Below are 144,179 nucleotides of genomic sequence, written 5' to 3' on the forward strand. Positions count from 1 at the left end.
GTTAAATCACTTCTTATCAATATCAATAAAAAGGACTGTACATATATTTTTTTGGAGTTACTTTTTAGCAACTGGAGTCCTCCAGTATCCAAAATGCTTCACGAACTCTGTTTGTAAACTGTGTAAAGCAGGAATTTCTATGCTTTAAACAAGGTAACAAACATTGTTGGCTCATTTTACACGCTCTCATAAATTGACTTGTCTGCATGACAGCGTCTTGTACTGTACTGCTCAAATGACATCACAAAAGCAACAAACAGTCTTACTTCCCTTATCGTTGTTTTTGTTGTAATTTTTTTTTTTTGGGGGGGGGGGAGGGACAGGTCTTTGTCATAGGGATACATACTTATTTCCTATCTACATTTTGTTACCAGTCTAAAAAAGATAAGTATTTTGCATAGTATGTATAATTCACTTTTGTATCAGAAGGTAGGTGATAACAAATACAAAGGTATCAATAGTCTGGACCATGAGGGCTACGCCACAGGTGCTCCAAATTTGGCTACTACAACCAAATTGTACTGAGTAAGTATATCAAACCAAAATGCATGGTTCATGTCTAACCTCATCTTTGATAGTTTTCAATAGAACTTAATCAACAAAAGATGAGCCATACCTTCTTAACATCTTTCAAAGTTGGAAAGACTTTACAAAAAACACGAAAATTTGTCTCTTGGTAGCTTCATTTCATTCTCAATAAAAAATGCAAAAGTGAGACATAACAGGCCAGAATAAAATAACAGAAACAAACATTTGATAAAAGTATGTACATGGCTGTCTCTTTTAAATTTATGATGCACTCATTATCACTTGAGCTGAATGCATTTATTGAAAAGTAGATAGCAAGGCATTTGAACAAATTGTAAAATACCAATGTCTATTACTATTATGGATACATCAAAAATACATTTACAAAAACATAAATGTTCAATAAATATTGTTTGTACAAATTGAGAACTCAGGTAAAGTGTTCAGGCCTTTCTTACACAAATGCCTCAGCAGTTGACTGATCGACTATAAACACTCGGTTTCGATTTGAGCTTGGCATTCAAGTACAAATACGTTAACATATTGATGATTTTATCACAATCTCTGTTTAGTCTTTGGTGTGCAGTCTTAACCCAAGAAGCTGTCTCAGATCAGATAACCAATGGCTGAAGGCCTTATTTTGCTTTGAAGTGGGGCACAGGTGATAGATGCAAGTGAAAAATTACGACTGGTCAAAGATCATGTACATGTGACTGTCAGATGATCATCATGTGACTGTCATACTTCTTGTTCTTGAGGTTCCTCCGAGTTGGCTTCAGCAACTAATACTTCCCTGTTTTCATACGTCCAGAAGCCATTCAAGTCTATCAGAATGCTGGTCACCGTTTCTCCTTGACCACTGTTAGAGGCAAAATATTATACAATGGTGTAACTGTGAGTAACATGACTTATAGCAATTCATAAAATAATGCTTACAGTCAACTGAACGTAATTTGTTTCACAATCTTAGCTTTTCATATTCCACCGTATTTATTGATTTACTCATGGAGAAAAATGCTGTAGTTTTTCAAACACAGGTTACAATTAATAAGCCTGGGCAGACATTGGTAGCAATGAGGATGTTATGACCAATCAAGTTTCTATGAGATGAACCAACATCCAAACCATGCCCTGGTATACCTCAAAGCCAGAACAAAAACTGAAATAGATTGTTGCTTTACTAAAACTTTCAAACTTATTCACGACGACTCAATCACATTTTTAAATCCAAAGGATGTGCACGTGGTGAACATTGCTTGAATAAGTCAAACCTGGAATTCAAGTAGACCATGGTACAAATAAGACCACAAGCACAAACATGCACAGAAATATGTGTATTTGTACACATGGATTGTTTGTACCGATGTCACGTGATCTCTTGAACATACAGAGTCTGTAGAAAACATTGCGTCATTCTGGAGTTAGACCATTGGGTGCAGTGATGGTGTAGTGATATTAGATGGTTCAATTCTACCTATACCTACCTGTTTATCAAATCTTGAAGTGTAATTTTCAGCGGATCCATTGGCTTGACCATGTCAAATATTTCATCTTTGACGTCAGCAAATGACACTGGCTCCTGACCATGCACTTTCATCTGTTCTTGAATTGCCTGTAAGTATCACGTTTCATTAACAAACATCTTCCTGTCAATGTTAAAGTCACTGCACTACACTATTTGAAAACCATCCACTTGTTTCTATTTAATTTGTGAATTGAAAAGTGTAGGGAACATATGTTCGGTAGAAAATGTATATTAATAGAAAAACTATCAATAAATTGCATATCTTGTCCCTATATTGCATGTTTGCTAATTGCTGCATCAAACATTATTTCCCTGTAAACATTTGTTCCTACACTAAGAGTTTACAGCTAAGGAAAACCCAGTAAGCCATAATTAAAGTCTTTCCAATGTGATTATGGACTTGGGAGTTGACAATTAATAACCGCTATCTGATGAAATATAACGTCTCAGCAACATGTACACCATAGTACGAATGTGAACCGTAGAGTACTAGGGAGAATTATTGTGCCTAAAAGGAAAGAAAACTGCAAATCTAACGCTGGTGGCGCCAATCAGTTCTCATACACTTTCCTCACAAACACACTGCTACCACTCGGTACTTCGGTAAATTGGCTCTTGTGAGTAAAATAAACATGCAATCAAAGAGAAAGAGACAATGTCATACAGCAAAACTGACTGCTGACAGTCAGACTTGAGCAGTAAAAAGTACTGAGTGATAATTAGGTACAATTATTGAACATTTTTACGGTAATGTGGGCAGAAATTTAAATCAGGAATAAGGAATACTGCTGATGTTACACAAATGCAAAGGCTAAAACTCACCCTGAAGAAAAAATTTAGCGCAAACACATTCAGGTATCCCCTGCTCTGCACATCCAACAACTTGAAGACATACTGCAGAGCCTGTGGTTCCTTACGATTCTCAAGAGCCAGCACAAAATCTAAATATGTCTTGTAATCCTGTGTTGTAAAGCATTGTTAATTAGAGTAAGTAATGGAATGAATACACGTATCATTGTACAAAGTTATCCATTGTATGAAAGGGAACTGGGAGATGCCAATGAAGAAATGAGAACCAGTGAAATAAAAGGTATGTTGACAATGTTATATATTATAGCCCAAACATGGGACTATATGCCTGAGGGTAGGTGACCATTTGCCCGACGTAAGGAGGCCAAACAGTCTCCTGCCCCGAGGGTACATGGCCCCTTTTTGGGCTATGTTTTATTACATGCCTCTCTTACAGTTTTCATGCAAAATATTTAGGTTAATTGGCAAATGATAATCAAATGTTTTATTTCTATCTCAAACGAAAATCTGTTAAAAATGGAACGATTTTTCTCATCAAATGGCACATTGATATATTTTAACTAATGTTATGCAGTTAATCAATGTTTTTATGCAAAACTTTCCTAAATTTGGATTTCCTATGCAAAACATGAAATTTCAACATTTTTACAACCAAAAGTTGTCCAGTTGAAAATAGTTCCAGTTCGCTTTCAGTCAAGTGATGACTATGAGGCCAGTGACGTCATTGACTAGTTACGATTGAATCCTATGGAGAACGCAACTTTTGATATACGAGGCATGTAATGAGTAAAAGCATAACATTGAGGCATCTTTATTCCAATTCTCACTTATTGACTCACACACATAACAAGTTGACAGGTTACACAAAAACATTTAGATTTTGCATTATATCTTTGTATTTTCAGAAGTTGCAATTTAATTGTACAATGGTGATTGACAAGAATGTACATTGAGACCTTTGCCCTATTCATAGGAATTTCTGAGCACCTACCATTTCACCATCGTAAGTCAGACATTCTTGAAAGACTCTTTCAAGGAAGACATCTGTAAGAGTACCAGTGCCATATCGGGATAATTCCTCCTTGCTTAGCATACCATTGTGATCTTTGTCAAGGTTTAAGTACTGGCCTGATGGTTAAGATAAAATAACAAGAGCTTTCAAAATGCTATGTATAGACATATTCATCCCAAACTGCCAATAACGTAACTGACACAGTATGGGGGAAGCAGATCGAAAACAGCATCAAAATATGTTTGAGTTTGTCTTGCTACAAATATTAAATACACAAAAAACAAAACAACATGTGTAACAACATGAAGGCCACCAGTAAACATCATACTAGCCTTCAGTCAGTTGATGAAAGTAATTTTTCCATAGTTGGAGACAAAAGCAAAGCAACGAAACACAATTCAGAATTAGTGGTTGCAGAGGTTGCTTACCATACACCCTGAGAGCTGATGGAGCAGAAAACCAATTGGAATCCTGTGCATCTTTTGGTAAATCTTCATCTCGCAGTTCAAGCAAATCATCAAGGAAACTACATGCCAGGATGTCTTGGATTTTGATTTTACCTAGGGAGAACCAGCGTTGAGGAAAATGTATTTTTCAATGAGTCCCACGCCACATAAACATTAGCTTTCACAAAGAAAATGGACAACTAATCACAGATGTTGTACTGAGGGTTTGCAAACATTGATAAAAGGTGTTGGGAATAAATTTTACATGTAACACAATTTCAGGTCCAACAGTACGACTGGATATGCATACTGAATGGATACCTATCCGAGTGGCTGGAAACCCTAATAAAATTTACTTGCTTACCATTACCATCCCTTACCAAAAATATCTCACTAGGTATAATCACATATCTTTTGCTGTAGCTTTGCAAAAAATATGATTTAAGGTGACATTGCTAATAACACAGTGTGTTTTGTTCAAAATCATTTTTTTTTAAAAGATTCATAAAATTTTCTTTTAATCTGTTAACCAAAGATCTAAATATTGGTAGGGTTCACCTTTTAGCATGACAAGCAAGCGTAGATAGGGTGAGAAAGAAATTTAATTTTATGCAAATGTATGCAAATCACTCGATTTCTTGGCTTCTTTTTTCTCCCGAGTTGAACATTTCAAAAAAATTTAATTCCACTCTGGTGGGGACAAATTTGGTGAAATTTTCACATTATGTTCTACATACTACATAACAAAACCAACATTTTGTTTGGCAATAAAGATTTTACATTTTGATAAAGAGTATATCAATTTTGCTTATCACGATTTTAATCACTTTAAATCAGCACCTGCCATTTAAAAGTGACAATAGATAATGCAGAACAAAATTGTTGTTTTTTCTATATGCTTTAGTTTCAAATGAGATATTAAATTTCATAAACCAGTATCAAGTTTTTGACAATGATTTTTTCTACCTGGAATATGAGTAATCTATTGCTACCAAACTAAACTTTAGACTCTATGGACTTAGAAAGTATAAGGAGATTTTCATGCCATCTTTGACGAGAAATATTGCTTTGAAACAGTGTGTGTTGGTTATGTGCAACATTGCCTTCAGTGCTGTTTATGGAGTATTTTTGTTGATATCATTTTTTTTTGTACAGACAAGATCAAGCAATGCTGATAGCAACCATCAGAGTCAGTTTTTCACCTGATTTCAATTAAGTCACAACTACCAAAGTCCAAGCATTCAGATGACCTCAAGGGCAATTCTCAAGTTGTAAGTCAAAGTCAAAAACGAAAATCTACATAATAATCTTACCAGTGCGCATGGGATCAAGGAAAAAGAAAAATTTTCGAACAGCCGTACAGACATAAAATGAATAAAATGATTTCTCCAGTCCATCTAACTGTGGAAGTGTTGGAATCAGCTCAAGAATGTAGTTCTCTAAATCCTGAAAAATATGCCAAAAGAGACTGTGAAAGCTGGTGGCAACCAACATTGCGGTCTTTGAACACAGTCAAAAGTCATTTAACAAACAATGAAGAGTGATTTTTTTAATTAAATAAGGGAGAAGACACCACAGAATCAGAGAGCATCATTACTGTCTGATAGCCTGCTTCCAATTTCTTTCTTCTCTTGGGTACATCAATGCTACATTATAATTATATTGTACCATTTCAATATGATTATATGGCTTGTTAATTGTGATTCAATATAATTTCACTGTGATGTCTATGCCTTATGTTAACATTTGAAGGTGACTACGTATGAAAGTATTTATTTAAATCCACTTTTGAGCTACAAGTAAACACATGAATTATTTCAGCATTGTCAAAATATCAACACTGGTCTGAAAATCTTGTAAACATATTAACTTACAGATTCTTTGAGATAGCCTTGACCTGCTACATCATACAGACTAAGCCCTATTCTTGTCTGATGAAGCCACACTTTTCTCATAACATAGTTGAAGAACTGCATGATGGATATCCTACCATAGGGATCGATTTGCAGCAGTTTACTGAACACTGTGGCTGTGAAGAAAGGTCTGCAAATGTACAGAAATATCACCACCAGCATTAGAGTTTGAACTGACAGAAAAGAGAAAGTCTCTACAGCATTTACAATTATACAAGTGATCTGTACAAAAATGACCATATACTTACTTGCATTTGGGTCCAGCCTCTTCAGCAACTTTAAGGAAATCTTCATAGTTTATCATTTGATCTTCACCTACTAATGGCGGAGTGTGGTGCTTGTCCAGAAGGAACCACAAATTCTAAGAAATCAAACAACAACCACACTTGCACAGTTAAGTTGAGCTTACTAATACACTATCTCTCGGCAGAAACACAAATTCATGAATAATAGGATCATATACTTCAGGGTAATAGCACAATAGACAAAATCTAGTTGTCAGTATATGACAACCTGTGGCATCGTCACATTTTACCCATGTCACACAAAATAATCAAACTCTTGGCATCAAATATTTAGAGCTCTTACAGATGCAATACTTACAAGAGAAAACACTGAGCCCTGGAAATTAAACATCATTAGTCTTTCCTTTTGAAGAGTTGAACAACTTGACCACACACTAATATTTTTTTACATAAATGACACTTAATTTTCAATTTATTTCCACAAAATGAGATAGTACAATTTATGGGTAAACACAAGAATACAAATGGACATGGGAATACACATATTTCTTAGTTCATTTACACAAATGGCTTTGATTGTACAGCGACATGTATATATTTAAATCCCATATGATCACATTATTTGAAATTGGAATGAGCATGAGGAAACTTCTGCATGAATTTTTAACCAGCTGCTAGATATTACTGAACACTTACTTGTAACTCATCATTATCAAGTAATTCTCTGCTTCTTCTCTGAAGAAACACAGCTCTGAAATCAAATCACACAGGCCATTTTACATAACATTTTCAAAATGTTCATTCTAGTTGTCATAGTTTGTACTGACTTTAGACAAGGGCAAAATAAACTTTAAAACTTTTGGTGTTGTTCAAACTTTTACCTAGTGATTAATAAATCAAATACAGAATATACGATACTGTTGACTTTCAAAGTTTGCCTTAAAGGTATACAGACACCTGTAATCTAAATATGCCACTGTATGTTCGAAGGGGCGTTCCTTGGTATTCAAAATGCCCATGTGAGGGTGCTGTTTTTAAAAAGCGGCCACTCGCTTAAAATCTGTGATTGGTTAGATTTGGAACAGGTGACAGCTTACCTTTAAAGAACCATTAAAAGAAAGATTTTGTCACACACTAAATTTGATAAAGACATGTCACTGCAAGGATTGAGCATGGATTTCTGATTGAAAGTTTCTGACAAAAAAAAAAAAGAACGCAGAAGATTCCGACAGCCATCTTGGGAACTATTTCTTTCCCCTCCTTTGTAGTGTTAAGTTAATCCTGAAGTTAGTTTCACAAGTTTTAGAGACCTGTTTGCTTCTTATAAAAAGTGGAAATTACAAATAAACTTTATATCTTTTTAATGTAGGAGTCAAAAAGTGCAATAGAAGACTGGAGAACTACTAAAAATCTTTCAGTCTTGGTACATATAAATTTTAAACAAAAGCTTGCAGTCTGTGATAATCAGCTTAAACTTACCTGGATTCCTCTCTCAGCTTCTGTAACAGTACTTCATCTTCAGCTGGTAGCTACAAATAAACAGCAATAAATTATATTCACAAAGAATGCTTTCCTTTCATTAAAATCCTCAATTTGAAAACTACACATTATCAATGCTAACAAATCTACGCTGTTAAACAAATGCTCGGAGTTGGTTTCAAAATGTCGCCACCAAACCAAATATTCCATGTATCTATCAAATTTTAACACCAACTACAAATAGAATGGTACGTCTCGATCATACATGTATAAGAGTGTCGAGGTAGGATTACTTTCACTTCATCTGTCTGATGATTGCAGGATGCATGAAACTTAAGGAACAGATACCATTACTTTGTACTTGAAGTAATTTTGTGTTTATATATTTGTGATATTCCTGACTGACCTTATAATAGAACCTTGGAATTGAATTGTAACTTTGGTGAGTAGTCTTGACGGGTCCTTTACATTCGTTGTAAATTTTGCTGAATTGTTCAGTTTCTTCGGTTCTGATCTCACTTTCACTGAGCCTTCCTGCGAAGAGTGACAGGTACATGTAGAATGTAGGAGAAGCAAAACACTAATGACAAACATGACGTTATTTTCAAGTATGGACATGCTCGACTCATGTTTTAAATCTAAAAATCTCTAAATTCAGCCTAACATAACGGTCGAAGATTGTTTATCGAAACAGACACATACACACATACGAGCTTCTATGATAGAGCACGGCGAAAAGGTCACGAATAAGAGAAAATTACTCTCGTAATTTTCGACAGGCGTTTCTCAGCTGGTAGTACTATGTAAACATTTTGTTTTGTGGCACAGTCGACTCAGAACAGGAAAAGAATTTGCTAGGTTTCATACCTCTACCTTCTTCTTTCTTTTCGTTGTATTTCTTCAGTTTTTGAATCCAATCCATGATCACTGTGGTTTAAATGTGCATGACCGAGAACTGTGTTTTACACTATAGTAACCGGTTCTGTTTCAAGCGTACAATTTACATTTCCACCGGCAGCGCAAAGTTTCTGTAGAGTTTGAAATGCTTACTTCCGGAAAACTACTCTATGGAACTATGGGAGTAGAATGCCTTTGGTATCTATTCTGTGATTGGTCAAGTCTTGTTTATCTTTTCTTGATAACCAATCAACTCATATGTAACAAGAAGTATACGGAAAGCAAAAGGTCAAGGGTCAAAGGGTTTCGATCTGCGTGCTGCATTCCCTACACGTGATGAGAAACAAATAGTAAATATCCCACTAGATCTGTGCCGATTTTATTTAACCTGATAGCACCACCCTTTGAAGCATCTTAGATTTCATGAAGTCTACCGGTAAGAAAAACATTCGCCTTGTTAAGTTACAAGTAAACCGAAATCTGGAAATTCAAAACTGCATAAACCGTGGTGTCGTCAATGTCCAGCTCAATGTTTTGCCCCAGATAGGGGCCGTCAACTTACGGCCTGTGTGTGTGAGGGGGGGGGGGGGTGTTCCAAAAATTGGAAAATTCAATAGGGTTGCTCAAAATGTGGAGAGGAAGAAGGGGGTTACTCAATTTTTTGTGTGAAATGAAACACATGTCACTAGTGTCAGATTGCACCATTGCACACATCAATTGCTCAAAATTTTCGATGTGAGAGGGGGACACCCCCTCTCGTGCTCTCCCCCTTGGGATGCTCTAACAGTTTTACCAGTTAAAGACAAATTGAAAACACCTCTCAGATTGCACCAGACTGCACCATTGCACACATCAGTTTCTCAGATTTTTCACAGGCAGGACAAAAACTGAACTGTTGTGAATTCATCCTTTATTATCACAGACATAACATATTTCAATTGACTTCAGTTCAATAATCACATAAACTATTAAATCTGAGACAATACAACTTAATTGATGAAAAAAGAACTTTTTCAATCATTTAATACTATATTTAAGACCCTTTATTACATAGTGGAATTAACTGACAACTTGAACCATAACAACTGTCAGTATTACAGCAAATACACGCATGTATAGAAACACTGTGGGAGTCTGCGCATCTGATCGCTCGGTCATTTTACCTGGGTTCCCATCGGTATATCAATGCAATCAGATTTAGGGACAGCAGAAATGTTACCGGGGTTCCAAAATCATTTACCAAGATTCCAGAACCTTTGCTAATAGCAATAACAGTAACACTGCACTCAAATACAAATCCACTCATCTCCATTTATCACAACAATAAAATATTCAGTTATGTACCAAAGTTAGATGTTTCTCCATCAGAATGTGTGATTCTGCAGTTTGGCAAAATTCTGTTGCATCTCATTTAAAAAAAATAATCACAAAAGAGGTGTGTTTTTTTTCTGTTTGTAACCATTTACTAGCATTCTTGTTGTTGACATCTCTTACAGGATGACATGATGTCATTGTCAGCCTATCGTTTTGTGCATCAATGGCATCCATTGACATACAGCATATTGCATAGGATACAACAATTTAGGACATCCAAGTTTTCACCTATTCAGTATGCTTTACACCAAAAAAGAACATTTCAGTCTTCGTGTCATCAGGTACAAAAAAGAGATGAGGACATTAAACAAAAAAATTATAAACAGAATGACCAGCGGCGACTCAGTTGGAAAACTAAGAAATTGCAATCTGGTGGACATCGTCAAAAGCTGACTTTCATTCCAAAGGAGATCATTAACATGTCTAAAGCCAATGATGTCAATACCAAAGTACAAGATGGGTCAACCAATGTGAAATTTGGAGATGAGCCAGACAGGTACCTATCTGTTGATGAGTGGCAAGAGAGATGGACAGGAAATCCAAGGTTTTGTGTCGGAGTCATGGGAAAGTTTGCTGGATTAGGGCACATACAGAAAGCGAAGTCTCTGATGGATTTCATGAATGCAAAGAATATGCGTGTGGATGAGGCTGTCCTGCATAACTTCCTTTCTCTGTGTGTTTCACACAATCATTTTGATGAGATGTTTAGAACATACAAAGTACTGAAGGAGATTCACCAGAAATTGCCTGGACCCACACTAGGGGTTCTCATCGATGGATTTTGTAAAACCAGTTCCTGGAGGCAAAGTATTGAATTCCTTGAACAGTTGAAGCTCCAAAATGCAACAACTAGTAGAAGTTACTGTAAACTCTTGGTAGCTGCCCTCAAGCAGGGAGAACTTGAACTTGGAGAGAAACTGTTCACAGAAATGGTCAGAGAAAATATGGTAATGGATGAAGCCTCAATGACAGCAATAATTAGGACTTTCAGCTGTTACACTGATGATAAAAGTGTAGCTCAGAGAAATGAAAGCATTGTTCACAAACTCATTCAACATTGGAGGCAAGAACAGATTTATCCACCGAAAGAAGTTGGATATGAGTTGATAGCATGGTTTAAAAGGTAGCAACTACATGTAAATATTATCTCAATTCAAGCACATAAGAGATCCCATCTTTTACGATTTTCTGTATTCACCAATCACTCTAAAATCTTTTCTGCATTTCATGAGCAATTTACATCAGCACATATCGCTTTATGGATTGATACTTATGTAGTAGGATTATGAAAATGTTGATATTTTTTTATTTCATTATTATAGTCTTTCCAAAGTAACTTTGATTTTTTTTTTACTTTCCTGACAGTAAACGTAATGAAAAGTGGAGGGCAGGTTACTCTGATATAGATGATAGTGGTGTATGCAATACCTGTGGCACAAAATTAGAAAAGTTAATGCTGACCACAAGAGAGTTCCAAATAGTGCATGATGAAGTCATGGAAAAGGTAAAAAGTGGACATCATATAAATCATAATATTTACACTAATTGTGACATGGAATCTAGTTTTGTTAATGATTCACCTATCTTTTGTTTTACGAAATAGTTTAGAATATAAGGTTGAGATAATCACTACATAAAGCAGAACTACTGTTAAACAGCATCTACATACCACACATGTCATTAGTAATAGTTCTACACGTTTCTGTTGCATATTTTTGTGGACAGTTTGCCCTGATATGATTAGCATGAGATTGTGATTGTTTTTGTCCATTTTCCATGCCAACAAGAAGAAAATATTGATACGGTGTGACAAAGTTCTAATACATGTACTAGTGTTTTTTCTTAGGTTTTGTAAATGTATACATCACTGCCAAGCTGCATACAGCTTGGTAACAAATGTACTAATGTCTTGCAGTACTATTACACATGTACAATTATGAAAAATTCTTGAGGAAAAATTTTGGTCCCATGTATTCAATAGAAAACTAAATGCTTTTTCAAATATTTGAAACTATTTGAAATTTGAGACAATTTTATCACAATATCAAGCTTTATAAAGTAAGGGTGATGGTTTGTTTAGTTATATCAAGTATACACCTAATAGTCTGTTTTTAAGATCTGTCATGTAGAAACTTTTCAGCTGCTCACTAAGAAAGTTTTGTGATTAACTTACAGGTGATAAAATCCAAAGATGTCTTTCTTAAGACTTCACCTGAAGAGCTGGAGTCATTTATAGAGTTTGTTAATGAAAGTGAAGCTTATGATGTTGTCATCGATGGTCTGAATGTCGCTCACCTTGATCCTTTTGTCAACAACTCTGAACAGGTATTTACGTGAGATTGAAATGTTTTGGAGTGAAATAGTTGGTATGGGTGTAGACATTTCATTTAGCCGTAAAAAAACTCCAAAAATGATCAGAAGTTTGACTTTTAATCAGTTGTCATTCCACAATTATTTAGTTTATGTCAGAGAGCTGTAATCTTGATAACTGTTCAACAAAGTAGAGTTTGGCTTTACCTTTCACTGCTGTCAGTCACCAACTGTGCAAACTAATGATTAGTAAACTTTCACTGATTGTCCGTGGGAGTGATTTACTTCACAGCAAGTCCACAATTGCCAGTATAGAATCAACTCCCATGGTGCAAAATGTCATGTCAATGACTCACAAGAGGCATGTCAAAGTGTGTCAGTATGCCAAACCCTGATACAGGCTGCGATGACATCCATTAAATTCAGTGTCAAGGTACCACTTTGACAATCCCAAAAGGTTTACTTTATATCCACACTTGATGTGTTTGATGTAGTTTATGAAGAAAATCTGCATCAACTTCATCTGTAGTATTTTCCTGTATGTTTTCAGTTTCACATTGTAAATTGAGTTTTGACAGTGTGCAAAGGTAGGATGGATCCATTTGACATTAATGTGTGAGAAAAAGATTTGTGTACCGGTAAGGGCATTGATGGGTGATGAATTTGTGATATTAGCCTTAGATCACACCTAGTGAGCTGATCAGTTAAGACTGCAATTTCTCTTCTTCATAAATCTTTACTCTTTGTTGAAATGAAGCCCAACTTTTTCATGGGTCCTTGAATTTTACCCAACTCTACATTGCAAAAGAATTCACCCCTAACAGATGCTGTGCAGCCCCTGTCACAAACCTTTTGAATTCAGCAAAGATGGTTATTATATACTGTACAGAGCCGTTACAGTGCTGCAACACAGATCTGTTCACAGTGTCTTAAAACGTATCGATGTCTGTGAACACGTGTGTGACAAGGACACAATTTTCTTCAATTCTCGTTCTGTGTTTTACACGACTGTGTACAGTTCTGTGCAGAAAGACATTACAGCCTATACAGCGTCTGAAATATTTTTCTATCTTTCATATGTCCGTTGTTAGTGGATAGATCATCAGATATTTCTTGATGTCTGTAACTCAGTCTTGAACTGACAGATCTGATACAGGCTAGTGAATATAACCCTGAAATTATAAATTTTGGCAACCAGCACTGACTTGAATAAAATAGATGATATCTTATTTTATCACATATATTTTAATGTGCAAAAAGTAAGTAAAAATTCCCCAACACAACTACCACCTGTAGCAAGATGATTATTAGAATCACTCATAAGGCTGCAATAGTAGGATTAAATCACCATAGGGCACAGTGATTATTAGTATCTAGGGATAGAAGCAAATAAAGCCAGACCTTTGAAAGTTTAACAAGGTTATTTGCTGTTCGATAGAGGAAAAAATTCACCACATCATTCGTAATACAGAATGGTTATCAAAACTTGGCTCAGTAGAGCAGAAAACTGTATCATAAAGCTTAGCATTGTATGTTATGATACAATTATTATTGGAAAGTGTATTCCTATAGCAGTAAGCTGACAAGTCTTCAAAACCAAACTGACGGAAATTAGACAATGATGGACATCTGTTCTTTTCGCGTTCTGCAATGGTTTTGTTTTTGAACTTGAAGAACAGAAAGAAAGCTAATGTCAGGTAAGATATGTACATTTTTTGTGTCGTAGAAGTGATTTTTATATGCTAGCATCAACAAAGAAAGGGCTCTGTAAATTCATTTTTCCAATAAAACTGTCTTTGCAAAAACTTAGAAGGAAAAATTCACTGTTGAGTTCAAAGAGTAAATCTAACATCTTTTTCACCAGTTCTGCATTTGAAAAACCAAATTTGCTGTGATGTCATCATTATTCACATAACTGTACACAGATACTTTTCAGACCATACAAGCACTGTGAAAACTGTACCTTTCATCGGTGATAGAACTCTTGGGCGGACTTAAAATGACTGCTGTAGTCTTTTTCACAAACATACACATAGGTTACTCAAAAGAAGTTAAATTCATTGGCTGAAAAAATATTTCTCATCGTTGAATGTGATCTAATATGCCAATTAATCTCCGAACTCACACCATTTCTATGTTGAATTACCGGAACTACTTTGTAAATTATCCTAATCTATCAGTAGATCAAAAGTTGACAATTTATCAATAGTCAAAAGTTAATGAGTCACCACAGGTTTATTCAGAGAAATATTTCCTCATTGTACAAAATGTACTGACAAAACATTTAATGACTCTTATTGAAGCCTTGTCTTTTATTCTTCCTCTTTCATTTTCATCTATATAAGAAGAATGATTTTATGTGTGATTTTCAGAAACATTTAGTCATTTTCTGCATTCTTTTTCTCAAAGTGAAGCAATCAGAGAATTGTTAGTGAAAATGAACAAAGTTATTCCATGCCAAAGTGCCTTGCTTTAAAATAAAAGTGAAACTAAAGCTTGTACAATACCTTCGTCACAGCTGTGTTTTGATAAATTTGAGGTCAAGGGTCATCTCAGAACGTGTGTCATTTGAACCATGGAAACATGCTTTGAGTTGCATCAGACTTTATTAACTGGTTTCTATTTGCATATCAACAAGGATATATAAACTGGTGTCACCAGACGTGCCACAAATTGTTGCTATCCTGTCAAGACACCTTGATCTTTTAATATGGCTAGTGACTCCAATCCAGGTAAAATGCCAGATTTCTTTGTTTTTTTAATTGATAACCCAATGCTGTCAGTGTTCATTGACTTTGAAGGGACAATATGACCACTATATTGGAAGTCCTTGACAGCACTAGTATTCTAAATCTTTATTGTATGTGCAGTTTTTTTTTTAGTATTAGCTGTAAATTGAAGTGAAAATTACTTTGTTAGATATATCTATTGAGTTTTAGTTTCAGTAGACCACCTTAAATTTAGAGCTTAAAAAATGGAAGGCAAATTTTAAGGTTTTTTGGACCCTTGTTATTTTTTGATAAAAATGTCTGTTGTACATGAATCCTGCAAGTGTACAGTGGTAATTATTTGCTGGTTAGTTCTGGAAAGTAAAGTATATCTCACTTTTCATTTTCAATATAACGTTCCTCTGTATCAACTTTTATGAAGAATCGAAAGTGTGAAAATGATGCTACAATTCTTTCAACTGCTATCACATTTTCTGTCATATAACTTTATCATTCTCCAAATTTACTTAGTTTCTTCCTCATAGGCTTGTTTTAGATTTATCAGGTTAATGTGTCAAAGTCATAATTTATTGAATTTCTAGTTCAATAAAGTCAATAGTGACTGCAAGTTATTCTGTTTTTCTCTCACTGTATTTGATATCTTGTTTTTTTGAAATTTCAGCTCATTCAGATGAAAATTCTATTTGTGCATATGACATCACATCGCATATCCACTGCATTCCATTCATTGTGTGGTGGTTTCACTTTTGATTTAAGTTCATAAAAATAGATGTATTATATTGAATACAGCATAGATTTGTCACTGCTCAGATATCCAAACTGATAGAATTATAAACATAAAGATTTGTTGGATCATTTTTCTACTGTAGTGGACTCTTTTTGTATACAATGTTCTGTGTTTTTCTCAAATAATTGAGTATTTCATGGCGACGCAATATTACTGTTAGCTGTGTACACTACTCGAATGACCGTTAAGCAATTTTCTCTTTATTTCAAGATGGTACATTCTGATACCCATAATATCTCACAGTGAATTGTAAGGAAACTTATACATTCTAATCTTGTTTCCAAGGATTTTCGTGCACCAAGTTGACTTAAATGATGCAACATTCAGTAAAGCATAGAAACATTGCTTAACCATAGAGAGTTATGAAGGAGTGCCATAACGGATGACTTGCCACTGCAAACATGCATGTTTCTCATTAGATTATGTCGTAATTTTAAGGTTGATCAAACTTTTGATGCTTACATCTGTTTCCAAAACAGATTCTGTGTTCATTTTTCAAGGAAACCTAGTTTTGCTATGAATAGGAAACACATTGGTCGACTGTGTTTTCAGTGTTTTTTGTATTTTGCATGTGAATTTTATATGCATACAGTTTAAATTTTGGCTGCAAAATGAATGAAAATTTTTGTCCACAGTTTGTCCAGTTGATATTATACATTTGATTCTGAGGTCATTCAAAAAGGTCAAATGTTTCTTTCAGGAGTCAAAAAGAGAACCCAGCCGCCATGGCAACCACCAGATGGAACACAGCAACCCAGGTTACAAGTTTACAACAGTTTGACCCGACGTAAAGAGCCATTCATACCACAGGATGGCAAAAAAGTTTTGTGGTACAGCTGTGGCCCAACAGTTTATGATGCATCACATATGGGTCATGCAAGGTAAGGGATGAAAAGTTAGCCCCGTAGGCATAATCAGAAAATTAGCATTGAAAATCCTCTGCTTTTTGAGAGGTTGTGCAGTATATCAGTATATAGTATAAAAACATGTCAGATAAAAGCCTTCTGTTCTGCAAGTAGTATAAGTAATCATAAATTCCTGTGTCACTAAGGCCACTAAGGACATTACCCTATACCATTCATACTAAGGTCTACTTGTTTACAATACAATTCAATACGGGCATCATTCACAGACAGGTCTTTGGTACACCCATTTCTTTTTTCATGTGCCTTATATTGACTTCAGTTCAGTTACTGTCACTGGCCAATTTCCAATTATAAGCAGGGACTATAGTAATCACCAATGACTTTTTTTTAATTAACCTCTTTTTATAAGTATTGTGTAACTGTACACTAATGTTCATATGCCAACCTCTGTGCAGAACTGCAGTATCTGCTTAAAACAATCAATACCTTTGTATGCAGTGACCAGTGCGCCCTCTAACAACCAACAATATTTCTGAACTTTTTGAGCCAATTTATGAATTTCTGGAATTTCTTTACATCAGCTTTAATTATACCAACCACTTCACAGAATACATGTATGCATATTTTTCTTGGCTAAAAGAATTTCTTTGAGTAAGTGGCGTGCCAATTTAGCTACTGAAAGTTGTTGTATTTGTGGAGTGAAAGAATGAAAAGTGACCTGGACTAGTAGTAAATATTTTGGGCAGAAAATCATTAACCCGATAACCACATTCAGCAAACAAATACCATAGACCCTAAAAAAATTTACCACACAAAGTATACCTTTCCTGATTTCAGGGCCTACATATCTCTTGACATCCTCCGTCGAGTGATGAAAGATTACTTCAACTATGATGTTCTGTACGTAATGAACATCACTGACATTGATGACAAGATCATCAAACGAGCTCGTCAAAACTATTTGATGGAGCAGTACATTGCCAGAAACAAGAAAGCAGATATATTGCTTTCAGATGTCAGACAGGCTGTCAAGGTAAGAATTAGACATGTCATGTTGATTCAAACTTCATTTCAGTTTTGACACAAAAGAACATGTAGATTGAGACATAACATGATTTTAAAAAGTTTATTTATGCCAGTAGATGTATTATATTTCTGGCAGTCATGTTGTGTTGCTATCAGTTCATGTGACTTGTCATCAGTGTCACTGTAAACTGGTTTCTTTTTAACCCTTTGAGTGCTGGAATTTTTCCCACCAAAATTTTAGTGCAACATTTTACCAATTTGTATGAATCTATCTGCAATGTTTTGATAATTTTGGACCAAGTAGACATCACATTTCAATGCGTACAGTTTTTCATCAAAATTTTGGCAAAAATCTGGAAAAATTTGACTAGGTTATATTTTGTAAAGGCAACAAAAATTGACTTTGGTGCTCAAAGGGTTAATTGTCTCAGCATTAAGTCATTTCAAATAAAGATTTTCATTGCTCTGACGTTTTCCCTTTCTCTAAAGGCAACTAAAATCAAAATGGACGGAGAGACTGATCCAGACAAGAAAAAAATGTTGTCCAACAGTGTGAAGAAAGTAAACAATGCATCTGACGAGTTGGAGAAAAGTTTAGCTAGCCCTCAGGACAAAGACAATGAAGATGTCACCAATGAAAAGATAAAGGTATGTAGCATGTTGAACTGTGTCATGATCAAGATTGAAAAAACTTTTTCACGACAAAGACTTTGACTCAAGCTAGTATACTTCCATTTTAATAAATTTCAAGCTTACTTTAACTGACGTCTGAAATAAGAACTTTCAAATCCAATTTAAATAGGTTAAAAATCTGTCAAATCTTTATTGTCAACGGCATTGTATTTTAGTTACTTTTTTATCGAAGTACGGTAGATACGAAAATTACGTAGAAAAGTGGAGACCTTACTCTTTTCATCTTCCTCACTTGTATGTCTCTGTCAGGTCAAGTAGGTTAAAACCAATGAAGCATAATAATTTAATATATCCAATATATATATTGCATTTGAAAAAAAAGTCAATATTTGAAGTGTCTGAAAACACAGATAATGTAAATATGATTTATTTATTGACCTTAACTTGTTGTATGTAACATACCATGTCAAGTTAGTGAAAATACTTATAGGTTTTGCCTAAATACTGCTCTTACTGACTTGCTAGATGGAGAAATGGCAGGTCGGTCCTCCAGAATAAGGGTCACAAAACAATATCAGGAGAATCACATAAATTGTGTACATGTGATGGTATTCCAATACATATTTCATAATTGCTACACAGGTGTTGTTACAAGATGCCAGGGACTCCCTTGCAGACTGGTTGGATTCACATCATGGCCATGAAATCACTGATAACTCCATTTTCTCATCTCTTCCTAAATACTGGGAAACTGATTACCATGGTGATATGGCCTCCCTCAATGTAAGTGTCAATTCTTTTCCATAGACCAGGTTGCAAGTAGTAGTTGAGTGTTTTCAAATAAAGCTCTAGTTGTGAGTCAACTAGTAATGTGGCAGAGGAGATTGGAAAAAGTTACAGAGAAGATAGAAGTTTCCAAATCCCCATAAATTAATTGGCTTTTCTCTGATAAAACTACGGTGGTATTTGTATGACACAGATGACATTAAAGTATAATTCACTTCTAGGTTTTACCAGCTGATGTCTTGACAAGAGTCAGTGAATATATTCCTGAAGTCATTGCATTTGTACAGAAGATTTTAGATAATGGATTTGGGTGAGTCTTCAAGATTACATACATCCTTGAACTCATTTGAAACATGGAGCAAAACATCGGAGGATTCAAAAGATTTCGCACATTATTTTTAGCCATTTGTCCTTCACTTTCTCATAGGCATTATAGGCATTTGTGAGCAAGTTTAAAAAAAGCATTCTGTTAAATGTCTGACATATTGAAAATTATTGATACATTTTAAAATTAATCTCATTTTATTGTTATTCATTCTGTAGTTATGAATCCAATGGTTCAGTATATTTCTCAGTGTCGGCATTCGACAGCAACCCAAACCACAGCTATGCCAAGCTAGTACCGGAAGCCGTCGGAGATTACAAGGCATTGCATGAAGGTGAGGGAGACCTCAGCATTTCACAGGACAGACTTGATGAAAAGAAATCCCAGGTGGATTTTGCACTGTGGAAAGCATCAAAACCTGGAGAGCCTGCATGGGATTCACCATGGGGAAAGGTGGGTCAATGTTTTCTCTATATGCTGTAGTCACAAGAAAAATGTCGTTCTACGGAAATTTATTTACTGTGACATATTTGCCACCTTCCTTTAGCAATTTCTTTTTCCACTGTGTCATTGGATCCAAATGCTAAAAAGGCAGAAACCAGTATTTAAAAGCTAAATTTGAACGCTAGTATCTGTTTTTCAATTTGCACGACAGGTTCTTACTTTCACAGTATAGGATTGGAAGATTCAGGAGAGACACTTTACTCATAAGTGTATCGAGTGATTCAGAGCCTCATGAAAAAAGCAGAAGTTTTGACAGTGCAGTTGTAATCAAAGCAAGAAATGTAATCGGAGGAAGAATTTTTTTTTTTCTGGAAAACTATACTTGCAAGTGTTTTCTAGATGACAGAGCTTTGTCAATCTGTAGCTTACCGTATTATTTTATTGCTTTTGATAAATGCAACATATTCTGAGGTTACTATTTCCTCTGTAACAGATTGTAAACCTTTGAAGTTTGAAAAGAGACAGTCATGGTTTAATACTTCAGAATGTCTGTTTTAACCTTTTCCATTGTTTTGCCAATCTTTTATCAGGGTCGTCCAGGTTGGCACATTGAATGTTCAGTCATGGCTAGTTCCATCCTAGGTGAGTCTCTGGATATACATACTGGTGGCGTTGACCTGAAATTCCCTCACCATGACAACGAACTTGCTCAGGGAGAGGTAAGCTGACAACATACACATTAAATTAAATTCTTTTAATAAGTTGATCAAATTCTTTCCATATTTAGAATACTAGTATATATGTAACCCACAATGCCTTGCAAGCAGTATTTGACATGACCTTAATAACTGATACTGGTCAGAAGAATCACATAAATAACTACTCAAATGAAATAGCATCTCTGGCACTTTACAAAATAGCAAGCATTGTCACAGCATTGGCCATTACATGACAAACCTGAACTCTATTCATCCTGAATTTTCCCTCTGATTTTCTTTCCTTCTCTCCCACAAATCAAGGCTCACTTCGGTAATGACCACTGGGTGAGGTACTTCCTCCACTCTGGACATCTGACCATACAAGGATGCAAGATGTCCAAATCGTTGAAGAACTTTGTCACCATCAAAGAAGCCCTGAGAAAGAACACTGCAAGACAGCTAAGATTTGCCTTCCTGCTTCATTCATGGAAAGACACCCTGGACTACTCGGATAACACCATGGAGGCAGCAGTACATGTGGAAAAAACACTAAATGTAAGTACCCATAATTGTGAAATCCACTGGTTAGGTGAAAACCATTTGCCATGGTAAATTGGTTACTTCTTTCATATTAAATATATTGTATCTTTTCTAGCTACCCTCTGAGTCACAAAAATATTTAATCACAAAGTGGAAATTCAAGTTGCAAAAGCTGTCCTTTGTAAAAACTTGTAAATAAAACTTCTGTTTGTACATGCCTGCTGTTCAAAATTATATTCATACATTATGTTATTATACCTTCCAAAAACACATAAAATTTTAATTTTGTGATTATGAATATTTATGTTTTTCAATGAACAGGAATTTTTTCTATCAGTGAAGGATATCTTAAGAAACACACCATCAGGGTCCGGTCAGTTCGTCAAGTGGAAGGAAGCAGAACTTAATCTTTCTCAACAGTAGGTGTTATAAGTGAAATATACCTGTAACCCACCCACCCCTAATTTTCAGTAAATTCTTTAATATCAATCACGTGGTCTACACTTGTGACCCATGACATTGTCGTTACCAAGCGATGGGCAAAGTAACATCGCCATCTGCACAAAGTAGTGCATGCGGTACGAGCCCGTTGCCCGTCAGCTGTAAATTTGAATGCGCACGTGACCGGATATGATATCATTTGATAGAAAGGAATGGGTATGCCGGCCCCATTGAAAATGATGAGGGATGTACCATGGTCTAATTTCAATATAGCATACAACATAGGGTAGTGCCACCGTTAGTTGACCATAGCATACAACTACAGCATCAAAATGTAGGGGCATACCATATTTAAAATAGTCTTGACTGGTTTACCAAGAGTCTCCAAATGACTGTACAGTTAATCTCATGTTATTTTATGTTGATCCCATCTGATAAAGGTTTCAAGCAAAGAAAGCTGACATTCACAGGGCTCTATGTGACTCCGTTGACACCAAGGTAGCAATGGATCATATCAGAGAGATGGTTTCACAAAGTAATGTGTACATCCAAGATAGAAAGTCAGTTGGTGAAACTCCCAACAATGGACTCCTACAGAACATTGCGGTGTACATCACAAAGATATTAAAGGTAAGCCAGATTGTAACACCAAGGTGTAGATAAGAGCCTGTAGCTTGCAAGAAAAATTTGGCTTCTTTAATTTTTCTACATTTGTGAAAAAGAAGCATTTCTTCCCACCTCTTCCTTCTCTCCCACTCCAACCTCCACTCCCTTGTTGATGTAAACTGCCAACTTTTGGATTGTGCCATCTAGTTTTGAGCTTACCTTCTGTCTGGCACACATGTACCATCATGTCAATATTGATGAAAGAAAAAATGATATAACTATGCATTAAGAGAGTAATATGGGCGCTGCAATGATATCAACACAGAATGAAATATATGTCCGATGATATCAACATATGTTTAAGTTATGTGAAGTTTTGATCAGTTGATTTCTTGATTGTGGTGTTTGCATCGTTGTTGTCTGCGAATCATTACAAACACTCAAAAAGAAAGGAAGTGTGAAAATGTACAAGTATCCTGGATGAAAAAGTTCCCATTCTTAAATTGATGTTACAACCTAAGTGTGTAATAATGTTGATTTATTATGATTTTGTTTCCAGCCTTTAAACTCAAAGTGATTGCCATATTTACATCCATGTGAGATCATGAAAGTGTAATAACATTTCACATAGCAGTAGGCAAAGGGATTAGAGAAGGATCATTTTATAAACACCAGGAAATTATTTTGAAATTGTCCAGTTTGTTTTGTCTGCAACAATCAAAACAGTGTCTACCGTTACATAATTACATTGTTACATAATTTTCCCATCTGTAAGCAATTTTCTGATTTGTTCACATTCCAGATTTTTGGAGCCATTGAAGGAGAAGAGCCAATTGGCTTTCCTGTATCTTCTGCAGCACAAAGTGTCAATGTAAGTCAGATGGTGTAATTTTATACATTGCACTCTCACTGAAGAGAGCAAATGCAAAGTTCTCAATCCATATGTACATATTCTCACTTTGTTCCATGATGAGGCAAACTGAAAGGAAATCAAAATTAGGGAAAATAGGTAAAAAAACATATTTTTTTGGTATTGGCTGCTTCTTATGCTTCTTCAGTAACACATGAAAGTTCAGATGTTTATTCACACATGATGCAGTGACTCTGAAATAAGTACAGTTCATGCCACAAACTTTTTTCTCACTTTTTTCTAATTGTCATTTTGGATATGTTTATTTCCATGGCAAAAACAATTGTCATGAAAACAAAGGTGTCAAAAATGATCCAACTCTGAACCAAAGTTGTTAAATTCCGACATTTGTTTATCGTTCTAGGTTGAGAAGACTGTGATGCCATACATCAAGGCTTTTGCAGATTTCAGAGACAAAGTCAGACAGCAAGCAAAAGTGGAACAAAGTATGGATACTTTTGTTGGTTTTTGTCATGAAAGACGTGATCCACTTTTCTTAATATGCTGTTAAAACATTCAATGTTTGAAAGATTATTACAGTGAATTATGTAGCAAAGTACCCAACTCAACTTAACTTTCTAGTTGCATGACTACAAGTGAATAACTGATTTTCAAATGTTGCATTGAAACGTTAAACTTTTGGAATTTTTTTGCAGCATGTAACTTTTTTCACCGACAAGATGCAGTATCAGATTTTTTGCTTTGGAGTGTGACACTGTGGACCTTACATGACAGCAAGATTCTTGCAAAAATGCTTGTGTTTTTATGTAAATAAATATAAAGTGTACATGTAAGGGTTTCCAAAATGAAGCCATTTTTCTCATGTCATAGATAAAGAACTGTTGGACTTGTGTGACTCTGTGAGAGATGAGACCCTGCCTGCTCTAGGTGTCAGACTGGAAGATTTTGAAGGACAACCTACCATTGTGAAACTTGTGGATAAAGACCAGTTGCTCAGAGAAAGGGAGCTTGCAAAACAGGTATGACTGGACATTAGATGAAAAACATCTCTCTGATGGTAGGAATTTTGAAAAGGTAAACTCTGGCTAACTTTAACTTTTGACAGTTTCAATATTTCTATGTTTTAACTACAGTTTCACATGCCATTTGCATGCCATGTGTTTTTCTGAATATCAAAAGTGTCAAAAAAATGAAATCATGTTGATACAAGATCTTTATATTTGCATTGCCATTCCAGCAAACTGATGAAAAACAGAAGAAAAAAGAAGAAGCCAGGAAGAGAGAGGAAGAGCGGTTGATTTCCAAAGTAGCTCAGCAAAGCATTCCGCCAAATGATCTATTCAGAAAAGAGATTGACAAATATTCACAGTTTGATGACCGAGTGAGTGTCATATTTTGTTTTCAAAGTCAGCAGATGGTTGTCTATGAAAGATGTCCATTCTGAAATATAATTTAAATAAAATGAATTGTACTCAGTTCTATATGAGTGTATTCCTCATGGAATGTCAGGTAGAATAAGAAACACTTGGACTTTGCAATATGCTGCTGCACCCCTCTCGCAAACTATTTGATGATTAGAAAGTTTGCAACAATCTAGTTGTATTGGTATCAGAAAAATAAATATATGTTCTTTTAAGACTTATGATTAGTTCAATGCTCATTACAAGTTTACCATGACTGTCAACACACTCAAATTTCAGTTGGACTCATGTGAGTCGCTGATTCTGTATCTAACTTTAAAACTCATATTTCTTATTTGATCAGGGTATTCCTACCCATGATGCATCTGGGCAACAGCTGAGCAATAACCAGATCAAGAAACTTACCAAGAAATATGAGCAACAAGAGAAGATTTACAATGAATTCCTTGAGAATCAAAAGAAGGAGCAGAAATAAGTGGTCAAAAAGGTCACTGGTGCCAGACAATTTATTGGTGTGCAAACCGACATTCTGTATACCCTTTGTCACCTTTAGAAATTTTACAATAGAACATTCCTGTAGTTGTCTATTGGGAAATGTAGCCCATATCTTGAAAAGTGTAGTAGTGCTCGGGTCTACTACTTGCCAATAATGTAACACACGATTTTCAAAATGTGCTGGTGTCATGTGTATAACTTCAAAGACCGCCTCACCTCACTTTTATAATTGCACTTAGTACTTCCTGAATGTTTCTACATCTCATTTACAACCAATGATTAAGTGTTTGATCCTTGCCGTACACAACCACTCAGAAAATTATTTTTTCACCACACTTTATAATAGACACATGTAACCTCACCAGTAGTAACAATGGTTTAAGTTTATTCCAAAAGTGATTTGATGTTGAAAATTTTGTTTTGGAAATCATAACAATGACTTTTATCAATGAAAGATGAAGTAACTCCATGCCTTGTGTTGTTGCAAAATTGATGTATAAATCTATGTTAATTTATTTTGGTTGGTTGTAATATTATCAAATGAATTTGCAATAATAGGACAAAATTGTGGCAACGTTGTTGTTTTGGTGATAACATGATATGTTTTTATCCTATTATCTGCCATATGAAATGTGATTTGATAAGAGATTATTTGTCAAGGTCAGGAATTCTTTTGATGTCAACTCATGCTTTGTCCATAGGTATGATATGTGAATGCTTCAATAAGACACTGTTAGTGATATATGAATGTTTTAAACTTGGCACAAAGACAACACACTATGACTTACTTGTGCACGTCAAATTTCTTCTCAATACTATCCAAAATGGCCACCAGGCAGCCATTTTGTTCTGATTTTTGATGTGGTTCACTCTGATTACATGACGTATAAACTGATGTAGCATTTTTCATCATGACAGCACCCAGTTGCTGTTAATTATATGTTTATAGTATACACTCGTAGTTTAGTGAAATGCATGTTTGTACCATTACACGATCTTCATTACTGCAGTGGGTACTTTTTATCTTTATTTCTATCCCAGAAGTATTTTTCTGCAATTTCATTGTCCTCTTCAAAACCTATGAACCTTTTAAAAGTATTCACTTTTAAACATTGTACAGGCACATTCAAGTGAACCGCATCCAGTTCATTTGGAACACAACGCCTGGTACTCTGGCTCACTGAACATAATCAAGTTGCCATATAAGATTGTATGTGATAGCGCCCTCTACAGCCATTTTTGTATTTTCCAAGTTCTGATTAAAATGAACACAACGCACTTTCAGCATATGTTACCACTTCTTTGTAAAGAGAAAAAGGAAATATTCTTTTGACTATTTGGCACTTGTGGACTTGGAAACTGCATTTACAATCACATTTGTACACCTTTACTGTTGCACATGGACAAATTTATATTTTTAGGGGACTATGTCATCAACAATTACTTGTTGAGGAAAAGTTTGAATGATTCAATTTTATGTTTTATGTTATTTCACCTTACTTTTGATTTTCTAATAAGAAATTCAGGAAATTTCAACTTACATGGCAGACATTCTGCACAGTGTACACGTTATGTATTTCACTTTTTCGGGTGTATGTAAGTTAACTCTCATATGCAAAGGACTGTTTTGACAATAAATCATCAAAACAAGGATATTTTTGAAAATAAAATATCAAAACTAAGTTGTAAGCTATGTATATTCTGTTTTAGCCAACCTTTTTAATGCATTCATTATTTCTGTCTGCCTATAAAAACAGCAAAACTGCTTTGCCAGCTGTGTAGTTAAAGCACAGATAGCAGAGCAGAAGTCTGCCACTCCACTGTCTGTGGTTTTAGATGTAAATAATGCAACCTGTTCATAAGTGGTACAAGAATTCACTGCTGTCAAAAATATCTAAGCGCTTTTAGCTATTGTAGACTATACTATAGTCTATATGTTAGAAGCTCTTGGGATGGATATTTGTCTGGCGTCAGTCTGTATGTATGTATGTATTCAAATTGTTGAATATATGCAAATTAGCTCAAAAAAGCCATTTTTGGTCAAATCTTCATAACAGCTGGTCAGACAGCTTTGAAATTTGTTGTACAGGTCCAAGGGGTTGGCCTAGCTCAGATTTGCTCAAACTGTGGTGAAATATGCTTGTTTGTATTTTTTAGAGCAATGTTTGTCATTTTGGGTTGAAAAATCTTCAAAAATCCTCTTCCTCTAACTGCTCATCACAAAGCTTTGATTTGATCTTTGTGTTTTTCACTGATTTCCAACATTTGAAAGTTAGTGGAGCTGTAGTTGGTTTCATTATCATCAGTTTATTTGGTGTGAATATTGCACGTTTTATGCCTGGTTTGTCTGTGTATTACTCAACTTTAATTAAATTACCCAAGAAATTTCAAGTTTGGACCACCAAAATGCTACCCTTGATCACCAAAATTGAAAACTGGTGGTCAAAATGGACATGAGATTAAAGAATAAATTGGGAAAGGTAGTTTTGAAGGAGAATGAGATATGATGAAACTGTTTAGTTGTCTAGAGATCCACATTTGAATTTCTTCTATATATATTTTATGTATTCAAATATGTTATACACTTTTCTGTTTGAACAGCTGAGACAGGTGGTGGTGTACTTTGCAGAGCAGTTGGAAAAACGAGTCTTGTTAATAGGGAGGCAGCACATGCTACAACACCACAAAAAATGGCACAAATACAATATGGATTGGATTCGGGACATTGCTGATTGCTTCTTTGCAGATAATGTGTAAGTGTGCATTTTTGGACTCTGAAATGATGCTGTTTGTATGGTTCAAATGGCTTTATCTGTAGCTTGTAATGAGGTCAAGTTGGACTACCGGTATGTTATTTACTGGAGAGGGGGACAAACCGAAGGACCAAAAGTTGCAGTTGTACTTTCAATCACATGATCGTAACCTCCCTTTTCTATACAAAATGGCTATCACTCATATAACCAACCAAATTCTTTCTGATCCCATTCATTTTGACCTTCTATAAATTGTCTTTCAAATGAAACTTTGTCTCAGCAGAACTCTTCCCCTTTCTAGTGTGTTTGCTCCTGCCCCTAATATCAGGACTATTGATAAATGTTCAGAGAATAAATAACTTTCTTCAAGATTTTCTCTGTTCCAGGTCCCAGGATGATCCTTTCTTGCTGTATGCCACACTACACAGTGGTGAGGATGCTGTCTATGTCAGTCGGGACATGATGAGAGACCATAGGGCTTTGCTGTCACCGCAGACCCTTAAGTATTTCCTCAAGTGGCAGCGAAGCCATCAGTATGTACCAGTCAAAATCAATAAGTATCATCCTCCACGGTTCCAGGTAAGAGAAAAATGGCAATTTTTGTTTATATTGATGTTTGATATAACCATAGATATTTTTGGTAGGCATAATGAGATAATTGCAGGTAGGCTCACTGAAGCTAGGAATCTCATAAAACACAGAAAATAGGTATTGCCTAAAATAGGGCGGAGCCGTGAAAACAAATTAACAAGATAAAATTTGAACTATCTATTGTTGAAGTGTTCCAAACAGTAATTTTCTATCTTCAAGAAGTCACCTTTTAAATGGATTGATCTCAAGACTAGCAGTAGTAGGCTGTCTTTTGTCTAGTCCTTGTTGTTGAACTTGACTTCTGCAAGCCATTTTAATGACAGGGGATCACTGAATTATCTGAGAGGCACTCACCAAAACCATAGTGTCAATGATTAAGACTTCATCAAAATGTAAATTTACAAGGTAAACCCTCTTGTCTGAGCCCATGTATGGAGAGGTATGTTACCAGATAGTCAGCAATAAAATGTTTACATTGTGTCTCGTGACAAAAAGTGACCTGTCTGAAATTAATTTGCTTGACGTGGTGTATTTTAACCCTTTTCCTGCCAGACAGTATCACTTCCCCATCAGCCAAGTCAGTAAAAAGCAGTATTGAGCCAAAACATGACGTATTTTCACCCACTTGGTTTGGTCTGTTATAGTATCTTTATTCAAAAAAAAAATCAAATTTACAGTATTAATGTTTTCAAAAGCTTTCAAATGTATAGTATTATGTTAAAATACACCATATGGAACATGTTGTGTTTCATCAATTTTAAGCATCTTGACCTATCGGTGAAATATGGACTTGGCAGGAAAAGGGTTAAAGAAAATATAAATATTGAGCAATGTGTGTACATATTTCTTTACAGCAACCATGTGTCCATGAGACCATTGCTCAGACTGATGGGTTCAGTTGGCATATTCCCGTCCATGATGGTGCCGTTGATGAACAGTGGAAGCTGCCTCACCAATGGATCTGTGCCACGTTGATGGAGTGACTTAAAAGCTGCAATAATTCTTGAGATTCAAAATTGCATTGCGGATGTCAGTTGTACCTTTGTTAATGCTGCTGAAGTAGAGGAACCAACCTTCAAAGTGTGTAAAGGAATATGACGGTCATATGCTGGCCAGCCTAGTGGTATCAATAAATAAATGAAAGTGTCTTTCTTTGTATTGGCTAATTCTTTCACGAATGAGACGAACAGGTTGGACATTGCCTCTGTGTTGGAGGATCTTCAGAGCTGCTGGGATGATTGAAATGAAGAGATTGTATTTCATGGACATGCTCAATACTGACAATTTGTACAATGTGAACTTGACCTGTTGCCTCAGCTAAATGTTGCATGAGAGCGTTTGTATAATAATTTAAGGATGTGACAGTGGAGACCTTGCAGCTGTGGCACAGTGTATTGAACTAGGCTAATCATGGCACAGTGTAGCGTGTAACTAACCAGTGTAGTTGAGATCAAGGACAGTGTGAATTACCATAATTTAAGTTGCACTCTGTAATTATTTATGATGTCCAAGCACTCTGCATCTCCCTTTTAACAACTATTACCACACCTCTAATAGTTTCGGCTGGACATAGTGACAGTGACATGTATAGTGACATGTTCAGACGCTGCAAGTAAGACTCCTCAAAATAGGAGCAGAGAATGATCTCACTTTGTGGAGAGGGCACAGTAACACACAGGTGGCATCCATTTACCCATTGGTTGCATGGCCATGCTTGCTTGAAGAAAAAAACTGAAATAACAGAACAAAAGATACTCAACCAAAATGCCCTCCATCATGTGATAGAAAAATAAGACACAGAAAAAGGCATTATTGAGACTTTAACAGTGGGTCTGTCCATAGACCCTAGTTTTCTTTAAGGTCTATGACCAACTCAATGTAAACATTCATATGCATCTAATTCGGCTACTAATGAAAGAAAATACTTTAAAACCATTTTTCAGGATTTTTAAAAATATATTGGCAAGTTATTCTTCCTTAATCTGATCGCAAGTTATCTGAACTGAATTGTAATTCAACAAACATTATTATCCAACGCCCGCATGCAGTGACTTGTCGAGAGACAAACCGGATGTTGTGCAGGATGTTGTGCAGGTCTAGCTTCATTGACTCCCCAAGCCAGGAACACATTTGATTATTCCAACCAAGTCAGTTTTTCACCTTCTAAAATTGTCTTTGTATTTTTGCCACAGTTTCCTGTCCTATTTTCTCCAGGGTCAATGGTCTATCATTGTGAAACAATGGAGCAAAAAGTCATACTGAGTTTCTCTTTTTAGGGTCTATGGTGTATTACATCACTCATTTTGACATTTATCTAAAAGCATAATTATTTTCAAGAGAGAGTGTTCAGCATCATGAAATCTGTATGTCATCATGTTTATCACAGATGGTATAGACTGAAAAATTGAGCGCCTTACAATGCTCACTGACATGAATGGTAATGAAATCCCTCACAGGAATAAATGTTCCTCCTTGACACTTTATAGTGAAGGGATGGAGGATGCTAGCTTTGATAGTACAGCATGACTTAGCTTGATTTAGTTTTGCCATCAAACTCACACTTGTTTGAATCTATTGAAGAATTTCTGAAAACTTCTTTGCATTGGCCCTACACCGGTAGAGGCAAGATGTAAAATTCTTGCACAAGGGAGAGCTTCCATGGTTTGCATGTCAACTTAGCTTTAAGGGCACTGCCAGGGATGGAGTTTGATGTTCAGATTGTGATAACAAGCTATATGTGGTATGGTAACTGCATGTACATTTCTATGCAACATGTATGGAAACACACACACACACACACACACACAAATCAGTTGGGCAGAGTTGTTTGTGAATGAGATAGTTGCCTATTAAGGACACCGTTAGGAACAGAAAAAGCGTCCTTAACAGAGAGGTGTCCTTAATAGACAGGGAAAATTCTAGTCAGAGTGTAACTTTTGGTTTGATAAATCTGTCCTTAATTAAGGGGTCTGAATTGATGCAATCATTACCTATGCTGTGAGTGGATGAGAATCTACAACACTGCAGTTAATCTTTGAACAGTGAATGATATATCCATCAACATTTTGAATATGTATGATGCTTAGATGCAGGCAAAGGATGAACAGTTCAAATCAAAGCTTTGGCAGCTGATGGCAGCATTCCTTAAGCCTTTCACCCCCAGTTCCCTGTATACAGGTCCAACTTAACCATAGAAAACAATGGAATTGGGACAAACCATGGTGGTGAAAGGGTTAAAGCAAAGTGTAATGTTTGTAAAACATGCTACCACAGACTGGCACTTCAAAGCCAAGTCAGTACCATTCTGTAGACAAGAGAGATGCTCTGATACATTAAAAACGACTCCGTAATCCAAATATTTTAGTTTCCTTCAATATATTATTTTCACTACCACAATTACTCTCCAATGTTGTTGACTCATTCACAAAGTAATTACAATCATGCAGATCGTAGTGAAATAAAATGTTCAATACATCCCAAAAAAGGCACTTGATTTGAAATAAAAACACAAAGTATAAGCTACAAACATGTTGAAGTGAAATCAAAATAACAATCGTAAATAAAAGTAAAATAGTTCATGGAAGATAATAAAGTGGACTACACATTTCATAAAATTAAGTTACATAACTGTTCCAGGTGACATGAACATTGTGATACTACACACTGACTCTTTTTTAAAGTCATTTTGCCCTTAGTTTCCCCAAACTTTTGAAAAAATACAGTGTAACATGCCAGATAGATTGCACTGAGCTAGTCATAAATGTGTGAGCACCATAAAATCTAAACTGATAACTGATTTTCAGAAATCAGATGCCAATCCGTTTAAGTATTTTTAGAATTTTTTGATATGATCGCAGAAATAAATCATCTAGGCTTGTTCGGCAAATGTTGAAATCTTGTGTCAGGGTGCTAGGACTGAGGATGACACAATAGCGCCGAAGAAATATGATTTCAGATACCAGACTGGCCAGAGCATCAATCCAAATTTATTTACAAGTAAATTGACCTGTTCAGATGATACACATCACAAGCTGTTTTGTCAAGGTACTGAGAATATATCCGTTCAATAATATTGTCAATCAACGTAGATATTTCATAATATCCCCAAATGGAAAGCAATGTTAAATGGTTTCAGGTAAAACTTTCAGAAAATTTCATGTTATCTTATTGCAGACTTAGAAATTCAAAATCATTCTTCTCATTTATCACACACTGAAGTTCATTGTTCCTCAAGATCATTGCACATTCCTAACAGAAAAATTCTGTATGTAAAAGGTGGGCTACTTTTGGCAGTTTTCTAGATAACTTCAACATTTAAAGGGGAAGTTCACCAAGGTTGATTTTCACATGTGCTTTGGGGTCAGTTATTCACTCCAGGCTATGCATATTTGTATATTTGTGCTGAGCATCACTAATTACAATGGTCATGCATTTATGCAATGGATACTTGGTACAAACACTTGTTAGGCAAATACACAGCCTGGCGTGAACATGAGTGAGTAGACAATGCCTTACCCATCAGAAAATAGTCCCTGCAATATCACTTGATGAACGCGCCAAGCTTGGTGCTTTTTCCCGTGAATCAAAATTCATTAAGTTGATGAAGCCCTAGACTGCAACTTCCACCTGTATTTTTGTCCATTTTTGTAAAAAATTGTGCAATTTCTAATGGTGAAAATGGCTTTTCTGGAATAACCTACCCTAAAGCTAGCACATAGGTAAAAATATGTCTTGGTGAACTTACCCTTAAAAAGCCTGCAGCTATAACTACACTACATGAAAACAAGTCTGTTGCACTGTTTCCATTTGATTTCACAGAAGTGGCCACTGAATTACAGAATTAATTCTACAGTCAGGATTTCAAGAAGAAATCTTCCTACATCTACAGAAGCAGCCTCTAATATAATATTCCAGTTGCCATATCCATATCAAACTACCCAAGCATCTCGGCTACACAATGTTGTCAACACCATCCATGCTCACTTTGTCATAAAATTTTACAGAATTTTCCTGAATGTACTTTATATTTGTTTCTGTAGGTCTCTAAAACGACTCAAAACTTACAGGCGGCCTACACAGGTACCCACTAAGAAAATGTTGCAATAATACCTACTTCTACTTTGGCATACCTGAAAGACTACACTGGACCCAATCTTTAGTATGAAAACAATTTGCTTTTTTAGGGGGCCCCTCTCATAGCTTTTTGAAGCAACTTGACCCCCTAGGATTATGCTGATCTGTAAAATTGTACAGTGTGGGCCCAGCTTTCTTCAGTCTAGCCTCTACTACTGGTGAACACAACCTAAGATTCTTGTACACTGCAAGGCATGCCTTTTGAAGAAAAAAGTCACAGCGATAGCATTCACAATCTCCCTGTGAATAGCCCTACACAGGCAGCTTTGGAAATAGCACTATACAAAACTTTACAATGAAATAAATAACACCTGTACACTGGGGGATATGTTACAGTTGCTGTCACACAGAGTTGTCAAAATACTCATTTTACACACCTGCCTTCTTTATCTCGTACACTTTTACCTTCAGTATAACAAAAATCTATCTCTGCATACTTTAAGCCTACTCCCAGTGCCTGGTTAGGCAAGTTATGACTAAAACATTTCAATGCCAGTTAGAACAGTAAAAATACAAGAAAACAGAATATGTGTAAAACCTGAATGACTTCACCATAATAAATGCTTGCAACTTCTTCCATTTATCAGATCGATCGCACCCTTCCTTATCCCACATGCAGACATAGATATGAAACACTTTCATATTCCATGGACATTTTCATGACTGGCAGTCCCTCTACGTCCGTAGAAAATGTGAAAATTTGCACAACTTTGTCTTACACACTGCACATGATACTGAAAGTCACACAGCTAAATGAACTGATACAAAATTTTCAACAGCAAGATCTCCTCCATAAATGCCAGTTCCTATATATATTTATGGGCTCACATGTTAAGTAAAGGTGAAATTCCACATGAACAAATCTGTAAGTGAACTATGTACATGAAAAATAATATTTTTAACCAAAACTTTGACAAAATCTGACTGTGAACTTTGATTTAACAACTCTGATGCAGGACAACTGTTTCACACTTACTGCATAAAAAAAATTTCTGACTCAGTTATACTTTACTGTTGGTATCAGCCTCTGATGGTGCTGGGATTTTTTTGGGCTTGTTCTTGGACTTGGCATTAGCGTAGACCCTCAAAAACAACGCCAGAAACACAATTAGGACCCCTAGCACACCAATGATGGTCAGCGGGTGACCGTATATGACACAGGACAAGAGAATGGCAAGTGCTTGTCTGGTGGTCATAATTATGGTGAATATGACGGCACCGAACTCACCGATTGTGTAAAAAATAAAGAGCTGGCCAGTAGCTGAACACAGGGACAACAGCATGACATGGAGGGTGAACAAGCTATAGTTTGTCATGAACCATACTGCTTCAAAGAAACCCCCTTGCTCAAGTAAGGACCCGCTGGTGAAAAGACACGAAAACAGGTTAACACCAAACATCATCTGGATGCTTGACATTTTGTAGCGCTTGAACAGCTCTGCTTGCCAGTTTGAAGTGAAACTGTCGAATGTCATATATCCTATCAAGATGATGACGCCAGATACCGTGGTGACCGTCGTCACAGATGATTCATCAGACTGCGACAGGAGAAACATCGCTACCCCAACTGATATCAAACCAGCTGTAAAGTACTCATAGTACTCATAGGACTTGCGTGAGACTACTTTGCCCATCAGCATGACAGGAATTATCTTTGATGCCTTGGCGATGACCTGGGTCGGAAAGCTGACATACTTCAGTGCTTCATACTGGCACCAACTGCTGAGGATGTTGGACAGCGAAGAGTAAGAGTACTTGTACATGGGCGCGGTGTGTCTTGGCTGTTTTCTGAGCAGCATGATAGTTCCCGCAGCGATGAAAGCAGAGATTCTGTTCATGAACACTAAGAACTGAGAGTTCTTGAACCTGGCGGAGTTTCCCTCTGTTCCGTAATCATGAGCCATAATTCGTTCTTGCAGGACGCCCCAGGTCAGGTAGGAGCCTTGGAGACCGGCTACACAACAAAGCAGGATAACGCCTTGCCTGTACCTTGACTGAAATAGAAAAGACAAGCTCTTGTCAATGACATAGTCCCCACTTGGTTAATGAATTTAGAAACCAACGATAGAAATGATGGTCATATTGGATTGTATCATAAAACAAATTGATGTGCATATGTATGACATAGATAGTTATTCTTGTACTAAGTTTGAAGGAAATCACTCCAGGTATCTCTGAGAAATTTGCATGAATGGACATATTGACTGACGTATGCATGGACACGACTAAATCTATCAGTCCCCCCTGACTTTGTCCATGGGGACTCAAAAGGAAACTCGATGGTATCAGTAAGAAAGCTTTAGTTGTGTTTTTATACCATTTCACAAGTAGGATTGTTACAATCTGCTGTACATGCAGAGCTCAAAGGAAAATGATCTTTCAAAACTCATGGCAAAACAAAATTAGGTATTTGAAATTTGCACATTTCCTACACCAATATGTAAATTCTGTCAAAATATTTACAGACTAGGTTTAAAGATGAAAATACACAACTGTGGATTTGCTGTTTTGAGTTTTACCGTCCGACTGTATCTCACACTACAGGTGGTTGTGAAGTTTTAAATAAGAAAGAATATTACTGAATATTCACTGTGTCCTCTCCACTGTCTGCTTTCATAGAAACACATGAAGAATCACAAATAAGTACACTCTATATTCCTTTAGCTTTCCATCAAGTTTTACTGGACTATATATGGTTCACTATTGAGAAATGCTAAAAATATGAAATCTACCATTGTTCACATCATGACGCACTTGCAATATTTGTGTGCAAGTTGCAAGATTGCTCCAATGAGAAATGTACATACCTTCGATGTTTCAGCAGTGGAAATAGCTGGTCCTTCCTCAATGCTTGGCTTTTCTTCATCAGCACCATACACACACATCTTTACAGTCTTGTACAAATATCCATGACCAAGCCCTGTCAAGGAGACATAAAAACATGCTTCATGAAAGACTATGATGTAAATGTTACAGAGAGTGATGAAAAAGTTTACCGGCATTAGCCCTTTGCCTGCCAGACAGTATCACTTCCCCATCTGCCATGTCAGAAAAAAAGCGGTACTGAGCCAAACCACTACAGCAGAATTCCACATATTCATAAGGTCAAATTGTAATCCATGTACAATGAAAAGAAAAATGGATCATTCACAGCTGACAACATGGTCAGGGCTGTAGGAATAGTGTGTAGTTGTTGCCTTATACACATGACTGTGTATTTCAATGTAATGACCATAAAAAGCTATGGGAAGAGGATCAAAGGAGTCAAGCGGTCACAAAATGACAATGATGACGTAGAATTAATAACCACCAGAAAAGATGTCATAAATATTATCTTCATGTGTGCTTTGACGTATTTCTGATAACTCATTATCCTCCAAATTTGTGTTACTGGAGAGAAGGACAACACACATATTTGCCAGACAACAAAATGCAAAGTTATAATTACTTCAAGGCTATATCAGTGCATCTGTGTAATGGTAAACAATGAGACTGCTGTGCTGTAAAATGGATAGAGAAGCACAGACATCAGCACATTAATGTCTTTGCCAGGGGAAGTTCTGTCACCTGGAAATGATATGAATAGACTTTATTCTCAGTGACGCTATTCTAACATGGAAATTCATATTATTTAAATATAGTTGTGTCTTTACGCACATGCAGTCATATTACCTTCATAAATATTCATCTCTAGACTTTTAATTGTCATCAATGTTATCAAGAACTTATGGCCCTCAGTCAAGGAATGCATATGTTGAGCAGTATCAGTATTACAAAGAATTGAAGAAATTTTAGTTCATGACAATATCATGCATGAACAAAACTAAAATAAAACTCTTTAATATCAGTTACACTGTCCCACACAACCAATTACTGATACACTGAGAACTTTGATTTCAGAAGGGGATGCAACGATAAATATTTTTGTGACATTTTCATAAAATGTTATTAGAGTGGACTGTCAACAGTTCCTTGTGCCTTCTTTGCCTAGAATACCAACATAGCTAGTGTGGCCAGTGCTGTAGACTGGGTATGAATTATTTACTTTTCCCTACAATGGAGAGCTGAAGGCAAGTGCTATAGGCATGAGCTATGTAAAATTAGTGTGCAATAATGGTAGAACTTAAGAACAACCTACTGGTACAGCATATATACATTTTCATGTAGCTATAGCAAACAGCACTTATTACCAATTTGTTTTCGTGTTATATATTTATGTTAATTTGATGCAATTAAAGTACTGGTAAGACTTTTGCAGCACATGTGTGCAATGTTTACCTGTTGGAGGTTTTTATTAAATCCAGCAAAGCTATACCTAAATCTCTCTGAAGCGATTTTCTCTAAAATAATTGTTGCAATCCAGAACCAAACCTACAACAACTTTTTGTGGATGAAAATTTGTAACAATCACCACTGACCAGTATGAAAATTTATTTTCGAGTGACACAAATTTCCCACACACATCTCTCACAGACAGGCCACGCACATACAATTATGAAGGCATACACTGATGGCAATACGATGTGTTTGCTTTGCACTTGGTGCCACAGGGGGCACAAACTAGATTTCCAGAAAATGGACTATTGATGTACAATTATGATGGTTGAAACGAAAATCCTCTCAATACATGAGTGTGCGTGTGCATGTGCGTGTGTGTGTGTGTCTGTGTGTGTATCAAACACAATTATAAGCCAGTCCTTGAAATTTGATCCAATTCACATTGTATGTGAGACTGAAAGTACAAAAGTACAGGAATGGAAGACTTCATATCCTTCATGCTGTGCAACTGTTTACTGATGCTTTGATTTCTACACAAATTTCCCTTCATAAAATTTGGAGTTTATGAATTACATTGCCTGCTGTACTGATGTCATTGGAGCATGAACAATCAGCCAAAAATCATATTAATTCAGTCATTATGATGTTGTAGATGTGGCACTCACTGTTGACAATTCATCTTTTTGGACACAACCAAGCTGTTGCAACAAATCGATTATTGTTAGTGGTCTTATTTCTCCATTGACAAATAAACCGGAAACTTCTGTTGCACTAGGATTGGCCAATCATTTTTTGTCCGCAGCATTAATAATATCGACAGCTGTGAAATCCCGTAAATATGAGTGATCATGCAACAGATTCGGTGATTGGTGACCTTTCATTGGAATTATAACATTGGCACACACTATAAATAGGGGCCATTGTACAGCAACAGGGATTACTGAAGAACAGCAGCACTGCGGTCTTCATGGCCGATGCTGATTATAGACATCGTTGGTTTCCACTTATACCGTAAGTCGGAAGTAAGCATGTAGACAGTTTTAAATTTTTAATACAAGAATAGATGAAGAAAATACAATATTTAACTTTTCTCAGAAGAAGCATATCGAAAAACTGATCAACATAAAAAATGGTGATGCTCTCAGTTTTCAGAAAACATGTGTATGCCGTTGTGTATTATAAGAGTTGTTTAGATATGATTGTGGCACACAGGCTGTACATGTGAAGAGAAAGAAAGTTCATTTGGAAAATAAAATTCACCTATAAATTGATCCATGAAAGACATGGTTTAAAAGATTATGTTGCACTTATACGGACACTGTTTAGACACTGTTTGAGTACGTGTCATTACAAGTAAAGCACGTTTTATTGGGCTTTGCACATATTTCCTAGCAGATGGAAGAAATCATAGCAAGTTTACTTGTCACAAAAATACACAATTAAACTCATGATTACACTAGATTACTCTGTGGTGAATGGCAATTTGAATTAAAGAAACGATATGATGAAGCACCTCTTGTTACTGAGAAACAAACTTCTTGATTCTGGTAATTGTATCACATTACTCCAGGTCCACACATGGGAAAGTTAGTGTGGAACTCTACAAAAAAGAAACACACCACTGATACAATTCTCATATAATCTTTGATCTGTGAGTTAAGTCTGACAGTCAGTAAAGGTTGCTGATAACACAGGAAGACACTTACCACCTTTCTCCAGGAAATTGGTTTTCTGTATATACCTAATAACCAGAGCTGCAGGAATGATAATGGAGGCATATCCAGCTAAATTTAAGAGCAGTCTGAAGATCCAAAAATCTAATAAACCACCTTCTTGGGTACTTCGCCTACTAATCTCGTGTGTTTCCTCCTCTTTAGCAAGTTCTTCTTCGGCTACAACAGCACTGAATAATGCCACACAGTACAAAAGTACCCTGAAAATATAAAAAAGGATTAGATGTTACAATTGTACAGGGCAAGATTCTTTCTTTTGAAAAGGAAGACAAACTATATGGATGACACAGATACAGTGTCTATTGTTTCATGTGAACTTTAATAAGTCCAAACCCAGTGGTACATGCAACATGATTCCTTACAAACACAGCAGGCAAGTATATAGCACCAATGAGGTCAAGTATTGACATTTTGATATGAATAGTGCGATATGGTGAACAAGGATTTTACCATCATGCTCATACAGTTTCAATAAGCCTCTAAATTGTTTGACAACACATTGCTTTTCTTTTTGAAAATACTTTACCATTTTGCCCCCAGACAGTATCACATCCCCATCTGCCAAGTCGGTAAAAAGCAATATAGAGCAAAACCATACATACTTTCACCCACTTGGCTTGGCATGTTGAAGAATCTTAGTCCATAAAATCAGGTTTACAGTATCTCTGTTTTGAGAGGCCTTCATATGTTCTAATCTTTGTTAAAATGAAAAATGTGACATTTTGTGCATTACTAATATAGTTTTAACCAACTTGACCTGATATTGACATATGAACTTGGCAGGACAAGGGATATAGGTTCTATCGTTGACGGGTAAATCAGTTCCAGTATAATCTCATGCACAAAACGTGCGGTTAACATAACCCTCACCCAAACTACTATTAAGCCTGTTGCAAGTATATCAATAAGGCCCTCCAGCAAACTGGAAAGTATGTTTTTTGACACCATTGCCTGTATAAATTCACAACACATGAGTCAATAAGGCGATTCATATCATGCTGAGAAATTAATTGAGGGTAAAGTAAACATTCTGACACCACAAAAGGAAAATTCATTTGTGGGTTTTACAAAGTCTGTGTAACAATTATTATTGATCAATAAACTCCAACATTATATCTGCATCTTTTTAATTAAGCCGGTAAGATGGATTGTAAATCCATAAATTCTATATTTAGGGTACAGGTACAAGCTAAGCCATTCAATATTGTATAGAAAGCTATGAATAGTGCTTTTTCCTTGATAGAGCTAAGCAAAACACAAATTGCCAGAATAATATACTGATTTGCCTTTATGCTTTTTGGAAAATTCATTGTGCCATCTTTGTTTTCGGCTGAAAGAAGTTAACAAAACAGGGAAATACAGATGAAGGAGGGTTTTCTTTTTTATTCAAATAACTATACAGTTTTTGCTGTAACCACACAATTAGATGTCAACATTGAATGAAATCATTTTCACAAACGTCAATGTGTCAAGAATTTGCAAACGTGCAATTACTAACATCTGATGCAGGTGTGAAAATATAACATGCAAAAGTATTTTTGTCAAGGGTATTACTGATGATAATTTCAAGTTTACAATTCCAAAATGTATACCCGGGAAATCCAATGCAAGGCTGGAGAAAAAAGCCAGAGGATTCCAAGGCCATTCATCTAACTTTACCCAACTCTGGCAAATGTGCTTATGGAAGAACAGAATACGAGTCTTTTTTTGTGATGAAAATCCTAAATAAACATTACAGAATATGCTGAGAACACCATTTTTAAGAGAATGTCTTGAAGGAGATGGTAAATTTATGCATTAGTGGATAGATCATGCCTAGCATATAAACAAAAGAAATTTTGTCCTCCACTCCATGCACACAAAAATATTTGAATGAGATAATTGTTTGGGAAGTTTTTCTAATATAGAAATCAAATAAACATCAGAGATGTAGTCAGTGATGTAGTATTAGGGAATCTTTGACGGAGAAAGAGGAAGGAAATGTACATGACACTCTAGAATCCCAAAGTAGTAATATTCATAACTAATCTCAAAATTTCTAATATTCACAGCAGTTGTCAAAAGCATTCAGTCTGAGACTTTATAATGAAATGGAAAGTAAAGATAGTATGGCAAAATAATATCATTCATGTCAAGGTTGCTTAGATTGCTGCAGATTTTAAATTTCTATGTTTTCCAAACCAAAGAACTCTGAAGCATTCTTTGATTTGCCCAATTGATGACAATAATAACTTGCTGCTCAACAGTTGAATATGATTTGTATACACACATTGACAGTGAATTCACTTTTCCTCTAAGGTTGAAAAAATATTAAATGAGATTTTATTTGAATAGTATACTATCAATTACAGTAATGTGGACTGAAACTTAATTAATATAATGAACCATCTTTTGTCTTGGCCCCATTTGGAAAAGTACAACTGACATAAAGTTGGACATGACAGAGCAATATCACTATGATGTCATTTTATGATGTATTAAATTTTCCCCACTGCATATACTTAATTTCCATTTGGCTGCCACATGTACAGTGTGACAGTTGGCAAAATTGATTGACCAAACATCTCCAAAGCAGCATTGTACTGCGGTCAGACTACATAAAAATACACAATGGGCACGTAAGAAAAGAAGCCTTGAATAGGAAAAGGCGTGTTCTGAATTTGGTCAAGTGCCGACGAAAATGGTACCGGCTTTCAATGCTTCACATCCCCGTTTTGATTTTTGTTGCCGCTTATTGACGACATTAGTGCAAACAGTGAGAAACAAAGTATATATACAATTGACATCAGTCAATTAATGTTAATTAGTATAGTTAAAGATGCCCTTAAATTTTAGAGATTTCTTTTTTGTAAAGATTTAAAATCTTCATTACTGAAGCTCAATGAAATTCTATCTTCCTCCCGTCCCGTTTCAAGTTACTATAGAAACTTTCCTCAACAAGTAAAGGTCAGCCTCCACAACTCCCGACGATACATCATCCACAAGTTTACATCTTGCTATTTTGTCAATCACACATTCACGTTACTGTAAATTATACCTATTACACTTGGACAGTTACTTATTAATTTGTTACACACCCTCGACAGGACACAGGAAATATTCCGCATAAAAAACACGCACTAGTGAAAAAAAAACTATACCATCACCCTATTAGTGCACTTCCACGTAGATATTCCATGTGTAAGTCAAGGTGCCACGTCAATGTTCAGACAGACTGGGAATGGAAACTTCACCGTCTTGGCGTTTGAGAATCATCAGCATTTTCTATCGCCACATACGAAATATGGATACAGATACTTACCGAACAAAGGTAACGTCTCCGACCATGTCTACAGGCGGAGGGATGAAGCGAAGTAAAGATGAGGCGACAGGAAGCCCTGTGAGCGATCAAAATAGGCCCTACCTACTGTATTGATTACGTTCTGATAAACGTTCATGCGTACTATTCACTACCATACGACGAGACAGCGAGGTTTGTTTGGATTATGACACGTTTGGAGTTACTGCGACTTAGGAAATATCCGCGCGCAACACAAAATAATCCCTTTAAAAAACCCTTGTTCGTAACTTTACAGTGAAGTTGCATTCGATAAAATAAAAACCAACAAAGATTTTGTCTACCGTTACTAATATTTCCGAAATTTATCACAGTTTATTTATTTGTCAGTGCGGATGAATCTTTCAGAGCTCAACCGGTGTGTTCAGCCGAAAGTATTTTGTCCCATAGTCGCTTGCTGGCGCGGCGATCATACACTGTAACCTTTGACTTTCAGAAGTTCTGATGGCTGCCTTTTGTGTCGTTGCTCTCAAAAGAAAACCCTTTACTGGTCGCCACGCTAAAATTCAACAACTTAATATCTGTTCAGTTTAATTTGTGCGATTAGTTTCCATCACTGTGTCTAAAGGAAACAAGTTAAGTGCTCAATCTACAGTTCCGATTCCTGCTGCTGCGTGAAAACCAGTGGAGTTGAGTGAGCGCCACCCAACGAACAATTTTGTTTCTGCTGCACGTCAAATCATTACGTTCGTCGTGTGTATTTTTTTGCAACTTTGAAACATGTCCCGGGGAAGCAGTGCTGGGTTTGACAGACATATAACGATATTTTCACCTGAAGGAAGGCTGTATCAAGTTGGTAAGCGGATTTTCTTACTTACTGTTAGATTGGTTAGCTCACTCAGTGTTGCATTACATAGGCCACATGTTTTTGCTGTATCATTCGCCATTTCGAAAATGGGATACAAACATCATGATTAGTTTGTGCAATGACGGCTTCAAGCACCCTATTTATTTGATAGCACTTTTAGGATGTCCATCGTTAACACCTAATGACAAGCAGTTGCGTCAATTCCGTTGGGTGACCATATTTTCGTTCTTAATTTAAATAAATGTTAGTAGTGAAATAAACTCCACCATACCTCACTCATTAGATAAACTCAAAATGTGTATTTTGTATTTTGAATATTTTCAAATAAGTGTATATAAAACACGAATTGGACTTTGTTATTAATATGAACAAGTTTATCTTTTGTCTTTTACACAGAGTATGCATTCAAAGCTATAAATCAAGGAGGACTGACATCAGTTGCAGTCAGGGGAACAGACTCAGCAGTTGTTGTTACACAAAAGAAAGTACCTGTAAGTGTAACTATGGAGACATCAATTCCCATCTTTACTGTTTACTAACATACTAGACGTAACTTTCTCTATGATTGAATTTCTCCCGTTTAATTCTTAAGCATCATCACTGGAATTGTAACTTTTTTCATTTGTTATTTAAAATATTTATTTGGATTGAACATAGCCAATTCATCTATCGTAGAAAATCCTGAAATTAAGTCCCGCTGACTTATGAATGCTTTTCCTGTGATTGCAGTTCATAGTCTTCGTTACTGTAATTAAAGATATAAAATTAAGCAATAAAGCACCCCCAGAGATGGTACATGTATATCACAAGATTTTGACCAGTTCCCGACATTTAATATGCATAAGCGATAGCGAGTGGATATATGAAGTGGACTGGTCAAAATCAAGTGGTATACCATCGCTAGGTGTTCTCTATTGCTATTATATCATAACAGTGTATTGAATTTGTGGGATTAAACGTCAAAAAAGGATTTCTGAACTTGCCAAGAGTTCGTGTGTGCCAACGGTGGTCTATCGTCTCAACCAATCAGATCACTTCATTTGCACTGTCAATATACTAATATTATATAATGATGTATCCTGCACTGTGTCATTAACTTTCTCTGTCCTGTGATGCTTGTAAGCTCAGTAAGGATTATACCATTTTCATTTATGAGACCTTCATCAACAATGATAGCTTGTTTATGTGACATTTATATAGGCAATGGGTTTGTAAAGTTGGTAAAAAATGAGAATGCTGCTGCTTTTCTATTGCAGGACAAATTGATAGATTCAAAAACTGTTACACACTTGTATCAAATCACTAATGGCATTGGATGTGTGATGACTGGACTTGTTGGTAAGTAGACATGTACTTAAAACATGTTGTGAACTTTTATCAGCTCTGCAGTAAGCAACACCTTGCATTTCAAATAGTTGACTGTCCACTGTCATCCGACACCTCTGTCATTCAGGTCAAAGCCATTGGCTGCTAATGCTTTCCGATGTTCATTTCTCATGGTTTGTAGGTCCATTTTGATGAGTTCATTTACATCAAGATTACATTTTCAGTACCAATTTTGTCATTCTTTTTTGTAAAGGAAATCATCTCAAGAAGTGATTTATTCATTCAGATATGTTCAAGTGGGGCATTGTGCCCTTTAACAAACATGTATTTCTAGAAACTTTGCGTCAAATTGAGGAGTTGTGCAAAATTCTTTGTGTCGGGCCTTATATCTTTACTTGTAAACCAGAAATTTGCCTGGGTCACAGGCAATTTATGTGCATTGTGGCATATCATATTGCCTCAGAGGGCACACGGAAGTGGGGAGACTAAAGATTAGTGGATGCACCTTTGGTTGGGAATTGAAAGGATTTTCTTTGGGGCTCCAAATAAAAATGATGGTATGAGTGGACTCCCTAGGTTACTAATAATTCAAACAAATTTCTCATGTGTCCACAAATCTTCAATCTATCATTTCAAGTTTCAGCGGAATTTTTACACCTACACTTTTGATGATCCTCATTTTGTCAAACAACATCTCAAAGAACACATGTAGTTGCTTCGAAATTACGGGTTTAGATTCCATAGGATCATCCTATAAATTTTGATGGAATTTTTATGTTTGCAAGTTTGATCATTGTTTCTTCATACAAGAGTCTTCAAACAGCTTATTATCAAGATTGTATTATTTCATCTGTGTTTGTGAAGTATCACAGCAGAGTAGTACCAGTCAAGTTACTTACATTTTAAAGTTAAATATTTTGTACAGACATGTAAAGAATAACATGATTTAATGTATGATCAAGGCAAAATGCAGATTAATTGCTGGATTTTGGAAAATGACATTTTGCAAAAATAATGATAGAATGACACACAAAATACATCATATTTTCTAAATGAATGAAAAATAATAGTATTGACTTGTGGCTTATTCTCACTTGTAGCTGACAGTCGTTCTCAAGTTCACCGTGCCAGATATGAAGCAGCAGGTTGGAAATACAAGTATGGATATGATATCCCAGTGGATATGCTATGCAAAAGAATGTCTGATATTTCACAAGTTTACACACAGAATGCAGAAATGAGACCATTAGGATGCAGTAAGTGATATCATTCGTCATCCTGTTACTATTGTGTAATTTCTTTTGTCCATAGACATAAATAGAGTAAAGAAAACAACATAGTTTATTTTATTCACTCATATAGTTTCATGATTTGTAATTTTTGTCAGGTATGATATTCATTTCCATTGATGATGAAAATGGACCTCAGGTGTACAAAACTGATCCAGCAGGATACTATTGTGGGTACAAAGCCACAAGTGTGGGCGTCAAACAAACAGAAGCCAACAGTTTCCTAGAAAAGAAAATCAAGAAAAAAGCAGACTGGACATTTGAGCAAACAGTACAGGTATGTGAGAGTTTATTCCCCGTCAGGAAGAGTGGTAAATTTTGTTGTCTTTGCCTTGAACAAAAACATTCTTTAATTTATTTAGTGTAACTATTTAAGTTTAACTAGACAGTCAAGCAATCAGTGACCGTGTGGCATTGCATTATGTAAATGACTACCTGAAGTTTTGACTTTCAACCATGGCATTGTAGAAGTCTCAATTCAAATGCCAATATTCATTCAGTATTCTCAATTATGAGTTTAGACCACTGTCAGGGTAGAGCTGCATTTTAAAATAATTGTGTGAATTTATTAATTTCATTCTGATTTGAAGTGCTTCCTTGTGTTCTTTGAAATACCGTGGAGAGTTTGCAATACAGAAGAATTCTATGCTATAGCCATACAATTTAACCCTACTCTGGATGGATGTTTGTGTTTATTAGTTCATCAGCTGGAATCCCATCACTCAGATTTACCTTGACCAATTTCTTTCAAACATGGTACAAGGACAGTGTATTATGAGGACATGACATGTCGATTTATTTTGTCATACAATCCAATATGGCTGCCAAGCAGCCTTTCAGCTACAGAGCCATTTCTAATACATCTCATACATACTGCATCTGATCTGATTCCATTCAAACTTGGTACAAGCACATCGTATTCTGACTTCTGTATGCCTGTATGTCAATGTGTGGCAAGATACAATGTAGTATGACAGTTGGACAACCATTAAGTTGAGATTTTTTTCTTCCCCAGAGCCATCACTCAGACAGGTCTTATCTGATTCCGTTCAAACTTGGTATAAGGACATTGTTTTCTGATTTCATATGCACATGAACACAAATGTCTGCTTGGCAACAACCTAGTTGCAATATTTTCAGTGATTGTAATATTACATGGGCAAGGATAAGCAGATTGCATTAAAACTTTATAGGAGAACAAAGTATTACGATGTTTATGTGTAAGTTAACTTGTCTTATGATTAAATCCAAGATGGTTGCTGGATAGCCATTGTGTCTTTATTTTTGTACACTGTTGATTTTATGTTGTGAGCCATGTTGGAGACTTAGTTGATCGACATCAATCAATCTGGGTATAATGAAAATATTCGATGGTTTACATGCACATGTCAATTTATGTTGAAAAATGAACAGTGCGTTGCATGACACAAATGCAAGTCGTGTTGCAGCCTTGTACAGGCCATATGGTCTCCAGGTCAATACTGTACAGTGCATTTTTAAAGTTCCTACGCATGAATGCAAAATATTTACAATAAAGTCTTCAGCCACACACAGGGATCAACTATTTCCCCAAAGCAGTTGATCGGATGGGGACAATGTCATCCACCATGATTTGTTCAGTGTGAAAGAAAACCTCTGACAGGCATTGATTTATGAAGAAAATGTAGTCCAGTGAGTCTTCCTCATGTGTACTGAAGTTTGTTGATGGAAGGCTTGGTCACATATTTATACCTGCTTTATGAACATATAATTATCCTTCAGAAGAGATTGGGATGGTTACAAGCATAAAATGGAAAACAGATACAGTTACTTAGAGTTTCAACAAACATGTGATAAACAACAACAAAATAGTAGCAGCACATCTACATGAAATTTTTGAGAATTTTTTTATCAATCAAATAAGGCTCCTTCTTCTAGGTGTCCCATTTTAGAGAGCTATTAACCTGTCAAAACAAGATATTTGCCAAGGGCAGTTTGTTTCCCATGGTTTATCACCACAGTCATGCTAGGAGCCAGCAGCAATGTTGCCATGGTTACCAAATTATTTACCCAGGTTCCTAAACCTATTTCAAAAACTGGAAACTATTGTAAGGGGTAGTAATAAATATGCACAACAATGTATGTATATCCATAATATTGTGATTACTCATGACCTATTTTATGTTTAATCTCTCCATATTCCATTGCTGGTACAATGTGACATTTATTTATTACATTCAGTGAATGGTAATGTCAATCAAGTACTAATGTGTTACCAGTCCGAGAGACAATTCAATTGTTCAGATATCCTCACATTGCGTCTGAATGGAACAGAAAATTACATGAACATTATGAAATATGCATTCATGTCAGATGTAAGGCTGTGACAAACAAATACATGATTACATCTTACTTTAATTTGATTCCTGCCATTTCTGACATGATACAGAATTACTATAACGGTTGAATCATGTGAACATTTTCTCTTATCATGTACACTATAAGTTAATGTATGTAATTGTATGGTCAAAACTTCATTCGTTTCAGTGCTTGCAATCATCTGATTCCAAATGAGTAACATCGTGCGGGCAAAAAAATTGGTATTTCCACAATTGATTATCACAATATGTACATTTGCACTTTTTTTCATTGATTGCCAATTATTTAGTCCTGATATTTTTAAATGGATTGCTCTCTCTCTCTCTCTCTCTCTCTCTCTCTCTCTCTAAGAAAACCCCCACACACACACACACCAGACCTCATGAACTGTTCCCATGGTATACTGAATTAATAGGGGGAAACTTACCCCTGTAGCTGTTCATGTAATGACATAAATAATGTCAAAAATTTGTATCAAAAGAAAGCTAATTACATTTCCTACTAGGGGATTAATTACCTTTTTAAGCATAGAAGGATTTTCACGGATGACAGCTTTTATGATACACTGTTTTGTTAATTGTTTTTTCCTAATAAATAATGAAAAGCATGTAATATGAGAGAAGTGTAATTAGAAATGTTTTCATGTCCTCAGCGGCATTGTGATCTTGATTACATCATTATTCCGCCTTCTCTCAGGGAGATTACTCTACAGTTCACATCTTACTGGTTAGAATTCAATCAAGTATTGCAATTTATTCAGTTATTGGAATTAAAATATAACCTTTACAGTGTTTTCTCTGCATTTCACTGAAAGGGGCAATTTCTGCCCCATCCCTCAAAATTAGGGGGCAGACTTGACATTTTAGGGAGCAGAGACAACAGCTAATTCACAGGTCACTACACTATGAGCTTGGGTCACCATCATAAGGGCGTATTTGCTTGCTGTGTTTTGAGTGCGATTTTCGCACTGTCAGTAACTTTTAAAGGGCAGAAAATTTCTCGAAGTGCATAATTTCCACGTTCAAGAGAAAACACTGCCTTTAGATTTTCAGTGTATATCGCATATGCAGATTAACACTTTTCATGAGGTTTGTCATTTAGAGGACACTATGATCACTATCACGCAAACACATACAGCATCATTTTCATGTTATAACTATTGTGCTGCAGTAATTTTGAAGATTATTTGTGCATTTACAATGGTGTTTGTGTACTCTCAGGAAATTCTAATTCAATCAAAACAAGATGTAGTTGAAAAGTGATGACAAATGATGCATCATGAATGTTATACATATAACACCAATACCAATATCATTGGTGTTATATGTGTAGTTTTCTTTGACGCTGGAAAATGATATGAAATACTACTGTCAACATCTAAGTGTAAACACAACAATACACTTCCCAGTCTTTCTGTTTGCCAATGATAAAAAATGACAAGCATTAGCATTCCATCTTCAAAGACTCTTTGTCCAAATTGCCAGTTCAAAACAGAGCTCTCTATCATGGGTTTGACATGACAACCCCAATACCCAGTCACACCAACCAATGAAGACTATAAGTATTATCTATTCTGTTCTTTGTAAACAGTGCTTGAATTTTTGTTCTGTCCACAGACTGCAATTACATGTCTTTCAACTGTGTTGTCAGCAGATTTTAAACCGTCTGAGCTTGAAGTTGGAGTTGTTACAACTGAGAATCCAAAATTTAGGTAAGTTGAGAAAACGGCTATCGGTATGCAAAATAGACAGGTAAATTCTCCATTGCCATATTTTGTCAACCAGTAGATGGAAAAGGGTATGTGCAGTAATATTGCAATAAAGGTTGAATGTCAGTGAATCTGTGAATAGCATTAATATTACTTTGTACCAATGTCAGTTCAGAAAGGAACAATAAATGAAATTTAGGTACCATAAAAACCCTATCAATTTGACCAGAAAAAATAATTACGATGATAAATTGTCAAATTATGAGAAAATTAACAAAGCAAAAATAATTTTAGTGGTCAAATTATTAGGGATTTCAACTCTTTTGACAGTTCATAAGTGATATGCTTACTATCTTGGATGATTGAAACATATAAAGGTGACTTTCCTGAAGTTCTGACTGACACATTCTGTGCTGTACATTGTATTGTTCTGTATATTTTATCCAAAATAAAATGTTCAAAACAGTTTGTCATGATTGGTTTGTCGAATTATTAGAGATTGAGAAAGTCCCAATTTCCATCAGTGGTCGAACTGATAAGGGTAAAATAACATTTTACATTTAAAAATAGGGTTGTCAAATTGATAGGGTTTTTACGGTAGTTTGTTGGTGCAGACTGACAATACCACATTGGAACAGACTCCCAATGACAGCTTTTTGTATATGTGAATATGTAAGACAATAGCACTGCATTACAGTAAACATTGTAATGCATAGATGTACCAGTCTCAAAGAAATATACAGTTATGATAACAGAAATATTTTTTTTTGCTGTGTTCTGCCAATGCAGTAGCACCTTTTTAAAAGCAGAGCTAGTGCATTTCCATGCTGGTAAATATTCAACTTTTTGCCGTTATAAACAGGAAAATATTAAATTAGATGACACTGCTCTTACATATATAGCTTTTACCTCACTTTTATCATAGATATGTGTATGATGGTTTCTACTTCAGACTTCATACTGACACTCTCTTCACTCACTGTTTTACATTGCAGGATACTGAAAGAAGCTGAGATAGATACACACCTAGTGGCTATAGCAGAGAGAGATTAAAGCCAGCTGTGCAGTTTTAATCATTAAGATTATCGTCAGGACTATAAAAAAAGGAAAAAAATATTTGTACCTTTATGTGTCTCCATTTTGCTTCCGAAGCACATTGTCAGAAATACCATCACTTGGCAAGACTTGCATCGGTTATTTTCTTCCATCAAAATAGTGAATCAATGCTTTGCTTCTGTGTAAAGTGATGGGAGATTTGAGACACTGGTTTACACAATGTCATTCATGAATAACATGCCATTCACAGTGCATCAACAGGTTATATTCTTTAAAAAATAAAAGGATTTGTAGAACTCTAGTATGACATATATATGATATGAAACTTCACTCATTCAGTATTGTCAAAGACAGGCAAGAAAGTCAAAAGAAGTTCAGCCATATCTTAGCTTGTGAGCAAATCGATGTGCATAAGTTGTGGTAAAGAATACTGTCAGTGTGTCTTTCGATTGTGAATAAAAGTCTCTTCATTTTTTTTTTCGGAATCCATGTTTTCTGACAAGTCAGTTTAATAACAGTAAACATAATCATATGAGGTACCTCCTCTGTCAATGTTTTTGCATCTACTAAGTCTAATCTAAAGGTCAATTTTTTCTTTTTTTTTTTTTCCTAAAAGTCAATTTCATGAACAGACGTCTAGTGTCAGCGCCCTCTATGGTGTGTTATCGTAGTTTCAAGAAATTCTGAACCCAACGAATTCGATCACACCATGGATGTCTATTTTTTACATCCATGATCACACATTGCTGATCATCCTTGACCCAATCAAGTTGTGCATTCAAACGATGAGTACACACAAAGCTACAGATCAAGTGTCTCATTATGTGAACAAGTACTTCACCTACGTTTGATGGTGTATTATCACAGTCTATAACCAGCAGTAGGCCCTATATGATAATATTGATGATTAGAAGTCGACGGTTCAATGCCTAAACACACTGAACTTAATGAATTTTTTGTTGAACTGTGATAGGTATCCAATATCTCTATGTCTATAAACAGTATTTTTAATTTTCTCTCTTAATAATGGAAACTACCCCGGGTTGTTCACGTATTTTTAGAGGTGTGACTGCGAAGGATATCTGGATGCAATAAAATTGATCGTAATGTCATGTTATTGGCACCACTCAGTTATGTGTGACAGTTTAAGCAGTTCATAATGTTGATTTTCTTCGACACTATGCCTTTCATGTCAGCAAACGAGTAGTGAATGATGCGAAATATGATATTTTCTGCAAGGTTACATATTTTTATAAGTCATGCCTGAACAAACTTGAACTAGATCCCTAACATAACAGTGACAAACCTGCGCTTACATCTCCCTAATTGCAGTATAATTTTGTTTATTAATACTATTTATTGTTGTTGTTTATCTGCTTCTACTCTATGATTGCTGAAACCATAGACCCTCGAGTTTTTCTCGAGGGGCTTTGCTGAATCTGATATGTAGGGCTGATCAGGGGACGTGTGGACGACTGATATTTACATGTAACACATCGACAGAGAATTCCAGTGTTCGGCTTTGCAATCCCCTTCAGGGCTGTGTTCTCTTTCTTACTTTATGCATCTTAACATGAGCAGCCTCTCGAAATGAAACAGCTTTCTTGAATCTCCTGGAAACTGCGAAAAGTGGCGAGTGTTCTATGTTTGCGTGTGCTTGAAATCAACTTATTACGGTGTCATATGAACGTCGCACTCTCACCTCCACTGCAGAACCCCCGCTGAGAAATGGTGTAGTCCTGCTCGAGTGGGCAGTCAATACCGAACAATACACCTGTCTCGGCGTTGAAACCAAGGTAACAGCCAACGCTTCACAGAGCCCGTCTAGCACGTCACTCTATATTCTGTGTGTGGATATTGTGTAGGGTGTGCACCGTTGAGAGTGGAGAACACCTGTCGCAGGATCCTCACATTTAAGAATATTCGAAGTGCGAAATATTATGCCTACACAGGGAGTCTTAGACGAAAGGTAAGAAATGCAAACGGCGGTAGCGATTTCTATACACGGTATACAGTTTGCTCACTCGAGCCATGAACAAAAAACAGCGGCGACATTGTTTAAGTACTGTAACAAGTATGGCTTGCGGTACAACTTGTCTTGCATACCGCAGTTGGACTTCAGTATCTATGCCGTCTTAATTTTGGCAAACGACACAGCGTGTCTCGAGCAAATCTTTAGGGCAGGCCTTACATTGCAGGCAAAGCCTTCTCTCGGAGTATTGTGCGACAAAACATGGCTCTGTAGTTGACGAAACATCAAGATACACTTAAGTTAACAAGCTTCATTTATAATTCATGTCAGCGAAATGAGGTTGTATCTGTTGAAGCTTTTAATGAGTTTTCCTCACGGCCTCAAAGCCCAGCTTCCCTTTTCAAACACCTGTACTTTCTCTCCCGCAATGGCTGATAGTCGGACAGTTTATCTGGAGTGAGTAAATCATAAGATATCAGTTTCACTGAGCTGTACGGTATTATTTGGTGTAACTTTCATTTAACGTATTTCGACAATACTAAAATTAACAAGGTTGTTGTTTGCATAGGATGTTGTTATCTAATGTGACCTTTGTGTAGGTAATCTTTATTACGCTTAACCAATTAATCACATGTCGCTTACTTGTTTGTCTGTTTGAATATCCCCGTCGGGACCGGGGCGAGATTAGCCCAAAAAGTAATCCCTGAGAGTTAACGTCGTTCTAATTTGATGAATTCGGATTTGTCGGCAAACTAACATTCTAAACAGAAGTTGCTGAAATTAAGTGACCTCGTCATGTTTAGATACATATCTTACCATGTGTTTTGTGCATAAACCTACTATAGTGTGATGTGAATAATGTAGTATATCCTGTAGGTGCAATATGATAGATCACACTACAGGAAGCGATTCATGACTCAGAGTATTAATTGACAACACAGAGACAGACAGACAGACAGACAGACAGACAGACAGACAGACAGACAGACAGACACACATACACACACAGACACACACACACACAAACAAACACACACACACAAAAATGAGAACACATCAAGCATATATATTATGTTCCTCGAGATAACATCACCCTTTCTTGCCTCTTGACCACCTTAGTAAACATCATGTCTGAGTGTCAAAAGTCACCGAAGCATACCGGTGTCGTATTATTTGCGAATTATTGATTTTCAATAGACACCGAAAATACCGAAGTTGCTGCAAGGGTTGCCCCAATTCTCTAAATTCTTGGACTTCAGTCTCCAGAGCGACTATTGGCCGATGTACGAGTGTGCAAATATCAGACCTAAAGGAATGGCTGATCCGCCAAAAAGGATTCGTGTGATTGTAAAATAAAACTATTATTAGTAAAGTCGCCTTTTTATCCATTTGATATTGCTTTCGGATGCCAGAACGACCACTTCGTCACCAGAACCGAGCTCTAATAAATCTACAACAGTCATCGTTTGTAGCGAATGTATGATCCATTAACGGACGGATAGACCCAATATAAACACTATCAAGGCTTCAATTTAGATCCAGATCTGGTGCCTTCGGTGGTATTGTTTAAACTTTATCCAATATGTGGAGATCAGGGGTGACATGGGCCGCCGACTGTATTAACTCTTAATGGCACGGTTTGTTTGTCCGAAATACGCTGTAAACTACAATTGCCGCAAGTCAAGTACTTTTAATAATGGTCGCCAGGTTTGAGAATCAATAACAAAGGCGAGACTGTAGCCCCCTAAACGAATTTATAAGAACATTAATGTCGCTGTCATTCGTTGTGGTGCCTTTGATTTGAATCACACAAAGACCGCACTCTATTTTTCCTGCTCGAACGACCACTTGGACTTAGTTCGTAAAACTGTGGCATGAACTTTGAAAAAACACCAGGTCTACAGGTCCCATGTTGTGAAAGACATGCGCATCCGTTCTCCCAGTTCCCTTATCGATCATCATCATCATCATCATCATCATCATCATCATCATCATCATCATCTTGACAAGCTTTCCAACTCTGTGGATTTGTATGTCAATGTTAGTATGTCTTTGAATTGACTGTGCCCAAATAAGTAAAATCATATGTATTGAGGGAGGGAACAATTTTGCCCTAATTTACATGGACAATCACCGAATAAATCCGCAGCTTTACAAATCCTTCGGGCAAAGACAATCTTATGTGTAAGTATGGTGCATCAACACCTAGAAAAATGTTCTTAAATCTTAAAATGGAACCATCGGTGGTATCGCCTATTCCAGAGGTCTTTTCTCAATATTTCTCCGTTTGAAAAAACTTTCCTAATTTTCCGCAGTCAAAAAAACAGAAATTATGGCGGAAAATATGAATTTCGAGAGAGGGCCTTAAAATTAATCTGATTCATCGGATAAAAATTCGAATTTGTTGTCGTGGAGTGGTAGTTTCGGATGGCGTCTTGAAAATGTAGTGAAATTTTAACGCGCGTTCTTGCAAATCATCAATATCGTCCTATTTCGTCGAGTACACACGGCTTGAAAACTCGCCCACGCTTTCCTCATTAAAAAAAACGACGGCAGTCTACTGAATTATTTTACATAGCAACGAGGAACACCGACAGTTCATTTGCGCTCGATGCTGTATTACAAACCAACTTCATAAACTAGTTCAATAGATGCAAAAAAAAGGAGAACGGCCCTTTCATCTGTCTTGTTTACAGTCTACCGGTCCAGTAGCAACACTGTTTGCTTTTCAAACTAAACCCCTTTTAACCGCGACAGCTGCGCGGAAAACAGGTAAACACCACCACAATGCTGAAATCTTCAGAAACTAACCCTGTAAACAGTGCCACCAGTAGGACTGTGAACTCGTGCGCGTCGCACCACGGGGTTATGAGGCATTATAAATCAAAACAAAAATAATGTTAGCGACATGACAGAAATGGTAGAAATATCCAATTTTATCAACAATATTCATAATCATAAATTTGTAAATAACAATATTCATAATCACAAATTTACAAATAACAAAGTCCGTACTATTAATGCGCGAACTTGGCATACACACTGATCATCATCCAGGTTTCGAGTGCAGTTCGGTACTTTCGTATATAAGTATACAATTATAACAAAAATATTAAATTGATATGAACAAAATTCATAATCATAATTTTTACACTATTGTTATGACTAACATTGCCGTATACTCCCTCAGTCGCACTTGGAGGACCAAACATCCACGACAGTGGAAAGTTTAAAGAAATACCGACTTATTTAGTTACGCAAAGTCGTCGAGTAGAAAAATACATTGAGCATGTATCTTAGGATATTTACGTTGAGATAACATAGACGCCGTAATTGGGTCCATATTTAACCATAAGTATATTTGAACATGAAAATCTTATAAAAGAGTAGTGTAAATGCTGTATAAATAATTGTGGCTCAGTACACGTACATAAGCACTTAATCTTGACAAGCCAGATATCTTTTTCTAACCCAGCTTCACATAAACGTGAATGGCATTTACCTTCCAGCCGCGTCAGGGACTTAAAGCGAGGAGTGTGTGACATATCATCGTAGACGGACCTCTCTTTAAGCCAGGAGACGAGAGCATGTAAAAAACTTAGAATGGTCTGAAAGTGATAGACGAAAAGAAATACTGAAGGGAGCCACATTTTTTGCAGAGTATGCAATAATTCCGTTGCTGAGGAAACACTCAGGCAGCCTTTAGCGAGAAATTAATCAGTAGTAGGTTTCGACATAGCTTGTATTTGACACAGTTGATTTCATTGATAATTTTAGTGTGACAACTTCAAAGGCGTTTCATGGGGGCCTACTGTCAGCTAACAATTAGTAACCAAGTCACGTATATATCAACATGGTACAGATCCAATTTAAGGAGACGCATAGTTGATGTGCAAGACTAGAGTGTGTACCACGGAGCTCAAACTACTAAACATCCACGTTATTGAAACCCTAACAGCACACAGACGCAATGCCACAATGACCCCTTGTTTATTTCTTGCACCAAAGCACCAAAGCCTCAGCTTACACAACGAATTTCTAGAATGTCCTATTACGTTACTTAGGTGTTCAAATGACGACGTATCGTGACCCCGCGCCTCTTGAGACCTAACCTCAGCTACCTGTTAGGCATTTAAAAACGTCATGTGCTTCTTAAAACTACAAAAACTGCACTTTTTGGAAGGTTGCACTTGTTCTGGTCCATTTTAGGCCCCACGTAGGTGAACAAAGTTAGGTATTTCTGATTTCTTTTCACATTTTCGGATATGTCACTGTAATATACAAAATTTCGCAGTTTTAATTATGAAAACAATTAAGATGAAAAGTACATGTATATGTTCCAAGCTAACATTACATTTTTTTCTGGAGGGAAATTATTTGAAACGCATGTTTAGTTTACTTGACTAAACTTACAACTGAGACAGACACAATGCACAGCAACATGTGTAATGTACATACGTGTATGTATTTATGTTTTATGTATGTATGTATGTATGTATGTATGTATGTATGTATGTATGTATGTATGTATGTATGTATGTATGTATGTATGTATGTATGTATGTATGAAAGAATTTAATTATGTATTGTATGTATCCATTAATAGGGGCAATGCATGCATAGATACGTGCATGTCAGATATATATATATATATATATATATATATATATATATATATATATATATATATATATATATATATATATATAGATATATATCGAAGTAAACAAATGTCCTCGTGGGAAATTACAGTGCTCGATGCTAAAGAAGAGCGTTACTGGCGTTATAAATAATAACACAAAATTACTTCAAGTACTAAGCAATAATATCTGTTACTTAAGTTTCATGCATCCTGCAATCATAGGACAGATGATGATGTCTATTGATTGCAGGATGCATGAAACTTAAGTAACAGATATTATTACTTTGTACTTGAAGTAATTTTGTGTCATTATATATATATTTATATATGTATATGTACACACACGTTTATATATATATTTATATATGTATATGCACACACACGTTTACACACAAATGCTTGAGAGACACCCGACGACAGACGAAAAGCCGATGAGTAACGGTATACGAGTATTTCGTTGAATGATATGCTTGCTGCTATAGATCCAGATCTGCTTAATGATACGGTTTACAGCATGTCTTTTATAAATAAACGATCAATTTAATTTTTCCATCTTCCAATCAACAGCATAGCCTATGGCAACCTCCCTAATTGGGTTGCTAACGGCCTCCCTAACAACGATGTATGGTTGCCCCAGACAACCCTGGTCAATGCCGTGCCAGTGAAATACGCAACGCCGGTAAGGCAGTTATGATCGATCTTGCAGATTTTTTCTTCTTACTCCTCAAATTTACATACGTAGCTTTGTATACTATGTCTTCAATATCAGAATGATCGAGGTATTTCGTTAATCGCCGTGTAATTCAGTGTCGGTTGTTCGCCATCTCCCATAAAATTCAACCTCCATCTCAATACTGTACTCCCCCAATCTCCGTAGAGCATTTTTCCAACCTTTGATCACGTGGTATGGTAATATTTCACCAACGTCCTTGCACTCAAAAAGCACATATACAATGAGTGTGGATTAATTTCACCGACCACTTAAGACATGTTTATCCCCATTAGCGATGCAATCAATCAATTAGCTGATTAAACTTTGACACACCCATTAAGCTGATTAAGCTAACAAAACAGTGCACTGTATGTTTTTCAAGAACAAATTGAACTGGCTGACACCTTTATTCAGTGAAAATGAAATACGTCCGCTAGGAAATACTTCCCCTTCCACGACAAGGAAGTGACAGGAACTGATTTGACTCTGCCACTATGATTTTCCATTTTATTTTTTCTGAGTTTGAATCATGACTATAGCCACTTGCCATTTAACTTTTTTGAATTATTATTGAAAATACGGAACGGGTCAAATTTGCGTAAACAGCCATGATGGCCAATATCAGCTTTAAATTTCTTCCTCAGTTGCCTATCATACACAGCAATTGATCTCATTTTCAAGGCCTCCCTCGTCATTCTAATGTATTGTAAAGTCAACTCACACTACCAGTTCAGTCACATTCTTGGAATGGTGATTTACCAATCGACAACTTTTCTTCTTTGTAGATTTGAGTAAAAATCGTCAGAAGCGAGCCTTAATGCTAAAGTTTTATGCTTTTCAAAGGAAAAAAAATCCTCTTGGAGCGCACGACGTTGATCTAGGAAGCTGAAAGATTGTAAAACTTGTAAAATTTACGATTTACAGAAATAAGAAACACAAGCGGACGGTACGAACAACTCTTTAGCAAACAATCTTTATCTCCTTCCACTTGCTCTGACGTCATGTCACAAAATTTCCTTTTCAGATGTTCCCTCCGATCTACGCAGGCCGTGCCACTAAGGACACAACTCCCAGGCAACTAGAACCGAGAATGAAGGCCCACAGTCTAAAAACGCGATCTCTTGACACCACTCTTCCATGGGACAACGAACCAAAGATGGAACCACGACAGTGGTCAGCTTACAGTAAGACAAGTTTTAATCTTCATTGAAGGTTATAGTAAAATTAAAGGTGTACTAGTAGCTAGCTGTAGATGACTTGCTGCTGCTGTTTGTTCATCTAGCACTTTTTTCTGCTCGTATTATCCAGCATGTTCAGGCCAAAATACTGCAAGCAGTGCATACATATCGTGTGTAGGAGTATATGTGAGTGTCTGTGTCTGTGTATATATATATATATATATATTATATATATATATATATATATATATATATATATATATATATATATATATATACACTTTACCTACATACAATTATATGTATAATTGTATGTATGTCAAGTATATGTGTATGTATATATATATATATATATATATATATATATATATGTATATGTATATATGTATATATATATATATATATATATATATATATATATATATATATATTTATATTTATATATATACACACACAGTCACACACGTTAAGTGTGAAACATATATTATGTTCATAATTTACATAAATTTATGTATGCATATATTTATAAAAATTAACGTACATGTATGGACGATACACAGACATACATATTACATGCATCAGGTGATCCATGCATGCATGCATCCATACATACATACACACACAGAATACGACATTCGTATGCATGACCTCTGTGATCGCTTTTTACATGTATGAATCGATTTTTTAGACAATAGTAGCATGGCCGCTTGAGACTAGAAATTAGCAACAACAGACCATGCTTTGTTACGTATCGATCGATATCGCTAGTGTGTTGTCCTTGCAGCCTGTTGCTATACGCCATGTAGCGTGTTGGCGCTCTGCCACGTCTTGTGACGTATCCCCGCCATGTTTGTTCACTCAGTAGGTGATATAGATGTACGATGTCATCACTTTGGCGACACTATCACGGCAGTCAGTGTTCAATGGGAATTCAGAGCTTGCGATAGATTATCTAATATCGGCTTTGTTTTTACTTTTATTACGGCATTTTTATTTGTTAAAATAGACAAAAATGAATTGGAGGGTTGTTGTGATATTCTCCATTTCCCTTTCAACCGAATATGACAAATTTCGTTCCGACATAGCTCCATAACTGCAGATAATAATTTGATTTTGATCTACATGTAATACACTCTCTGTGTTATGAGAGGAATGTAAACCCACTTCAATAATTTTGATCACAATTTTCATGTTTGGGGATATGCTTTTTTCATTCTATTACGTAAGTTGTTGAAGGAAACCGTCCTGGAAGAGGATATGGGCGTAGTTCAGGTATAAGATACATGGATCCTCTTGTTATGTGCATACCCTGTATATTGTTTGTTCGTTATTGTCTGTCTGTGTGCGACTTTGCAGAGCTACCTGTCAAACGAAATCTCGTGAGATTACCGCCAATGATCATCGAAGAGAAGACTGGAGAGAAAGAGCAAGGTGACCAAGCAAGCAACCTTGAGAATTGCCTCTTGCAAAGCTTGCGGTGCCCCAAAACATATCACCTTGCTCCCCTCGACACTTTAATCAAAATCCCCTCCCATCCTCACCAAAAGATCAACGCATCCTCTTAAGGTGTGACAACACAAGCAAGCACGCGTGACAAGCAAGCGAAAATAACTTCACTGGTGGCGACATGCGTGCCCGGCGCTTGTGAAATATCTTGCCCCAGCATCCAGAAAGCTTCGCACAAACCAAACTTGCTGTTGTGTCTTATGATTCTCTTCGTACAGATGTGTTTGTCTACCATTGTGTGTCCAAATGCGTGCTGATGCTTTTGACTCAAACATTTGTCTTTAATGGAGATTACTGTTGCTTTCAACACTGCCTTGTTTATCGCACGAGTCTTTTAACACTCAGTTGACGTGATTGTTTACTAAATACACTGCGTGATTACCATCACTAACATGCGCAATAACGTCCAGCCTACATGCAACGGTAGATATTCAAATTTTTCAAATTGTTTGTAACAATTCATTACACTTTAAAGTTAGCAGCATCCAACCCTATATTTTCATGTATAATTTACAAATCTGACCAGAAAATTATTTAGGAAATTTATATATTTTGTGGTGGTCATTATCACTTATACTCTAGACCACTGAGTCCGCAGATAAGTGTATGTTACAGCAATTTACTGTAGTATATCTGATACAGTGAACGCGCAGACAGAATAATTCCCACTTATTATCTCCGTCCTCCCACGTATAATCTTATTCAGAACAGAGATTTCAGCACAAACATACAGCTTCAAATTCACAGTCTTTATATACGTGCTCAACTGTTTGTCTGTGCGAAAAGATTTCTAGCGCCCGGCGTAGATATCTTTACTTAAACTTTAGATAAAAAATGAAAACGGTTTTGAACGTTACATCGACAAGATGAAAAAAAAATCAGCCTTCGTGAGTAAAGTAACTCAACCAGCTGACGAGTCATTGATAGCTCACCTTCTGTTCCCCTATTTCAGTGGCGAGTAACAAAAATATAGACGATGTGTACAGCTCGAGGGCCAAGTCGGTTAACTGGCGAAACAACACGTATAATGTCCACGCTAAACAAGGATTCAAGTTCTGGCTTGAGGAACCCAAAGCGTTTTCACGTGAGTAGATGAATATCGCTGTATGTCTCACTGTCATGTGATGAGAGCAAAGTTTTGCCATGACATTCAATCACCAAACACCAACTGACACTCGAAGGCATACTACATATCATACATGCAAGCGTGCGAGTGTGTGCGCCCATGTGCGTACGTGTACATATGTAAGCAATACATAGGCATACATACATACATACATACATACATACATACATACATACATACATACATACATACATACATAGTTTGCGTTCACGCAAACTATCTGACATCTTGCCTGAAACGTCCCTTCCAAATATCGTAAATACTCCAACACATGGTCATTTGTGAGACACCGCACCTTTTGAATGCCATGTTGCACCATGGTCCCTCCACAAGGAGGTGAGACAGTGGATACTCGATTATTGTGTCTCTGACCCGAAAAGTTAGACCTCGTCGTCACAGAGAACGGGTCTTTGATAGATAAACACATATTTAACTATGGTAGTACATGCATCAAATCTGTTAAGAGCTATACATACTTAGGACTGACAAATGGCAGTTTTAGTGACACAATTACAAATTTGGCTGATAAAGCAGCAAAATCTTTGTATAGTTTAAAAAGGGTTTTATTGCACAACAAAAAGATAAAATTTTCCCTACATCTATTCAATGTTTTCATTAAACCTGTTTTACTGTATGGCTCAGAGATTTGGGGACAAGATTTCATGGACTACAAGAAGTGGGATAAATCAGCAATTGAAAAAACTCACCTCAAATTTTGTAAGAACATTTTACAGTGTAATAGACAAGCTTGTAATGCCGCTGTGAGGGGTGAACTAGGACAATTCCCACTTCTACTTGAGATCAAACTTAGTATTGTTAAACACTGGCTTCATATCGTACAACTGCCACATTATAATCTCGCTAAAGAAGCTTTTCTGGAGCAAATGGTAAACAACACTAACAATAGATCTTGGTTTAACTGTTTAAGTGCTTTAATTAAAGACAATGGAATGGACTTTCTCCTTGATAAAGCTCCATCACTTAAACACCACAAAGTTATAACTGGATTAATGAAAACAAATTTAACAAACAATTATGAGGTCTTTTGGAAAAAATTGATCACTGATGAAAATAGTAAACTAAGAATGTATGCCAAAATAAAGCATAATTTTAGATTAGAACCCTACTTAACACAGTTACAAGGTGAGAAAGAAAATTACTCACCATACTTCGCATTAGCAATCATGATCTGGCAATTGAAAAAGGGAGACACACTGTTCCAAAAACCCAATTACGGAAAGATACTGCAATCAGTGTACTAACAACAGTATTAAGATGAAACACACTTTTTATTAGTCTGTCAGAAATACAAAGTCCAAAGAAAGAACTTTTTCAGTAAAATCAACTTCCCAAACGACAATACTGAAAATCAGCTTATTTCTCTACTAACAAAACAAGAGTTCTCTTTTAATGAACAACTTGCAGATTATATTTTTACTTTATACAAACAAAGAAATACCTAGTTATATTTATTATTAGCTACTATTATTATACTGTAATACTTTATCTTTATTGAAGAAAATTTTAACTTATTTTTGTATCACACTTTTATTGCCACAAATGTGATGTAAATCCTATATTTACAAGCAAGCAATAAAATATTATTATTATTATTATTACATAAGGTTTTAGTGTATTTGGTCTTGGCAAAGAATGTATGATACAGACAACAATTGACTTTCTGAAGTAGCATCAGTCAGAAATTCATGTCTAAATTTTTCAAAACTTCTCCAAATCGCATAATTTTTGTGATCTTTGATGGCGTTCCTTACTTGTGATTTGCAACACGTGGTATTCCAAATATTCACACCGTCGTTTCATCTAAATAAAATGACACTAAACCGCAATCTCTTCCCATCAATCCGCAGGATCGTCGAAATACACATTCGGATCGTACCGCACGTTCCTCGGACTGGGGAACGCTCCGCGAAACTGAAGAAATGATCAACGTCCAACACCGTCCAAAGACACGAATTGCCCTGCCACTCTCACACTCCAACTTCAAAAAGTCCATGAAAAAGACATCTCAATTTTAGTTTTAGATTTCCTTACATTCAAAATTTTAGTGTTTCGTTCGTTTGGATAAGCTGTCGGCAAATTTATTTCCATAGCAACCAAACTGGACAGAGAGATAGACCACTTTAATATTTTAACTGGTATTGATCTGGAATGGCAGAAACGTCTTCGTGCATTGTCACATTCCGTCCACTGAACAAGTTTTAGTTTGCGCCAATAGTTAGTTATCACAAGTTGTTTTTGTTTGTTAAACACGTCTGTTGAAATAACGGATAATTCAAACAAATCGTCACAGTGTCAATCAACACGAATTTATTGCAAGAGATTTGTAAATATAGAATGGTAGTAAAGTGAGTTATATACTCTGATGACAAGATTCATAATTTATTTGAAGTCAGATCGATCAGTGATCGTAAAGAGAGAAAGCTGATCAACCTGCCTGGCATTCAAAAATACGCTGACTTCAGATACATTGATCGAATCGTTCCACAATTGCTTGAGATTAGGTACATGTCATTGGGTTACAGGAGCCCTCGCCTTGTATCTTACATGTACCACAAACGACTGTGAAGTATTCCCTCGGCTTGATTTCAAATCATATACACAGTGTGTCAGGGATATTTTATCAATAGGTATGCGTCCGTCCACCTAAATTATTGAGAATTCACTGACTTTAATTTGTCATCGAGTTGCAGTGTTGCAGACTCACATACCGCACCGTCCAACAAGTTTGACTTTTCCCTATTTTGTCTTACAGTATTATATTTGCGATTTGAGTTAATTTCGAGTCATATAACGTTTCGTGTGAGACGAAGGCGATTTTTTGTTCTTTCTTCGAGTTTCATATTTCTTATATTTTTTATCACCCTTTCAATATATTTGTTTCATCGAATATAAGTTCACAGTTACGGTTTTATCATGCAAGAGCCGAGCACTACTGGCGATGACGTACAACGAATTTGTCTTATTGCTCTGTAATGGTACATTATAGGCCAGCCCAGCTGTACTTGCCGGGGAACTTTTTGATTTTTGACTTGTTTCAAAGCATGTCAACCCTACTCTACTCAACTTTACCTCCGTACCGTGTTCAAACCGTCGAACAGCTACCGAACTTCGGAGAAAGAGCAAAATTTAATACTTTCTGGTGCAACAACGCCATCTACGGCCAAATTGTGTTTCTGACGTGCCAAGGTACAGAACGACATTCTGGAGTCACCGTCAGTGCTTTCAGTCTGAAAATAGTGCACTGCATTACAGATATACTGCCACGTAGATTTCCTGTGTGTTGAAATTGTTCCCATTATACAACGTAGGATATTGTTTATGAAAACTTTGTTTGTGCATAATTCGAACGTGCTCACAAACCGTTCCCTTTCTTCCTCTGTATAATTCCATTTACATTTTAGGAACTTGGCGCAAATTGCGGTAGAGGCCTAGGGAAACAACTGAACCACAAAGTCACCTTTACATGACATATAAATTGGCAAACAAGGTTTCGAGTTTTCTGAACATTTCCACTCTGATATTCTGTTATCAATATACCATATCTTTGAATTGAAAGCTTTGCATCTACGTCAGTGGTGAGTTTTGATAAAATATATGTTGTCAACTTTTATCATTGCGATGTTGGTGATCGATTCCACTAACAACGCTGTCGATGTCTTGTCAATGCCTACAGTCATCCATTGAATAGTGACAAAATGTAAATATTAAAAAGACATTGAAGATAAAATGACATCTATATGTCTTCACATGAGCACATTTTGGTTCTGATGGAGGAGCATCACTGATCTTGTTTTTACAATCAAAATACTTGAACTGTACAAATATATGGACTTTGCCGTGTGAGAATCGTTTGAGATTTTTTTTTGATATTTTTATGCAATAAACCCTGCTGTTGTCAGTATTGAATTATAACTATTACATCTTTTTCTTCTCTTTTATGCAAATGAAATCAATTAAGGTAGTATGCACCTCGAAATTGAAAGACAAACTTTTGCTCAAACTTTCCTGAATGCAACTTTCGACCATTCTCTTAATACCAAAATAAGGATAAAAATCAGGGTCACTGTGCAAACTTTGGTACTAAAGAGACAAATTACCCATTTCGAATATACACATTTTAAATTCAAAATGGCGGCCATCCCTGTGTTAACTCTATGGGGAAAAAGAAAATTTTAAATTTTCAAAATGACTAAGACGGTGAAAACTTTTCTTACGCTATGCACTGATATGAATCCCCACAAGTGGTAGATCAGAAGAGAATTGATAAAATTTGAAAACCTAAACATCTGTCCCTGAGGTGCGTTCTACCTTAAGGGTATGGCTTCTGTGATATAGGTTTTAGAAAAGGTGATTTGCTTCACAATCATGAAGTAAAAACTGTTCACTGGGTCAAGATGGAATTAAGCCATATGAGACTTTAAATATTGGCAAGAGTTTGACCTCAGCTTGCTTCTTTGATTAATGTTTTACCCAGTAAACATTTCAAATAAATATGTGTCACAGTGTGTGTGTGTGTGTGTGTGTGTGTGTGTGTGTGTGTGTGTGTCTTTGAGATCTGCTGGACGATGTGCACTTCTGTGAAATTTGACAGAAGAAAACATACTACCAAAAAGAAACTGACTACGAGAACTAGAAATATTCTTTTATTTCTCATTTTTTTTAATAATCACAGCACATGTACAACACTCACTTTTTGACACTGATTGCACCATACACTGCCATGCAGTGATTCGATAACTTTTCTAGGGTTAGGTAATTGTTTATCATATAGGATTTCCAAATAATTTAGTTTTATAGATGCAATATTTTATCATCACATTCCCTGATAAGGGATCTTTCCTACATCAATCCATAGTATCCGTTTCACAAACGGAATAAGCCTATTCTATACATACATACATATCGATGAAAAATGTCCATTTAGTGCTACATTTGTTAAATTCTATTCTAAAAATCAGCAAACATAAGATACAGTGAGGTCAGGAAAGTTTCCAGGACAAATGATAGCTTGGCTAAATTTCAAAAATCATCAACATTCTATTTTTGGTGGAAAATAGGGGGGAAATATGAAAATCGCATCAACATCTTTAAAAGAAAAATAGTCACACCATTTCTTGAATACCTGTATGAATTACAAAAATATACACACATCTACACAGCAGTATGCAAACAGCATCTCTACAGAGCATCTTGAAAGTGTTATTTCAGAAAATTTGAATATGTGAAGAGAGGAAAATACTTGAACTGAACCCTGTGATCTGCTTGGCATCGTACAGAGCGGTTGTGTTTGATCCAACCTACAGTTTATTCACCTGTGACCTAACTCTCTTTTTAAAGAGAGTCAGGTCCACTATTTCCGACCAAGACATTCTTTCACTTGTGACTTCTCTTTTGAAATGCTCTATGTCAAATCAATAAATTTATTCATCTTTGACCTTAGTGGCTATTTAAATACTATAAATCAAATCAAGACATTTATTCACGTTTGACGTCACTCTGTTTTTACACACCATATCAAATCAAGAATTATTACAGAAACACACATTGCAGCAGGCTTTGAAAGAGACCATTATGTCATCCTACTGTTTAAATTCATTCAAGATCAATAGTCTACTTGGGAATAAAATGGACACATGGTGTTCAACAGACTGAGTGCACCAAAGAGATCACATGATGGCGCTACAAACTGTGTATGGAAATGCATGTATTTCTATGTTTCTGCACATGGTTTTGTATGTACCATGGTCCATCTGATTTCAGGTTTACATTGAAGCTCATCACAAATGTCCAGAATGTGTAAATTATAGTAAGGTAAGTACCGTACCTCAAAATAACAACCAATTTGCAAGTGATTTAAATTGAAAATCAAAAACTCCTCCCTTATAAATTTGTCCTACAAAGTTCATCATAAATATTCAGCTTAGCTTTAATTCAATTTGATATATATTACCTTTCTTCCACCAGTGCATAAAAATATGCAATATTTTATACTTTATATACATTATAAAACCCTCATGCCAGATGAAAACAAAAATTATATTATTTGGCTAAAAACACAATTTTTTGTCAATATACAAAAACAAAACACTGAAATTTGTATATTCCTAATTGGCTAAACCTTCATGCCACTCAAACGGCATTTCTATTACAAACATAAGCAAATTTTTTGTAAGAATTTGCTTGCAAGCTGTAGTAAGCCATATTGGACTTTACAATCACTCTTGCAGATTACAGTAACACTGTGTGTTAAAGAACTTGAGATGGGAACCAGAAGTTATCAAAGAGAACCCTGTTCTGCTGCATACGCTATAAAAGATACATTTCACAGAATGTCTATCACTTTCAAACATTTGTTTTCAAGAGGTAGAAAATAAAATAAATACTTACAGATTCGAAGAACACTAGAAGCTCACATCACATGCGATGCTTTGTGAACGGTAACGACTTTTTCATACAACAGAATGTGTTAGACATGTTGTCTGAAGTCGCAACCAAAATGACATTGAGTCCACTGATGTTGCCTGTACAAATTTCACTATCACAATAATTGATAGATACATTCATGAAACAGTAGAGAAATCAGTCTTACTATGGAGTCTGTTGTAATTAAACAGTCTCAGCGAATTATTCAGTATTTTTTGCCGAATATCACAATTTTGCAAAAATTAATTCAATTATCAGTATTTGTAAACCCATGATTGAAATATTGGTAGGTTTCACCTTTTAGCATGACAAGGAGTGATATACAATTGTATACATATTTCCTTGCTTCTTTTGTCTCCCATTTTCAATATTTCAAACGAATACAACTAGAACTTCACTCTGGCTGGGGCAAATTGTGTGAAATTTTCTCAGTTCATTGTTGAAATACTATACAACCAAACAGCAATTTTCGATGATAAACTTCTTACATTTTAAATTACAGTCATTTCAATTTTGCATACCATGATTTGAATCACTTTCTTGAATGCAAGTTGTTCAATACCAGCCATTTAAAAATGAGAATAGGTAACATAAACTTGCAATTTTATGCTACATGAACTCTGGTTTCAAACCAGATACTAAATTTCATAAAATAGTGTGAAGTAAGTTGTTTAGACTTAATCTTTATCATTAATGCCAAAATTGGCTTTTTTACCCCAAACATCTATCACCTTCATCTAGAGTATTTTTTGAAGTTTGAATATTTCATGTGTGCAGTAACTGTGGTAAGTTTCTGAGACACAGACAAAATTGTGTGAAAAGCTCCATGTCGTCATGCAATTGCACTCCCACAAATTTTTCCTCGATGAGACAATCACAAACATTGTGTCAACATAGAGTGTCATTCCTCTCTTTGATTGCTAAAAACAGATACACATCCATGCAAACATCGTGAAACCATGGAGCTAGCACATTTCTAGCTCCATAATGAAACCATAGGGTAATAGCTGACAGAAGCTACAAATAGAACTGTTTGTTTCTCATTCTCATCTCTCAAATATTGTGCTAGAAACAGTTCTTACATAAAACGACAGTGGCCAAGACTAGTTGTTCGGTCAGCCTTCTACTCTGTGTTCTATTGCAAATATTTGATGTGGCAATTACCTACAGACTGTGAACAGCAGAATATTTCACCTTGTGAAAGGTGAACTGCATAGATCTGAACAGTTAACAGAAATGCTGTCACTTAGCTTTGTGTTATAACTACGATTACATTCAAATATTCTCTAGCTTTTGTTTTCAAGTGGACCAGAAATTTGATCTTGTGATCTCAAAATACATCCAAACTAAAACAAAAAGTTGTGTCATTGCATCATATATTGTATCATAGAAAAAATCTTTTTGTGGCCTAATTTGAATTCCCAGTATCTAAATGAGCGGCTGCCATCATTGTGGACTGCCTAACTCCCTTGTAGGGCTACGACACATTTCCTATCTTTTATCCTTTTTGTAGATGTAGTAAGGTCCTGTGATCAGAATTCTGTTTTGTGATTCTTCTCTGGCTTTCTGGATGGAGTCCTCCGTGATTTGAGGGCATCCCACTAGTCTCAAGATCCTCAATCTCTTCAGCTGCAAGAACACCTTGAAGTGTGCGGTTGTGACCGCCCTGCAACAACTGCGTGGATAAATGATTACAGTCACCATTAAAATAACAGTACTGTGGAGAGTACTCCTTATCCTGCCAAGTTCATGTGTACACTATCAGGTCAAGTTGGTTAAAACCAACAATGCATAACATATGCCATAGGTTGCATGTTAATAAAGACCTGAACATCTGAACGCCTCTGAAAATACAGATGCTGTAAGCATGATTTTTATGGACTAAAGCTGTTATAATAGACCATGCTAAGTACGTGAAGATACGCATAGGCTTTGGCTTTTTACCGACTTGGCAGATTGGGAAGAGATGGGCATTGCAGGATAAGGTTCAACTAGATTTCATAGTTTGGGTTTGGAGTATTTAACATCATCCAAAGCCAGGGGTAAATTGACAAGTCTGCTGTCCTTCAAGAATATTAAAGGAACCAACTGGAACAACTTTCAATCAAGGCTAATCACATTCACAAAACATCTTCTTTTCTGAACAAAGCAGAAAAGAGGTGGAATGGAGTCAATTGTGTGCAATCAGCAATTCATCTACGGATGACTACTCATCAAATAAATGGCTAAATATATGGCAAACACATTCACAAATAATTCTGTACAAGTACTCAGAATGAAAACAAATGTAAAATCTATACTGCCTCTTTACCATGGAATACAGGGTGTATTTTCCTCAGGGTGAATGCAGGTACTTTGAAGGATTCAGTTATAAAATCTAAGAAAGTGGACATATTGAAACTTACCTCAGGTCAAGTTCCTCTAGGTTAGGGAAGAGTCTACTGAAGGAAGAAATTAGCGGTGCTGAAAGCCGGTTACACAGAGCTAGTCCTAGATACTTCAGCTTAGGACCGACGACCTCGGCAAGAGAATGGATACCAAGGATAGACACACTGTAGCAATCTCTCAAATCCAACCATTCAACGGTGGATGGAAGATTCGCCAGGACTTCATTTTGACAATTAGAAGCTACAATGTTCAAGAAAACAAATCAATACCTATGAATATTTGATTATTTTAACAGAGTTTGTTTGGTCATCCACTGTTTTTGTAGTGTTGAATTTGGATAAACAAATAACTACAGTTTGTCTTTGTTAATCATTTGAAAGAAAAAGGCACACAGTCCATGTAGCCGACAATGAGATGCAAATGATATGCGGTTAAGGTCCCCTCGACTAACTTTCAGCTGGTTGCTCACTTTCTACTATTTTTATAGTATTTTATACAAAGGCACAGACTTATTCTACCTGCAACTTAAAACTGATAGTGATTTAGTAGCTCATTCTTTACTATTTTTCATAGTTTTCGGTAACCGGTATCAGACACTTCGTGTTCGTGTCGGCTACATGGACGATCTGCCAAGAAAAAGGTCTGACATTAAAAAGTATGTACCATGAAAAAATGTAAATGTTGATGTAGACAGACTTACTATGCCCCCCCCCCCCCCCCTTTAACCAAAGGGCTTTGGTACAGCCATTAGTATTTTCAATGGTTTGGTTTCAGGAACACATCATGGGAAATGGGCTAAGGGCGTGGAAGGATGGGGTGTTACACAAAAGTACTCACATGAGAGGTCCAGCTTCTTCACAGTTTTCAGCCGTTTGAATATACGCATGACGTCATGTTTGCTGAGATCTCTCCTACGCAGCAAGTATGATTCATGCAGAGAGAGATTGGTCACAGTCTCCAGCTGTTTCAGTGCCAAGTCACTCAGGGGAAAATTCAGTGAAAATGGCAGGTTCAGGGTTTCCAGATTCAGTTGAGTAAGAGGCTTGTCTTCACAAACTTCACCTGCGTTTAGAACAATTGACGAAGAAAATCTCTGGTAAGTCAATATGATGCAAAGTGGCAAATTTCAAATTTCAAGAAATGGGAATTTGACCTTAATTGACCTGTTCACATTTCAATTTGAAACCATATCTTATCATGGTAGCTGCAATTATGTGAGTCTTGGCTTTCAGTGAAATATACTTGCACCTCCAAAAATATGAATTTGCAAACACATACAAAGACTCAAGATAAATAATTCAACACTTTAAGCATTTTTCCTTATTTGTCTCTGGTCATTGGCCAACTGAAATACAAAAGTGAACTGTGCAGGCAAGACAAACGATCAACAACTAAGTCTTGCATTGGAACTAGGGGCAGGGGGACTTTGGACGGCAAAACTTTGGTTGACATTTACATGTGTGGACATGTTGTGATGCATGCCCTAGATAAGACCTTTGAAGAAGAAATCAAGCACAGACACTTAATCTGTGGATCTCACAGGTCAGACGCAGCAGTTGAATCAGGCTGACAGTGGTAGAAGAAGAAATCATACTTGCAAATGTCATAGATGATGATTATAAACCATATTTTACAAAAAACCATTCATTTTCGTTATGTGTTCTGTATTGATTTGAAGTCAAAATTCTATGTCAATAGTAACCTGGTTCAAACAGGCGAATTTGGCCAGGGCCAAATAGGTCCAATGTAGGACTGGCCAAAGGATTAGTTTCAATTGCCTAGTGTCAGATTCAGCATGTTGCTTTGAAAATTAAACTTAAGGGGAATCATATGTTTTATATCCCTTACTGTATATTTCTCATTTGTCCGGTTGAAGTGAATGTGTGTGCATGCATAGTTTTGTAGCAAGAAATTTAGGCATGACCTGCTATGCTGGACTGGTTCCATAGGGTATACTTTTGGGATAGTAAAGATGCACCTGATATGTATAAACCAGCCCCCATAGTTTTGAAAGAGATGAAATACCTGAAAATGATTTGATTCCCTATTCCATTGCCATATTCAGTTGTTGCAACTCAATAGAATTATTTTGATAATTGTACATTAACGTCACCCACCTTCAGGAGAATTGCCCAGATCAACTTCATTGTCATTTTCTTCAAGACCAGGATTTTCATAGGGGGATGTAAATACTGTGGACAAGCTGAAATCCATACCATTTACAGCAAACAGCGTCAGTGATCGCAAATTGGGTAGTCTGAAAAGAACATACTGCAGTCCTGAACCTGTTATTTGGAAGCCGTACTGGTAAGGTGTGTTTGCCTTGCACAGAGTTAGGGACTGAAGATTCTTCAACTTAACAAGACCCTTCAGAGATTCATTCCTAAGACTGTTGATATTTCCGAGTTCTAGCTTTGTCAGCTGTTTAAAGTGTGTGATGCCCTGTATCAGCTCGGTGTCAGACAGTAGGCTGCTATCCCTGATTGTGAATTCACGTAGCCACTCCTTCTGGCATTGAAGTGATTGTAAATGAGATACCTTCATGGGTCCCATCACTCGAAGTTTCCTCAAGCAATTGATCTTCTTTGAAAACTTCTTGAAGTTTTTCTTGCTCAGTTTACCAAGTTCTATGCATCTCAAGTTCCGGGTCTCAATCAACTGCCAAGCATTGTCATCGTACCTCTGCACATTGCAGAGTCGAATAGACTTTGATGTCCAATTCGTAGGGTGGTCAATTATGCCCTTGAAGGTGCTGTTAACAATTCGCAAGTTGCACCTGTCACTGGGACTCACGAATGAAAATATACGAATAAAGATATCTGGTGGAAGTAACTTCCACTTTGGTTTTGATCTTGACTTTGGTTGGCCCTGTAAAATACTACGAACATTAGGACAGATCTTCTTATGGATAGGCCTCTGTCGGAGTTGCCTAGTATTTCCCAGTGTTGCCATTATCTCCAGGAAGCAGTTGCTTGACACATCTGACAAGCAGAGTGTCCAGTGATTTCAGGTCGAACTTGTCCAAGTCCAATATTTAGTAAATCTATCCATTTCCTGTAGAATTTATTGTAAGGGAGCAATGAGCATTTTGAATCTAATAAATGTGTTTGATGAGGGTTGCGGTATATCATACATCATGTTGCAGTACAAGAATAATAAAGGAAACTTCCAAGTTTTTTCCCAAGTGATAAAACCTGGACCCTTCCTAAAGTTAAAACATTTGCGTTTCTGGAAACTGTTCAACACCGTGTGTTGACTTGCTACAGATCCGTTGCCTTACCAGTCCCCTGTGTTGGTGTTGAGGGTGGGGCTACTCCTCAACACTAACATCAGTGAAAGGGGAATGTTAGAGCTACGGATATGCACAGGGGCAGATGAAAGTCCCCTGGGGTGGGGAGGAGGTTTTCTTTGTGCAACGGTTTACCTTTAATATTTGATTTTATTAATTTTGACTGTGATATTTCTAATAAAGCTTTCGACTCCAAACTGTCTGACTGTGTTTCCACTTCCTTATCTCCTCTTCAACCAGTGCACATACCACTCTAATTGCTGCACAAACATTGCCAACTTTCCAGAAATCCATATCTGTACAATGAATTGTAGATGTGCACTGGGACTGGACTCCGCAGTACGATCATGTACTTTTCATCACAGTGTATACGTTAAGAAGCAGCTGGAAGTATTTTACAGTAGTTGCATTTTCCGAGCATATCGTCGGAAATTCTTGCATTGTATCTGAAAGCTTACCTGCTGCGTAGAGTGAGGGTCTCCAAGTTGCAGTAAAAATCCTGGTGGATAGGCATTGAGTTTCTAGCAGTGGAAGGTCCTAATACCAATAGGTATTGCGTAAGTACGTGCGCGTGAAAGTCACAGCCAGGGGATCATGGAGTCTGTTTGCTGTACTTCCGTAGCCCATAATTTCCCTGGCGATTTCGAGTCGGTGGTGTAGTTACCTTTTTCTACACGATGACTTCACATGGGAAACGTATAATGAAGTGAATGTTCTCACTGCGACACACCGCGCGAGATTTTTTTCCGTTGGACCAACATTCCGGCTTCGGTGACCTCTGACCCAAACCCCCCAAGTTTACGGAAAAAGGGAACTCCCGACCTCCCAGTCCGCAAGTTTATTAAGGGCAGTAGCATTAATTCCTCCGGGCAGGGGTGCTTGGAAAAGTTTTAGGCTTTCCCGGGCGGGGGAGGGGGGGGGGGGAGTGCGTGTAGTTTATGAATGAATCAATTTACAGCAATTTAGTGGAAAGATGAGATGATCGTGAATTAATTTGTTTATTATTGATTGCCAACATACGATGTGCAAATACCAATATAAATGCACAGGTTCATTGGTATTTGCGTCTTCAGAGAGTTATTTAAAACATAAATTTGATATTATAATTATGGAGTACGAACGTTATTGATAAAATCACTTTGATTTGACCATCTTAGCTGAGCTCTTTTCATCTATGCAATAATTGAACATAGTCCTCCTGTATGTTCCATCATATTACATGCACAGCTACTATATATATACAATGTCATCCCCTTCCATAAGTGAATTTGACTGCATTGGAAATGTTGACATGATGCACAATGACTAAATATGGCAATAGAAAAGGGAATCAAACAATTGTATTTTCCAGGTATTTTATCTCTTTCAACACTATGGTTGCCCAGGTTTATACGTATCAGTCACATCTTCACCTTCCAAACAGTATACCTTATGCAAGCAGTCCAGCACAGCAGGTCATGCTGAAATTATCTTGTTACAAAAATATGCATGCACACACATTCACTTCAAATGAGAAAGACAAATTAAGGTGTCATTCAACTGAAGTTTTATTTTCAAAGCAAAGTGACATGTTGAATTCTGGCCGCTATTTCTTTTCACAGAGTAACAGCTTAATTAACAAAATATTTTTTAAACAAGAATGTGAAGAGTCCAAGAATCATCATCTAAAAGAAACTTTTGTTTGTGTGGGTAAATCATCGGTACATTATGCATGCTGTAGATGTGACACTTGTGCTGCATTCTTCACAAAGTCAGAAAAGTTTTAAATATTTGAGTCTCAGTACAAAATTGTCAGAGAGATAAAAATACATCTTACTGATTAATGATTCACAGGCCATTGTCTTGTCAAAATATACATGAGATACTTGTAGTGGCTGAAATAATAGACGTAAATCAAGGGTCTACGTGGAAACTGGGGCAAGACTAGTAACATGGCCCATAATTTGTATGGGAGTTTGACAGTAGTCTATGTTTCTGTTCATTCACAATGAAAAACATCTTCACAGAATAAGTTTCCTCCTCTGCGAGAGACTGGATCCAATATTTTCCCAGTGCTCTTTTCCCGGTGCTCCGACATCAGGTATTTTATCTATTTGCATCCACTGCTATCTCTTCTCTACTCTAATTCATTGTACAGATATGGATTTCTGGAAAGTTCTGTGCATCAGCACTACACTAGTAAGTGTCAGCTGTCAAATTTTGTTGCATCTCAGTTAACCTTCAAGAGTCAGTGGCACATGGATTGGCTGGAGGGCACACTGGTTTGGTACTGGTTTGACGAGTACAGGTCAAGGTTCTGTCATTAATATCCATACTTGTCATTCAGATGAGTCCTGCCATCACCAGTTTGACCTGCAATGATGTGAGAAAAAAGCTGTTTTATCTTGGTAAAACTGTACATGGATCTAGAAGATGTGAAATGTAAACAGAAGAGATACATTCATGAGACAATCGGTTATACTTGAAATGTGATGTAACTCCTAACAATGTCAGGGTACCAAAGTTGAGCCGTCAACAGCCAGAGCAGCGATTTCAACATGCTCAAATAAACTCTCAGCTTGGCATCACTCGCATGATTAATTGAAATTTAAGAAACATATGAAAGGATTTAAATTATTGCAAAGTATGACATTGGTATGATTTCTTTTGATTTTATATTGACACTTGTATCTTCGTGATTTCACAGCAATTAACACTAGTGGATATGCAGGTTCAAGGCATGCTTGCTCTATGGAATACAGACTTTGTACGTCCATGCTTAAACCTTTGTGCTTTTGTTTGAAAAACAAGATGAAATAGTCTACACTTAAAAGCTGGATAAGAGATGGGTAAAATTCCATCCACATAGGGTGACTGCTAATGGTGATCACAAGTTTTACTATCACGCTGTCATGAATGCCTCATTCTCTGAATTGATGTGTATTGTCAGTCATTCAATCGTTCCTTTGTTTAATTGTTAGCGTTTGTTTTCAGAGAATTTTTTTTAAATTTCTGTTTTATTTCATTATTTATTAATCCTGAATCCAGAGTGATCATTGTCCATTAAATGACATAATTTTTGATCACTTAATTGTTGAGTCCTATCATGGAGGTAGTAGAGAAGGAGTCACAACTGAGATAATTAAATTTATTACTATTGTGCACCATTGGTTTAATCCCTTTAAGTCCATTGTTTAAAACCCCTTTCCCGCCATCTGCGTTGCCGACAGTACCTCCGCAACCGAACCGAGTGAAATTGACCTGGGATTGCTGATGCGACTCACTTTCTCCACAGTGTAATAACACATGCGCAAAGACTGTATCTGCGTAGCTTGGGTCAAATGCGTCATGAAAGTGTAAGAACCGACACGTTCCGTCCATGGAAAGTGAAGTTACGAGGAATTCAAGTTTTTCATTCTCAAAATCTTGGTAATTTTAACGTCGTTTTTTATATACTTTACATTCGATCGCAGGAACCTTTCCTTGTTAGAATGAAAGTTCTGATCACGAACTTTTCAATCATGTACTGAGTATGGTGCAGCGGACTGCAGCACTGCCGTGAGCGTGGGTTAAACTTGTAGTGTTTCCCGGGTGTTTATGACGCGACGCCAGCGACGCCATAGGCGACGCTTTGTTTCAATGCATCGTACGTGTTGTTTTTATATCGCGACCATTCATAAAAGTCATGGATGAAGCAGTTAAAAGCTATGCTTTCTTATTTAACCTTATCATTAATGCCAGTACAACATGATAAAACACGGCAAGAACCAAGAACTGGATTTGGAAAAAGTTGGCGTGTTAACAATGCTGCTCTACGATGTATGTCATTTTTTGTGATCGCAAGCTATCATCAACTCAGTCTCCGCGCCTTTGCAGATACAAAAGCTCCCTTCCTCAATTATCTGTTCCTCGACCTCTTTAACATCGTGTACATCAAAATCGGTGGAATGACTCGAACTTCCCGACGCGACGCTGGGACACGTGACGCCATGTTTGAAGATCTGTCAACTGCCGAGGGACGGCCGAAACACCCGAACGACCCCGAACGAACTTAATCTTGTTGACTAAATCCAAGAAAACGCGTTCGCAAGTCCCGTTGGTGCTAATGGAGTAGTTTGTAAGGCAAACAGCGGCAAAACACATGGTCCCTTTGATCTCCGCCTAGTTGTGACTCCTTCTCTACTACCTCCATGGTCCTATCATACATTAAATACACACTAAACAACAAACAAACACTGAAAATTTCAAAGGGCAAGGGGTAATATTTGTCCCCCAGTTTTAATCACCTTCAGGTGGAAGCCATGTTGCACAATGCTCATCATCTGCATCCAGATCATAACTCAAAACAGTATGGCTGGGTTTCTTGTCCTGTTTCTTCTCAGCAGACTTTGTGGAATTCTGACTTGGTTGATCAGCTGCATATATTTCACCTTCTGTTTCTTCCATGTACGTATCATGACTGGTAGTAGTTTTCATCTGTGGAACATCCGGTTTTATTTCCTGATCTGTCAATGATGATTTTTCATGTTCACTGATCTCTTCTGGCTCACTGACATCCTCAGGTATTGCTGTTGAATGGCTCTCTGTTAAAAAGGGGGCAGAGGTCAAAGGTCAACAGAGCATGACAGGTCACTCAGTTTGAGTGGAGATATTAATCATTCCTATACTTTCAGCTTACTCTTTTACTTTGCTGCTACTTGGATTATTTGTGGTTTTCTAGTCTTTGACAAAATAAATTGAATTCCTAAAAGGTACACAAACTTTGGGCAAATGTAATATTTGCTGAAAGTGTTTTCACACTTTAGGAGTTGCAGAAGTAGGAAAGATGAACTTGGACAAAGAGCATTTACAGAAATAGAAGTACTGGTGTTCACAGTTGCTACATATTGTGTAAGATTATCAGGTTTTCTTGTGTTAGCTGACAGCAGATGTGTGACCGAAAGTGGTGACCATTAAATTTTAAATTGAGAATAAATTTACACTGCACAAACAACTAGTATTGACATCACCAGAAGCAAAATTTGCAATCGATGATGAGATAAATTTGACAAACTTGTACATCTTTGATGAAATTATCTGTAATCCAGTGTTGACAGCACATTAAGATCCATCTACAAAGAATAAACATTATCCTAGGGGGTCCTTTGGGACACATCCTTGGAATAAAAAGAATCTTACGCAAAAAATTATTTCCATAACAGTAATTCCATATGTGCGTCAAAACCAGCACTATGTTGGTTTTGTAATTTGTTTGCACAGAAGGAATTTTCAATGTCTGTGATTCTTGATATTTTACAGACGTCATATTCAAAACTTCTAAAAGAGTAATAGGAATCAAATGGTGAACAAAGTAATTAACTATACATATTCTACATAAACACTGCCTTTACCTCTAGAAACCATGGAATCCTTTTCAACTTGTGCCCTAGAGGTTTCCATGGCAACAGGAAAAGCACTTCTTTCATCTGCCTTTTCCATCTCCTCATCCTCTTCTTCTTCTTCTTCATCTGGGGCTTCCTGTTTTGTCGTCATTGTGGTTGTGCTTGAAACCTAGCAGAACATACACCACATCACTCATACATTCTTTGTTGCTAAGCTACGCCATGTGACTTGACTAAAGTCACATGATATCAGGTGGCAAATATATTCATCTTTGCCAGTAATTCTTAGGTTCCTTTCATTCTCCTAGAAGCATTTTTAATCTAACCCACTTTTCAATTTCTTAAAGACTACCTGTCTGAGTTATTCTTGTAGAAATTTTGTTCTCTCACCTCAGTTTTGAATTTCTTGAATGATATCTTTCCACGTTTCATGGAACCAATCATTGGCATCTTGCCAACCATCACAGATCTTGTTGCTTCACTCTTCTTTGTCGGCGATGCTGCAGGCCTGTCACAATTCAGTGAAGGAAGAAACACAAATACTGCAGTACATTACATGATTATTGACAAATCTTTATCTCTGAACATGGAGGTAGTAGAGAAGGAGTCACAACTAGGCGAAGATCAAAGGGACCATGTGTTTTGCCGCTGTTTGCCTTACTAACTACTCCATTAGCACCAACGGGACTTGCGAACGCGTTTTCTCGGATTTAGGAAACAAGATTAAGTTCGTTCGGGGTCGTTCGGGTGTTTCGGCCGTCCCTCGGCAGTTGACAGATCTTCAAACATGGCGTCACGTGTCCAAGCGTCGCGTCGGGAAGTTCGAGTCGTTCCACTGATTTTGATGTACACGATGTTAAAGAGGTCGAGGAACAGATAATTGAGGAAGGGAGCTTTTGTATCTGCAAAGGCGCGGAGACTGAGTTGATGATAGCTTGCGATTACAAAAAAAATGCCATACATCGTAGAGCAGCATTGTTAACACGCCAACTTTTTCCCAAATCCAGTTCTTGGTTCTTGCCGTGTTTTATCATGCTGTACTGGCATTAATGATAAGGTTAAATAAGAAAGCATAGCTTTTAACTGCTACGTCCATGACTTTAATGAATGGTCGCGATATAAAAACAACACGTACGATGCATTGAAACAAAGCGTCGCAGCGTCGCCTATGGCGTCGCTGGCGTCGCGTCGCGTCATTAAACACCCGGGAAACGCTACAAGTTTAACCCACGCTCATGGCAGTGCTGCAGTCCGCTGCACCATACTCAGTACATGATTGAAAAGTTCGTGATCAGAACTTCCATTCTAACATGGAAAGGTTCCTGCGATCGAATGTAAAGTATATAAAAAACGACGTTAAAATTACCCAGATTTTGAGAATGAAAAACTTAAATTCCTTGTAACTTCACTTTTCGTGGACGGAACGTGTCGTTTCTTACGCTATCATGACGCACTTGACCCAAGCTACGCAAATACAGTCTTTGCGCAGGCGTTATGACACTGTGGAGAAACTGAGTCGCATTAGCAAACCCAGATTAATTTCACTCGGTTCGGTTGCGAAGGTACCGTCGGCAACGCACATGGCGGGAAAGGGGTTTTAAACAATGGACATAAATGGATTAAACCAATGGTGAACAATAGTAATAAACGTAATTATCTCAGTTGTGACTCCTTCTCTACTACCTCCATGCTCTGAACAACTTCAAGAACCTTGCACCTTTCAGGTGTTGTTCTGGGTTGATTTTAATAAGCAATGTCATGACTTTGATTTCATGAAAGTTTGATAGTATTTCCTTCACAAAATGACAAATGATTGGTAAAACTGGAACTGACTGTCAAAAAGTGAATATGAGGCGAATATGAGGTATGGTCATATCAGGAACAGAGAACCATAATTTTTTGTGCTGTTCTCTCTCTCTCTCTCTCTCTCTCTCTCTCTCTCTCTCTCTCTATATATATATATCTACCTACCCTTCTATCTATGACCGATACAAAACATATTACCAAACACTAACCTGACTAAAGGTGGCAATACTGTAGGTTTGGCTATCTTCATCAATTTTTCCAATCTTGCTTTCTCCTTTCTGAGGTCAAAGAGTTTCAGTTTGAGCTTTGACCTGGAGACTTTGTCAGTTCCCTTGCCCTCCTTGATGGATTTCATGAATGCATCGAGGGCGTCCTCACTGCCTGCCATCTCAGCATCTGCCACTGGAACAACAACAATACCAAATGATGTTAGAATTTCCTGATAACAGTGGCATGACAAAATAAACATTTGTCCTGACGATTTTCTACTTTTGTAAATTAAACACACACAAGGATGACAGAAATGGCAATGGTACATTGTGACATCCAATGTGACAATGAAGAACATAAAATCACGCATTCAGGACTCCAACACCTGCAGCTGTATATACCAGCACAAACCACAAAAGAAAATCTGTGTGAAATTATGCCAGCAGCAGCAGCCTGTATCCCATGTGACGCTGCCAACCACAAATGTCAACAGCCCTATAGAGCTTGACATGTGACAAATAAAAGCATCTACTGCAAAAACACACCTATCTCTCACACACTGTGGTCGCAAACTTTTGAATTTACCAGATACTGTATCATTGCAATAATACCAGCGTTGTGAATAGTCCATGCAAGGTAGACTGTATGCATTTTTATCTGATACCTGCACATCATAAAACTGATCAAAATTCTGGAGAGAAAATAATCCCACACTATGAACTCTTTTCACGATAGATTTGCTGATCAACCAGTGCATAGTCTCAAGAAATTATGAATATATATAAAGCTGTTGTTGTGTCATATTTGACTTCCTTAAGAATGTCTAGAATTTTTCCCCGTCAAGGTTTTCTTACATGCTTCTTTCTCGGCTAGCTGTTTCTCAATGTCATCAACTTCTTTCTCAACAGCAGCAAATTTTGTCAGCTGCAAAAAAATAAAAAATATGAAAAACAAAGTTCAAAAACAGAAGGTGTTTCTTTCACAGTTGTCAGTTATTTACTTCATTAGTATACACAGATTGGAAGAATTTTCATGAATGACAGTATTTGCAAAGATGAAATCTATAATACTGATCATTACTGGGATATAACATAATAGCTGACAAGTTCTGGATTTTTAAAACATCGGTGATGGTTAGATTGAGCAGCCAATGCATTTACAACACAAACAACATGATTGCCAGTGACAACTGATCGGCAATCTTTCTCTGTACATGTTAAAAATGAGAACATGGTTGCCTACATGACGGATCATGGACAGGGTGACATCCACTCATGACTCTTTCAATTTCCATGGCACCTTTTTCACTGTAATAACATGATACATGTAGGAGAGGATCTATGTATTGACTGAATGCCATGAAACAGTTTGACAACTGCTAATATGCAGCATCTCAGAAGCTGTTAGCTGATTGGTTGCTTGAAACTCATTGTCCTTATTGAATATTTTTCTGAACACCCAATCTGCTACACAATAGCGGCTGACTCGCAGCATGTTTGCAAGGTTATATCTGATTGGTCGATTGTCACTATTCACAGCCACTTAGGGAGTCTATTTGTATTGTTTTCATTATATTGGTAAGATTCAGCCACCCAATTGGATAACAGCTTCGAAATCGCTGCGAGTCGGCCCCACAATAGCCCTGGCTTCATACCACTTAAGTTGCTGTAAATAATGACAATCTATCAATTGGACATAACACTCCGACCCTCAGCACACCAGCAACAAATGTTAGGAACTGGACCGTATCATCATTGGTAGAGGCTGCAATGTTTGATCAGATATTTACCAGAGAGTCGTATGTCTCAACCACACTCTCTTCTTTACCAGCTCTTTTCATTCTCTGTAATCTTTTCTTCTCAATCATTCCAGTTCTGTCAAGGAATGTATCGTCATCACTGTCATAGTAGTCTTCCTCCTCCCAGTTCTTTGTTTTCCTCTTCTTACTCTCTGCAAACATGAAAAAAATATATTGAAAACAAAATTAGCACAGGGACATGAAATGAGACAAGAATTAAATGACCTTATACACCTTACACCTTACACCTTATACACTATATATTTTGTGGCCACCGCACATATTACCTACAAATTTCCCATACGAGAGATACTGAAATTAAAGAAAAGTATAAATCAGAATCTGCTGACCAATAATAGCCAATCACATCAAGGGTTCTTGTGTAATGTCTCCATGTTAGGTACACTTCGCGTGATTGGTGGATCAGAGAATTTGCCAAGAAGAAGAGATAGCTTTAAAGTATTCAACTCACACAGAGAGTGACACAGTAAACTTGGAGTGTCTGTTTGGAAGAGTTTGAAGTGAAAATCGTACCGTGTGTGGCTTGTCGCAGAAGTCCATGGTTGTCCAGTATCTGGCATGCTTCCAAAGCACAGGCAAGCACAGCTTCTTTTTTCTTCCCGGAGACGGCAGCTTCAGCATAGATGGGTTGTCCATTGGCATCATCAATGGGTAATCTGTTCAACAAGTCAGATAGACAATTTGCCACTTGACAATATCCACAATTACTAGCATTAAACATAGGGCCAAAGTCCCTGAAGCTACTATAGACATGGATACAAAATTAAGTATTTCCTGACTGTATGAAATTATCTCACTAAGGTCATCCTAGGGACATGTAAACCAAATATTAAAGCTGTCTGACCAGAAATCTTAAATCCTCGCCAATTAAAGAGTATATATAGGAAATTGTCTTGACTAACTTCTGATTTACCGGTAAGTCTTGGTCAACCTTGTTCAAATACTTTGATATGGCATAATGTGGAATAATAGATTATGCACACAATATGTGATAATTAGCCACCCCTCTGCAATTTAAGTTGTCCCTAGAACTTTGTGAATCAAGGCTTAACATGAAAATGCTATTTCTTGAATGATATGTTCTATTTCCCCTAAAAATATGAAGATATTGAATGTTTTAGGGTACTATGACATACTCTAGATAAAATATTCAGTTTGGAAGTATTCCATGACCATGTTTCAAATAGTACCGGTAGTACTGTACCTTTATATTCATTAACATATACCTTGGTAGGCCCCATGTCTAATGATTTCTGGCTTGGCAGTACATTCCTGTAGTTATTTGTCGTTTCACGTCAATCCCAAAGGTGGTACATCTTTGGGTTTTTTTTAAAATTTGCAATAAAGTTTAAATGTCCCATCTGAAGTTTCCCTTAGAAGCGCATAAACCACTGTTTGTGTGTAATAAAGGCATGTCAGGTTGTGTTGTGACAAAGTCACATCTAGCTTCTGTTTTTGTGCACTTCGGTCTTACAACAGAAGGGCCTCTTGAACATGGGAAAGCCAGGAAATGTATAACAAATGCCAGAAGATAGAAGGTAATATCTACACAAGGAAGCTCTGGGAAATGCTTTTTAGAAATTGTATAAATTATTTATATATAGTGTAACTGAACAGTACCAATACACAAGTAAGAGGAAAACTTACCTAACTCTGCAAACAAACTGACGATTGTGACCAAACCCTTTCTCATCAGTCTCATACTCTAGTTCTTCCCCTGTTGATGAAAGATTTTGGAATAAAATCATTTCATTACGGCATTCTAATATGCACTCTACCATTCATTAATATACCATTCATTCTGTGTCAAATCATCAACAAAGTACATGTATACACAATGCATCTGTTAGTGTCAGATTCCAAAAATAAAAAGTGAAGCACCTGATTGGCCATTATGACAGCTTGTAAATTTGACCAAAAATACCACAACAAACACTATGTACCTTTGCATTTACAGCAAACAACTTTTGACATTGAACATTTCATTTTTGTAATTTTTCTACAGAGGCAAGTTAGAGTCTGAGAAAGAGCATGCAAAACTTAAGGTTCAATTATGAAAATCAATCAGCTGATACAGTACCTTCCCTTTCAAAGAAACCACGCAACGTTTTCTTTGGATCTTTCAAGTCCAACGGCTCCTTAGGTTCTATGACAGCAAATGGGTTTTCTGACGTGTCTTCCTCAATGGCATCATCACCTTTAACAAAACAATGACAATGGTAGAATAAATCATAAACAACACAACTTACATGCAAAAAATTGAGTTCAAAGAAAAGCAACATATGAAAATGAAGAAAATCAAGAGTACATTGCTATGGGTGTTCAGATCATTGTATCTAACTACAGATGTGTCATAATATGTGTTGAAATTGACTGAGACACGTAAAGGTTCAACAGGATTGCAAGAATTCACACATCTTACATGCTGTGTGGGTAATTCTTCACTTATTTTCTGGACAGAACCAGTCAACGCATGCTGTTATTTCTAAATAATCCTGAAAAGGCTGAGGTCATGGACTTCCAACCAGTTCTTTTAAAGGGCAAGTAGCTGTAACTTTGATGATTTTTTCCTACTCCCAAGGGTATATTGAGATTCACAGTTACTCAGCTTGTGAACTCCACCTGTGTAGACTGCATTGTTGTTATTGACAAGTGAATTCTGGTCCAGACTACAACTCAAACATCAACAATAAGAGTACATTTTACATGTGCAGACACAGACTGAAAGATTTGTCATTCGTGGGTGCTCTTTTCGCTCCCACCCAGGGGGTACGTAGAGAGCGCCCTCAAGCAGCAGATCTTTCAGTCAAGTGTAGATGCTACCTATGTTGACAAGCTATAGTAGAAGGTGTTTCAACTTCCTTTGGAGGGTAGAAAAAGAACTTGACATACAAAAAGAAAACATGAAAAAGCATAAAGAGTTACAGCTACTGGGCCAAGTGTCCATGAATGTATTCTTGGCATTCAATCCTATCAACAATTATTCAGCTATTATTTCCATCACCAGTGATAAATCACCATTGAGACATACCCATTCCCCAGTCAATCCCAACATCCTCTTCTTCTTTCATGATTTCTTGCTTATGCTTTATTCGCTCATCTGCATAATCGTCTGCTTCATCTTTCTCAAGGGCTTCTAATTTCTCCATCTGTTTCTGTCTCATCTCTTTCAATTCAGTCACTGAATACTGAGATTCCTCCTCTTGGTCTTCTTCAGGTCCCTTTCCAAACCACAGATTATAAAGTATAGTATTATAAAGTATAAACACGTAGTGTCTACATCAATTGACTTCGTCATCATTTCTAAGGTTCTCACTTCTGTTGAATGTAATGATTTCTCTGTACAACAGATTCATTACATGAGAATTCAGTGACAAAATATATTTAAAAAAAATTACTAAGACATATAATCATTAGAGAATCGTCACAGAATTTATCCATTCACCCATATCCATATATATCTACCTTTGTAATTTTACATCAAATGTATTAAGCACTTTATTTCCATTAGCAGGCACTACTTACAAACCGATACACACACGTACATACATACAAACATACATACATACATACATACATACATACATACGAACATTGCACACTGTGACACTCATGCACACACACATACATGGAGGTAGCACACATCATGGACTACACACTTGTGTTATATACCTGCAGTATGTAATTTCTAGAACTTCCTCCAAGTTTAAACATGTGTCCGACTCTCATCCTGTAATAGGTTTTCGAACTTAGTTGGCTTTTGTTCATTATTGTACCGTGTGTACTGTTCAAATCATACAGATAAAACCCCTTTGAATGTTCGTCATCATCGAACGCTCTGTACTGTAGAATGGCGTGATAACGGGAAACTGACGGGTGCTCTAATGGAACGTCACAAACGTCAAGGCGTCCAAACACATGGAAGGGCTTGTCATTTAATGAAATATTTGATATGATACAGCCGTTTTTTAACACGTCAAGAGAATAATTTGACTCTGGTAGTCCACTCCACTGTGGCTCTTTGTAAGGCAGCGGAGGCGGCGGTACAAGAAGTTCTGCAGGTGATTTCAAACTACGTTTGTTTGACGTAGACGCTGTAGCGAGCTTTTCTTCACTGCTCTGACCTTCAGTATTTTGATTTTGAATCCGTTCATTATGGTCTCCATCAGCTTTACCTTTAGTCAAATTGGACTCCAATTCAATATCATCTGGATTCTTAGCAGTGGCAGAGTTCACAGGAGGTCGAGAGGGTTGTTTTGCTTTCCTGGCGAGTTTCAAAGAAGGCACGTGAAAACTTGGAGCCTTGAATTCAACGCTTGATTTTTCCTGTGGATCACTCTTCCGAGTCTCTGATTGCATGTCTTGTCCCGTCATCATGTCTGAAGTCTTTACACTGGACGCTTTATCTTCACTAGCTGCATTTTCGTCATTATTCCCTGTCGTTTGTGGAGGTTCCATCTTTATGGACGCAGCCATTTTGTCATTTACCCCCTAGCTGACAGACGATTTATTTTGTTTCCCCAATGACTACAGCGCCAGCTATCGGTGACTCTCTCTCTCTCTCTCTCTCTCTCTCTCTCTCTCTCTCTCTCTCTCTCTCTCTCTCTCTCTCTCTCTCTCTCTCTCTCTCTCTCTGGCTCTCTCTCTCTCAGAATTAAAATACCCCGATCGATTGAATTCTAACGAAATTTCCGGGATCACCACAAAAATAGAGAGAATCGGACCTTTTATTCAAAAGACATCTTCACGAACTAGAAATGAAGATGCCTGGTGGAGGAGGGCCCTTGCAGTATTCACAGTGTATTTGACTGGAACTATTCATTCATTGATTGTTTTGCTTAATAGTTACGAGTTGGTTAATTTGAAAAAAAATAAAATAACCTGGATAAAATCCGGAACACATACAAATGTGGAATAATGACAAACTGGAAAAACAGATAAAGTCTTAAAACTTAAAAGACAGAAAGAACAGATGATTTCAAAATGGAACATAAACGCAATATTCAGCGTGAACTCGTGTGAAGGAAGACAAATAATCGACAAAACTAAGATCTAAATAATGTTGGCTGTGTCTGGTTAAACAGGGCCATGAAAATCCAATGTTTAGTTCAGCTGTTGGACGATGTGATACAGAGCGTAATATATATAATACATGAGTATTTTTCTTGAAATCCTTTTATTTCTTTACACGAGTGAGTTTCCAATGATTTTAACAGTTTAATGTCAATATATTTAACTCATCAGATTTAATTTAATGGTTGTCATAGTAACGTGTTCTTATTTTTATTTAAGCAATGCACAATAAGTTATCACTTGGACTTTGCTAGGCAACCAAAGTGCGAACGGAAAACGCGCACACGAATGTTGCAAAGAAGTTGCCCTTGTAACGGAAACTCGTTTATTTGCTAATGTAATGGAAACCGTCTCAACACATTGAAATTGCACCTTGCCGTTTGCATTACTCTGTTTACGGTGATTTCAGATAACTTCTAAAAATAAAAGATTTAAATCAGACACTAGTTGAAAATAATAATGCACCGACAGTTATCTTCCGTCATTTCTTTCTATCTTCAGCGCGCACTTCTGGCTCCCCATAATTTTCATAATATCGTGTTTCATCATAGCATTTTGTCAGCAGACCTTCAGGCTCTGTTATGATGAATATTATAACTCATACTTTTCCTATTGTTAAAGACCTACTCAGTTTTTCAATTTGTCATTTTACCAGTATTGTCTGTTATGCTTCAGCTACAGTTTCCCTGTCTTACAACCTAAACATGCTGGAGTACAGCACGCATTATTCAGCTTGTCAATATAGCCCACACTGGATATCTTATGTTCTCTGTTGGCTGTCTTGGACATGACTTGTCAACCAAAGTTTTCATTGAAACGGGTTCCCGCTACCACTTCCAATATTGAACATTGCCATAATAACTTTTTAAAATTTTAAAGAACTTAGAGCACAGCATTTGCAATGCAATTAGACAAGGGTTTGAACAGGGCACAATCATTCGCTATTTGCTCAGATCATGATTTGATTTTGTCTTTCAAAGAATGTTGTCGGATACACCTGTGAATTTCCAAAAAGAAGCCTCACCTAAATTAATGACCACAACCCGCTATGGGACTATTGGAAATCCAAAGCACATCTGTAGCATATACACATACACAGAAGCTGCATTTAGATTTCTTGCCATTAACAACGAGGTGCTGAAAAGTTTCCTAAATTAATCTGCGATTCCCGATATGAATTTTTCCATCAAGAATGTTCACTTTCTCTGATTACAAGGTTAGACGCAAGAAAAAGAACTGTGTTATTTCGTTAACAGACCCTCAGGAAATAGGATAGGTCAGTCAGGAACTTTTTTAGTTTTCATTTTAACTTCAGTATGAAAATTCGGCAAAAGTCATGCGCGATTTTAGAAAAAGAGAAAAGAAAAGCTCAGGGTCGGAAAGTTTTTAATAGGGTCGGGTTGCCGGAAACACACGCATTGCTTTATTTGGCCTTATACTGGGGAATTGTTTACTGCTTAATATTATTTGGGGTCTTTATGAAAACTAACTGTTTAAAAACTTTAAGTTGGTTTCAAAATGACTCAATTATAAAATGTGATATTCATAATTTTCTGTGTCAACATGGAACAGCCCCTCCTGACCCCCGGTGTTTGATCATTAGTGTGGCTGCATTGAACATAATTCCTCTCCTCTCTATGAATGCGCAGTCTTTCAAAAAAGCTTTATTTAATGAACCACAGAGAAACATATAGACAGAGTGGCAACACTTGCATGCCTTTTGTTCCATGGTCGTCTCGGTAGACTATTGGCTTTTCATATTAAAATGAGCTTCAAAGGTGCTAAACTTTTTGGAGGCTTTGTTCGTGGTTGATAATTACACGAGATTATGCGAAAAATGGCATCGTACTGCCAGTCGCGTAGCAACCATAGTTACTTTGTGAGCTCTCAGGCCAGAAACACTGCTTCACGCCAATCAAAACATAACACGCCAGCAGTTTCATAAACACATCCTTCCTTGACGCACGTGTAAAAGACGGTATGACTGACCGTAAACCTTTGAGTAAAACCAGACAGTATCGATAAAAGACTTTCAAATTTGGTTCAAATACACTCATTATATATTCATAAAAATATGAGAGGAATTTTTAAAACAGTAAAACTCATTTTCCTGAAGCTCAAAACACTCCCGTTTTCGCCAGCACGTCAATTCTTCTCAGCACCACACGACAACAACAACACAAACTTTGCCGAACATACTTTCGCTTAACAATTGGCGAAAATCCGAAAATTACCGAAGGATTCATGGTCGGCACTCTTCGGAAAAGAGAGGCGAGAGCAACCTGAGGCGAGGCGAACATGGATGGGTTACGTAACCGCTTCACGCCTTAAACAATACCCGTTGCCACTCTATCTATCTTTCTCTATGATTTAATGAACAACAGTCCCTCCAGGGACTGTGTTTAATGTGTTTGTTTAGAATACATTTTCCACCGGGAACAAACTTAATTAACCGCTGAGCTTTGGCAGTGTTTTTTCATAGACCACATTGATCACTTTTGCAAACACATTGTCCTCCTGCAGGAACCTTGCTCAGTGCAGTAGAGGTTGCTTCAGTTCTCTTCCCAAGCTTATGAAACAGATGCTGTATACCTACGTTTAGATGTCAACTTTGCGCAGATGTTCATTTCTTTCTTGTTATGTCAAGAAAACATTTCAACATCCTGAAGTGGAATGTTGACATTGAGGTGCACTCGCATAAAAAAAAATATTCTTCTTAGAGGGAAAGTAAAAAAGTTGCCAGCGTTGGCCGAGTTGAAGATAATTCCACATGGAGCAGGGAGAATAAAATAATGCTCCCCAAGTCCACCTTCGAAAGTCCCCCAGCTTAGTATTAATCAGTCCACCCCTTATATTTTGATAACATGGACTTCTTCTTCCCAATCCATTTCGTTAAGTCTACAACGCATGTACCTGATATACAGTGTATAGGGCTGTGTACATATTTACATAACGCTCGCATTTCTTGTGTTTGCAATGTCGATATTATAAACTTGTCAGATTTAATTTATCGATGACATAGAAATGTCTCGTCCTTTCATTTAAGACATGTGCGGAATAATATCACCTGGCCTCCACTTGGCAACCGAAGTACAAACGAGAAAAGCATATAAGTTGGGGTGAGTTGCCTCGGTTTCTGAAAACAATTTTATTTTTCGGAGTAATAGAAACCTCTCTCAGACATTGAAATTGCACATTTGTGTTTGAATGAGAGGATATATAGACTTTGTATACTCATGGATGTAGTTATGGGTGTCCTTACTATGGTGTTTTACTGTAAAACAAACTTGGACGCCTTACTGTCAGGCAACACCACGTCCCTCTTGAAATTCAGGAATCAAAGGATTCGATATTTGCAGACATTAATTAAATTTTTCCATTTTCCTACGATTTATGAGCAGTATTTTTGTAACCATGATGATCCATAACTACCTTTATCACGTTGATTAATGAAGCGTGGTTTGCTCTCCAAGTTAAAAAGATCGTGTTCATGGGCGATTAGAATTTAAATATAACAGTCGGGGAATGTTAATCTAAAGCAACTACCTGTGCATACACTTGATATATCCAAAAGTATTTTGTAGCCCGGCAACCTGTACAGTGTCTAGAAAGGTGGCTCTTATGACAGTGCTTTATTTATTGACGAAACTAACAAAATTTGGGACTGGTGTATTGTGTTCCATTGTTGATTGTTGTAATCATTGTCAATGGCGGTATTGTAGGTGACATGCGCCGCGCCATTAATTCTTTATCGGGTGCCATTATGACGTCACCTCGTTGGTTACGCGTCCAGCAACAGGCTTAGAACACGTACTGAGCCAATGTGCATCTGTCTCTGGCTGTGTTAACGGGTGGCTAGCTATGGCGGCCCTCAGTTACGGCGCGTTTGGGGCGTACAAATATCTATACAGCAGGCACCAACCAAACGACGGCAGCTTTCAAACTGTCTGGGTGTCGAAGAGGTATATACCGACAGATCTGAGAAGTACTGCGCCGGTACCAAGACACAAACTAATGACACAGAAAACCTTGCCGCCGACACAGCCGCATTGGGTCCCACTCGGCGAGCCATCTTTGGGAATGGTCGATCGTGGCCACGAAGAGAGAGAAATCTACGTTTCGCAGCCGAGTACAAGGTCAGAAGAATGGTCTACCCTACGGCAAATCCTCCCTTCCCGAGGCAGACCGTATCGCCACGGCCCTCCTAACTGGGGTACCGGTGACGCTTGCCCGCCGGATATGATCGGTACCAAACAGTCAAGGTTTCCCCATATCAACAGTCCCATGACAAGGTAGGCAATATATAGGTTGACAATCAATAATTCAGAAATAAATGTAAAAACAGTCGCCTGATATCAGATCAGAAGATAAGCTTGTTTCGTTGAGCAGTGTTTTACTCCAAGAAAAACTAGTTTGCGATTAAGAAGTTATTTAAGATGTTGACACCTGTAAAATATGCTGTCTTCTACTGCTATGAATCAACACAATCGCACATGCATTACATAATGTTAATCAATGGAGGTAGTAGTCTCTACTACCTCCATGGTTAATCCAACCATAGTCCTTCCACACACTACTGTGATCCAACACAAGATTTTGAGTGTGCTGAATTCCGTATATTTGAAATCAAATATGACATTGAAATCCAACATTTCATACTTCCATCAGTTGACAGGTAAACTTGTACCGCGTAGGTTTGCGTGACACGAAAAAAAAAAAAGTGAAACTGGCATATTAATTCAGACAGGCAGTTAGACACATAGAAAGTAGAAATACACACACTGAGTGAGACATAGAAGAACAATAACGATACTATTAACCACAACGCACCTGTACAAAAGACCGTGTATTAACCAGACAATCAAACAGACAGCAGTGCCATGGCAGTTACTGTTACAAAGAGAAGGACTTGCACTAAGATGTTAAAATCCACCGGAATGGATTAGACCACAGAGCTCACACTGAGTGATAATAACAACCTATCGATTCTATGATTCACGACACGTGAGCTTTATTGCGAATCTACTTCAAACCACTATCCCCCCACAAATGGATGTAGACGTGCTGTTTGCTTTTCCGTTCTATTGCCAGCTTTTTTTTTGTATTGAGCCTGAAGTTAATAGAACCTTTTTGCAACGTCGAGTCGAAATACTGACACCAAACAAAGACTCCAAAAACGCTTATTCGTGAAATCGTGGACGTAAAATCTCACTTCTACCTCCGTGGTGAAAGAGATGTTATGCTTCGGTTAATGCAAATGGTGTGACTCGACTTACAGCTCAAGCACCTCGCTGAACTCGATGCGCCTCTAACAAATTGTTGTGGTATTAGGCCTATTGCCCCATTGAAAAAGCGCGACACTAGGGTCACCTAGCTGAGCTCCATGTAAAGGTTTTCAAACTATACTATTTGATCACTGAAGTCGAAGCCTGGTAATATTACACTAGAATATCACGTTTTAGTTTCAACCTTCTTCGTCGCAACCAGAACCAGCGTAGGAATCTTGACGAATGACGTCCAAGCTTCTTCAAATGTGTTTACAAAGTCACAAGCCGAAAAGATTATGTTATTTAATAACGTTATTATGTAAATGTTTCTGCCCTGATGAATCGCTCGAAAAGGCTAAACTTACGAACACTAGAGCGCATATCAAAATTTTGAGGAAACTAACGAACGAGGAACGGAAAAATTTGAAAACTATGCCAGCAAACGCCTGATATGTTGTTTACGGGATACTAATAAAATGAATTGCGTCAATCACAAGTGTTGTCAGGGTTACGTCTAAGCCTGTACACGAGGACCATTATACCCGACTAAAATAAAGAATTGGTACAATAATTATTACTTGCTCAAAGAGAATGTCCATGCCTGGAAATGAGAAACGACATATTACGGTATTCCTGAAATGCCCAAACACCTCAACAAACATAAACCAAAGTGCAAAGGTAAAAATGAAATAACAAACCCAGATGTGCAAATATTAGCATGGTTTCGCAGCGAGAGAAGGGTAGATTACTAGCTCAGTTGAGTAAACTCAGCACAACAAACGGATAAACTCAGCACAACAAACGGATCGTCATGGGACTAGCAATTATAGTGTGGTTTTGTGTCAGAGAGAAACTTGTAAATGGACTTAATAAGGACTTATTCTGACTGAATGAAATGTTATTAATGCGTTTTACGTGGTGCTATGATTTCAGAGGGAAAATATCAGCCATTTCAGATAAGCGAAATTGAATCTTAGCTTTTATATTATATTTGAAGTATACCATTACCAATTCAAATCCATGAAAGACAAATATGGCACAATCCTTTGCTGTTTTCCCAATTTCGTTGCTTGTTTGTCGAAGAAAGTTGAATAAAATAGTATACAAGTTGGTTTCTAGGGGCCTTGACTTCTTACGGCCCCATGTAACACCCGTGCATTCCACTGAACGCATGGAGTGTAGGTTGGTAACTGCTGAAAAGACTCCGATATGGAGTCTCGCTTCTACCTATCCTCTATGAATAGACCCAGTGTGTTAAAGCATAACTGCGTCCGGCGTCATGACTGTCGAAATGATCACCTTACTCCCAGCCTAGACAGAAAGAAAGACAGAAAGAAAGAAAGACAGAAAGAATCGATGCAAGCTCGGAATCACTTCCTTAATTTCCTTAAATTAGATTTTTGAACTTGGAAATGTTCCTTAACCAGCGGTTTTTTATACTTTCGCCTTGGTTTATCTTTCATTATTCATTAAGTGTTCTTGTCGTCTCATTACATAACGAACAAATTGTATTTAATGATATTTAGTGTTTCTTTATGTTCCTACATATACAGTCTATGGTTCCTACCACAAATAAAACAAAAAACTAACAAAAACCGTTCATCGCTACTGATTCAGCCAAGACAATCCAAGTAACAATATTTACTCAGTACTCTGTGGACTATGTGACACATGCTGTACATGTGGTGTTACTTGCCTAAGTGACCTAAATATTTGAATCACAGTCCCTCTCGGAACTATGTTTGAATAAATGTTCATGGATTCATTTATTTTTTACCGATAGGTACGTGGACGATATGCATCAGACCAACAGGTTGTTTAAGCTTCACTGATAGGACTACGTAGACCGCCAACCGATTTTTGTCGATTCAGATTTCAACCTTCTGAGAGCATCGGTCGTTCAATGTTTTCGGACTTTATCTGCACGTTTTAAGCGACATCAAGAAAGAGAAACCAAACGACTGCCAAGATTAAATCGATTCCTGTGGACAGTATTATTTTCTATTCCGTCCGTTTTGCAGAGAGATTTCTTGTTAGATTATTTCTGTACTATCATATGTATATGTACATCCATGTTCGTGTTGTACAGTTGGAGTAAATCTTGAAGTTTTCTCTTTGCCAGATTATTTTGCGTTTGTGACCATGATTCGTAGCTTTAATTTTTGCGTACATTTTGAAGCTGGAGTTTGTTTGTAGTGTTTGTTTCGATGACAGCCTCGATGTACCATGAACTTTGATGTGCATTTTTCTGAAACAGAACAGGTGTAGGTTAAAAAAGAGGACAGACTCAAACTTGTACAGTATTTTTGTCTATCACATGTGGGGGCTCATTTTGAAGCTCATGCAGTAAATAAAGTTTTCACAGGCTTCTTTTCGTGAAAATGGATTTTTTCCTCCCTCGAATAGAATTTACACGGCGACCATTTTAATTCTAAGTGTTGGTAAATATTGGGTAATTTGTTTCTCTGGTACCAAATTTTACACCGTGACCCCAGCGTTTAATTCTTGATTTTCAAAAGGAATAGTGTACAGAAAGTTCGAGCAAAACTTAAAGTCTTTCAATTTCAAGGCACATACTTCAACTACCTAAGTCACACACATACTGATGCAAGCACGTACTTATTCATATATAAAGACAAAATATTTGCATGTTTTTATGGAGTACACTCAAAGCAATTTTTGACATGTTTGCCATGACGCCTGAGGGTATCCAGTGAGGTCATGATTTGTACATCTGAGAAAAGTTACCAGAACGAAAGAATTCTGACATCCTAATTTTAGGAATGCGATCAAGTAACAGGAGTTTCACAAGTTCAAGAAGCGGTCCCATTTCCCCAGTACCTGTGAATTGGATGTTTGAACAGAAACATTTCTTACAGGTAGTTGGCAATGTCAATTCAGAATTACATTTTGTACTGATAAAACTTTTTTTGAAACAGGTGTTTCCTTAAATATCTTACAAAGAAGTTTTTGGAGTGCTTATTATCTGTACAAAGTAAGGAAATTTAGTTCGTCTGGTTTGTTGCTCCATTAAAAGTTTTTTTCGTCAAATACATGAAGTTTTGCAGCTTTTTGTCAGTTTTTCATGAAATATCTTCATTTGTGATGGGGTAAAAAGCAGACAAAATTGCTTCTGGTCAACACATACCTCACTTCAAAACAGTGTTGTCTTTAATGTTCTATATACCATAGAAATCAATGGTGGAGAAAACTGAATGTGTTTCAAGAGCATTTGTATTGACATGATACAGCAATGTGAAATTTACAGACGTGCCACCAGCCGATACCAAAGGTAGTGTAAACGAGTTGGAAAGCAGATTGGCTGTCAAATTTTTTCTAAAAAGCACACCAAGATTTCTAGAATGTCACGACTAGAAGCTACTGTTTTTTTTTCTTTGCCATTGTGATATTGAAACTTTGATTGGCCAGTAATTCTTAGTTTTGATTTTTTCATTATTTTTGTTTTATAAGTCAATTGCAAGTTCTTATTCAACTCTGAGAAGAATGTTGACACACCCATTAGTTCGCTTGTCAACATAGAATATCTATACGTGTAAAAGTGTGTAAAATGATGTTATTGTTTATATTTGAATTCTAGTCTGGACCAGAATTCAATCGTCAACAATAGCAATGCAGTTTACGCATGTACAGGCTGAGTTGACAAGCTGAATACTGTGTATCTCAACATGTGTTGTGGAGCAGAACAAGAAATTATGGTCAACATTAAAAACGAAAATAGTGAAAAAAATCTTCAAAAGTTTGCATATCAGGGTCTTTATAGTGATGCACAGTATATTAGTAGACTACAAAACGACGTCTAAATATGTAGAATGTCATCCATATTGAATATTTACTATCACAGTCACACACTGGAAGCCTTAATTTACACATTACAAACTTTTTATTAAGTTGATACATTAAATAATACATATAACTTATCTGTTGAAATCACCACATTGGATCTTGATTTTGCTGTGTGTCATGTACCTTGGCAGCAAAAAGTAGCTACAGCTAAATATATGTACACAATGACAAAATGGCTACAACTCCACACTTGTCAAGATTGTGATACTATGAATTTTGCCAATTAAGCATGATCAGTCTATCAAATCAGCAGTTGATGTTTGGAACCTGAAAGCAACACCTTTTTCCTTTGTGCATTGAGAAAACGTAACCAGTAGGGTTGTGTATCTGGGAACTGTTTTCTTAGAGTGAAGCTCTCTGAAGAGTGGGATTGCTTTAGTTTTCAAATCATGCTTCATTGGCAATGTCCAGCAGGGTACGGTGTGCCCTGCTAATTAATTAATACAGCTGACAGTATGTAAATGGCCATCACTCTAGGCTGCTCTGATCATTGGAATATTTCTCATAGAGTGTAAGCTACCTTTACGGGTCTGTCTAACAAAATGCCATTTCATAATGAGGTACTCAAGTGCTATTAACTGAGGTGTGTGAAACTCTCTTGCAGCAGCCATTACAGACTTTTCAATTTTTTCTTTGTAACAGATAATAACACATTCACTTCCATCAAACAGAAATTTGTTGTGGTGGCCTATGGCACTCTTTGCCAACGACAAAATACATTGACCAAAGGCATCAAAATTCATATGTAATTGTCATAGAAATATGCAATAACTTTCCATTGTGAGCCATTTCCTTGCTAAAGATCATCAAAACACATTGTTGGACTTCACTGGACAGAGTAGGAACAGGCTAGTTTCTTTCACATTTCTGAGACCCAGGAATACCTGGCAGTCGTTGAAATCAAAACCATTAGTCACAATACCAGTTTGCTCATTGGTTGAAATGGAACTCCAAAATCATGACAACCACTACCATACCACAACCTGATGCAAAGTACATTTTTTTTTGTTCCAGTTTCTTTCTCTCTTCCTGATTGGTCAAATGGCAGCATGTACAGCTGCTACACCGGAATAAAGCATTATGGGTATGGGCAATGCTTACCATTGCAATATCAAACAAAAGCTACATTAACAATTCTGGGCTGCATTTGTAATGACAGAGTTGACAAGTCAATGACCTACACATACGCCCAATACAAACCAACCTACCAAACACACAAATGGTATTTTTAAGCTAGGTGAAGAATCTGTGTATGGCTGGGCAACTGACAGCATTTTAGATTTTTCTCTGATTTTTAATGGACACACGACCACTGCTGAAGGATCATAGACAGCTGGGAGAATCAGTACGACCGTTTCTTTTGCCTGAGATGGTTAAGTGTATCATTAAGTAGGATGTGAGTGAGTTGCAGTCTGTTCACGGTCAATGACTTGCACAATCAGAAGGTGAATTCTCCTGTCAATATCCATACCAGCAGTGGTCGTATCTCATGCACTTCTACTTGGCAAGGATGACATCAAACAAAGTATAAGTGTATTCCTCATTGAAGAAAAAGAAAGGTTGATGACTGGAAAGAAACATCTGTGGGATTGCAGCATCTTTAATGTTTCTTTCTGTACACGGCAACTTCAAAAGATCGTTTGCTTTACCCAAGAACACATCCATATCAGACAATCCAATGTACTGGTCTGATGTCTAGCTTCCCCTCCACAAAAATTATGAAAGGTGGCCGGAGTTAACTAACTGTGATTCAACCTTTAACATAATACATATCTTGTCAAGAAAACTCCATTTTTTCTGTCCACTCACTCATGCCACTATCAGGGTAATATGAAATGGTGGGATTTTCCAGCAAAGCCATGGTTGTTTGTGGAGACTGGGTTGCCTGGTAATGCACTGGGTTTGCCATTTGAAGAGGCAGGCAGGCAGTGAAAAGGAAAAATTTCCAACAACAAGTCATAATCGCAATTATCTGCTTGCATGAGCATAACAAACGTGATGAAACGTTGGAAGCACTCTTCAAGAAAAGTGTTGATTTCTCTCTCTGCTTAGACCCCTGCAGCCACTCTACTCCCTGCTGACATATCCAATCAGTATTTCTCGGCGTAAAACTTTACATGTTATTTTTCTGCATCTCTTTATCACACTAAAACACCTTAAAAGTTTTGATGATAATAAATTCATATTTTTTCCCTACATTCTATATTTTTATATTGACATTATCACTGGAAAAACGCTGATTGCACCCAGAAATAAAATTACATTTCAAAAACATCTACTGAATCCTTCACTTAAATGATTTATACTTTTCATGGACGAGATGTCTAGCAATCTTTTTATAATAATCTATAGTTACGCCCTATGGCAGTGCATTTAAAAGAATTGCCCACAATAGATTCAAGGTCACGTCCCTGTAGGGGAGTCTCTGTCCACAGTCTTCCACACTCCCTGGAAACTGAAATTATTTTCAACTTAGAAAACATGCACTGGGCAGAGACATGCCTAACTTTCCTGCATTTAAGAGAAAAGACTAGTGAGTAAAAAGAGTTCAACTTTGGTGGAGTTTTGTTACCCCCTTGACTCTCATGCTGTGGTCCAACTCTATTGTTTTCAATAGTGAGTGAGGACCTGTCTACAGGGAACTTGGGGTGTAAAGGTCAAGGGTCACACATATCTCACAAAATGAAAGGAGTATCACTGTATATAATGAAATATTTTTTTGGCAAAAATGGGATTTTTCTTTCTTTCGAACACTGTGGCTAGAAGAGTCTAAATTAGCATTTTAGTCTGGTTGCTTGATGCTGTTTATTACTGGTTTTTAAGGTCGAAATACTAAGATTATTGTCTATCACTATTATCATTTTGTTTTGATATTAGAGTGAGGAACTCGCCTCACTTCCATAGGAAATATCATTAATCTAATTCTACATAATTTCTACATAGACACTGACTTTCAAAACTTCAAAGATAAACAAAATTGATCAGCTCTTTTATGTACAAAATAATGTAAACAACCACAGAAAACGTGTGTACTTTTCTCAATAGGGAGAAATCAAAATACTGAGGCACAAAATGTATCTGGAGAAAAAAAACTTGGACCTGCAAGTAAATTATAATTCTCAATTTATAAAAAAAATGAATGATGAAAAAAACTAAATACAAAATGATAACCCTGTTCAAGTATTCATAACAAAAGCAAAAGTATAAACTGAGAAATATTTCTAGACATGAGTTGGTTGAAACGTAAACGGGTGCATGTAATGCATTCGGGAGACTATTTCTTACTAAAGGACGCCCTCTTGTGGCCAAAAAAGGCAATAATTTAAAAGGGATGTGTTCATCAGTGTCAGATCTTGGTTTTGAATGCATAACTGACACGTATATTTCTCGCTCTCCCCCCAACCCCTACCCCCACCCTGAACAAGTTTCAATTTAAATTTTCAAGAACTGACTACTATTATTGATTATATGTTGACACTGATAGCTGACACGGTTGAACATTAGCGATTTCTATTTACATATAAACGTCCCATCAGAGTACTTTGACATTTTTCACAAGCTGGGAGAATGCAGTGTGAGCCTGCTCCCAGACCATATAGTAAGACGAGTGAATTCATTGCACTTTACAGGATAAAAGCTTCAAAAAGGACAACAATAAATTATGGATAAATTTACATCATAAATACTAGGCTGTGAAAAACCACCAGGTCAGTTCAGAGAGTGCACGGCGGTGACTTCTGGGGAAGAGAGGGGAAAAGCTCAGCTCCCGCACAAAACTTGAACTTGAGAAATCTCTCCCCTCAAGTACGCATGACAGACAAACTCTGGATAACCATGAAAATTTCTCCCTCTGTAGCATCATGAAAAAGTAACCCCCACTGCAGCATTTGGAACAATGATTAAGTATATAACACTGTATTTCTCCCATGCTAAAGTCTCATATTACCCATTGTAGAAACTGAACTGAACTGGTGGTTTTGCCTTTCTCTGGCTTTTTTTTCCTAAACAGATTCCTATCTTATGTAAGATGCATTTTTGGATCAAATGCACAGCGCACACATTTCTTACTAAGTACACGTAAGTATCTGGCATAATTTTTTTTTCCTTCTTTGAAATTAACACTATAAATGTTACTACACTTTCAGACTTGAGTTTAAAATGTGCCATTGCAAACAGACATGAAGATGTGACACGTGCAATTAACACACAGAAAAAATAGTAATTGTCTTTGAACGATTATCATCATATTGAGAACAACTGATTGGTTGCACCGACGATCTTCACCAAATTCCAGTGGTGAGAACGATGTCTGGGGATATCAACCAATCAATCAATCCATCAAATGGCCAGCCAATCAAAAGCTGTTCTTCTTTGAAGGGCTCTCATACATCCTTTTAGTTTCCAGACAGACAATGTCTATGTCGGAACAAGCACTGCAATGAACAGAAAAAAAAAACATGCAAAATGAAGTATGGATGACATGAGACTTATCAACATGTAAATAGTTCTTCACTATGTCTTCTTAGTTCTAAAAGATATCCTGTACATGTAAAAACCTTCACTGTACAACAGGAAGACAGTGATGCCATCCTGTACATGTAAAAACCTTCACTGTACAACAGGAAGACAGTGATGCCATCCTGTACATGTAAAAACCTTCACTGTACAACAGGAAGACAGTGATGCCATCCTGTACATGTAAAAACCTTCACTGTACAACAGGAAGACAGTGATGCCATCCTGTACATGTAAAAACCTTCACTGTAAACAGGAAGACAGTGATGCCATCCTGTACATGTAAAAACCTTCACCGTACAACAGGAAGACAGTGATGCCATCCTGTACATGTAAAAACCTTCACTGTACAACAGGAAGACAGTGATGCCATCCTGTACATGTAAAAACCTTCACTGTACAACAGGAAGACAGTGATGCCATCCTGTACATGTAAAAACCTTCACTGTACAACAGGAAGACAGTGATGCCATCCTGTACATGTAAAAACCTTCACTGTACAACAGGAAGACAGTGATGCCATCCTGTACATGTAAAAACCTTCACTGTACAACAGGAAGACAGTGATGCCATCCTGCACATGTAAAAACCTTCACTGTACAACAGGAAGACAGTGATGCCATCCTGTATATGTAAAAACCTTCACTGTACAACAGAAAGACAGTGATGCCATCCTGCACATGTAAAAACCTTCACTGTACAACAGGAAGACAGTGATGCCTTCTAGATCTACCCCACATACTACAAACCTTTAAATACACAAGTTTTGGAGTTTGATGAGTTAGTCTCTTAACAGGACAAATGAAGCTGGATAAAATTGAATTCATTTTCATTATCACATACACACTGACTGCCCCAGGGAGTGTACGTTGATAGGAAATGTCTTAAAATTAATAAGACCCGATTGCAAGCAAGCATGATGCAAAAGTCCAAAGTTTTTTTGTCTTTTCAATATTCCAACCAAAATTTTTGCGATAAATTATAACTAGCATCAGGAGCACAGCAACACAAAATAATGGCAAGGGAAGGGGAAGCTTATGACAGATTGATGAACAGAAAATGTGACTTTACTGAGTGAAATCAAAATGAACTACAGCAGATTTGGAGCTTACCTTTGAGGATATAGTCTGTTAATAAGCCAGGCACTTGGGAACTGTCCTCATCCATGGCTTTCAAAACTAAAAGTAAACAAAAAAAGAAAACAAACAGCAAAAGTCAAAGAAGAGAAGAAGGAAAATTAAAAGCCACCACAGCTCCTATGCAAAAAATTGCTTCATTTTGATTTTTTTGTTTTTTAGTTACAGTCAGGCTTAATACTCGAAATCACGCTCGACATGACATAGGTTTGCACTTTTAAAAATACATACATACCACAGACTTGTAGGTGATGTATGTAAAGTGACTACAATGACATACAACCTGGTGACTGCATCCACTGCACTTGTATGGCACATCAAGAAAACTTAAAATTTTGATAACTACTTGTTACTGTTCCTCATATGAATTTAAATTCACTGGGAGTAATGTCACCATGCATGTTGCATGCTGTAGTCACTGTGAAATGTATACAGCACCACTTACTTTTATTCAGTATCTGTAAAGTTTCCACACTAGGGGGTCCATTTTTGTGGTATGGTATCACCGTTGTCAGAAACTGAAAACAAAGAGGAAGAGAAAGGAAGGATGTGATAATACGGTAAATTTTTGATCATGTTTGAGCTCACAACAATGGCACCCAGTCACCGAGTGGAGAAGCTACAGACAAAACCGCTCAGCCAAATCAGTATCCTAAGACGTAGGCTGAGACATTCAGTGTTTCTACAAGACTGTTCTCAAACACAGTTTGCTTTGAAAATTTTCTCAAGGAACACATCACTGTCATCAACATTGAAAAAGTATGGTTAACATCAGCTTCAGAAGATAAACCATCTGACTGTTGTATCAGACTATCAGTTTAAACAGCATGGGATTATAGATGTACAGGGCACTGAATTTATTGAAAATTGCAAAATGTTTCAAAAATTCCACACTGATTTAATTTATCTCCATAGAGCCTGTCCTTTCTTCGCAGGACAACAGCTCTTTTTAAGTCATGATGACAACCTGAAAATATTCTTCTCCCAAATGTCTTCCTTCTTTGGTGAAATTCACAGCAAAAATATATTGTTGTATTTGAAATAACTTAGTTTGCACCTGGAAAAATCACACAATGATTAAATCGCAAAATGGCTGTGCGTGATGCAGCAAGTATTTTATTCTGTTTACATGTGATTTACCTTTGAAAAGTCATTCTGAATTTCTGGAGCACAAAATAATTGTCTTTTTCCAATCAATCTACTTACCGAGCCTCCTTCAGAACCATTTTTGAGCTTTTTCTTAGGTGCTCCTTTCTTTCCCTTGGGATTTCTGGCTTTGAGTTTGTTTTGCACGCTGATCAGATTGGATATAAATTGGTTCTTGATCTCCTTCTCGTATTCCAGCTCATCTCGGAGCGCCAGCTGTTCTATCAAGACTTCAGAGTATTCTTTGATGGTGGACTCCAGCTCTTCAAGCAGTTCATTCAGAGCATGGAGAGACAGACTCTTGAGACCTGTGGTATGTATCGTGGAAGAGAAAAAGCAGAAAGAAAATGAGAGTTCTCGACGTGTTGCCACGGTTTGATGGTTTCGCAAGTTTTCTTACCGGTAATTAGAAATTTTTTGAAGTGTGAAGGGTATCATGGGGTCAATCTGACATGTAAGGTGCATTGAAAATGGTGTTTTTTTTGTCCTTATTAGCAAGTGAATGGTTTAGAATTAATTGGAAGACAACTGATGTATCAGACAGAACTGATAACAGAACTTAGTCCTTCACCTCCTACTTCCTTGAACAGAGAAAACATTAAGTTGTACCAAACATGATGGGGAAGGGGGCTCAAAGAATCGTTCAGTATTTTTGAATCTTGAACACGCAGATGTACAACATGGGGTGGTCATCAAATATAAGGTCGATTATGATCAAAATCTAGTACATGAAAGGTATTTTTATATGTTATAAATACTCTGAATTACAACAACACACATGTCATTATAAAAGTACAGCAGACTTTATCAAAGGAACATCTACTAAGCCAACAACATGATTGTTGAGTACTAGAGAAGGGTTTTATATTTTCCATTTTTTTTTAATTCACTTAAACAATTCAATTTATGCTATACACATACATGCCACAAATACAGATTATTCAAAAGAAGTCAGACTGTTGCAAAGATATGCAAGCTACTTGTTTATGTGAAAATCATTCCAAATAAGCTTGATACTTCATTTTTAATTTACAGGTTACAAAATATTCATGCAAGTTTTATGACTTGCAGGTACATGTAAATTATGTTAGGTATCTTGAAAGCCTTGTTACACAACGCCTGAGAATACTTTGATTTACCTGGTATATCCACAACTTTAGTACGATAGCAAAGCAAGAGAAGAGTAAGTATTGTTAGTATCAGCACAAACATTTGAGTGTGTGACTGTGTTGAGATGTGTGTCCATGGATTGATGTACATGTGTCATGCTTTGCGTGGAAATAAGTAAAGCTAAAACGACATCATGGCGATGTTTAAAGAAAACCAACCCCTGAGTGATAATGGTTATTCATGCTACCAACGGTTACAATCCTGAACCAACGTAAATATCTTCTGACTTGACCATCGCATGCAAGATGTAATATGTACATGAAGTTAGAAGGTTGTATCTTCCGTATTTTCCATTATGTTTTGCCTGTTATACATGCAATATTGTCCATGGTAGAGCAATTGTAAGGCCCTTAGGAAAGATTTTATTCACATTTAAAGTACAAATCACTTTGGGAAGAGTTCCTTTGGACATTCAATTTTTTACAGAACTTTTCTGGTCTGCTGATTGAGTGAGTTTATTTTGAAGCCTGTAGAGGTGAATGAAGTTTTCATGATCTTGTTTTTGTTGAAAGCAGAAATTCAAATTTTCTCCAGAGAGTTCAAATAGGATATAGTGACCATTTGAATCTCAAATATCGATGAATTTTAAGCAGAAAGATTCTCTAATCAACTGCTGTGTACAGTGACCACAGACCTGTATTCTTGATTATAAAAGAGAACAGTTTAAAGTTTCCCTGAACAAAGTATTAGCAAAACTCTAAAATGTTCAGTTTTAAGGCAGGCATTGGCATAGATTTCAGTGAATTTGCTTCTATATAATACAGAATTTACTTCGCTGTGAACAAACTGGCATTATGACCTACTTACAATTGCCCAGGACAATCACATGCGTGGTTACTATTCATGCTCTTTCATGGACACCTGATTTTATCTCCTGAATATGTGCATTTTGCAGTGACGTCTCTGAACTAAAGAACTCCACTGCTACACTTGTTTGCCTTGCTTTTCAGTCAACTCTGCATGATATGCTGTTATGGCCATTTTTCTCATTTAACGCAACAAAAAAACGATAGACCCATACGGAAATGAAATATAAGAAGCTTGCATAGCAGAGCCATGAAATGTACCTTTGGCATTCTTACTTTCCTCATAACTGCTGGTGGTGATGGATCTTTCCCGGAGTTTTAATAATTCCTGGGAGATGAGAGACCATCGATCTTCCTCTGATTGTGTTCCGTCAGGTGAGGCCTGCTGCTAGGCAGAAAGAATGACATGGGGCTTTATGTTTTAATAAAAAGAGTCTGATCAGAACACTGAGTTACACCGAGTGAGAACACACTATTTAGTTGAAGAGTTCTCTTTAGATGTGGTGTGCAGTGAAGTGTTGACAATTTCCCAATGTACTTTGAGGCTTCCAGGGAGCTAGACCAATGGCTAGAGCTGCCTACTTTGGACTTTCTTTTGGTTTAATGGAGAAAGAGAGATTATTTCAGATCAAGCAGCGTTCTGTGGACTTCAAAAAGTGAATAAAACACACTGCTTGGTGCAGAAAGAAGTCCAACGTGTCAAAATTGGTACAGTTTAATCAGTTAGCTCAAACTGCAACTACATTAGGATCTGCTCATTGCTTTAACAGTACTTTTATTATTTTGGAGAGCTATGAGACTTGTATTTCTGTTGGGCGACAGATGTGCATATTTTTGGAAAAACTTAATGGATTCAAAGTGTTCACTGGCTGAGATAGAGTACATCGTCTCTGCACTATCATGTTGAGGGATGGTAGACATAGACATTGATAATATGAACGGAAGCGTAGCACTACCTGGAAGATTTCATCAATTTCTTCAATAACTTCATCTGCTGTGAACATTGGTTCTTGATTGATACTGGAAACAATAAGTGAGTGCATGTCTAGTTGTTGTGCCAGTTCACCGTCTTCAGGCAGGTCTAGGTTACTCACTTCTTGTTCCTGGATCAGTGCAAACAACAAAACATTTAAAACTCTACTCCTTTGCTGATTTGGATTATTTGCTAAACTCCAGCAACACCAGAATATGAATATGAATCACTGTGTATTAGAGTACATACAGCACTACCTTTCAATGTGCCTATTGCTGTTGTCAAGCAAAGTGGTTCACTGTAAAACATTGTCAATCACAGTAATTTGGAGTTAGAAAGGCACATGCAAGATTTCCACCTATAGTTTACAGTAACTGCATTTGGTTAAAATGGGTTACTGTAGTTGAAATATAGAAAACAGCACCAATGACATTCTGCTTCCATTGAAGGTCAAGGTTAAAGAAGCCAGTGTGAAAAGTTTTTATCACTAAGTTACAATCATGGGAAGGTTTGGAAAGCCCTGCATGCAGGAGAAACTCCATCATTAAATTTGCTCTGTGATGGTGCTCCACAAAACTTTGGGTTCCTACAATTATTTCTGTGTGTGGGTATTTTGGTAAAATAACTACACCACAACATGATGCAATATATTGGAAGATCATACTAGAAGCTGGTAAATACATTCACACTCCAAAAAAGGGGGGGCGCTCCAACAAGGCTTACACCGCTGCCATGACTTCTCAAAATGAATGTGATTTATCACGTTTGTTGTACAAAGAAAACAAACAAGAAACAAAAGAGGGTAGACTGAATGTCGTTAAAAGAGTGTTGAACTGTCTTTGAACTTGCTTAAGAAAGTATTTTCTACAAGGTCTGTATTTCATTTGACAGTTCATCTGTTCACTAGCCATCAGCAGTCTGAATATGGAGGTTGAGTTTTGACATATAACAAAACTTAATTTACTTCAGGTAGTTGGTTTGAACTTAGAATTACTCCCAACTTTCGGGTGTCAAAGCACAGATGAAATACTAAGCAAAATTACATTTGGTAGGAAAGGGATAAACATTTAATAATTGATAGCAGACATTTATTTTTTGAACCACATGTCTTAGCTAGAACACCTGCTAATGATATCACCTTTACTGCTAACTTTTGAAGGCAAAATCTCAAAGTTAACTTCGTTCTCTTCTCAGACTGTGAACAATACAGGGCAAGTGCGTAAACCTTACACCCTAGAAAAACTAAAGAGTGAACAAATATTGACCTTTTTGCACGTGAGTGTACAACAAGCATCATGCACTGCTATCACAAACAAACAGTGTAAATCAAATCAAAGCAAAGTCTCTGTAAGGAATTCTATTTGAGATAGTGATGATGGATGACAGTATATCATGATTGGGCAGTTTCAAAAAGTTAGCACTACTTGTCACATCAATGAACTGTACATGAAAGGTTACAGACGGAAAGGTTGCTGCCCTAATTTAAACGAAGAAAAGGTCATCCACAATTACAGGTGCCACAGGTACCTTGAAGTACTGCGACTGAAAGAAAACTTTGAAGACGTTGGTTTGGGGATATCAAATGTAGAGATCCATGTGTAAATACAATGGGCATGTGAATATATCATGAAACTAGCTGAGGAACAACTCTCTAAACATAGCGCAATGATCCTGTCACAATATTTGTGAGAGAGACATGAAGATATGTCTGATTACTGCTTTGGATGTTACAGTGAAATTACAGAAATTACAATAAAATGGTCGAATGGATTGTTCCAGAAAAGAGAGTATAAATAAACGTAAACAGATGAAAGATGAAAGATGGATTGAGGGATGAATGCAGCAGCCCCATTGCTAAGTGAACGGAGGCCAGTCCACAAGTCTCCAAACTTTATCCACAAGGACTCAAAGAATCTTGATTTCATTAAACATGAGACACACTGTCATTAAATTATCTTGTGAAAAGATAAAGCATGTTTTTTAAAATTGATCAGGGATATCATGCACACATATATTCACCTGTTTCTCATTAAGATTAAGCACAGGCATCTGAAGTTTCCTGGCATGTGATTTCTTCCAATCCAACGGCATAACATTTCCATATTTTCCGGTCATCTTCTTCCACAGCCTGCACAATGAAACAAATTATACACAACATTTAACTCTGATATGCTAATTCTTCTAATACATAGCTAACGTGTCCTATGGTTGAGTGTTTTTATCGATTCAAGTGTCTGAAGAGCATCCTTGCAAACACTGTCAACCATTCATACCCTTTACAACCACTATTATGACCATGTTCCAAAAATAAAATTCGCTTACAAGGGAAGTCTGCAGGACACTCTTTTCAGTCTAATTTTCCTAATAACCTCACAAAATCACCCAAAGACAAGATTCCTTAAACTTTAAGTTAACATGTTGGCACACACGTACAAACATTCAAAATACACTAAGCACTGCTTACAGAAATTACCTTTTTCACAAAATATCACAAATGACAGTTATCAACCATTCAAAAAATACATTTCACCTCCAAGGTATATATCTGGTGATTAGAGTGTATTCTGTGTTTCCCCGGCATGTTTACTATTTTTGCTTCTTTGAACAAAATATCAATTACCATTCTGAGCAAAGAATTCTACAAAAGCAATGCTGATATTCCCCAGGGTAGCTAGAGGAAACTTGAAGACAACAAGACAATTATTGGATTGTGTCCCTATACACATCTCAGAGGATTCCTTGATGCTGAATACAAACTACACCTATGAATTATCCACACCTGCTTGTCAACATCTTTCATTAATACGGCAGTGACTGAATATCCAACTTGATACAGAATTGTAGGGTAGTCTTTGAAAAAACAATCTTTCTTCAAACACTTTATTGTCACTGTAGAAACTGATCTATTGATCTGATTAACAACATGCAAAACATCGCAGGAATGACTTATTTCAATATTTATTGAGCTAATTATCTTTTGCATACATCCTATAAAAACTATTCTTTTGCAGAGAGAGCAGAATCTAGGCCAGTCTATCAATCCTGAATGGAGTTGATGGATGCAAATTTTTTCATCAGCAAGGTAAATACCATGGCTATATATATTACAGTCAATGTGTCATGTGCAGAAATACTTAATATTGATGAGATAAATTTGAATATTTATGTACTCATAAATGATAGCATAGATCTTTAACATCCTAACATAAAATTGTCCTGCATATCTGTGTCTGTGAACGGGGAGCTTCATTCAGGTGATAAAAGCCTAGTGTAGAAAATTAAAATTCAGACTCAAAATATGCAGCACACAGCATAAAGACTGGTACTTGGTTAGTTATTCACCGGTGAAAAATGATTGCTCCGAAAATGCTCAAACATTATTAATGTTTTAACAGCTCTGAAATATAATATGGAAAGAAGTAGGCACTTGTCTGTTCATCTTCTCCCCCCAGAACTGGCCTCTGCTGATTTGATATTACTGCATAAGAATTCCCTATACCTGTACATTGAAGCGTTTGATGCGTTAAGTATGTGCCGATAGGTTAAGGTCAATTCACAGAATCAACTTACACACTAGACTAGAAATCAGACGAAGGCTGTAGATGCAAGGCTGTGTGCTACATTGGTGACTGAAAAAATTACTTAAATTGAAGAAAAGACGAAAGAATTCCCCAATTTGAGATAAAAATCATTGCAATCTGTGAGAAAGAGCAGACATCAGTTTTTTGATGTGTGTCCCTAGAGTTTCACAATACGATGGTGAAAGATGATCACCACGTGTAGAATTTACAAAGATGGTTTAATTCCATATCCTATGACCAGTGTACATGGATGCTGTCTTCTCTGTCTGCCTGCACAGGACATCTCAAGGTTCTGTAACGTCGTACAACAGCCATGATTCAATTGGCATGGATGGTGACTTCATTTTCAACAGAATTAAGAAATCAGCATGTCGAAAAGTTATCTTCATATTACCATACATGGAGGGCGATCTGTGTTCATTTTATCCTAGAATAATAATGCAACCCTACCTGATTTATCTGATCTTTGAAGACCTAACTAAAAAATGTGATATTTAATGGTTCTTTCTCTAATCTATGTTTTTTAAACCTAATCTGTTCGGTTCAATCTCAAAACCAAAATATAAAACATTAAATTTGTTTTGATAAAAGGAAAACTTTACAATGTGAGGTCTCAGCTTGCAGGCATGAAGGACAAAAGGTCATTGTGGGAGTGTGGAAAAGGATATTAATTTTTTTTGGAGGCAACAGGGCATGCAGGAAATGATCTGGAACAGGTTTTTCAATAGACACTTTTGATATACCTGTGTGAAGTGTAGGTATGTATTCCAGTCACACAGAATGGCGTGCGGTACAACTGAAAATTACGTTATGTCTGGTGCCCTTGAGACATTGCTATGTTGATTTTTTTTCCATGCATGTGATCAATTTCATGATGAGGAAACTGACTCCTGAGATTCTGCAGATAATAGTCTTGTTTAATAGTTGCATTTGCGCTGTCTGTAAAGGCCTTGGAGAACACTTCAAATAAAACTATTTTCTGCAATACCATAATTTTCACCACAAATTAAGGGAGTGGAATGATCTCTGGGAATGTTCGATTGAAAATCTTGAGATAGTCACCTAAATTTTAATGATAATTTGTGAGCCAAATGTGATAACAGAGTGTTATTCCCTAGACAGATTCATGATATGACATATTCCTTTGTGGAGGCAGCTGTAGGTGTACCTGCATGATTTAAGAAAAAATTCCCTGCTACGGAATGTACAAGATCTGACGCTGCAATGAAACTATCTGATAAATTGCAGTGTTCTTAACTGCTTGCAAAAAAAGAGATGTGGTCCATTTGCATAACAATGTATAATTTTCAGATTCCTTTGTTGTGAAAATGTATTCCTTTGTATGATAATAGTCAGATTTCTTGAAAAACAAGAGAGGGTGGACCACTTCTGCCACTGTGGAGAAGCCTGCATTATCAAAACCAATCTAACAAACCTGGTAAAAGCATTTTCTAAAGATTTAATCACTGTGACTTTTGACATTTTCCATTCATTAGATTTAGTTATCAATGATAACATCGGACATTACACACAAACAGGCTGCATTGATGAGTTGAAAAACTGGGCATACAGGTTGGTACAATAAGAAACTATCTTCTACAAACACAACAAGTATATTGGAAAATACATTAAAGTTATAGCAGTAGAGCTGTACATAGAGCAACTAAACTTGTTGGTTGTTGCATGCATGATTTTTCAGTTTCACACTCCTGCATTCTACAAATCATAATGTAGTGTCCTAAGCGTGAGTGTGTTGACCATTACTTATAAAATTTCTCACTAAATTTTCACGTTTTGTTTCAATTTTCTTCCTTGAAAACATTCACAGTATGGAAAATTTCAGCATCATATAATCATAGTATTGTCAAATCTGCTAACTAATAATACCAATAACAGCAGTGCATGGTTATTATGTGCTTCTATACTGTTCTACTACATGGCTATGTGGACATGAGGTCTTTCTGAAGACATCAACCAAAGATTTATATATAATATAGGTCTTCCTTTTCAGCATTGTATTTGGTGAAAACTTCATTTTGCCCATGTTAATACCATTGATTTAGCTCTGACACACGTCTAGCTTGCAATAACTGTGTAATCTCTGCTGCTGTATACATCACAGATTAAATTGACATTGTAATAAAGGCACACAGCCACTTGGAAAATGCTGCACATGTTGGTTTTAATGCTGTGCTTCCATTAGGCCATCAATCAATTATAGAGAAGCAAGAATGAGAAGGGTCTTGTTTGAATTCATGACTCTCACTCTATGACGTTAGAGGTGTAAGAACCAGACATGCATGGAGAATAAAATTCTGTATAAAAGAAAGTTGACGTAGCCTGTGTCAAATCTCAAGTATGCTGACTGACACAGTGCATGCTAAAGTACAAATTAATTTTGTAATATGGGACAGTGACACAAGCATTCAAAATTTTGGGCTGATATGCAGTGTTTCGGAAACTATTATCCGATTGGATGGCTGAATCTTACCATAACTGAATAATACAAACAGACTCCCTAAGTTGCTGTGAATAGTGACAATCGACCTATCAGATATGACCTTCCCAGCACACTGAACATCAGCAGAATTTTTTTACTGAGAGCTCTTGGCATTGAGAATGTTCATCAAGAATTCTTGGACAAATTGATGCTTTTCATGGTGAGGTTTTGAAACAGTTCTTACCCTCAAGTCTTCTCCTGAGAAGAAATCTCTAGCTGACTACACAGATATAGAAACTAAGCTGGCAGCTGCTGTTCTTAGATTCAGCAGTATATTCACTACATGCTTGGCAGATTTGATAAAACCCAGCAACTAACAAGGTGTTATACATATATTGTGGGAGAAATATTTTGGTTTGATGAACTGGATGTGCCAAAGACATATTTATAGTGAAATTAAAGAATTGACTACAGAATATTCACACGTTTTGCAAACTACACAAAGGACTGTTGTAATCACATTTTTTCTTGGTTACCAGAGACTATTAAGAGGCACTAAAATGAATAGAAAGAGATGTAGACCTATAGAGCGCTGAAGCATTGACACTAAATTCTTAATAATCAAATTTATATCATGGTAGATTTATGTTTTCATATATATATTTTATGGTCTAGCTCAACTTTAATTTTTGATTAGGTAATCAAAGTAGGGGTATATTCCCTGTTAGGGCTAAAAAAATGGTGGATATTTCTCATATAAATTTACTGTCCACAAAATAACAACTAACATAGAAAGACAATTGCCTAATGTTCCTCTGATTGTTCAGTCTATGAACAGTAACTGTACTCATAAATTAATGTTGATTTTACCTCAAAGTCTTAGCACCCACCGTTGCATGCCAAACGAAAAAGTTACCAAGGACAGAGCATCATATAATGTACCTGCCTTTGTAAATTGAACAGTACCTGATTATACATGTGGTGTTACAGATGGCATATCTCCCTCCCACCTGTTTTAATGGCAGTCAATTGAAAATTCAATGCACTATGTGAAAATTAAATCGAATGGCATATTTCTTTGTTCACTGTGGGTCAAATAAACAAGAGCTAATTTCCTGAAACACTATTGACAATGAATTTACTGCAATGTTCCACAAAAATATACAGTACAAAAGAGTAGCAAATGTTTCAACTGTTCATGAACACTACATAAGTTACATAGAAGTCCTTTCACAAAAATTAACACATAAGAGGACAACAACATTGTGAATATTTTGAACTATCAAGGACACTCTAGAAAACCACTGAAAGCATTATGTAGAATCTATACATGACACAGAATGATGCGTGCAATAATGTCCCTGTGTTAATTCTCCCTCTGTTCTCAAAACCTTGAATGGAAGATACATTCATCAGGTTGTGTTGGGATTATAATAATACCCTCATTGTTGACCTTGTGTCACTGCAGACAGTCACAACATGTTCAATTACAACTATTGTAGCTGTAGATTACAAAATATATATAAAATTGCAGAAACCTTCGATTTCATCATAAAATAAACTTTTTTGCATGAGTTAGTCATGTTCTGGTGTCTTTGTGCTCTCTAGATTGAAGAAATCATTTCAGAAGCAAGTCTGCATTACAAGCACTTGACATGAATAGTATCAAAGCACAGGGCCAATGGGTGCCTCATGATTCAATAGAATTACATTGCGAAAATCAGATAGACTGCATTTCATGATGTAACCATGCACTTCAAAGTGTGTTGTCAATGTGTAAAGTATTTATACTGTGATGCCAATATATAACTATGAGACTGACAGTTATATGCCGCTATGATTACAAAAAATTGCAGTAAAATGGCCACCTTGTAGCAATGTTAGGCTGAAGGTTCAAAGAAAAATTGAGTCAAATGCAGTCTGGTTTGTTGTGCCTCATTAAGAGAAATTGGTTTAGAAATGTATAAGGAATAACCAGGGAAAAACTGAATTGAACTTTGAAGGTTGCAATTTTAGACTTTGCCTGATCAAGCTAATTTATTTTGTGCGGTGTATTTAATAAAGGCAATTTGCTCATGACAGTGATGGGTTATGACGATGATAACTACTGAACGACTATCTGTAATCAGATAATCTCTGTTTTCTTCTATTCAGTTTCACATTAAGAAAGCACTTTCACTCAAGACTCTGCGCTTGAGGTATGTGTACTATTGATAAAACACAAATCTCTCTATGGAATTTGATTCTCACTGTCACATGTTTGTAAGGAAAAGAGAATATCAGATTCTTACAAATCTCCTTTTCTGGCTTCAGATGTGCACAGCAGTACATCTTATGCGAAATATTTTCATTTTCATTTGTTAATTAATATTAGTAGTTAAAATTAATAAGACAGCAGCATACCGTGAGTTATGGCAATTTACATCCTGCGTTCCTCAAGTTAATAAAAATATAGTTTCATAATAATCTTAATAACATTAACTGGTTTATGGTTAGTTACTTGATGTCCCAAAATGGATTATTGTAACACTAAGATTAAAATCCATGACCTAGCTCAAAAAATACACAGTTCATTTGATATACATGAAAGTGGAAATGTATTGCTCCATGACAGGGGTCACTGAAATGAAATGACATCACGACTTCAGGCCTGCCACTTTATCAACAACGGCTGCCCTTTTCATATTAGTTGAAATAGTGTTGAAAACAGAAATATGCGTATCAATTTCACAATAACTGCAACACTACTATACTTGCATGGTTGTCCCATTTGCATTTTTGGCCATAGACAGTAGAGGGGGAAGATCCCCCTCTACTAAGGTTTGGCCCCCTCCTACTATTACCCTGGATAAGCAGTGGCAAACCTTGGAAAATTTAGTTCAATAACTGTCAATATCTGAATGACTGTGACAAATTTGCTGTATGTTTGATACACATAACAAGAGAGTTTCTTTGAACTGAAGGATATGTCTGCAGTAAAGGGCCTCCTATGCTGAATGCATTGAGTTTATAGTGTGTAATTCACTGTCATTTATTACCTGGAATCAGTAATATACATCCAATCATCTAACAAACCCCCTGCATACCATTTTAGCTCTAAATTTTCAAAAGCTCTTCAAACTCAAAAGGTCACCCATTTATGTTATAAAATGAAAATGAACAAAGAACCTACGCTTTAAATTTCTGTACAGCAGGTGATAAACGATGAACATGTTTTGTTTGCTAAAACATATATGCACGCGATGTAGGGCCATAAATACCTTCTACCATGGTGATATAGAAGGTATGAAATCTCTCATGTAAGGATACCGTGTCTAATCACTTTTAGGGATATTCCAGGATTTCATCCGGATGTTGACCAGGGAAATGGAAATAGGCATTATAATCACTGCATCGTCCATTACATATGGTACTTTGTAAAGGGTGCATGTAGATAGGGAACTAATCAGAGGACAGAAACTAAGGACAGTGTAATAACGCTAATACTACATGTCTTGCACATTCTTGTCTTCACTAAAGCATCTGCTGATAGCATGGTACGCCATGAAGATTTCATTTCCTGATGTTGTGTCTGTCATGTAATTTGTGAGAGTGATGAGATGAAAGGACTGCAGGCAATTATACATTGGATGACATGGTCAATGTGAAATTAGCACCACCTAGAAGAGCTGAATGAACCTTGCAGAGTTGATCAATATATTACCATTCTCTTTAGCTAATTGTAATTATTAGAATTATTAGAAAGAGAGAAAGTTCAAAACAGAATTTCATTTCTCACAACAGCCATATCAATGGTACATTTGAAAGTAGTGGTGCTGTGATTTGCTATTGGCTCTCAGTCCGCCATCGCTTAAAACATTTAAATTTGGGTATGCTGATTGAGCCAATGATATACAAGCCAATGTTAGAAAAGGTCTTCTCATAAATTGTACCCCAAAAATGCACAAAGAGGGTAGCAGGTATGAATTTAGAGATGTAATGGAAGCCACTGATGCTGTTTTTTAAATAAATTGGGCCTCTGTGAGGAAAACCCATCTCTGAACCCAGCAATACGTGTTTATCACTGCCATATTGTTTGAGAACTTCTTCTCTTTCTAATGCTTACATGGGCCATCGCCGTATATTGAACCACAAGAAACTGTGGTAAAGTCTCCTGGATTAGACCGTTTCCGGGGCTTGTTTGTGAGGTAGGCCTATCAACTGGTCCACAGAATGTAGAGTATAAAGTACACTTAGAGTCCCTGTCTGCTGATCCACAAATGAATCATGATATAAATCTAAACAAAATCATTGAAATGAGCGTATTACTTGTTTCACCACAACTTGTAAATTCAGATGGGCATTTCTTTTTCTTCCAACCTGCGTCATTAAAACAAGCTTTGTGTTTAAAAGTGTGGTGTGACCTACTCATACAAGATGTAGTAATATTAATTATCATTTACAATTAGCTAAAGTGAATGGGAATATATTGATCAACATTGCAAGGTTCATTCAGCTCTGGTACTAATTTCACATTGACCATGTCAGCTTTCACATAATTCCCAGCAGTCCTTTCCTTACAAGAATTTCAATGTCTCAGAAGTGGATATGTCATTGTTATGAGTTGCTAAACAGAGTAAAATCATTACAAGTAGTGCCCTTATAAATCCGTCTCTAATTTTATTAACAGAGTAAAGCAAGGTGTGCATATTAAAACCTATGGAATGCAGTGAGCATGTTCAACCACAGCTGCTGCTTTGAAATGAGTTTAATACTTCTTAAACCTGTTCACCCCAATTCCCTGTAAGCTGATCCACATTCACCATCAATAACATTGGCTTTGGGCCAAACCATGGTGGTAAAAGGGTTAAACAGTATGAAAACTTGTTTGACCGTTAGATTCATCTTTTATCATCTTTTAATAAGAAAATATTAGGCTTTTACTGCTGATATTTTATTCAAGGCAATTCTGTGAAATCCAATAGACAACATTTTCTAAATTTGAAACGTATTATCAAAAATCAGCCCACATACGATACTGAATATGATGTCAATTCAGTCACGTAAACTCTATCTGGGAAAAATGACACTGTCAATATCTACCAAGATAAAATGCTAAAAACGAATTTCTCTTTTCAAAAACCTATCTTTTTAAGGGTACTACTAATTTCTAGTATCTGTGACCTACTCTGGATAAACGTCGTTTGGCCACACCTACATTTCACAATTCTTTTTAGGCATACCACTTGTGGGTGTCTAGTTCTAATGAGTATGACGTTAATACCACAATTTTGTTGACTAAAAAGGTCATGCTTTCAACCAGCAAATCAAATTTGGTATTCTGAAGGTCTTGTCTCTCTAATACCTCTTCTACAAGGTTTCATAACAGAAGCTCATCACGTTGGCTGAATACAAGTAATTTCTTCAAATGGATACCTGTCATAGGCATTAAAAGTGGATGCACCACATACATATAATGAATGGCATGAATGGCTGTTGACCATCAAATCATGAGGTACATACAAGGTACTGTCATATTAGAAGAACTGATGTAAGACACTTTCATTTCCCTCTTTCCTGTTTATAACCAGACTTCTCCCCTCTCAAATCTACTTTTCTACGGGAAGCCTTGAAACCTTAAAGAATGCCCTCTGCTGTATCACAGCACAGAATTTTAACCTTTTATTCTTTTTCTGTTTTTTTTTTTGCTTAAAAATATACAAATTTCTTGTTCATAACATGGTGCTGAATGTATGAAGCTGAACAAAAACAAAGACATTCACTGCATTCATTTTACTGATTCAGTTGAAGTTCATGCTAGTTTTACCCTGGGTATAAGATTACTACGGAGATGACCATGCGTACTAAAGCCTGTATTGATTTGCTCATTTTTGTTACATTGTAATTCCATTTTTTTATCTCCAAAATGTGAAATATTGGCATTGCCTTTCCAGTGAAATTTATATTAGTGCTCCAGAGATGTCACTTTAGCAATAACTTTAAAGATTAAACGTAACATATCATTAGTGTTTTCTTAATACAGAGGTTAAAGACAATGTTTTTCCATTACCTTCATAAAATACACACATAAAGACATTCAAACAGAAGAGCTTACATGCCATGTCAAAATGTCAACAAAATTCATGTTTTCATAATCATTTATTTGGTTGCATTTGTTATTACATATTCAGCAATTAGTAATAAATGGGATGTTTGGATTGTACCACGATGCTTTGGCTGACAGCCTTGAAGGATGTTTCAAAAACTTGTCCAGTCAACAATGACAAATGAAGATACAGGAGACTGCAATGCTGTCATGGTTTTTGGATTAAGATAGAACTGCCTGGAACATGTGAATTTAATGATGCACAGAACTGTAATAAGGCTGAATGCTGACCATACCAATTAACCTTGCTGAGGCTCAACCATGCATGTGCCCAGACCTGTTCCAAATTATCTCCATTTCCAGATGGCACTTTTTCATCATTAAACGGCATTCATTGAAAATGTGCAGAGACATTGGTAAAATTTGCTTTCCAGTTGAGATACAATGCTTGGATGACAGTGCAACAATCTAAAACCATTAAAGGTAGAATGTGCCTTGTGAACAGATGTATAGACTCTCAAACTTTTACAATTATTTGGCCTACCACTTGTGGAGGCTCATTTTGAAGCTCTTGGTGTGAGAAAACTTTTTACTGCCTTAGTTTTGTGGAAATTGGAATTTTATTTCTCAATAGAGATAAGACAGGGATGGCAGCCATTTTGAATTCCAAATATCAGTAAACAGTGTGTAATTTGTCTCTCTAATATTAAAATTTGCATGGTAACATCGATTTTTATTCTTAATGTTGAAAGAGAATGGTTGAAAGTTTGCTTGAGAAAAACTTGAGCAAAAGTTTAAGCCTTTCATTTTTGAGGAGCAAACTACCTTAATGCAGAGAACAAGATATTACACCATGAGTGTTGTAGTTCAAATATGTTATTACCTAGCTTTCAGAGATTAATATACATCACTTAGATTAGACTTGCTGCATTGAAAAAGTTAATTAGTAAAATTATTTGACCTAATTCCTCTGCTAATTATATATACAGACTACCCATACTAGTTTGAATTCCAAGAAATAATGATAAGGTAGTTACTCTGCAGATTGCCTCATGGGGATAAATGCAATTAATAGAAACATGAGATCACCCCAGGGTGTTATTCAAAGTATAATTCAAGGTAAATTTTATCACTATAGTTGGCCTGCTGCTCTCATTGATAGCATTCTCTGGTTATAAAACTGTTCTATGCTTGAGACAGTGTGACCATGACATACATCCCTGCCAGACTGATGTAATTATCTGAGGGTACATGAACTGAATAAGATACCTGTACTGTGGTACATGTACGTGGCCTGGGTACAACTGTGAGTACAGTGACTATACTGTTCATCGCTTGTGAAGAACCTGGCTGACTCACAAGGATGCATTGTGTAGATACAGACAGTATACTCTACTCATTACCTTGCAGAAATGACACCATGATATCAATTCAATGGTACAGCAAGATCAACTGGTAGATGAGAATATGAAATACACTAAATACAATAGTACACACAACATACCTAATACAGTAGACCGTTGATTATCCATACCCTGCTGACAATGGATTACTGTAACAGTAAGCTTTCAAGCATGGATTTTAAATACCTTGTAGGTCTGTGAGACAACTGTTCAGTTTTGTCCTGTATAGACTTGAAATTACACATTTAATAGCTAATTAAGACTGGAAATTACAAACATAATGATTTATTATTACATAAATACTACATGGCCTTGTTTATCACATCATAAACTGTTCCATAGACATACAGTACAGTACTATGTTCACAAGCAAGATCGTGAATTTTACCTTGTGTGGAAGACAGAGCTAATACCCTGACTTTTTTGTTTTTATTTCTTCTTATTCTTTCATATATTTCATAAATGATATATTCATTTTAATATTTTGTTTTCTAAAAATACGCTTACTTGTTGTATGTCTAAACCAAAAGCCATCGTTCTTCTTTAAGGTTTCATGTTCTCCTCAATGACAAAAACTGTTTACATTGCAAAATTTTATCCAAATTACATTCATTTCTGTACTGTATAAATAAATCATATAAGCTGATGAAGAGCTGCTCTAGTGACTCATGATGGAATTGTTTAACATATGTTTATTGGCAGAACAACTAAATTACTAATAAATGCTCATGCATTGATTATGGAAGCTGTACTGGGAATCAAACCTAGCGTCAACCATGGTGCAGCATTTCATCTCATGAAGATATGTAGACAGCAACTTGTACAAAGTTGAGTTGCATTCCAGAGAGATGGGATCAAACCTAGACGCCGATTGCCTATCTTGGTGTTTCAGTCTGACATTGGTGACGGAAATCTATAATGACTGTCTCATACTCATAGGCTAATTCAAACACCATCTGTGATAGAAAGCAACACACTGGGAATAGACAGACACTTATTAAAGTCTTGTTTTAGACTGTTTTGAGGCAAGCAAGTCCAAAGAAGATGTATTAGGCATGATAAATGGAAGGAAGTATGAGTCCTTGCATAGACATGAAATAAACGGGCGATTTAGATGGTTATTAGCTTTCCCTAAACTGTCCGAATGATTTATTCCTTCTTATTTGCCTGGCAGACATAAAATGCACGGAAGTTCAGACTGGTAGATTTTGATATAACTTGGAAATTCCCATTTACATGATAATAGATGGATGGAAGCTGATGCTGTGAATGGTTGATTACATTGGATGAGTGCTAAAATTCCTGACCTAACCCAACATTTGTATGCATTCAGCGGCACAGCCAGGTGTACCTATTATACATGATTTATTGACAAATTCACATTAAAGATTTAATGGCTGCACATCTTGCTTGCAGGGAAAAATTGAGGCCATCGCGTATGTCTTGAGATAGGAAGCTAACAGGGCCTGAACAGTCCGCATGCACTGATGGATTTTATCATTTTTGAATGGTTACAGGTTACCAGGATCTAGGAGTGACTGACACATTAGGATGAACATGAATGCAGAATTACCATCAACATATAATAATGATAATGTTGACGAGTCAGAACACTATAACCAAATTTGAACTTGCATGGAAGAAGTGAAAAGTGAAATTGAAGTATGTAACAACATCTTATCATGAATGATGAATTAATAAGTATAGAAATATCAGTGCAAAGGAAAAAGTAAATCCGTAGCAAAATAGTGAATCTTTCAGAAATGCATATATTCTCTATCATGATTGATCACTGTTGATACCTAGTATTGTCTGAACTGGTGACAAATTTAGATCTACCAGGTAATACTTAGTACAGAACAAACACAAGCTTTAATTGCAAAGGAAACATCCACTTCAAAGGAATCCCACAAATAACATTTGCTGTCATTTGCTAATGTGAAATGCATCGATCAAACATTTGTAAATATTGACAAATGCAGGAGTCAATCAATGTTATCGTCACTTCAGCCCTCTTTCAACCAGACTGTCTGTATGACCATGGCATTTTTGTTATGATCTCTTGAGGCACATGACTCAACGTTTCTGTTTCCCCTGCTCTTGAAGTTTCCTATTCTGTTTTTGTGTGGTGAAAAAAATAAACTTTCTGAATAAATCACTCCTATTGAAAATTACCCATCACCTGCAAGAGCATAATCTTGTTCCTACACAATATTCTGAGCATTTCAATCATGGAACTAACCATGTTTGCTGGACATTTTTCCAACAAACTGGTCAAAAGGTTGTGACTTACTGTTGGAGTAAATGACAGAAAGCAAAAAACACTCAAACGGATGATTCAAAAGAGTAATAATGTAATAATGATATAAACACGGAATTAAGATACAGTCACAATATATCTTTTGCAATTTCAATTTACATCAACCGTGTTTTATTCTGAGATTTCCTACAGCAGGCCTCCCATTTTTAATATCGTGGCCTGACCGATAGCCAAATGGTTGCATACTAGACGTATTTTATGAAATGATCCATCATCGTAATCAGGCATGGGAGACAGCTAGTACTTCGTTGATCCGATCAAAACAAGTTCCCAAAGTATATGCTCATCTGTCTGTAACCTTTTTGTATGCATTACATAACCCTGGCTGATCACGACTCTCTCGGAGAACACAATCTCTATTAAAAGAAATTGTTTTTATGGCATTGATACATTATATTATTATAGCATGAGAATAAAATGCCTTTCTTTCATCAAGTTTCAGTACTGACTATAGAAGTCTGCAATATACGTGTATAGCAATGGTACATGTCTTTCAATTACACTCATTGGAAGTTCTTTCTCTCATCCATGGTTACTTAGTGGTTTTCCCCTTGAAAAACTTTAAATATACAGTTGCTAAAATCACGTGTTTTTGAAGTCTCCGGAAAATACAAAATTCTGATTGTGATGTAAATGAAACACACTCTATTTTTGCTGTTCACTCGCTCACTATACCAATATTTCAAGTGATATGACTTCTAGTCAATGAAAAAGGGAAACAGGCTGGTCAGTTGCACAGAGATGTACAGTTCCAATACACACATTGACACAAGAGACTTGCATGTCATCTACACATTATGTTGCTCACTGATAAAAACAAACGACATCTTCCTTTGCCAAGTGGTGTTTAATAGGGAAAGATCTTGTCCTGTAACATCTCTTAAATGGCATTGCATGTGAGTGGCCAATTCCTTGACTCCTCAGTGCTGTGCTTACACTTCAAGATAGAAATATCCATTTTAAGGCCACACTCTGCAAGTCTTTTGAACAACTTTGTGGAAGGAATTGCTAGCTTTTTTTTCTGTCAACAGTTTGATTGACAATTAAAGGAAGGCAGTATTAAAACTAAATTTTAAATGGCAGTGATAACTTTGTTGCAGGCAGAATTGGAAATGGCATGTCCTTGTTCTTTCATGCCCTTGAGTTGCAGAGCCAATAAAGACAGAGCTAGTTGAACTTGTATTGCCACAACTGATTGAGAAACACAATTGGCAAAATGCTCCTACATGTACCAACACTGATGCGTTTTCCCACAGGGCTTTGCTTGGTTGACTGTGTGTACAATTCCAACCTAGCCAAGCCTTGTGGATTGTACAATGAACCACATCAAGAGAAAGATATACAAACAGGATAATGGTGATGCAATTCATTTCTTGTGTGACAAAATACTGTCAGGGAGGCTTGTGGTTGCTTCTGTGGAATGTGCGCCTAAGTTGTACTTTTCATGTTTTAAAATGTAACAAATTGGATGTAGCATATTGGTATGCCAGGTCGGCTGCATAGTTGGGTAAATACAAACTCTTACACCTGTTCATGTCAGTCTGTATAGAAGAACATTATATACACATTGCAAGGATGTAAAATCCAGTCTGTTATTTAGGTGAATGGCTGTTAGTACTGACTAAAGTTTAACTGTCAACAACAAAAGGCCTATGATTTCCAACAGGTAGAAAGACGAAAGAAATAATTTATCAACCATGATTACGAGTACCTTAATCAAGCTATACCAATCACCTCGGTGATCACCATTCCTGTCATATAGGTAGCTGCAAAACCAGTCACACATGAACAGTTTTGAACTTACCTTTGGAAAGCAAAATCACCCTTGGAATGCTTCCATACAGTGCTAGCCTATGTAAAACATTTACAAATATGCAGAATAACACAGAAGTCAGAGTCTTTATTTTATCATCATTAATTCACAAGTTTGCCATGTGTTTACACTTTCTTAAAACGTAACTGCATGCTGACCAGCAGATCCTTCTGTAGGTTAAAGGGCCAGTACAGCTGTAACTTTTGGTGATTTTGTCACTATTTTTGTTTTTTTAACGTCAACATCAGTTTCTTGTTCTACTCCCTAAGTTATGTTGGGATACACTGATTCAGTTTGTTAACTCAAGCTGTACATGTGTAGACTGCATTGTTATTGTTAACAAATGAATTTTGGTCAGGACTATAACAGTGCATTTCACATGTAGAGATGCTGTGTTGACAAGCGAAATAGTGACTGTTTCAACAAGAACTTGCAGTTGACAAAATACAAAAATAGTGAAAAAATTATCAAACGTTACAGCCACAAAACAGAAATGAAATCATGCGACACAAGGTGAACTTGAATGATGTCAAAGGATATGGCATGGTAATCAACACTTATATTTTACCGCAAACGTCACATCAGACCTGATGTTAGTTGATAGGAAGAACCAATCTGGCATGTGGCACAACCAAGAGGGCACAAAGAGTGAAAATCAATATCAAGATAAAGAGTTGATTATCAGTTGAATAGTGAGGGAATGAATAAGCCTGTTGCTGGCAGCTTAAATCCCGGTTAAGGTACACATGTTTACACTACATGTACGCAAAGAGTAACAAGGTCTATCAAACAACATCTATAAATCATTACAAATTATGTGTTTAAAGAAAATTCATATAAAATCAAACGATACACAGATTTAAAATTTACGAAGGAATTTGAGTGATCTATTTCGTAAATTTAAAAAATATTGGAGTATCCATACAGAATAGAAAGAAAGTCAAGTTTTTGAACCAAAAATTGACCACTGTTTGAAATTAAAAATAGCTGAAATTCCACTAGTTTATGACTGAAAAAATTGGAAAACTTTATGAAAAGCAGTTCCACTAGCAGAAGGGACAGGACTGTTTTTGGCTTAGTAAGATAGTCAACTACAATGCAATACAGCAGTGTAGAACAAATTTATGTTTGAAGAACTTTTGTTTTTTGTGAAAATATGTCCTGTCCCCTCTTTCCATGACAGAACAGAGACAAAACCATGAAATGCGTCATGGACTGACTTTGCGAGAATAGTGATAAAGGTTCAGCTGCCTTGAAGCATCACATTATGAACAGATTCTATGAGTTTTAAACAGCAATCAACACCGTAAAAACTAAAATTGCTTTAAGAATTTTCTGAACTTTCAATTATGCCTCAGGGGTGGAGATGAAAAAAGCTTGACACAGACTCACAGTCTCATAAAAGACTGTGAAACAAAAAACACTGCTTGAGAGTAATTTATCATACTACAGTATATTGAACATTAACAAGAAACCTGCTGGCAATACGTGAAAGTGGAAATTTTGAAAGATGCCGACTCTGAAGAAGGTCAAACTTACACCTGCAATGAACCACGATGCGTAAATATCTCAATGACAATGCAAATAGGTTTAGAAGATACAGAATCTCTTGATGTCTAAACTTTTATCGCTCAAACATGATAATTCATTCAATCTTGATCAGTAGAATATTTTTGAGACTGCAAAATCAACTTTCCTTACATGTCAATGTCATCTTTTTTTTTCAAAAATATATAAAAACTCACAGACCGTTACAACAAACAAGTCATCATGCCTACAGCCTACATATATAAAAAAGGTGTAAAATTTTTGCTGCAGATTTTAATAAAATTAAAATGATAGTCATTAAAAGAAATACAATTTATTACAGGATAAAAATGGAGCCACATTAAGTTCTGAAATGCAGGAAATATCCTTTATTGAATTTTTAAAATTGGTTTCTAGTGTAATAATGACGATTACTCATGGAATCTACCTTCTTCAAATCTACACCTACTGTGGTTCATGACTGATTTACTATGTGTGTGTGTTTGTGTGTGTGTGTGTGTGCACGCACACCTCTGTGTGTATGGACTACATGTATGTGTGTCAGCATATGGCTATGATGGTTTACTGATAACAAAATCAGTGTACCCACAATCAAGTTTTTCTCACACACAATATTTAAATGTTTTCTTGCCTTGCCGTAGAACAACTATTAATATATATTCAAATACTGACAGACAGCGATTGGTTTGATTTCATAATTTGGCTCTCTATTGTTTGGGATAATATTAGGACATCACATTCATAGCATCGCATTTACTGATGTCAGGTCACAGAGACCCCTAACAAATGTGAAATTGTATGATGGAAATGCCTAATAAAACTGTGATATTCATGCATTATAGCTCAGCTTTCTACTGATATGAATGAGGAGTATATGGCTACAAGTATTGGCTATCTGTTCAATAAATCATTTACATTTTGCCCTTTTCATAGTCATAAAGGTATAATGCTGCTGGGATTACACCTAACAGCTGGTTGAGAGGGACATAGTCTCGTGCAGTGGTGTCCACACTTTTGAGAACATAGAAAGGAGGATGTGGGACATTGTGCCTTTGATGATTCTAACACATGTCTTTATTAGTACTCTCTTTGCTGCCATCATTTGTGGTATCAATTCAGAAAGTAACAAGGATATTTCAGATCGACAAAAAAGGGTTTGTGCAACAGCAACAACATGTAAATGCTTTGTTTTCAGCCAACGGGATGCACAGGTACATGTACTAAATCTTGACGTTGTTGCACATCTTATCTGTTGGTGAATGCGAACGTTAGATGGCAAGTAAATAGAAAAGCTCGAACTCTGCGTGTGAAATACCCCTTTGCTCTGGGGAATATATTTGCAAAAGTTGAATAATTTCATGTGATTTAGACTGATTATCTGACCATGCTGTTGATTTCTTTTATGATCAACACCAGAAAAAAGTATTCTCTGTGTAATCTCACACATTCCATGGTCAGTTTTAATCGTAAAATAGTTGTGCTTGTCGAAACCAATAATAGCTGATTCAAAGAGGAAGTCGTGCTGCCAGCTGGTCTTTCTCCTTGTTTTTGAGCCTCATGAAAATTATTGATAATTTTTCAGCATTATCATTTTGTTTCCTTAGTATTCAAGACATTATAGGCTGCCAACAGCTGTTGTCTGTCATTGGTCTGTTTATTTCCTTGTAAGACCTAATTGTGAATTTGTTCCAGAGTTTCGAATGGTATTATATCTTCAAATGAGCTGCAGTTTATCCCAAACATACACATTTTACCCACATTTACATGACCTTATCACCTTAACTAAACAAAACCAACAATATTTGGAATTATCCACCATTTTATAAACTCTCACAACCATCTTGCTATGCTTTATCAATCCTCTTCCCCCTATGTGGTTATAGTTCCCAAGCCTTATATTGAGCTCATCTGAGAGCAGGGCTTCCATACAAATTTGAAACATTGTCCTGAAATTCTGATTTCATATGTCATTTATGCAATCGTCTGACTATGAACATGCATTTTTGAAAAATTAAATTTGAATGTAGTATTGCAATTTGTTTAGAACTTACAGCTGTCATTCTTTGAAAGGAATCTCGAGGAGAAAATAGTTTTATTATTCCCATTTAATAGATGGCATACAACTTTCTCTCATGTCTAATGCTTGTCTCATTATCATATTTATTTGACATTACAAAAGTCTGATCTTTGGAAATGACAGCTGTGATAATTAACAACCAGTAATTAAACAAATCACCCATTGAAGCAAACGTTAATCACTGGCATAATCAACAACTGTTGTGAGGGACAGATGTTTTTTTATTATTTCTATGAAATTGCCAGGACCTGAAGGCTACAGTAATGCTGCAATCTAACAACTGCCACCATTCACCATAACGGTCACTATGAGAGCTGTACTAAACGAGACTGCAGAGACATATTCGGATCTAGCATTCATGCAATTAAGCTTATTCAAAATGCACAACTGTCATCTTATGATTTTTGACGAGCTCTCGTTAAACACACCGGAAAAAAACACATATGCTAATTTGATTTGCTAGCCTGTCACATTGTATTTTCATCATGGAATGACACCACCCTTGATTTGCTAGCCTGTCACATCGTATTTTCATCATGGAATGACACCACCCTTCATGACTAAATAGCTCAGAAGGCAGAAACTCTTAAATGTGGAGTTTCTTGAATATCATCAGCAGAATCTGAAGACTATTGAATCTGTTATTTTTTTTTGGTATACAACTGTACACACTTTATATAATTAAATACATAGCTGTGAATAAATGTGTATATGTACAAATTTCTTTTCAACTACCAATTATCAATGCACTGTTTCCTTAATTTACTTCAGAAACTCCATACTACTGTTACAGTGCACAGACACAGGATAGGTCATAGTCACCTTATTGATTGATACATCTGAAGCACTTTTATTAAATTACAGGGACTAGAGTGAGAAAAATGAAATAAAAACCCCGACAATTCAACCTCTGAAGTACTGGTATTTTGAAAGAGTAATCCACTGAATTTCAAAGATGGCTGATCCAGGAATTAAATTCAATTTTAGAACTTACAGACCATTCATCTGGTCTCAAATTTGAATTCATAGGCTTGATTTCTTGATTAATCCCGGTTTACTTCATTTTGACTGCTTTCATTTGACCTGATGACTTCAACCAAGGAGGAACGGCACGTCCAATCCAATCCAAATGGCCAATACAGTCAGTCTGGTGAGTTAATGGTCCGTACATTTTATGCTTGTCCAGCAGCAGCAGTGAAGAGTAAGTTTACTAACAGTGAAATTTCTCCTGTCATTATTCAGATTCATGTGAGGAGTTGCAACTAAAAAGATAAAATGACCTTTAAAAACCAATGAGAAAAGATAATCCTTTTTTAATATTCCTAAAAACATCCAATATAAATTTGATGATATATCCTGGGCACACGCCTTGCAACCAAAGGCAACCAAACATACATTTCTATACCATCTGTTGTCATGGTAAACTTTCATTATAAAGTCTAGAATTTTTCCTCTCCACCCTCTGCAGATACACATAATGGTAAGAAGATCCTAATACAGCTAATTCTGTGGGTGGTTGTAGGTTAGCATTGATCACCTGAGAGCAGTTCTGTTGGGAATAGAGTGACACAGACAGGCATTGTTAACTCTTCTCAAATTCAGTCTTGCTGAGAATCAATATAGAAATATGAAAAATAAGATTCTAATTATTTTTCTTTTGTCAATATTGAACAAAAACGATTACTTTTGGCATAGATTTCATGATCACATCAACAGTATGTATCATGTTAAACAAAATCTGTTCCTAGTGTTCCACCGTGGATATAAGAACCCGGACCATATCACGGTAGATCTTTCACTGCAGAATGTCAGTATGCGTGGTATGCATGATATACATTGTACGCAGTGCTTAAAAGAGCACTTTACAAAATATCATGGTAGAGAAAACCATGACAACAGCCTCTGAGGACTGTTATCATTTTAATGTAGAAAGGCAGCATTGGTTGACCTTCTCCATCAGGATGAGAAAACATTACCAAAATGACCTACTGTTGAAATTAAATATGCATTAATGTATCCAAAGCCATCATACACTGTAATAACAACATTTATCCATATCAAGGAATATTGATCAGCAAGTTTACATGTAATTGTATTTGTCTTACTATAAATATTAGGTATAACCATACAGTATTTGGCATGTATATTCACTCTGCTTTCTTGGACGACTTAAGAAATTCCAAAAAGCGAATTGGATATGATTTTTTTAATTTTAGTTCTTTGTTGGACATTTTCAATATGATTCCAGTATGTATGTTAACATATCATGATAAATTATGCAAACAGTAATAGATAGCATCATAATTTGTCATTCTGAGATAGGGACTGTTGTTTTCCTTAGTCAAACTGCTATCTCTCCGGCAAAACAATCCACTCTAAAGCTACATAGTGTCAAGGGACAACACAGTGCTCTATACCGCAAGTTTGACCTCGAAAGTACATCTCATTGAGGACACAATTAGGGAAAAAGTGTTGCCAGAACAGGAGATAAAATTGTATTGCAAGCCTGGTTGTTCAGTAAGAATGAATAACACAGAGCCCATATTAGCAACAATACAATTCAACACTATCCTTGGTTTTATTTTTCATTTATTTACCATAGAGGCACCCCCAGATAAGCCCTGATTGGTACCATTGGACAATAGTCCCGGCGTTCTTCATATGTGCAGATTGTTCCATTGATATTTCTTACCCATCTTGTCCGTTTGTAGCTGTGCCTCTTTTGACAAAACTTCACTAGTCAACATGAATCACCATTTTCCACAAGTAAACAAGATAGCCTTGGAATTTTCACAAAAAGCTCCATAAATTATCATAATCTGTAAAATATATTGGCCTTCAGAAAAATAATCAACTTGTCTGAAGAAAAGGATGCAGTTCCTGACACAAACAAGATTTGATAAGAATTTGATGCAAATATTTTTTAAATAACTTATTTTGCATAGCTCTTTGCTTGGCTATAACTTGTCAGCTTGTTCTCTACATTCACACTACATGAAGCCAATAGGCACATGTTGAGTCAGCGTGGCAGGTAGGTCGGCTTCTCTACCAAAAGCCATACATGTACATTTTTGATGTATCACACTGCCTGAAACACCTTGACATATCACACACTAGAACTTCATCAAATCTAGCTCTCGCTGATTCCTTAGCAAATTTAATCACTGCCCCCCCCCTTTCTTTTTCCGCATACAAATATATTACTTATATTTATATAACACATTTCTTTGTTTTATACACTTAGTGTATGTATATATATATATATATATATATATATATATATATATATATATATATATGTCATTCATTTATTTATTTATTAAATATATCATATATAGACACAGTTGAAAGCCTTATAATATTCCCACAGCATTTAAAAACCAAACACAAGAAGATTCAATAAGGACACAGATATCTTTCATGATTAACTTCAAACTGAATTTGCTTAGTTCATACGTTATTGCTGCAATTGCAATTCTGAGATGTTAACGTTCCTATTACAGAAGTTACATTAGTCATCACTGAATTAGTCATAGTACTGAACAGGATACTTGACAACAAAACATGTATTATATGGAAGAAACGTGACTTCTTGTTTCCTCATGGCAATATAGTCAAACTTATTGAGAAGTTTCATATCAACATTCATTGAAATCCCTTCTTGAATCAAAAGTGAACTCTAACTACATTGTATACTGAAACATAATACGATTATTGTCAAATATAATCTCACTTTAGTACACCAGGGTTTGGAGCTTGATGGTGCACCAGCAAACTCAATAGCATAATTTTCTGTCAATAATGCGTAAAGAGAGAAGCTTTGTCCATTTACAAAAATATGTACGCAAATGACTTCTTTATATTATTCATTTCTTGTTACTATGACTAGACTACAAGAACTTGATGAGCATTGCATTTTTTCAAACTTTCTTCTAAGTTAGTTTTTATAATCAGTGAGTCATCATTTGAGGAGTAGACACAAGGAAGTCACTATACTGGCATTTCTAACCCTGCAATCCACTTCGGAAAACAGTTTGTGCTAAAGCTACAGTTACTGTACATCTACAGCATCTTACATGTACACCCAGAAGAAAGCAGTTGCCATAGCAACATAAACCTTCAATGAGCACATGTAAAATTCAGTGGGATAAATAAGTCTAGTTTTGCCTTCTCCAAAACTGAAAGGAAAATATGCTTATTTCTGCGAGATCAATTTCATTGCTTCATTCTGGATAGTATGGGGATGCCATGCCCTGGTACAGTATACTCTTCCAGTAATGAAATAGATTTCAATGAAGAGTAATTGATGTCTTGACTATCTGCAGGCCATGGTAGCATTATCTGTGTCAGACAGCAGACAATGTAATCATACGATGCATCACACTGATCCATAAGCTTTACAAATTCCACAGAAGGTGATGATCCGTGTTTTGGCTATAAGAAACTCGACAGTCATATGACCATTTCATTTTACTTTTTTGATTTTAAAAGGAAACCGTGTGAAGGAATTTTCTTCGACTGGTAAGATTTTGTAAAATAGGGTTTTATCAATCTGGGACATACACTGTACAATAGAAGACCAGGTGTTTGGGGTTGAACTCATCATGTGATATAGTGTGAACAAGAGTAAAATTTCATCACCCCAGTCGGTAACTAAGCAGTGACACAGTATCTTGTTGAATGGAGACTAGCTACGAACACATGAAAGATCAAATTATTTGAATTCAAACACAGAAACCTCTTGAACAGGTAGTGACTGCACAGACCTTATTAATATTCACTCACGATGTTAACGGGGGCCCACAGGGTAGTCTGGGCTGCATCATCTCTTAAAAGCCTTGTCTCCTGGCTACCTTGACTACACAGCATGATTGGAACTGACGTGAATTGATGCAAGATCATCAATTGACTACGTTTGCTCCTGTTTCCTTACAGTTATTAATAAATTCAGAAAGCATGAAGAAATAAATCATACTTCAGTTTTCTTTTTCTCTGTATTACATCCCCCCCTGCCTAACATTGCTAGGCGTGTCTAAATTTGATAATGTAACATGGCAGAGTGAGGATGACAGAAATTTGTGTTCAGTGCGTGTCCAGGCATTCCTACTGAGAATTATTTGGAATTTGAACAGAAGCTTAACACTTTCGCCACCTTATTTAAGTACAACCCTGACATTTTCTAGGGCACAGTTGGACTTCTGTGCCCATAATCATTACAATAGATTAAAGCTGTATAATGCCACACAGTGGTGTGACAATACTGTTTTCAATCATGTGGTTAGACCTATACATCATGGGACTTCGAGAGTGACAAGGTGAATTATTCCCTGCATAAAATCTCTGCCCTTAATGTAGCCTGGCAGCAAGAAAGTAGGGCATTAAAGCATTATCAAGGCTACATGTCTGAGACAGGACAGGTAACACAAAAAAATTTATTACACTTAATTAAGGCCAAAAAAGGAAAAGGATATGTTTTTCATCCTCATTCACATTGATCTATTAGTTCTCTCAGCTGTTTTTGTCTTTTAATACTTGGAAAACTTAAATATGATGAAACTGACCACGCATTGGAGACAGAATATGGGAATGTCTGTACATAAATGTACACTGTTAAGTTCAGAGCACTGAACTTAGTGTTGTCATGTGCTACAGGTAAGAGTCAAAATTACTGTTGCATTAACCCTTTGAGTGCTATTATTTTTCCCACTAAAATTTTACTACAACATTTTACCAGTTTTTATAAATTTTTGTGTCATTTTTTGATAATTTTGGACCAAAGGCACATCCAATTTCGTTGATTACAGTTTTACATCAAAATTTTGGCAAATATCTGAAAAAAATTGCCTGGGGTACAGGTAAAGGTGTAAAGGTGTCACAATTGACTTTGGTGCTCAAAGGGTTAAGACATCCCCCGTTTTTTTGTTTTCATTTCAGTTATTTATCTTGCAAGCTTTCCAAATAAAAAGACTTAATTGCCACATCATTTTTGTGAGTCTGCGATACAAATGAGGAGACCACACCTGTGCTGTTTTTTCTTACCAGGCACATTGCAGTTTTTTCATGTTTATGACTTAATATTAATCTATCAGCAGCCACAGCGAGTGTACAGAAGTATATAACGCAAGCATTAATACTACTGATATTTAAAATCTCTAGTTTTTCATTCTTAAGATTTTTTTAGAATGATGAAACTAATACAAACTGAAACTCTCACATTGACACCATGCACTACTGCATGAAGTACACTGGTACTGGTTTGTACTGGTTAACTATCTCATTAAATCTATATGGTGATTCATGAAGATATCGAAGACAACTTATTTTTTGCTAATACAAGTTATACATTGAGAGTGGTTCCCGGATATTGCTTTGTATATTTTTAAGATTTCATTAAATCAACACAGATTCATGAAGTGAGTACTTTTATGGCCATATATCTCAAAAATTATTACAGAGACTTTTATTAAGAAATAGCAATACATTTACTGCCTATGGTAAGTCACTGTTTATTACATCTCAAATATTATTCGGCTGTCATGATTGGATGATACCCAGTCACATGATATGCGGAAAAGTCATATAATCTGGGTGGGGAGATTCCTGCTTGCATGATGCTGTGATCATTGCCTACTGCAGACGTCTTTGAGTTTGGAGCCCCTTTTTTCTGTGTATAACAAATTGTTGTGCAGTGGATGGTTGAATTAGATGATATTCCAGTAAAATTGGATAGTATAGTAAATCAGACCAGCTGAAGATAATGCTGTCCCTGTTTTTAGAAATTATTTGACCAGCAAAATTTGAGTGATTAACAGAATATTTACCATAAAAAAATTGTCAAGTTATTTTAATACTGTTGTTTTCCTTACCTACAATGCTCATATTATTCTACACATCTCTCATTGTATAACTTGTATTTCGTTGCAACTTGGGTTGGTAAATAATAGGTTTCACCACATTCCAGTTTGTAGTCATGGGTAGGGGGGTTTTAGTATTTAGTCTCATGGTGATTTAGACAAATTGCGACAATATCTTCTGTTTTTTTCCGATTAATTCTCTCATTCCGTCATGATATTTTGACATAAAATGATAATGAGGGTACATCACATCTCATAGTCTGGGTGTTTCTTTAACATGAAGTGAGTCTAAACAGACACTGAGAAGGATGAAGACACAAGAAAATAGTAAAACTTATGGTTACGTACATTACTATGGGACATATGAGAGACCAATAAAGCTATTAGTACAGAGTATAATTGGCTCAAGTATGGATAAGGTTTGTACTTTTTCCTTTCAAAAACATATCTTGGAATCACCAGTTTAGGAATGAAGTTCACCAATCCATTTGAGCTTGAAACTACCTACCTTTTCAATAAAAAGATTTTCTTTCGAACTTCTGCAAAATTTTTGAGATGATCCCTTAAGAGTGGTAACTGGTTTACTGGTGACTCATTTTTGTGGCTAGATACACTGCAGCCTTGTGAAAGATGATGTTGGAACTGTCACCTACACCTACATCTCTTTTTCTCAAACTTGTTGACTTTTTGTACCTGAAAGGCATTTTTCATGCCGCAAACACTTTATACATGGTAATGTATATGTACAATGAACAGAAGCTGTAGTAACAGAATATACAGTCATGTATTGAATTGAAAAGAACAAAGAATTTTCCAAATTCATTTTGTAAGGTACTGTGAAGAGACAGTCGGGTAGCACAGACATACTCTCAAGTCTACTTATACTGTAAGCAAACTCAAGCTAAATGTACATGCTTTTTTTAAACTAAATTTCCAAATAATAAATGTTGGATTAAACAATGCAGGTTGTAAACATAACCTGAATGCAGGAGACACTGTCGTTCCTAAGCAATAATGAAACTTTTGCTCAATTTTTTCTCATCATTGGATTGCTTGTCAAACCAACTTTTCCCTACTTCCTGTTTTTGCATCCCATTTTCTCCTCCAACATCATATTTTTGCTTACAAGTGCAACAAATGTGGAGGGAACTTTTCGGGGGTTGACAGAACACATCAATGTACACAGTGTATGTGGCAACTGCAGTGACAGAAATTGAAGTGGTTAAACGGCCATGTTTATACAGTTGAACATTGTCTCAAACGTCCTCCAATACAACATTCAACAATCAGTGTTCATTATTTCTCCTTCATTATTCAAAAGCACAATCCTTGAACATTTATTTTAGTAACAAACATACAGTAAACAACAATTTTTAAATTCCTGAATCCTTTCATCTTCGCTATATATAAAAGTGACATTTTTTCAAATTAAAAATTCTGTCAAAACATGTTACAATTCATCCATAACTTGCATCATGATTTATCAATCTTACCAGCCACTGCCTAAATTCATTCGAATGAAAATTGATATATGCACTTTCTATAGTGCATCAAAAGAAACAAATCTTAATAACTGAGTTTGTATCCACACGTAAAGTTATAAACAGTTTGTTATTGGTAGACCTGGTTTGAGCTAATCAGGAAAAAACAGACAGCATGCCCATTTTTAAGCATTTTTACTACAAAGTATACCACTTTTTGATTGAAAGCCTAAATGCATTAGCCTGTGAAGGAAATTCATAAAAACTAACAATAACACATCCAGATAGGTAGCTTTGAAAGAAGGGGAGATGGGGGACAGGGAATTTTCAAAAGATTGCCTGCCACAGCAAAACAGTACTTATCCTGATAAATTACATCTCTAGCATACTGTATAACCTGTACACCTTGCTTATGAACCCTGCACACCAAATATCAGACATGAATTTCCACCTGTCATTTGGGCAAGTACATGTAGCTGCAAAACTTCACCTGCGTGTTCTAAAAGTTACCTTCCCCTCAGAGGGTGGGCAGGCAATTATTTCCAACTTAGAAGTATAAATGTATGTATATCTGGAGTGAATGTAGATGTACTATACTGTAACTGAAGGCAATATAAATACCAATGGTAAATCCATTCCTTCCTTTCTTTCTTTCTTTCTTTCTTTTTACATTAAGCAATACTGGATTTAAAAACAGCCATTTCAGTAGAAAGACCATGACTGTACACAGAAACCTCTTACAACGATAAAACTACCAGCATCAATTTTCACAAATCATGATGATTGCATTTCAGTGAATCATCAAATAATATCATTACTCAAGGCTACTGAACAAATGGTGCAGTGTTACACACATCATGACAATTGCGATATTTAAAAAACATCCTGAACATCCCTGGATTACAGGCAGCTCAGATATCTGATATTTGTGTAACTTTACATAAATCATTAGATTTTTGCTTATCATATAAAATGAAGATGTTTGTTATTGAGGACACCCTTGGGAACATGAAAAGACACTCATTAATGCACAGGTTAAATTCTGTTTTCCTTGTAGGATGCGGGCTTGCACACTGTTCTAAATAAAAGCTTAGTCTGATAAGAGAGTTGGATGTCAGAGCAGGCCCAATGTTACTTGTCGAAAATGATAGATTTTAAATGTTTTTTGTGCATTTAAAATTCTGAACTTGACTGAAAGAAACAACAAAGTCCATGAAAATTGACTTGCTTCTGAAAATTTTTTTATAGTTGTTCTAATTATTTGCAACATGAACATTGTGCACCTAAATTGAAAGCAAATTACAGTTTTATGATATTGAAGTAACAAATAGAAAACTCTTAGTAAGGAAAACCCTTACACTTAGGGGACTTCAAAAAAAATTTCTGGTGCCCAAACTATGTATCTATTGTTGAGAAAACAAACTAAAACTTTGAAATTTTAATACAGTGAATTCAAATATGCTGGAAATCACCCAGAAATGTATTCTGTCCCTCTTCATATGAAGTACAACATTAAAAGTGACAGGGGTTGTGGACAAAAGGACATCAGCTCGGAATTCAGTTTGTCTACCTCTGTGGAAACTTGAGCAGCTCGCTTTGCTCTCAAACATGTATTCCTGGAGATACCCTCTCCATGGCAATCTGAAGTCATTCCTTTAAAAGTTGTCCGACAAACACACCTGTTGGCAAAACTTACTAGGAATGTGTTGTAGTGCAAAATTCCCACGATTGCCCCAAAAAATAAGAAATAGATATGGCTGCCAGTTTGCTGAAAGGGTGGAGCTGAAGCAAATTTTCAATAGATCGATCTACTCATTTGTGATGTTAACAACATAATGACAGCAATTTAATACACCTACAGGACATTAGCTAGGGTATCCAATTAGAATAAGGTTGTTTATCAAAATCATCAGAAATAAGGGGATGTCTGTGATGTTTGCAAGATAGCACTGATTGTTAAGGCCTACAAAGTATTCTCCAGTACCCAAATCAAATATTTGACATGAGAATTCTTTTCATCTTAATATATAAACACTAGGCTCATGCTGAGCTCTGGTTTATTTACCCCATCCTCCCCACCCCCACCCCGGTATTATTATCAAAAGAGATGTGGATTCTTGTTTGAATTGCATTGCAATAAGAGATTGATTTATCTGACCATTAAACTTTTCAGTTTCACCAACGTCAGATAAATAAGAAATATACTGTACAACAAAGCTGTTTCGGGAACTGTCAGGTTTTTCACAGTTACATCTTCTTTTTGTGATATCAATTTTAAGATTCTTAGAGATGACTTGTCTACAGGTTCAGAAATACCGTCTCTACCTCTGCTTCACTGCAGATTGATAAAACACTGTTTTCCCCACCCCAGTTAAGCTGCGTTGCTTGTTGTATCTTGCATATGAGGCAGAAAAATGAGGCTACAGACCAAAGAAAAGCAGCCATTGAGTATGACTGCAAAGAAGTTCAACTGATGTGACACAGACATCTTGTATTTGACATCATCATGTTTCTTATGGATTCAACAGAATTGCCGATTAATACCATCTGAAAAAATTGGATACCCTGTCTAGAAATTGTAATATAATAAAACATGTAAATTATAGTCTGTATCTATGACAACTTGCAAACTGAGCCTTGATTTATTACTTTCACCATTAGAAAGACGATTGTTTGAAATTTGCCATCATTGTAACATTATAGGTGTCAATCATTAAAACTTAGCACAGCAACCAAAATATTTCAAAAATGAGATCTTAGAAATAGCAGTTTATTCTGACCGACATGTACTTATTTAATGTCAGAATATTACAAAAACTATGTGTAATTTATTAATCAATAATTGCCCTGATCACCATAATGGGCTTGGCAAAATTTATCGCAGACTCTATAGACAGGAAATTATGGGGAACAGTACAGGAAGTATTTCTGACGATGGTTTTTCCCCTGTCGTGCCTAATAATGAATGTACACAATAACAAAATGAAATAGAACACTTATGAGTTCCACCATTCACAGCAAACATCGCAAGATTTGAGTAAAAATTGAAATAAAATTAAACTAAAATTGCTATCGTGTACATGCTTTAAAGGAATGTCATTCTTCTGTCAAGTTTTGATTTATTCTGAATATGTGACGGTCAGGACAATCCCGACACTTTGTATGTTGATGGCACCTACAACATTTTGACACACAATAACACACAAGTGATAGAGGAGTCGGTCGCATCTCACTCTTAGATGAAACGTTTTTCGTCCTGACATCGTCATTGGATATTCTAATGCCGACTTTGCCAGAATTCTTGGGAAATTGCCGTAAACCTACCCTAGGCCTCAAATAATCATTAAATATTAAGCAACATTTCAGTCTAGTTTCACTGCCATGACAGCTTTTACGTTCTGCTCACAATTTGAACCAATTACAAGACAGCATACGTACTGACACTATTACCGCGTCTCGAATAATAAATGACGACTTGGGCGTCTCCCAGACTTTGTGTCCTGCCGTATTTTGAAAGTATTAAAATACAACCAAAAAGGCAGAAAACAATAATTGGCGACAGGAAGACCATTTCATGAACGATAATAATCCATTACAATAATGTACGTAGGAAGGTCGGAAAAAATACACGGTCAACGACGTTGACAGGCTGATCCGTGAATCCCCTTGTCGGCTAAAATTACACAGGTGTAACAGACTGTGTTCCTATGATGTACTTACTTGCAATTTTTCATTATTTCATCTTGTGACATTATCTGAACCGGCGCTATCTTCTCCGTCTTCTCGTTGTAGTTGCGAAAACATTTGGCCAGATTTTCGTCGAAGTTGTTGACAAGATCTTCGATCGAGAAAGAGCGCATTTCCTCAAAATTGTCGACACTTAAGTCTTCTTTCGTTTCAAAAGAGTTCTGTGATTGTTCGTTTGAATTCAAGACATCACTCGATGTCCTAAAGTCGTGAAAGTCCTGCCATTCTTCGTTATTCTGCTCATCATGCTCCACGTCGTCTTCTATGCTGGCCAGTGGAGCCGCCATTTTGCCGTCTCCCTTCATTGTATCGTTCGTCGAACGCGAATGGCGCATATGTGTACATTCAGGTGAGTGTAAAGGCCACTATCGGGATTTGCGAGAAATCGCGTTAATATGTAAATATGCAGCAGACGCCCGCGAGCTGCACCACACTATTATCACAGGCGACCCAATAGGTTCTGAGTTTTTCACACTGTTTTCTCTATCATTTTCTCTTCTTTCTTCATGCTCCGAATGATCGGAATAAATAAAATAAATGGTTTATATAACCTAACCTAGCCTGTGTGACTCTTTATTTATTTTACACTCCATTACAAGGACGTATATCTCTCATACACACATGCTGTAATTAATTAGTCAACACAACTAATTATGTTAATCCGTGGACTTATCAGGGATTTTACGGGTTGGTCAACATCGCGAAAGATAGGAATGGTTACTAAAACGGGAAGGTAAGAAGCTCTCCTGAAATGTGTCCAGAAATTACCAAATTGCGGCCAGTCATGACCATTTATCCAAAATCTACTGCAGCCAATGTATTTCCGAGGAGAGCCAGCTACTCTTATTTCCTTCTCCCTTTTCATTAACATCACTATCTTTCCGATGTTGACCAACCCCTGATAAGTCCACGGATTAGCATAATTAGTTGTGTTGACTAATTAATTACAGCATGTGTTTATGAGAGATATACGTCCTTGTAATGGAGTGTAAAATAAATAACGAGTCACAGAGGCTAGGTTAGGTTATATAAACCATTTATTTTATTTATTCCGATCATTCAGAGCATGAAGAAAGAAGAGAAAATGATAGAGAAAACAGTGTGAAAAACTCAGAACCTATTGGGTCGCCTGTGCTATTATTCACCCGGTCGCTCGCGAGTGAATTGAATTCTTAATTCTGTAATTTTGATTTATGAGCTCATAAGAATAGTATAGAAGTAATTGCTTGGGTTCTTCAAGTGACGGGAGTCTACGTCCCTACGATAAAAGTACATTTTCCACGCATTAGAAAGTAACCCACAGGAGTCAAGTAGTGTTGCATTTTGCAGTCACCGTATATTTATGTAAACCTTTAATCTACAACGTCCAGAAACATCGTGCACACATGCGCTTTTGGAAAAGAACAATTTGATAACCGAAAGGGAGAGGAGGTTGTTACGAAAAACTTGCTGCAGGCAATGAGGAAAAAATTTCCTCTGAAACAGGATAAAGAAATTGATCCAAGTCTTCAGGCCAACTATCCAAGGTAAGGAAGAAAGGATAAACAAACAAATTAACAAACAAAACAACACTAAGTGAGTAGTGACTCTGACGTCACACCTTGAATATTTGCATTTGTTGTTCAGTCAAATATCTCAATTCTAATTCAATTCATTGCTTTCTCTTATATTTACACATTTTTGTTTATTCATTTTTGTTAAAACATTTATTGATTATTTGTTTGTTTATTTATTTGTTTGTTTGTTTGTTTGTTTTGTTTATTTATTCTGACTTCCCTGTGAGGAGGAGACTGACTTAAGTGGAGCTGCCACTTTCGGTGGATTACGCGGTCAAGTACTTGAATTTTTATAGGTCATGCTTTCAATGACTGGTTCATAATTACATAAATACATCTAAATTAACTGTACTACAGTTGCAATACCGTTAGCGTTAAAAACATGTTGTGATGTTTCATTCATTATCAAGTACGAAAAGGGGGATGATTATGACCAGCCACCAAAATTATTGAACCACTACAACTTGGAAAACAAACGTACAGGACTACTACAAGATTCTTAATGGCAGCACTGATCCTATAGGAGTAAGTAAGGCATCCACTAGGGCACACTGTCCTACAACGATTGTGTATTGATCCCTGTAACACTCCGTTTGATCCGGTATTATTTGCTCTGTAAAAGCCAATCTCAGGTCCTTTTTAAAGAACATTTCTCATGTTATATAGGACCAGTTGCAATATGGGGGCATTTGCTTCACTGCTCTAAGGGGTGGACCATTTGATATCCTGGGGGGGTCTGCAAGATTTTCGAAAAAAAATTTCCAGCAGATACACGGGAAAAAATTCTGCCTTAGATGACTTATGAAAAAAAAACTGGCAAGCTAATCTGGAAGAAAAAAGATCTATCACAGTATCAGCAAGAACCTTTTGGGATGTAACTTTTTCATTTCCGTGCACCCTTCTTGTCTTTGGCTCTTGAAATTAATTTTCAGTTACATTTGGCTTTTTGAATTGTTCACTGATTTTAGATAAGTGAACACACTCTGTAGATACATGCATATCATCTCTTGTGTGTTGACCAATAAATAATTTTGTTCTCTGGTATGATTGTGAAATGGACAGATTGCACTGACAAGTCAAATGACAGAATTTCAGAGGATGTTAAAACAAAACTGTCATCGTCAAGTATTATAATCCGTGGCACATTTCGGCCAACCAATAAACCAATTCGTATTTTCAAAAAAGAAAATCGAAATGGAACTAATTTTCAATTTTCCGAATGGTTTTATCATCTTGATTATTAACTTTTAGGCCTATTTCTAAATTTAAAATCTTTGGGCTGAGATTGAAATATA

The 144,179-nt window shown here is 36.5% G+C and overlaps 9 protein-coding genes and 1 long non-coding RNA gene across 17 annotated transcripts; 5 read left to right on the plus strand and 5 right to left on the minus strand.

The window, feature by feature from the left end:
• Positions 1 to 389: 389 nt before the first annotated feature.
• On the minus strand, positions 390 to 9,022 carry LOC139149338 (serine/threonine-protein phosphatase 2A regulatory subunit B'' subunit gamma-like). The gene is made up of 12 exons (XM_070721053.1): positions 8,826 to 9,022; positions 8,365 to 8,492; positions 7,959 to 8,008; positions 7,176 to 7,230; positions 6,483 to 6,595; positions 6,196 to 6,364; positions 5,635 to 5,767; positions 4,304 to 4,435; positions 3,855 to 3,991; positions 2,876 to 3,013; positions 2,013 to 2,140; positions 390 to 1,387 (listed from the first exon to the last, which is right to left on the minus strand). The coding sequence occupies exons 1-12, from the start codon at positions 8,878 to 8,880 to the stop codon at positions 1,267 to 1,269; spliced, it is 1,359 nt and encodes a 452-aa protein (XP_070577154.1). The 5' UTR covers positions 8,881 to 9,022; the 3' UTR covers positions 390 to 1,266.
• A 116-nt stretch (positions 9,023 to 9,138) lies between these two features.
• LOC139149337 (mitochondrial ribonuclease P catalytic subunit-like) lies at positions 9,139 to 29,699 on the plus strand. Its single transcript, XM_070721052.1, has 7 exons — positions 9,139 to 9,291; positions 10,352 to 11,352; positions 11,595 to 11,733; positions 12,405 to 12,554; positions 27,809 to 27,960; positions 28,347 to 28,539; positions 29,406 to 29,699. Exons 2-7 carry the CDS (start codon positions 10,358 to 10,360, stop codon positions 29,532 to 29,534), a joined length of 1,758 nt encoding a protein of 585 aa, XP_070577153.1. The 5' UTR covers positions 9,139 to 9,291; positions 10,352 to 10,357; the 3' UTR covers positions 29,535 to 29,699.
• LOC139149336 (cysteine--tRNA ligase, cytoplasmic-like) lies at positions 14,107 to 26,889 on the plus strand. Its single transcript, XM_070721051.1, has 17 exons — positions 14,107 to 14,236; positions 15,178 to 15,271; positions 16,756 to 16,936; positions 17,759 to 17,954; positions 18,437 to 18,595; positions 19,223 to 19,363; positions 19,588 to 19,676; positions 19,910 to 20,144; positions 20,726 to 20,854; positions 21,155 to 21,388; positions 21,695 to 21,792; positions 22,255 to 22,444; positions 23,223 to 23,291; positions 23,695 to 23,776; positions 24,162 to 24,310; positions 24,529 to 24,672; positions 25,056 to 26,889. Exons 2-17 carry the CDS (start codon positions 15,250 to 15,252, stop codon positions 25,185 to 25,187), a joined length of 2,250 nt encoding a protein of 749 aa, XP_070577152.1. The 5' UTR covers positions 14,107 to 14,236; positions 15,178 to 15,249; the 3' UTR covers positions 25,188 to 26,889.
• Positions 29,700 to 31,909: 2,210 nt separating the features above from the next.
• LOC139149339 (adenosine 3'-phospho 5'-phosphosulfate transporter 1-like) lies at positions 31,910 to 43,326 on the minus strand. Its single transcript, XM_070721054.1, has 4 exons — positions 42,997 to 43,326; positions 39,669 to 39,895; positions 36,492 to 36,604; positions 31,910 to 35,678 (listed from the first exon to the last, which is right to left on the minus strand). Exons 1-4 carry the CDS (start codon positions 43,020 to 43,022, stop codon positions 34,686 to 34,688), a joined length of 1,359 nt encoding a protein of 452 aa, XP_070577155.1. The 5' UTR covers positions 43,023 to 43,326; the 3' UTR covers positions 31,910 to 34,685.
• A 94-nt stretch (positions 43,327 to 43,420) lies between these two features.
• Positions 43,421 to 52,062, plus strand: LOC139149341 (proteasome subunit alpha type-6). Its single transcript, XM_070721055.1, has 7 exons — positions 43,421 to 43,828; positions 44,237 to 44,331; positions 45,097 to 45,178; positions 46,267 to 46,422; positions 46,554 to 46,732; positions 50,430 to 50,524; positions 51,517 to 52,062. The coding sequence occupies exons 1-7, from the start codon at positions 43,753 to 43,755 to the stop codon at positions 51,572 to 51,574; spliced, it is 741 nt and encodes a 246-aa protein (XP_070577156.1). The 5' UTR covers positions 43,421 to 43,752; the 3' UTR covers positions 51,575 to 52,062.
• Positions 52,063 to 53,343: 1,281 nt separating this feature from the next.
• On the plus strand, positions 53,344 to 66,646 carry LOC139149342 (uncharacterized). 6 transcript variants are annotated; one of them, XM_070721056.1, is made up of 7 exons: positions 53,344 to 53,546; positions 53,988 to 54,005; positions 58,759 to 58,870; positions 59,928 to 60,087; positions 61,438 to 61,512; positions 62,540 to 62,671; positions 64,582 to 66,646. In XM_070721056.1, exons 1-7 carry the CDS (start codon positions 53,518 to 53,520, stop codon positions 64,647 to 64,649), a joined length of 594 nt encoding a protein of 197 aa, XP_070577157.1. In that variant the 5' UTR covers positions 53,344 to 53,517; the 3' UTR covers positions 64,650 to 66,646. The 6 variants fall into 6 exon arrangements, with proteins under 6 accessions (XP_070577157.1, XP_070577160.1, XP_070577158.1 ...); XM_070721059.1 differs by lacking the exon at positions 61,438 to 61,512 and adding an exon at positions 61,309 to 61,353 and having other exon boundaries at positions 53,345 to 53,546; XM_070721057.1 differs by lacking the exon at positions 53,988 to 54,005 and having other exon boundaries at positions 53,346 to 53,546.
• Positions 66,647 to 67,351: 705 nt separating this feature from the next.
• LOC139149343 (uncharacterized) lies at positions 67,352 to 75,614 on the minus strand. The gene is made up of 5 exons (XM_070721063.1): positions 75,293 to 75,614; positions 73,663 to 74,599; positions 72,383 to 72,607; positions 71,563 to 71,785; positions 67,352 to 70,832 (listed from the first exon to the last, which is right to left on the minus strand). The coding sequence occupies exons 2-5, from the start codon at positions 74,495 to 74,497 to the stop codon at positions 70,649 to 70,651; spliced, it is 1,467 nt and encodes a 488-aa protein (XP_070577164.1). The 5' UTR covers positions 74,498 to 74,599; positions 75,293 to 75,614; the 3' UTR covers positions 67,352 to 70,648.
• A 749-nt stretch (positions 75,615 to 76,363) lies between these two features.
• Positions 76,364 to 88,521, minus strand: LOC139149354 (kanadaptin-like). Its single transcript, XM_070721075.1, has 12 exons — positions 87,702 to 88,521; positions 87,061 to 87,250; positions 86,110 to 86,226; positions 85,677 to 85,746; positions 84,543 to 84,685; positions 84,000 to 84,160; positions 83,065 to 83,134; positions 82,210 to 82,402; positions 80,585 to 80,702; positions 80,204 to 80,363; positions 79,100 to 79,396; positions 76,364 to 77,186 (listed from the first exon to the last, which is right to left on the minus strand). The coding sequence occupies exons 1-12, from the start codon at positions 88,503 to 88,505 to the stop codon at positions 77,137 to 77,139; spliced, it is 2,373 nt and encodes a 790-aa protein (XP_070577176.1). The 5' UTR covers positions 88,506 to 88,521; the 3' UTR covers positions 76,364 to 77,136.
• Positions 88,522 to 92,428: 3,907 nt separating this feature from the next.
• Positions 92,429 to 97,420, plus strand: LOC139149345 (uncharacterized). The gene is made up of 2 exons (XR_011556102.1): positions 92,429 to 93,394; positions 96,153 to 97,420. It is a non-coding gene; the product is annotated as an uncharacterized lncRNA (long non-coding RNA).
• An 831-nt stretch (positions 97,421 to 98,251) lies between these two features.
• On the minus strand, positions 98,252 to 141,692 carry LOC139149344 (fasciculation and elongation protein zeta-2-like). 3 transcript variants are annotated; one of them, XM_070721066.1, is made up of 9 exons: positions 141,302 to 141,692; positions 109,999 to 110,107; positions 107,963 to 108,109; positions 107,283 to 107,391; positions 106,170 to 106,184; positions 105,091 to 105,338; positions 104,330 to 104,402; positions 103,861 to 103,926; positions 98,252 to 102,666 (listed from the first exon to the last, which is right to left on the minus strand). In XM_070721066.1, exons 1-9 carry the CDS (start codon positions 141,661 to 141,663, stop codon positions 102,650 to 102,652), a joined length of 1,146 nt encoding a protein of 381 aa, XP_070577167.1. In that variant the 5' UTR covers positions 141,664 to 141,692; the 3' UTR covers positions 98,252 to 102,649. The 3 variants fall into 3 exon arrangements, with proteins under 3 accessions (XP_070577167.1, XP_070577165.1, XP_070577166.1); XM_070721064.1 differs by having other exon boundaries at positions 107,268 to 107,391; XM_070721065.1 differs by lacking the exon at positions 106,170 to 106,184 and having other exon boundaries at positions 107,268 to 107,391.
• Between the last annotated feature and the right edge of the window lie 2,487 nt (positions 141,693 to 144,179).

This window comes from Ptychodera flava, chromosome 14, assembly GCF_041260155.1.
Source record: "Ptychodera flava strain L36383 chromosome 14, AS_Pfla_20210202, whole genome shotgun sequence".
NCBI lineage: Eukaryota > Metazoa > Hemichordata > Enteropneusta > Ptychoderidae > Ptychodera > Ptychodera flava.

Coding starts and splice junctions, on each gene's coding strand:
- LOC139149338 (XM_070721053.1), bottom strand. CDS start 8,880: ATGGATTGGATTCAAAAACTGAAGAAATACAACGAAAAGAAAGAAGAA. Junction 8,493..8,825: donor AAAGAAAGAAGAAGGTAGAG/GTATGAAACCTA, acceptor CACTCTTCGCAG/GAAGGCTCAGTGAAAGTGAG. Junction 5,768..6,195: donor AAGGCTATCTCAAAGAATCT/GTAAGTTAATAT, acceptor CATATTTTTCAG/GATTTAGAGAACTACATTCT.
- LOC139149337 (XM_070721052.1), top strand. CDS start 10,358: ATGATGTCATTGTCAGCCTATCGTTTTGTGCATCAATGGCATCCATTG. Junction 12,555..27,808: donor TTGTCAACAACTCTGAACAG/GTATTTACGTGA, acceptor CTGTTTGAACAG/CTGAGACAGGTGGTGGTGTA. Junction 28,540..29,405: donor ATCATCCTCCACGGTTCCAG/GTAAGAGAAAAA, acceptor ATTTCTTTACAG/CAACCATGTGTCCATGAGAC.
- LOC139149336 (XM_070721051.1), top strand. CDS start 15,250: ATGGCTAGTGACTCCAATCCAG. Junction 17,955..18,436: donor ATGTCAGACAGGCTGTCAAG/GTAAGAATTAGA, acceptor CTTTCTCTAAAG/GCAACTAAAATCAAAATGGA. Junction 19,677..19,909: donor ATTTTAGATAATGGATTTGG/GTGAGTCTTCAA, acceptor TTCATTCTGTAG/TTATGAATCCAATGGTTCAG.
- LOC139149339 (XM_070721054.1), bottom strand. CDS start 43,022: ATGGTCGGAGACGTTACCTTTGTTCG. Junction 39,896..42,996: donor GGAGACGTTACCTTTGTTCG/GTAAGTATCTGT, acceptor TTATATTTTCAG/GGTACTTTTGTACTGTGTGG. Junction 36,605..39,668: donor CAATTTCCTGGAGAAAGGTG/GTAAGTGTCTTC, acceptor TCTCCTTGACAG/GGCTTGGTCATGGATATTTG.
- LOC139149341 (XM_070721055.1), top strand. CDS start 43,753: ATGTCCCGGGGAAGCAGTGCTGGGTTTGACAGACATATAACGATATTT. Junction 46,733..50,429: donor CATTTGAGCAAACAGTACAG/GTATGTGAGAGT, acceptor TTCTGTCCACAG/ACTGCAATTACATGTCTTTC. Junction 50,525..51,516: donor ACTGAGAATCCAAAATTTAG/GTAAGTTGAGAA, acceptor TTTACATTGCAG/GATACTGAAAGAAGCTGAGA.
- LOC139149342 (XM_070721056.1), top strand. CDS start 53,518: ATGCCTACACAGGGAGTCTTAGACGAAAG. Junction 58,871..59,927: donor CAGTGAAATACGCAACGCCG/GTAAGGCAGTTA, acceptor TTTCCTTTTCAG/ATGTTCCCTCCGATCTACGC. Junction 61,513..62,539: donor GACTGGAGAGAAAGAGCAAG/GTGACCAAGCAA, acceptor CCCCTATTTCAG/TGGCGAGTAACAAAAATATA.
- LOC139149343 (XM_070721063.1), bottom strand. CDS start 74,497: ATGGCAACACTGGGAAATACTAGGCAACTCCGACAGAGGCCTATCCAT. Junction 71,786..72,382: donor GAAGAAGCTGGACCTCTCAT/GTGAGTACTTTT, acceptor TGAACATTGTAG/CTTCTAATTGTCAAAATGAA. Junction 70,833..71,562: donor CTAGAGGAACTTGACCTGAG/GTAAGTTTCAAT, acceptor TTATCCACGCAG/TTGTTGCAGGGCGGTCACAA.
- LOC139149354 (XM_070721075.1), bottom strand. CDS start 88,505: ATGGCTGCGTCCATAAAGATGGAACCTCCACAAACGACAGGGAATAAT. Junction 84,161..84,542: donor TCTGCGACAAGCCACACACG/GTACGATTTTCA, acceptor TCATGTTTGCAG/AGAGTAAGAAGAGGAAAACA. Junction 79,397..80,203: donor GGATTCCATGGTTTCTAGAG/GTAAAGGCAGTG, acceptor CCTTTTTAACAG/AGAGCCATTCAACAGCAATA.
- LOC139149344 (XM_070721064.1), bottom strand. CDS start 141,663: ATGCGCCATTCGCGTTCGACGAACGATACAATGAAGGGAGACGGCAAA. Junction 108,110..109,998: donor TTAATCTTAATGAGAAACAG/GTGAATATATGT, acceptor GCACTGATCCAG/GAACAAGAAGTGAGTAACCT. Junction 107,392..107,962: donor AAATTGATGAAATCTTCCAG/GTAGTGCTACGC, acceptor TCTGCCTAGCAG/CAGGCCTCACCTGACGGAAC.